The sequence below is a fragment of the Nomascus leucogenys genome, chromosome 12, assembly GCF_006542625.1.
Source record: "Nomascus leucogenys isolate Asia chromosome 12, Asia_NLE_v1, whole genome shotgun sequence".
Taxonomy (NCBI): domain Eukaryota; kingdom Metazoa; phylum Chordata; class Mammalia; order Primates; family Hylobatidae; genus Nomascus; species Nomascus leucogenys.
In genome coordinates, this window is record NC_044392.1 from 85817680 (window position 1) to 85961858 (window position 144179).

Here is a 144179-nt window from a genome sequence, read left to right on the forward strand (position 1 = left end):
CATTAATAAAGATTTGGGCTGGCACATATGGTTTGCCTAGAGCTGGTTGTTTCATTACTTCCTTTTTTTTTTTTTTTTAAAGTTTGCAATGAGTCCTAATTTGCTCCAGCTGCTGTAAATTGGTTTCTAGTAATTTTCACATCTTCTTCAACTTGCACTGACATCTGTAAATATAAGGGTTCATATTAAATCTTCAGTTATATTTGTGGAAGCCCATGATCTACTAGGACTAAAGTTTGTCTCAAAGATATCTCTAGGCATTTTCCTCCTGGCATTATGCAACAGAAATCAAGGAGACCCAAGTGGGAATAAACATTGTCCAATTGGGAAGAAATTAGTTTCAGAGAAATAGATTTTATCTTAAGCATCACAATGCAATTATGAATCATATGGCATTTTATGAAATGTCTTTATGTTGTTTTCTAGAAGCCTGAGGGCGCTAAAATGATAAGTAAGAAAAGAAAAGAGAGTAGCCTCTTTGTGGGAACCCAGGGGCAGAACTGACTGTCAGCAGAGCTGTGAAGGAAGATAGTATTTATCTTTGGCACACTCTTACTTCTTTTAGCGCCCCATTTCTCTTTCAGAGTGTTCTCTTCTTTGCTCTCAGCTACAATCCGTTAAAGGCCACTAAGATTAGCTGAAAATGGTTTAAATTTCCTCTTTGGATGGGTATCTGCAATTAGGAAAATGTTTTGATGATTAAAAAAACTTTAAAATAGAAAAAAAAATTTCCGACTGTGGAATTTCAAATTCCATGCTTGATACTTAGGTACAAAGGGAGATACTTGCCAGATGAAATCACTCTGATTATAACTTACTCCAAATGGGCCTTCCGAAGTTCAGCAAAATTATCCACTGGGAGCCCGTGACACATGCTTTAGAATAGGCATGGCTGCTGAGGGAACTGAAGAGTTTGTTCCATGCTGATTGTGGTGGGTCTTAGGTAGTGTGATCAGGTAATTCATCATCCTGTTTATGAAGGCCCGGCCATCTTGTCCCATCTGGAGGTAACTCTAAGGGCCATTTCAGACCCAGAGCCCCCTTTGGAGTTGGCTGAGATTGTTGTTTGGGCCTGCATCACTGATTGACTTCTCCCCTGCACCCCTGCTTTCCACCTTTCCCTTCCACAGGCATTGGTCCCTTGCACATTCCTTCATAAACAGCGCACATGCTAAACTCCATCTCAGAATCTGTTTCTTGGATAACTAACTTGCTACAGACAAGCAACTGATCTGCATACTCAGAAATCCTGTTAGGTTTCCCCAAAGTTAGTGATGGTGGCTGACAAGGAGAGCACTCAGCATGGGACAAAGGGGGCAGGCAGACATCCGCCAGCTCAAATGGAATCCTTAAGAGAAAGCAGAGGGGATGGGATGAGCCCATTTAGGAAACTGATGTACCTGCTCTGGAGCCAGACTGCCTGAGCTCACAATCTGGCTCTGTCACTTTGTGGGCAGGTTACTTAACCTCTTAGTGCCTCAATTTCCTCATTAGTAAAATGGAAATAAAAATAATAATGATGATAGTGATAATGTGAGAGTTAAGTGAGTTGATATGTGCAAGGGCTTATAATTGTTCCTGGTACATAGTAAGTGCCAAATAAAAGTCTGCCAATATTAAATATTGTTATTTCTCCATAAGGGTTCATATTAGCAAGAGGTCCACAGAAGGAGAGCAATTCCTAGGTGGCAGCTGAGATTCCTGAGCTTTTTTTCGCCTGCACTTGCAAATAGATTACTTATAAATATTACCATTGTTATTTAAGTCAGTAAACTTTTAAAACACGTTGAGGACATAGTGTTGACAACTTTGATGCTTTCTTCAGATGCTGCTTTTCGGTTATTGATAATATTTTATTCTGAGTTAACTAATAACCTATGCTAGAAAAAAAGAAAATCGACTAATGAAAATAGCCTGTTTTACTCCTGGTTCACTTAGGCTCATTTCAAAGGATTCAGGAGACTTGTAGATGTACATTGTTTCTTTTTTTTAAACTAAAGTCCATACTTTATTCATATCTCTTGTTTTTACCCAATGTCTTTTCCTTTTCGTGTTCCCGAATCCCATCCAGGATATATTATGTTAGTTGTTATGTCTTCTTAGGTTCCTCTTGGCTGTGACAGTTTCTCAGACTTCGTTTGTTTTTAATGTTCCTGACAGTTTTGAGGAGTACTGGTCAGATATTTTGTAGAATGACCCTCTATTGGAATTTGTCACATGTATTTCTCATGATTAGATGGAGATTATGGGTTTTTGAGAAGAAATAAAGTACCATTCTGAAAGCATCATTTCTCAGAGCATCATCTCATGTCAAGGTGCATAATCATCAGCATGCCTTATCAGCGTTGATGGCAAACTTGATCACCTGGCTGAGGGGGCGGTTTGTCAGGTTTCTCCATGGTCAAGTTTTTATCTGTTTCCTTACTGTGCTGTTTAGGAGAAAGTCACTTCCTTAGCTAACACCTGAGTGGGGAGTTTTGCTTCATTCCCTTGCAGGCACAGTATCTACATAAATTATTTGGAATTCTTCTGTATGGGAGATTTGTTTCTTCTTCCCCATTTATGTATTTATTCAATCATTTATTCACATCAGTATGGACTCACAGATATGTTTTATATTTTGTATTACAATCCAATATTACTTTATTTATTTATTCAAATTTATTTTCTTTTTCCGATTTCTGATTTTAGAACAAAGATGTTTAAGTAAAAGTGAGATGATTTATTTTTTCTGTGGCTTGTGGATCTCAAAGAACCCAGGGAGAGAAGGTAAAATCAATGTGGGCAAGTTTTCATTTTACCTGTGGACAACTAGCATTTTTAAAATAAAGAGGATGGCTTCTTTTAATTTGTAATATTTCTCACTGAATTAGAAAGTATTTGTTTTTTTCCCTTCTACAATTCCAGGGTTTTGTCTGTTTGATTTGAATGGTATTTTAAAGTAGCTCTCTTGGTGTGTAGACATTTTTATTGTTTGGAAGAATTAAGTAGCTTAGGCCTTAGTAAATATTAGGGCAATGATTACGAAGTAGTATGACTGAGTCAGTTATCACCCAGAGGTGATTTAAAGTTAAATATTAAGAGGGCTGCTTATGACTTTGATTATGGTTAGGACAATTAACAGGTTTAGACTGGTACTTTAGAAAGTATATTATGAACACTTAATTTGAGTTGCAGCAGTATGACAATTCGGACACAGTCTATATGTTTAAACATTTTTGTATTGATAATGCAGAGAACATGCATATTTATAAATGACCCAGGGTGATGCATTGCCACTTTATCAATATCAGTTTCTTTTCACATATCCACAAGGTTTGTGAACCATTTTTCAGTGCCGGTTTGTATTAAAATGTTTTGAACATGGCAGACCAAAAAGATATACTTGTAGATGTTTAAAAGCAAATATGAATGTATGCTTCTAAAAGGTGGTAAAACAATACTCAGCTTTGGTATTTTAGATGAATATAGTTCACTGGCATTATTTGGAAATCATTCATGATTCTTCTTCTATTTTTTTTTTTTCTTTTAAGACAGAGTCTCGCTCTGTCGCCCAGGGTGGAGTGAAGTGGCATGATCTCAGCTCACTGCAACCTCCCCCTCCCGGGTTCAAGCGATTCTCCAGCCTCAGCCTCCAGAGTAGCTGAGATTACAGGTGCCTGCCACCATGCCTGGCTAATTTTTGTATTTTTAGTAGAGACAGGGTTTCACTATGTTGGCCAGGCTGGTCTTGTACTCCTGACCTCAAGTGATCTGCCCTCCTTGGCCTCCCAAAGTGCTGGGATTAAAGGCGTAAGCTACCATGTTTGGTCAAGAAATCATTCATAATTCTGAGTAGATAACATTTTTTGGTTTTGTAGATATTAGATTGGTTACAGGATACCAGCACTCCAAACATTCATTATCATGTTAATAAATACTTTCTTTGAGTGTCTAAAATGTGCTAGGCACTGCTGAGGTACTTTGCAAATAAAATATCTAATAATGGTCCTGCTATTGTTAATCCCACCTCACATATGAAGATCTTTGTCTCTCAGAGAGAGCAAGTGCAATGGCGTATTTCTTTTTTTTAAACACACCAAACTTGTTCCAACTTTGGACCACTGTACTGTTCTCTTTGCTTTGAACACCCTACCCCCTCCCAGCCTTTGCATAACTGGCCCTCTGTTTTATTTCCATCTCAAATGGGACATCACCAGCTCTTCAAACTTTCTCTAACCACCTTAACATGTTATATACCATTGTAACCCTCACTCTGTTCACTCTTTACAGACTTAACATTATCTGAAAATCTTTTTTTTAATTGGATTATTTTCTTCTCCTTACACAGAGGATTTAAACTTTGGGAAGTAGGGAACTTAGTGTTGAAACCATCACTGTATCTGCTGCCCTGAGTACCTGTACATTATATATTTATTGGCTGAATTAACAGATAAATCCTATAGAGCAAGTGAGTGGTAGAGCTGAGATTTGAATCCCATTCTGTTTGGCTTCAAGATCTATAGGCTTTCCATTCTATCACTTTGTTTTCCAGCTGTGTCTAGTGATTGATGTCTTAATAAATATCACATATCCAGCCTTGATCCAGGATATTTTATCAAAAGCATATTTGAATTTTGGCAAGTAATTAATGCTAGTAAAAAATTAAAGGGCTGATTGATTCAGATTTCAAAGATATGTCTCTATTTGCTAGTGAAGAAATGACCCAAGTTAACAGATTGTTATGATAATGCTAAATATTTATTACATTTTAATAAATTTACCATAAACTCTGAGTACTTCAAAAAGTGATTCTTTGTTAGACGAATTTGAGTTGTTTACAGATATAAAAAGTAGACAAAAAAGCCTACCTTGCATTTCTATAAAATCAAAATCCAGAATTTTCATAAACTTGAATTATCTTTCCCAACAGTTAGATGGAATTAATGAGGTTTCACTGAATTTCTAAACTCTTTTTTACTTACCAACAGATGTGTACAAATGTCTCTTTTGGAGGAATGTAAACCATCATGGTCTCAGGAAACTGGGCCATGATTGAGACATTTCAAGGAAAACAAAGTGTTGAAGAACAGCTGACTGCATAACTAAGAAATCAATCATTGCTCAGGATGCTTTATGGGCATAATTGGCAATGATTTATAGAATGATGGCAAGAGTCCAATTAGGCATGTGTATCCTTAATATCCTTAGCACTCTGGCATGGAATCTTTGTTAAGACAACATAATTGGACTGAGGAAGAAGTTTCAGAGGTACCTATTTAAATTAGTTAATAACCAAGAAAAAAATTCCTATTTATTTTGTCTAATAGTGTGAACATTTGTGAGATTTTAATGGAATCTGGAAGCAAAGTTGTGCTTAAAGCAAATATATCAGAAAATATCTCTCAAGCAGTTGTGTAATATCTAGTGTTTTGCATATAACTAGTGTGATATTGCTTTATTAATCAATATTGTTACATAAAAAAGTTGTGTACAGAAAATATGTCTGTTGAATCCTGAGGACACGAAAAGGGGCATAGAGGCAGTGAGTGTGAAATTGGCCAACTGATAGATTCAGTTCATTTAAAAGGAGTAATGTAAGGTTTATCTACTGCATTGCATCTTGTAACTTACTTGTTAAATTTATTCAGGAAAGATGGCTTTAGTGATTTTTCTGGAAACTAACTAGTGGGTTGTGAGAGATAATTAACAAAACTTCCTGTTTCTTCTCTTGGAACAGATGGATATTTTTGAAATGCAGCAGAACACTGAGCTCAGTTTGAGGGCATGCATAGTTGAGTTGCTTCTATTTGTATAATGAGGAGCTACTTGCTTGTATTCCAGAGGTCTACAGCCTTTTATCTGCAGAGTCGCACCACTCATTTCCAGGGATCTAAGCTGCTAAATGCAGCAGGCAACATTGGCCTCAGGAACAAACTTAAGGACGCTGACCCAAACAACTTTATTCTTCTTCTTTCTTTCCTGTTGTTTTTTTTTCTAACTGGTGGAACACATCTCTTCTACCTTATTAGCTATATGGCTTCCAGCATTTGAAAATGGCTTCACTCTCTGGGTGGACCTTGTTGAAAGGCCAGATATGAAGCAAGGATTCATTGTGAATTTTAAGTGTTGGGGACTGGAATCTAGGACTAGTAAAATAGTTCAAAGCAAGAGAGGGAGAGGGGTTGGCAATCCACAAGTATTTTCTTGTTGATTGAATATTCACATGAGAGTTTCTCCCTGTGACAGTCACGGTTTTGGCAAATGTGGGTTGATTATAACAAAAAGCAGGAACCTTTAAAGGACCTTCACATTTTTGACATATTTCTTATATCCAAAATGGCCAATGTAGGTGTAAATTTTGTTGATAACTCTTAAAAGCGTATTGCATATTTATATATTGGATATGCATCAGAGGGGTATTTGCCATGAAGCTAATAGAGCTTAGCCCTTTATTTATAAGCATCCCTTTCAAGTTCTTCCAAGAAGAAAAGCTAGGTATTTGTATGTGTAATTTTGTATTCCTTTTTTCTTAAAGAATTTTTTCTCCTTCTCAATGAATAAACTGCATATCCACACAACTTGGATCTGCCCCTGTTCCTGAGAAGGTAGAAAGGGCAACAGAAACCTTTTTTTAGTTTCCAGAACACAAATGACTTCTTGATAGTTTCCATGGAAGAAGGATTATGGGTTGACTTAAACCACTCTCTCTAAATTAACTTGAATCACTAAATGAGAAGTCCCACAAAGGGGATGGAGAAAATGCAGAAAAACCCATGAGATTATCATAAGATTTGGTGCCTGTTCAACTTCACTATCATTGAATGATAACAGAGAAATATATTGGGGGCTTATAGGGCTACTTTTGGTTTTAACTTTAGACGATGAGATCCTTGAGGGCAAGTTGAACAAATGTTCAGTTTGATTGATTTGAAGAGAATGCTGAGCAGCAGTCTCCAACATCAATATTTAAAACAAACCACAGTGGCTCATAACCTAGGTCCCTAATTAACCAAAAGAGAAATGAAGCTGAAATTGCTTCAAGCCAAGTAACATACTTCCTGATGTATGCAGTATAATAAAGAGTGGGAATACACACTTTGGGTAAAACACACATGTAATTATGCCTCTTCCCTGCTCAAAAAATTTGGATAGCATCTTTATTAGTTAAAGTCCAAATTCCTACTATAGCATTAGGCTGTAGCATAACTTTTCAGTTTTCTATCACTCAGCTCTCTCCTGTGTATGTTCCTTTCTTATCAGAATACACAGCATCTCAAAATATTCTAACCTATTTTCACACTGATTCTTGAAGTTAAATGCCTTTAAGTCCTACCTGCTAAGTCTAGTATCTTGGATATGATAAACTCACAATGAAAGTTTGTCCTATTATTACCTCATTTATAAAAAAAAACAACTTGCTTGAAGAGAGTTTGAAGGAATTGCTCTTATGCTGAGCATAGTTCTTTATGTTTCAGAAGAAAGTCCACATTCCTTGATAGGGTACCTTGGTAACTTTTGAATCTAGCTCTTGTTTCTTTCTCTAGTTTCATCTCTTGCCATCTTTGCTTGTGACTTTGGTTCATGACTGGTCTTGCCTCCAGGCCTTCACACATGTATTCTAGTCGCCTGGAATGTTTCTTTTATCTTCCAGGACCCCAGTTCCTTCCCTGGATAATTCATGCCCATCTTTTGAGTCTCAGCTCAGGAGTCACCTACTTGAGAAGCCATCTCTCACCTAAACTGCCCCCCGTCTCATCCACAAGGTTCATTCTCCTTTTGATAAGCTTTAATAGCATCTTATATTTACTCCACAGGATCATTGATCACATTTTTGAAAATTTGCTGTTTACTAATTTGCTTCCCTTTATTAGGCCCAATAGTTCTTCAAGCATATGATGTATTGTTTACTATGTATCTTGGGTGAAACATAGTGCTCAGCACAAATATTTATTAAATAAATATATTTCAGTCATCAATAAACAACTAGATAGAAGAGTCATAAATTTATAAATTTATGTTTTGCTTACATATTTTTGGGTTCACTAGAAGCCTACTTATTTGAAGAAATGTTACTATAGAACTTTATTTATAGCCAAGAGTATGTGTAGGCACATGTATTAGTCCATTCTCATGCTGCTATAAAGAACTGCCCAAGACTGGGCAATTTATAAAAGAAAGAGGTTTAACTGACAGTTCTGCATGGCTGAGGGGAGGCCTCAGGAAACTTACAATCATGGTGGCAGGGGAAGCAAACACATTCTTCTTCACATGGCAGCAGGAGAGAGAAGTGCAGAGTGAAGCAGGGAAGAGCCCCTTATAAAACCATCAGATGCATTCACTCACTGTCATGAGAACAGCATGGGGGAACTGCCCCCATGATCTAATCACCTCCACAAAGTCCCTTCCAGGAGACATGGGGATTATGGGAACTACAATTCAAGATGAGATTTGGGTGGGGATGCAGCCAAACCATATCAACACATAAACCTTCTACCTCTCCTTTGGCAGAAAAAAATCAATATCCTCCTATTACAACTTGTATAATAATAATACATTAATATCATGTTGGGTAACATGTCTTTAAAGAATCAGATATTGGTCCAAGGACACACGGAAAATCTCTACAGAAAATCATTTAAGTTTTTGTACAAAGAAGCTTTTAAGATAGCACTTAAATGAAAAAAAATGTTTTTAAAACTGTGTGAGTTCAGGAGCTGCATTTTATATGAAAGTGAAAAATAACAGAAGAAAAATAGTACTCTATTACTTTTTTTAAGAAAAGAAAACTTGCATGTATTTTGCTCTTTGTATCCTATCTTTACAATGATAAAATACTTAGATATTTAAACGTGTGTTTTGATGTTACTTAAGTTGTATAACATATTCTTATATTTAAAAATAGCACTGCTGAGAAATTGGTGCAGCAGTTTTATTTCAACTGTGTCACCCAAGGTAAACTTCAAATGTTCTGGCAAGATGGCAGATAGAACACAAAGGTTGGAAAAGAAAATATAGGATATACAAAGGAATAAATGAAGAGAAAGAGAGGGATGCCATCTGTGGATGAGGTATTTCAACATATTTCTAGAGGATGGAAGGAGAACATAAGCTTGTGGATGGACTTTTTCTTTCTTTTTTTTTTTTTTTAAATTGAGAAGATGATGTCAGCCCAGGACACTCAGGCAGGGACTACAACAATGCAAAGAACAGATCTGCGAGAAGCTTCAGCTCAGAGTTGTCAAATACAGTGAATCCATCCAGATTTAACCTTAACTAACAGGTGTACTGGAAAGACAGGACAGAAAGAAGAAAATCATTAGTCAGTAGAAGAAATATTTCCAGAGCGGAATAGAAAGATACAAGTTTTTGTTTTTGACCGCCCCCCGCCCCCTACCAACTCTGAGATATTGAGCTCAGGAAGTGCAAAAGACCTACATCTAGACAGCATCAGGGAACTTCAGAGACTGAGAATAAACAGCATGTCTGAGAAGTTTCCAGAAAGAAAATATAGACTACAAACAAAAGGATCAAGGATCAGCCTAACATTCAGCAATCTCAAATGTATGAGATCTTGAAAGCAACAGAGCCTGCAATGGTCTGAGAAAAAATTACAGCCAAAGTATGAAGGAAAAGCAGACTTTTTCAAATATACAAGCACTTGGACTTGGAACATTTACTTGCAGGCACTCTTGCTTAGAAAAATACGTTATGGTGGCCAGGCGGGGTGGCTCACACCTGTAATCCTCACACTTTGGGAGGCCAAGGTGGGCAGATCACCTGAAGTCAGGAGATTGAGACCAGCCTGGCCAACATAGCAAAACCGCGTCTCTACTAAAAATAAAAAATTAGCCAGGCATGGTGGCATGTGCAGGCATGGTGGCGTGTGCCTGTAGTCCCACCTACTCGGGAGGCTGAGGCAGGAGAATCGCTTGAACCCGGGAGGTGGAGGTTGCAGTGAGCCAAGATCGTGCCACTGCACTCCAGCCTGGGTGACAGAGCGAGACTCCGTCTCAAAAAAGAAAAAAAAAAAAAAAAAGAAAATACTTTATGGTGTACTCTGGAATGATGAAGGTAAGATCCGTGAAAGAAAAAAAAAAATGGGGCATAAAAGAAACTGTGGCACTAAACCAAGAGTCCAAGGGAAAGACACTGTAGCATGGCAGTTGTGCTAGAAGCTTCTGAAGCCCCCTTGAGGCATGACTCAAGTAGAAGAAAGGAACTAATTCTAAAGATTAGATAGAATGGATTAAAAGCTGCTGCCCATTGCAGCTGCCCTGGCAGCTCAGCCAGAAGCACCAGGCAGTGTGGCCATGGAAGCCAGCTCAGACAGAGAGGAGGACGCAGAAAGTACAGACAAGGTAACTGAGACAGTGATGAATGGAGGCATGAAGGAAATGCTCGGCCTCACTGTAGATGCCAAGACAGAGACTGCGGTCTTCAAAAGTGAGGAAGGGAAACTGTCTACCTCTCAAGACGCTGCTTATAAAGACTTGGAGGAGACCCCCAAGACCGCAGAGGCGAAGTGTGCTGGGCCCTGCCCCCAAGCAGTAGTTCTGAGCAGAGTGGTGTAGAGACTCCAGCACTCCAAGGACAGTGGAGTCAGCAGTAAGCCCTGGGACAGGTGGCAAGGGTGGCTCCCTTGACCTTTGCACACCTCGTCAGGAACCCTCTTTCCCTGGGAAGCTCACCTCTGAAGAGACTGTCCTTGGGCCTTCTCCTCTGGAACCAGCATCCCCAGAGGACAGGGTTCCTTCTGCTGTCTCAGGGCTGCCTGACTTGTGTGGCGTTGGACCTCGGGGATTGCTGGTGGATAACACACTGCGGTCTTGCCTGGTGGCAAGTTTTGACAGCCGTGGACAGGGTTTGGCTCCAGTGGTGGTGCACGTGGCCTCCATGGTATGGACCTAGTGGCTTCTCCATCCCACCCAAGGTAACAGTGTCTCACTTCGTCCCACTAACCGCTAGGGAGAGAGCATCTGAGATTTTTCTTTAGGATGGCATTTTTTTTTTTTTTTGTCTTTTGTAGCAGGGAAAGGATATGAAGACCAGGAGGTCAGTTCTTCTAAGGGTTGGAGGGTGCCAACCAGAGGACAGGGGTGAGTGTGCCCTCATTTTGTTTCTACTTTAATTTCTGTGTATCTGCCATACTGAACTGCGAGACTAAGAGCTGTCTACAATACAATACCTGTATTAAAAATAACAAAAATAAAACCTGATTCTGTTTCTAGAAAAAAAAAAAGCTGCTGCCATGAACGACAGGCATGTTTTTTCCTTTATAAGAAAATAGAAAAGAGAATTAGAAAAGGAGAAACAAACAACTGTATAGGAAAGTTACAATTCAAATATGATGCAAATGAAAATGTAGCATGATTTCGAGCAATTACTGTAGATATAGAAAAAATAATACATTTGACTTGCATGCTTGGAATATTTTCCTTTTAATTGCCGGGGGTTATGATATCTGATCCTCTATCAATTAGAGTTTGGCTACAAGTGACAGATCTCTCCAAAAAACATAGACCCAAGAAAGATGTATTCCTCTCTCACATTAAAGTAGAAACTTCAGGGCTGATATGGTGGCTTGAAAATCATTGAGGGGTCTAGGATCTTTCCATCTTATTCCCCTCCCAACTGCCACTATGTCCTCTATTTTTGTCTTCTGTCATGGTCAGAAAAAAAAAGTCAGAAACTATTAAAAGAGGCTGTTTTAGGAATTGGGGCTAAGATGAAGAGACTTGGGGCAGTAATTTTTTTATTATAAACTTTTTGGTATATTTTTATTTTTTACTATCTGCATGTATTATTTTGATTAAACATAATACAAAGAATGAGAGAAATAGGAAAGGAAAAGATTCATTTAATACTCCTTTAGTTCAAATGTTACTTTATCAGAAGAATCATGTTGATAACCCTTCCAAAATGTTGTAGTCACTCTTCCCAACTCCAGGAAACTGTCTAGTTCATTATCCTGTTTTTTATTTTTGTTCATTAGTACTCACTTTTTTATGTGTAAATTGGCACCTCCCCTAACTATAATGTAAGTTCTATAAGGAAAGGGACATTTTTAAGATTGTTCATTCCCATGTCTCCAAAGTCTACACTTAGTGCTTGGAACATAGTAGGCATTTAATAAATATTTATTGAATAAATAAACTCATAAATAAATATTTAGAAGTCATTCGAATCTGAGGTAGATAAATAATAAGCTTGGATAGGAGAGCTATCATTAAGAAACCTATAGTTAGATATCTGTGAGTTTAAATTAAAATAAAAAGAGAAACCTATAATTTACATTAATATCAAGAGAATATTATCAGAAATGCCTTAAATTGGAGTTTCACAATGTATGTTCTAGTTTGTTGAGATATTTTTGCAAAATGTTTTCCATGATTGAAGTAACTTTTGGAAATGATACATACTATGTACACCCTAGGAGATTTATAATGTATGTTGATATGTAAAAAGTGTTTATTTTTTGAGAGGAGTCTCGCTCTATCACCCAGGATGGAGTGCAGTGGCATGATCTCGGCTCACTGCAACCTCTCTCTCCTGGGTTCAAGCGATTCTCCTGCCTCAGCCTCCCGAGTAGCTGGGATTACAGGTGCCCGCCACCAAGCCGAGCTAATTTTCTTTTTTTGTATTTTTAGTAGAGACAGGTTTCACCGTGTTGGCCAGGCTGGTCTCTAACACCTGACATCTGGTGATCCACCCTCCTTGGCCTCCCAAAGTGCTGGGATTAGAGGCGTGAGCCACTGTGCCCAGCCTGTAAGAAGTTTTGATAAGAACTGCAGTAAATATGTTTAACTGAGCAGCGATATGAAACTCTTTCATATCATAATAAACTTATTAACATCTTGTGGAGCTGGACCTGTGTGGAGCATGATTTCAGAAATGCTGCTAAATGTGTTACTTAAAGATAACATAGGGAAAACTATATATAATATGAGCAGTACAGATTCAAATGTAATGAGTTAGTGATCATGAGGTTCTTGTCACCACGTGTGAAAAAATAAGAGGTGTGAATTTGTCCTCATATTTCTCTCTCTGGCCAAGCACTGTTGTGACTGGAGGAAAGAATGTTGGGATGGAGTTGGATGGCTGGGTGTACAAAACAGTTTATCTTCCTCCCAGATCCAGAAGGCCATACTATCAGCTACTTATTGCACTTTAAGTTCAGAGTAATATATTTTGCATATTAGATTCAACATAATATGTATCATTTAATTGTTACATCACTCAACCTGGAGCACACTAAGTAGAACTGGGGCTTTTTATGTCTTTTAAGACAAAAAATTCCAAAACTTAATTGGAAACATGTAACCATTCCAGTAAACTTTGTACTCCCCCAAAACACTCACAAAAGCTTTGTCCTAATCCTTTGTTTATCCCCCAGGATTATCAAATAAAGTTAATGTGTTTTTAAATTATACATCTCTTTGATTTTTATTTTCTTAGCATATGGTTTTTTTGTAGCAGTTGAAATTGGCAGTTACCTTCTAAACTCTGCCACAGCCTTATTATTATTATGTTATAGTAATCATAATTGCCAATAATTTTGGTCATATTTTTTGTGGATATCTATTTTATGGATCACGATTATAGTATTAAGCACTTATTAAGTATTGCTTAAGGATTCTTTTCATTACTTCTAACTTTTGGGGGCAATCAGGATTTTTTTCTCCATTTCATTTCACAGTGTAGGAAGCAAAAATCTTTAACCATTCCAGTTAAATTTGGTCTATTAAAAATCCAAAGTCTTTATCCAATAATATTAAACCTCTTCTTACATGCTGTCATATTTAAGTTATATTGACTAATTTACACAGTAACAACAGCACAACAATAAAAAACAAACAAACAAAAAAACCCAGTCCAGATAAGCAAGGATTTCAGATTTACTTTTTTCCTGTGGGTAGTTTGTCCGCATACAGGACTCAACAACTGGTTGACTCACTTGAGCCAGTGGTAGCACTTTTCTGGGCTTTTATATCAAACATTATGCATAAGAAAAAACAGTTTGATTCTTCAGTTAGAGTTCATCCTAGACTGACTTTGAATCAACTCCCTGAATTCTTGGGGTTTGCAAGGAAATTTCTCAATCTGACCAACACATGTAAATTGAACCATTTGAAATATCCATACTTTCCTGGCCAAAATTGGTAGACTATCAGCAATTTAGTATGGTTCAACCTAATGAAGGTAGAGTTCAAGAACCATCTTAGTCAAATTGGTGCCTGGGACAAACTAATCTCACATACTGATCAGTTTTTGCTGGTATCCATTCTGGTAGTGTGCTTAACAAGTTAAGCAATACAGAAAGGGTAGGACATGTTTTGGTGAAAAATGGTAGTCAATTTTCCATGTTTAGTTGAAAAAGAAGACAATTATTTAATGATGAGTAGGGAGAAAGTGGGAGCCTAATGGTGAAGCCAACTAACAGATCCTTGTGCTGACAAATATTGTCACTTTTGACTGTCGTGCTGAATATTCCACATTAAGTAACTTAAAGGAAGAACTTTAAAGGAAAACTTTTGAAGGCCTAGCTTATAGTTCTCTGGGTTAAAAAGGATTTTAAAATCTGATTTGATTTATGAGTTACATTTGCTTGAATGTCTAGAGGATGGCAGAAATATTGTTATGTGAATTCCTCCAAATTCACCTGGGTTGCTGATATGTCTGTACATGGTCTTGACACCAGATTACATGAAATATGAATGTGCTGTCACATTATTTCAGATAAAACTCAAGTAGCAATGCATCCAAAAACATTCATATTTTTGGTGAGCCTTTTCTAAGTTTTGGTCATAGACATGAATGTTTCAAGAAAACTGTAAAAAGTTTTATTATATTACCTTTTGACTCCATGAAGTATTATATACCTTTTGACTACATGAAGACTTGCAGTTCCACAGAATAAATCTGGTTTTGGGGGGATAAAATGCAGAGGACAGGCTCCCTTATGGTTAAGAACAAGAGAATGGTGTGACCAGATCTCTGTTTTGGCAGCAGTAAGAATAACAGATTGACCTGGAGAAATATTTCAGGAAGGATGTTGGTGTGGCAAACTGTATTTATTACAAAGATGGGTGCAATACTATCTTCATATCCAAAGTTATTCTATAGGTATGTCACTCCTCCATTAAGAATTGGCTTGTATGTCCCCTTCCCTTGAAAGTGAGTGGGAAGCAATTTGTGATTACCCTAACCAATAAGTTTGGTAAAAGTGTTGCTCTGTAACTTCTAAGGATGGGATATAAAAATGTCATGCACTTCCTCCGTGGGATGTTCCTTTTTGGAACCCAGACATCATGCTGGGAGGAAGTCCAAGAAACCTGTGGAGAGACCCACAAAGAGTAGAGCTGAGGACCATGGGCACAGTCCTGGCATAGCTTCAGCCAATAGTACCATTCTGCAAGCATGTGAGAATCATTGTGAAAGTGGATCTTCCAGCCTTAGCTGAGCTGTTGCAACTGATGCCATATGGATCAGCAAAGAGCTGTCCCAGCTGAAGTCCTGACCCAATTAAAGATTCATGAGCAAAATCAATGCTTAATATTATTTTAAGCCACTACTATATTTTGGAGTGATTTGTTACACAGCAATAGACAGCCGGAACAGCTAGTTTTAGAAAGGCCTTAACTGAGGAATAGACATGAATATAAAAGAAACAAACTGTGCATTCATCTCAACATATTTTACCCTTTGCATTCTTTCACTAGTCTAAATTATCCCAGTTCCCATTGCCTTTCCTTATATCACCTACTTATTTTTCATTGTTTTGATTACTCTTCCCTAAATCCCCTCTCAGGTTTTAAGACCCCAAGCTAGACACATTATGTTAATAAAGGCTTGATTAAAGCTGAGAGTAATTAGAGGATTAAGTATAATTCCTACATTCTATTATCTTATTTATAGAACTCGATGGCAGACTCTAAATTTTAACAGCAAGTGCTGAATTTAGGATTTAAACCGATGAATTCCTTCTGACTTTAACACACTTTAACATTTTTTATTTAAATGGAATATTGCAATTATTCACCAGAAAGTTGTAGAGACTATAGCAAACACCCACCTAGTCTCTCTTGTACCAACTCTTAATGTTTTACCATACTTTCTATAGATTTAAAAATAGTATATTAATTGGCTAGCCGTCTTCAATATTGTGTCCTCTCCCAGAAAAATCTACTGTCCTAAATTTGTTATTTATTATTCCCATGAAAGTTTTATACTCTTATGACACACACACACACACGCACACACACACACGCACACACACACACAAATACTTTATAAACTTTATATAAAGGGAATTCTTACACATCTTTCTGTACCTTATTATTATCATTATTTGGATCTATCCATTTGAGCTCTTTTATGGTATTTTATTGTGTGACTATGACCATAATTAATCAAATCTGTTGACAGATGTTTAAATAACTTCTAGATGTTTTGCTGTTACAAATCATGCTGCTGTATACATTCTTGTACACGTCTTCTTGCGCACATGTGGAAAAGCTTCCTCAGGGGCTATACCAAGAATTGCAGAGTATAAGGATATACACAGCTTTCACTTTAGTAGGTATTACCAAATTGCTCTTCAATATGTCTCTGCCAATTCAATTTCTACCAGCAGTGTTGAAAGTTCTTGTTCTTTTACATTTTTACCAACATGTGTGATTATCCGACTTTCTAATTTTTGCCAATCAAATGAGTATAAAATGAAATTTAATGAGTTTTTGCCTCTATCTGATTACTATTGTTGTTTGGTATCTTTTATATGTTTATATCCTTCGTCTATTTCTCTAATCAATTTTAGTCCTTTTCTTATTCATTTGTAGAATTTCTATATGAAGTTTTTATAATAACTTTTTGTTAATGTGCATTGTGAATATTTTATTTTAGCCACAGATTGCATTTTAACACTGTATAATATCTTTTATTGAACAGAAGTTTAAAAAATGTAATGTCAAATTTATTCATATTTTCCTTTATGGTTTGTGCTTTATTCTGTCTTACTAAGTAGATTAATTACTTCCTAGAAATCTTTAAGGTATATTCTCTATTTTTTCTAAATGTTTTTGTTTTTTACATTTGGGTCTCTCACTGTTTTCCCTAGATTTATTTTTTGACATAACATGAGGTAGGGATCTATCTTTTTTTCTATGTGGATAACTTAGTTCTCCTGATCATGTTTTCTGAATAATTTTTATCCATTGATTTTTTTTTTCCTTTTTGAGATGGAGTCTTGCTCTGTCACCCAGGCTGGAATTTAGTGGCACAGTCTCGGCTCACTGCAACTTCTGCCTCCAGGGCTCAAGCGATTCTCATGCCTCGGCCTCCCAAGTAGCTGGGATTACAGGCACCCGCCACCACGCCTGGCTAATTTTTGTATTTTGGTAGAGACAGGGTTTCACCATGTTGGCCAGGCTGGTCTTGAACTCCAGACCTCAGGTGATCCACCAGCCTCGGCCTAGGATTACAGGCTTGAGCCACCACACCCAGCCTATCCATTGATTTTTAACACCATCTCAGACATACACAACATTTTTATACAGGTTTATGTCAGTTTCTGGTCTCCCTCTTCTGTTCCTGTGTCCTATTTTTCTTGCCTTGTTTTTAAAATCACACTATTTTAATTAATATAGCTTTATTCTAAGTTGTCATATTTGGTAGAATAAGTCTCTGCACCTAAATTTTCAGAGTTATTTTACTGATTCTTGGTTCTTTACTTTTCCCCATGAATTTTAGGATCAGCTTGTCAAATTCTGCAAAAATACTCTTAGGGATTAAAATACTCTTAGGGATTTGCTGGGATTAATTTGTGGTAAAACTGACATCTTAGAAGTTGAGCCTTCCTATTCACGACCATATGCCATCTCCATTTATTAAGATTTCCTTTTTTTTGTCTTTTCATGAAGTTTTGTAATTTTCTCCGTAAATACAATTAGTCCTCATTATTCAAAGATTCCATATTTGTGAATTTGACTACTTCCTAAAACTTATTTGCAACCTCCAAGTCAATACTTGCTGTGCTTTCATGGTCATTCACTGACATGAGCAGAATGCTGAAATATTTGAGTGTCTGGCACACATGTACGTTATCAGCTGAGTTCCAACGAGGTGGTGCTCTGCCTTCTTGCTTCTGCCCTCATACTGAAAACGTGTCCTTTTTGTGGCTAACAGTACCATGTTTTTCACACTTTTATGTTTTTTATTGGTGATTTTGCTATTTAAAATGCCCCTCAAGCATTGTGCTGATCTGCTGTCTATGTTTCTCAGTGCAAGGCAGTTGTGTTGTGCCTTACAGGAAAAATACATGTGTTAAATAAGTTTTGTTCAGGCCTGGGCTGTAGTGCTGTTGGCTGTGACTTCAGTGTTAGTGAATGAACAATATTTATTAAATAAGGAGTCTTTAAACAGAAACACACATAAAACAAGCTTATGTATTGATTGGTTGACAAAAATGTTGTAGCCAGAGGTTCACAGGAACCTAATCCTGTATTTCCCCTAGGAGCAATAGTTCAGTATTTGCTACTTCACTGTGTGTGGCAACTTTATGGAACGTAATCGCTACAAATAATGAGAATGGACCGTATCCTGAATGTTATTTATTAGATTTGTTTATATAACTTTGTAGTTATGTAATTGTGAATAGTACCTGTTTTTATGCTATATTTTCTAATTTGGTTTTAACTGATGTGCAGAGTATTGGTTTTGGTATGCTGATCTTATGTCCCGGCTCTGTCATTTTACAGCTGTGTGACCCATGACAAGTTTGTTAGTTTCCTAGAGTTGTCATAACAAAGTGTCACAAACTGGGTGACCTTAAACAACAGAAATGTATTGTCTCACAGTTCTGGATGCTAGAAGTGTGAAATTAAGGTGTCAGCAAGGCCATCTCCCTCTGAAAACTGTAGGAAACCCCTCCTTTTTTTCTTCCTAGCTTCTAGTGGTTGCCAGCAATCTTTGGTTTCCCTTGGCTTGTAGCTGTATAACTCCAATTTCTGCCTTTGTTGTCACATGATGTTCTCCTGTGTGTGTCTGTGCCTAAATTTCCCTCCCTTTACAAGGACATCAGTCATACTAGGGCATACCCTAAAATGACCTCATCTTAAATTGACTATATCTGCAAAGACCTGATATTTGATAAGGCCATACTCACAGGCACTGGGGGAGCACAATTCAACCTATAACAGCAAGTTGCTTAACCTTCCTGTGCTTCAGTTTTCTCTGACATAATTGTATCAATTGCTCTGATAATAACTGTATCATTTTCAAGGGCTGTTGTATTAGATTAGTTAATATTATTAGTCAAAAATATATGGAAAATCCTTAGAACTATGCCTGGTCCACAGTAAGAATTCAATGTGTAATCTAGTCAAGTGACTTTTATTTAGCAATTTTGCTGAACTCCTATTGGTTTCAATAGTTTGTAGACTATCTTGAATATACTGTTTAGATAATCATGTTGTATAGAAAAGGTAATGTTGTCTTTTCTAATTTTTATATATTTTATTTCAGTTTCTTACCTTATTATTGTAGGGTAAGCCTTGTTATTTTTGTAAGACTTTCAATATAATGTTGAATAGAAGCAGTGATAGTAAAATAATGAGCACCTTGTTTTGCTTGTGATTTAAATGAAAATTATTCTATAATTTTATCATTAAATGTGATGATTGCTACAGGCTAGGGTGATATCATTTCTCAGGTTAAGAAAAGTTATTTCTAGTCATAATTTTCGTGAGTTTTAAAATTAAATTTTGAATGAGTACTAAATACTTTTTTTTTTTGTATCTGCTAAGTTACTTATATGTTATTTTCCAATATCAAGCTGGAAAGCATAGGAATGGAGCAGCAAATGAAAGTTCAGGCTATGGGTTAGGAGTTGAGTGGAAACTTGTTTGGAACTAGCCTGGGTTGAGGGCAAAGCAAGAAACAAACAAACAGAAAAACACAGGAATGGCTGTTTGCCTTTACTGTTTGGCAGGTGAAAATATATGGTTGTAAGAACTAGCTTAAAGGTGGTATTAATAGTAATAATAACATGATCGATAATAGTTAACATCAACATTCCTCACCAGATCCCTCAAAAACAATAGAAATAAAAGGGCATATATTTCATTTTGTAGCAAAAAGAGCATAGTTATTTTATGCTTTTAAGTGAAACACCAGCTAGGAAAAACAAAAAACAAAAATTGGAGCCCAGGGGGTCAAGGCTGCAGTGAGATGTGATCACGCCACTGTGTTCCAGTGTGAGTCGTGATCACACCACTGCATTCCAGTTGGGGCGATTTAGTGAGACCCTGTCTCAAAAACAACAATGACAAATAAAAACAAACAAAAAACAAAAACAAAAAGGACAAACAAACAAACACCCTGAAGGGTAAGTATGCACAACACTTTGGTGCTGGAGGCAGTATAATTCCAGCTTCATCTTTAGTCATAAAATTATCCCGTATAGCTTGTTGAAATTCAATCTGTAATATGTGTAGTTTCTCCTCGACCCCGATGACTCAGGCTCTTTTTGAGTCATTGGAAGGCTCGTCATTATTTTCCCCCTTCCGTTTTATAATCAAATCATTTTTATTGTTTTTTGAAAGTTTATGGCACTGGGATGGATTAACTTTTTGGAATATGGACAAGGCAAAACCCTGGCTCACAACCATATAAAACATTCCCAAACCTGTTTGTGATGAATGTTTGGGCAGGCTTTGGGAATGATCTGTCTCTTTAGGTGACAACTGGGTCCTGGCCTGGACCTTTGCCCTCATCTTCTGTTTATACCATCTATGAATAATCTCTTGTTGTTTACACCTGAGGGGTTGCCTCTTGACTTCAAATCTTTGGGGTGAAAAATGTAAAGGGGAACCAAGGAGGTTATGATAACTGGATTCATTTCAGAGTTTCTCTGTAGTGAGGAAAACTCAGTTTTGTTTACTTATTTACTTCTGAGTTATTAGTCTAAGTTGTTGGCACCAGAGTTATTTATGATGGAAGACAGTAAGTGCAAAAATCAAAAGGTAATTTGGGCGTGTTTCAGCCTGGTTTGGGACCTGCTTCAATAAATCCCAGTGAAGGAAGGAATATTTCTACCTGTTCAACTAGTTCTCAAAGTGACTTATAGGAAAGTGCTCAGTATAAATGATAATGAAACTTTCTTCCTTTCTTCCCTTCCTCCCTCCTTCTTCCTTCCTGTCTTCCACCAACACACATTTATTGAGTGTCCATTATACATGTTAGAGACAGATGATGAGTACAAAGTACTTAGCATGATTTCTAGTACATAGTAAGTGCTCAATAAGTGATTATCCATAGTGAGATTAATACAAGTTTTGGTGTCATTTGTTAACATAAGCACAGAGAACCTTACTAAAGAGTACCTTAATGCCTTTTTTTAGTAGGAAGCTGGTGTCTCTAATAGCACAGTCCATTGGTTGGAAAAATGACAATGAGAACAACAAATGGATGCTAAATCCAATTTCTAGGGACATCTCTATAGGAACAATGAGACAAAAATCTGTCTGAAAGCCATGATTCAAACATTGGGTTAATGATGAAATGTGGCAATAGGCAATTTGAAAACTATATAAAAGTTTAATAGGCAGCTACTTAAAGAACATGTAAAGATTTTTTCTTCCAGTTTTGAGGACTGCTGTTTCTAAGTTCGCATACGAATTCCTCTTTATAATGCGTAAGCTGCCTTGTTCTCAGCTGCATACTGTCATTCCTAAACAGGCCTGGTGCTAAAAATTTTTAATGCTGTCACCCCAAATGGCTAAACACTACTTACTCTTTAATTTGTCTGTCACTCTTTCTGTCACTCCCCTTGCACTTTATGGCAAGGCATTGGTTCAACTGTCATATCTTAAGTCCCTTTACAATAAAAAGAGAGGGCCTCATTTTATTCTTGTGATGGCCAGAGAGGTAACCTACAGCTGCCCAGAGTTATTTTGACTTGTAGATTTGGGGGTGAATCCTGCTGACAAATAGCAAATTGACAAAAGTAACAAATCTTTACTCTTTTTAGATTAATGATTCCTTATCTAAACACTTTCAAGAAATGACAAAGACTAGAAAAAATAAGAAGCAAAAAATGGAGGTAAATTTAAAAGCCAATCATCCCAACATTTTATTATGACTGTACATTAAGCGAATGACTTACAGTAGTGTCATGAACAACAATCATTCATAGAACATTTCTCAGAGCAGCTTGTTGGTTTAAGTATGAGGATTCTTGTTGGATTCCACATTTCAGGTCAAATTCTCTGCTACTTTAGATGCTGCTAATGAATGCTACATGTTCAGAGGAAGAAAGAGAAATGCAATTCAAATGTTCTACAAGGGTAATAGGGCCCCTGGAAGAGTCAAAGAGTAAATTTTGGTTTAATCTCTTTCACCCATGCCCTAAATCCTTTCTGACTTTTGCAAGAAGTCTCTGAGTAGGGGTAGGGGTAAGGGAAAAGAATCTTCTGTATGACAATGTTATGACATTATCTCTTCCTGTTCCCAAATGGGGCTCCTACACCTGCGGATGGGACTGTGACACCATCATCACTTTAAGTGTTGCCATAGCTGCACACCCATGCAGCCCCCAGCCCCTGTCAAAGTGGATGCACAACTTCCTCTCACCTGTGTCAAGACCTGGTACCAGGCCACAAAACACATTTGGCTTGGGCTCTGTTTCTTACAGAGCCTTCAATAACACAGGGCTTTATTCCACTCATTATTTATTATGAGTGTCTCATATCTGTGGCTTTGGCTGTGGACTCTGGTGAGGAGGTGGGGTGCAGGCAGAGGACCATCTTGTTGTTCCATATCATGCTATTCTAAAAAGCAGTCTCTCCTCCAGCCCTTGCCCCTAGGCGGGGAAGTCAGCCTAACCCTGTGCTTCCTTGACCTTTTCCCACACTGCCTGGGTGGACACAGGTGTCCTTGATCTCCACTGAGCTCAGAGTCTTCCTGAGGAGGAATGCAGTAGAGTTGGGGTGGGCTGATCTCCGGTACCATCACCCATCAGAGGGAGTTCTAGACAAGTTTGATTTTGCAGTGAGTGCACATGTCAGGACTTCATTCCAGGATCACTGCAACAATAATGGCCACTATCTTTCCTGGCTTTTTAAATGAACTTGATTTTTAAAGTAAAATGATTCAACGAAATAATATCAGAAGAATTCTAGGGACATTAAAACATAATAAACACTCCATCTACTGTTGATTTTATTTTTTTTTCTTAGTATGTCGGTTAAATGTTTGAGATGTAAACAGGGTAACTTTTTCCAGGTCTATAGTGAAAGGATCAACAGTTGGAGACTACATGCTTCCCTCTGTGAAAGTTATTTTCTGGGCAACTATGTAGGATGTGCTAGTATTAATTTTATGTTAGTCTCATGTAGAAATGCTTGACAAAAACAGATCATTCCTGCAGCTTGGCATAAGTGGCCTCCTGAGAGTGGACAAATATAAATTTGCCACCTGACACAGGGGCCCCATCCATCCCTCATTCCAAATCCCATGTGAGGAACTAATATTTTTGTGACTAGCTTAATTTCTCTCTTTTTCCTTGAGTTTTAGTTAAGGTCCATTTTGGAAACTTGTGCTTATGGTTTAAGAAACTTTATTGATGAGAGGCTCCACTCTAATATATAATTAATGAGTCAGAACCCCGTGTCCAAGATGCTTTTGTGCACCAACAGTGTTCTAATTTATATATTAAAGTCTTAATTTTGTTCTTAAACCTTTTAGACTTGCATGATGCATTTATCAAGTGTGATTCTGAAAGTCCTTATATGAGCAATGTGTAGTGTGGGCCTAATAGATAACATTAATAAACTCACACTTAATAACCACACTAAAAGCGGCTTCCATCTGGATTTACTGGCAATAAAAGGAGACATTACAGAACTTTGGGAATTTGATCAAGGCGCCGAATACTAATCTTAGATTACAAAACTGTGGAATCTAACTGCTTAAGTATGGGAAAACAAAGCAATCAAGGACAGGCTTTTGGTAAAAGCTTTGCACTGTGGATTAATAATTAATGTGTAAAATGTACTTTATAATAAACTACATCGTAATGGATTACTTTTGATAGCTAAATTGGCAATGATATCCCGGTATGGCTTCATTGACTCAGTCCTTCAATTTTACTTGCTAGATTTATTGGGTTAAACTATAATGAACCGATTATAGGCCTATTTTAACTTGTTTAGAAATCATAAAAATTTAAAAATATTGATGGAAACCTCAAAATTATATAAAAATTGGCAAAAGTACAAAAACAATAATAAGACAAGGTCTTTAAAAGAGAAAGTGGCATAATCTACCTTTAAGGTAATAAGCAGCATTCAATAGGGAAAAAGCATTTCAAAAAAGCCAACTAATGTTATTCATGCAAGAAAATGTTGAAGTTAGTGCTATATGTTATCATACATGGAAAATAAAGGTAAAATATTCAGTGATGTAGTTTAGAAATAGTCAAATGTTTTAGAAACAAGTACCAATGAATTAGAATTTACATCAACTTTGACATCAGAATCGAGAAGTAGATACAAGAATTGACTGTCTAGAAGACTGAGAAAATATCTTGCTTTGTGATGTTCTGAATGTATAACTCTCAGCATTTTTTTTTTCAGAAATTGAATATAAATCTTACCAGAATCCTTCAGAACACATGGAGAATGGCAAACAAAATAGACTATCTCTTAGGAAAGTTAATTTCATCTTCCCAATCTTTGCCTGAAACTTAAGGAAATTGCGTTTATTTCTGATTTTATAAGGCACTCCATTCTCCAAAGAGGGATATTCAGGGTAATTCTGAAGTTAGGGCACACAGTTACTAAAAAAATGTGTAATTTGTCATGTGTTTTGAGTCCCTTAATTCCAACTCCCAAGTAATAATAATCTCACACACAGACAGAACTTTACATATCACAGAGTGTTTTTGTTTTTAATATTATGATGACATTCACTATTTTAAAAAGCTCATATAAAATAGTATGATATTTTAATGAGTATATTTACATAGCTAAGTGAAAAAATACACCACTGGTAATACTGGTAACTTCTGTGGAAAGAATAAAGATTTAGGTATTTGTCAAAGGAGACTTTAGGTTACAAAGCCTTTTCACATATACTATTTCATTTATCCTTAAAAGAACCCTGTAAACTCTTATAAACTGCAGTTTGTATAGGAAGTTCCTCTATGTTCATTTCACAAATAGCTGGAGTCTGTTATATTTCAGCTACTTCAGATATATCAATGGCCTCATAAAGATGACACTGTAGTGGGGAGTACAGATAATAAATAATAATGTAAAAAAGATAAAAATTATATAGGATATTAGAAGGTAATAATTACTATAGAAAAATAAGTAGAATGGAGTGAGGGGGATATGGAATGGGGAGCATTGCTGGATGGAATATTATCATAAATAGAATACTTGGCGTTGGCTTCATTGAGAAGCTGACTTTTGAGCAAAGCTTTGAAGAAGTTGAAGACTTAATCATGGGGATGTCTGGGTGAAGAGCATTCTCAGATGATGAAACAGCCAGTGCAAAGTCTCAAGCAATGAGCGTGGCTGGCAGTTTAAGGAAATGCAAGGTGGCTGGTGCAGTTGGAGCAGAGGGAAGAGCTAAGGTTGGACAGATAATGTGTGCCATTGTAAGGTTTTTGCTCTTTCCTCAAAGGGAAATGGGAGCCACTGCAGGATTTTGAGCAGAGGAGTGATGCAACCTAAGTGGGTTTTAAAATCTCACTTAGGTTTTAAAAGTCACACCCAGCTGCTGTGTCAAGATGAATGCAAAGGGCAGGGGTAGCCGGGAGCCCAGTCAGGAGACCAAGGCAGTAATCCAGGAGAGGGGTGACAGTGGCTCAGAACAAGGAAAGGATAGGGGAAATAGTGAGAAATGGCCACATTTTAACTTATTTTGAAGGCAGAGCCAACAAAACTTCCTGAAAGATTGGTTTAAGGTATGAGAGAAAGATATGTGGGGGACTCTGAGGTTTTTTGGTTTCCTGAGCACTTGGAAGAATGGAGGTGCCATCAATTGAAATGAAGGAAGGCTGCAGGTAGAGCAGGCTTGGCAGGGGGAAGGTCAGGAGTTTAGAGACGGACATGTGAAGTTTGATAGTTCTATATGTATATCAAGGTCAACTGTCAAGCAGGCAGTTAGACGTACGAACCTGAAGTTTGGGAGAGAAGTCTGGAGTAGCTATGTGCATCTAAGAATTGTCAGCATGTTGATGGTATCTAAAGTCCAAAGACTAATGAAACTGCCAAGGGATTAAGCACGGAGAGAACAAAAGGACCAAGGACCCAAGGTCTCTTCATGCCGCAGATGTTAAACACACACATACAGAAATAAATGTGTAATTGCAGTTGTTACAAAATGCTATACAGGAAAACCTCATGGAGGTATAGGGTAAAAGAGGCTCAGGGTGAGCCTTTCATAGGACATAGCTCTTTCAAGGATACATAAGAAGCAGTTAGCCTGAAAAAGGGAGGAGAGAGGTTGAGTGAAGGAGAGAGAGGGCAGAGAGGTAGCATGTGCAAATTACCTAGGGCAGGATGGGGTGTGTTTGATGAACACAGTGCGGGTAAGTGTGGCAAGAACTTTGTGTGCCAGGAGGAGGGTGATGTGGCATGAAGTGGAAGAGAAAGGTAGGGCCAGATCAAGCAATGACCATGTGAGGATTTTGAACTCTATGAAGCCTTTCAAAATGCTAAGAAGAAAAAGACTGTAAAGCAATGAATTAAAATCCTTTCTCTGGAAAGAACTTGATAATAAAGTGTTTCAAGGACAGTGTAATGGAAGTTTCTGCTGCAAATTTATGTTAAAGATGTGGGAAAAAGCAGGATGAATGGCAAAGTTGCAAAGTGGGCTTGTGAGGTATCAATGATTTCAATCAAAACAAGGTAGAACTGTGAGTAATAGTTAATATTACAGTCATTTTATTTTTAAAAATATGAAAGAAACACAAAAGGCTGAAGAGGATAATAGAAACCACGTATGGTGTAACCCTCATATTGAGAGTTGTGAAAGCCTTTTTAAAATTGGATAAAAGAATAGAACCAGGCATGTAAAATAATGAGTGATAAGGAAAAGACCAGGTGGCTGGTCCTGTTTGTCCTGTGCTGAAATGTTAGAACAGGTCATAGTTAATGAGTGGTGACAAGCTCTTCTCTATCTACCCTGAGAATCCAAGAGAAAAAGCTCCTTAGTAGGAGGATTTAGGATTTAGGAGGGGTAGGAGGAAGAATTTTTTGACATTGTAAGGTATTAGAATGGATTTCGTGGGCTTACCTTTTCTCAAGGTCTTTGGAGGCTGGACAGACCAAAGGTTGACAATGCCTAAGACAAACAACTATGGTAACTCTTAGTGTGTTTTGCAGGTTGACTTATTAGTTATAACTGCCAGTGTGTTGGTCTTCTAGGGATTCCATAACAAAGTACCACAGACTCTGTGGCTTAAACAACAGAAATTAATTTTCTTACAATCCTGCCAGGTAGAACTCTGAGGTCAAGCGGTCAGCAGGGTTGACTTCTTCTGGGGCTCCTCTCTTTGCCTTGCAGATGGCTGCCTTCTCCCTGAGTCTTCACATGGTCTTCTCTTTCTATGTATCTGTGTCCTCATCTCCTCTTCTTATAAGGAGCCAGTCATATTGCATTAGGGCCCACACTAGTGACCTCATTTTAACTTAATTACCTTTTCAAAGACTCTATTTCCAAATAGAGTCACATTGTGAGGTACTGAGTGTTAGAGGACTTCAACATATAAATTTTTGGGGAACACAATTCAGCCTATAACAGCCCCAAACTAGAAAAACATTCCAGAAGTGAGGGAGAGCAGTGTATATGAGAGGTAGAAGAAGTGATATCTGGAGGTTTGCAGTATTTTGCAGGAAGAATGACTTGGGATGATGAAAGACAGCCATAAAAGCAGTAGTGTATCATTCATGAAGATCCGTGGGCTTTCCTCACACACTATGCAATTATTATTATTATTATTATTATTATTATTATTATTACTGAGACAGGGTCTCACTCTGATTTTCCAGGCTGGACTGCTGTGGCATGATTTCTGCTCACTGCAGCCTTGACCTCCTGGGCTCTGGTGCTTCTCCCACCTCAGCCTCCCAAGTAGCTGGGACTACAGGTGTGTGCCACCATGCCTGGCTGATATTTTGTATTTTTTGTAGAGACAGATTTTCGCCATGTTGCCCAGGCTGGTCTCGAATTCCTGGGCTCAAGCAATGTACCTAATTTGCCCCACACTATGCATTTAAATATATGAGACAGATTCTCACCTTCTTGAGAGGGTACATGAAACGGGGATAGACATGTTTTTGTGAATATAATGGACAGCTAATTCTGAATCAAAGGGAATATTTGAAAATCTCTCAAGAAGTCTGAGATTTCTTGACAACAAAATACAAAATAATCCTCTAGAAACATCTTGAAGAAAATGCACAGTAGCCTATTGCTATGGCCTAAATGTTTTGTGTCCCCCTAAAATTCATATGTGGAAATCCTAACCCTCAAGCTGATGGCATTAGGAGGTGGGGCCTTTGAGAGGTGATTAGTCATGAGAGTGGAGATTTCATGAATGGGATTAGTGCCCCTGTGAAACCCAAGGGAGCTTGTTTGACCCTTCCACTATGTAAGGACAGTGATAAGGCACCATCTATGAAAGAAAGTGGGTCTTCAACAGACACTGAATCTGCCAGCACCTTGATCTCGGACTTACCGGCCTCTAGAACTGTGAGAGGTACACTTCTGTTGTTTATAAGCCAACCAATTTATGATATTTTGTTGTAGCAGTCCAAACAGACAAAGACACTCATTCATTCAAAAATGGTAATTGAGCTCTCCCTGCTTGTGCCAGGAACAGTGCTCAATGCTTGACTGATCCCTGCCCTCATGGAGTTTACTCTAGTGGGGACAAATAATGAATGAGGAAATAAACAAATTTGATTTGTCCTATAAAAGTACCACACAAGCGGATGTAGAAGTCCTGGGTTGGGCTGGAGTAGGGAAGCCACATGGGATTGCGGGGTCAGTGCAGGTTTACCTGGTGAGGATACATTTCAGCTGAGATCTAAGAATGAGGACCGTATGGTCCAAGGTGTTAGTCATCCCCAGTCCAGTGGTTTCAATTTAATTTTGACCTTTTCAAAAATCTCCTTAAGTGGTGAAGCCTTTACGTCAGTTTATGACAACTTTCAGAAAGCCTAACAATCCTGCCACTAAAGTGATAGCTTTGATTTACTTTCGGGCATAATCTTTCATCAATGCCTATTTATAACTATTCTAATGCTGTGTAAGCTTGCTATCTACACCACTTTACTTCCTAGTACAGGTTTAATAGGAAAAGAATCATTTGCTAAATAAAATATTCACAAACAATTTGCATGTTCAACTGTAGGGGGAGTGAATATTCATAATAGGAAAAATGCCACTGCATAAAGAGAATAGAATGGTTACTAGGGATTTGGAAACCTGGAACTATCATCAAAATATAAATATTAGTATATTACCATGATTGCATATTATTCTGTTATTAAATCATAAAAATCTCAACTTTTACCACAATCAGGTTTTTGAATGCTCAACATTCTCGTGCTATTTAACTAGAACAGTTTTCTAGATACAAATGGATATATTATTTTCCATAAAAATGTTATCTTTTTACAGTATATTTAATTCAGATTCAGTTTCTACTTCCACTAAAATAATTGCTTATAATACACAGACTCGATTTTATATGACTAATTAGAACAGTGTATGGGAAAAAATAGGTTTGCAGGTAATATTGAAATTAAATATGTTAATCTGTACCTCAGTGTGCACGTTTTATATGAGCTTTAATTTGCCAAATAAATTATAGTTCTGTGTTTATAAGGTGCCCTTGAAAGAGTGTCCTATTTTTGAGCACTAATACCATGGGGAAACAAATATACAAAGCTTTTAGCTATAGGCTACACTTGCATAAATTAAGGCAAGAGCAGTTGGTTGGTAAGTAGAGCTATGGTATCCTTAGCTTTTTAAACACTGAATTGTTAACATGATTTTTTTTTAGTATGGTTACTAATATTAAGATAATAAATAATATTTAGTTTCAATATAGCACCCTTCAGCCAGGGCATAAATTCATTTTGAATGCTGTGTTGAATTAATGTATAATAAACATACTGCAGTTTGCTATCAGGAATTCTCGATGAAATGCAGGAAGTCAGTTCTTTGCTTATGCGTTAGCATTGCCAGTCTTGCTCTGTTTAATTTTAGCTATTTATAAAATTGTTCTACTGACAGTCCTCTTTATTTTAATGTGATTGTTTTAAGGTTAACCAGAAATGGTATGGTGTGCTTCCTGAAGTAGGTTATAAGTGTTGACATAGGAATATGGGTCCCTCACAAAAATCCCTTTCACCATTAGCCACCTGCAATCAGGACACTCAGCTGCCTAATTGGGTAAATCATGGTGTCCCCTGTGGGGCAGGGGCCTGCAAAATCACTGTGTATACCTGGAGTTGTTGAGTATCTTATAAAGCAGTTGGATCACAGAGGACTTGTAAAAGAAAACAATGTTGCTGACAGAAGTAGAATCTGAAAGCAGTTGTAGCAATTGTCACTTAAAGACTTTGGGCTTCAAAGTGGTTCCAGGTCTTAAATACTGAAGAAGTAAATTGTCCACTAGCACCCACATTTACAACTAAAGGGAGAAGCAAGAGAGCCTTCAAAAAGGAAAAAGGTAGCCAGCAAGTGTAGCCCCAGCAATTCAGTTGGCTGAGGAGGGAGGATTGCTTGAGCCCAGGAGTTCTAGGATGTAGTGTGCTATTCCAATTGGGTGTCCGCACTAAGTTTGACATCAGTGTGGTGACCACCTGAGAGTAGGGGACCACCAGGTTGCTCAAGGAGGGGGAACCGGCTCAGGTTGGAAATGGTGCAGGTGAAAATTCCTGCACTGATCAGTAGTGGGATTGCATCTGTGAATAGCCTCTGCACTCCAGCCTCAGCAACACTGTCAGAACCCTGTCTTTTAAAAAAGACAGAAACATAAAAAAAAAAATAAGAAAGAAAGAAAAAAGCTAGTATTATTTTGTCATCCATCAGCTTAGGCTGCCATAACAAAGTACCCTACACTGGGCAGCTTAAACAACAGAAAGTTATTTCTCAGAGTTTTGGAGGCTGGAAGTCCAAGATCAGGGTGCCAGCATGGTTAGGTTCTGGTGAGGGCTGTCTGCCTGGTTTGCAGACAATGGCCCTCGCCCTGTGTCCTGACATGGCAGAGAGAGGGAGTGAGGTCTCAGGCTTCTCTTCTTATAAGGACACTAATCCTATTGATTCAGGGCTTCATGGGCTTATGAGCTCATTTAACCTTGATTTCTTCTTTAAAGGCCCTGTCTCCAAAACAATCACATTGGGGGTTAGGGCTTCAACATATACATTGTTTTTTGAGGGGAGATGATTCAGTCCATACAATACTACAAGTTTTAAAACAGGAGTTCATAATGTTTTTTGGTGCCAAAAAACCTGTGGAGTCCCTCCCAGAATAAAGTTTACAAACATATACATTACATAGGATTATAAAGAAAACTAATTATATGTAAAAGCAGTTGGCAAATTGTTAAAACACTGTGATACAGAAACAGATGTGTTTCTTTATTATTAATACATTAAATAATATGCTCTAGTGGTTGCTCTAATAACCACTATAATTTTGATATAATGATAGATAAAACTGATATTTTGAAATATTTGTAGTAACTGTAATAGAATTTGAAAATTTCTGTGATTTTTATTGGTGACAAATTACAGGTATTGCTAATACTATTGTGATTGATTCTTAACATTCATAATGGAAGAAAATGCAAAATTTTAGTTAGAAGTTACTAAAATGAAAATACAATTTTTGTTTTTATCCAAATTTGAAGACTTTAAAAATGTTATTATGCATGGACCTCAAGTTAAGAATCCCTAGACAGATTACCTTTTAAGATGTGTTTTCAACTAAAAAAAACTGTCTTAATAATTTAACAATGCTGTGATCATAAAAATGTCAGTTATTATTATACTTAAGAACAAATAATTGTTCATTATTATTATTATTATTATTTTTTGAGATGGAGTTTCACTCTTGTCATGCAGGTTGGGGTGCAATGGCGCAATCTCGGCTCACTGCAACCTCCGCCTCCTGGGTTCAAATGATTCTTCTGCCTTAGTTTTTTGAGTAGCTGGAATTACAGGCATCCGCTCCCACACCCAGCTAATTTCTGTATTTTTAGTGGAGATGGAGTTTTACCATGTTGGCCAGGCTGGTCTTGAACTCCTGACCTCAGGTGATCTACCTGCCTTGGCCTCCCAAAGTGTTGGGATTACAGGTGTGAGCCATCGTGCCTGGCCTCATTATTTTTGTTATAGAGCAGTTTAAAAAATATTTTAAAAGTTGTGGGTTTCAACTAGAGCTGAATGGACTACTAATTGTGTAAGGTAGGGTTAAAATGATAAAATTATTTTAATAAGTAATTCCACTTATGAAGGGATTATAACAACATTTTAAAATTTACCTGCCAAATACAGACATACTTCTTTCTTCATAACCGACTGATTTAGGAAAGCTATATATTCTGTGGGTATTACTAAAATTCCCATCAAGGAAAAGATAAATCTGGGTTCACTCCATATGAAATAGGGCATCCATGATTTTATCTCTCAGTAGTTTCTGAGCTTGGTCCTTTCAGAAAAAGAAAATGTGTTTCCTTACTAGAGACAAAAGACTGCTTCCCAGATAAACCAACCTAAGAGGAGGCTGTATCTTCAGGAAGCATGGTTGGAATGTTGAGATCTACTTTAGTAAAATTATAAGATGCCTTTAGGGAGTTAAGTTCTAGGCAAAGAATTTGGGGTACGTTTTAAAATTTTTAAATAGCCAGAATGTGTTAAGGGGCAGAAGGCTTGATGACCTGAATCAGTTAAAAAATACTTTAATCCCAGAGGCATACTCAGCCTGTAGTTTCTTTCAGCACAAGAAAGACACGTAACAAGAAAACCAACCAGGCCTATTCAGGCTAAGCTTGAGGACACAGGGCCTTTTCAGTGAAATGGGCATTTAGCATTTGTGACTTCCTATTCTGTGTTCCTGTCCTCCGAATCTACAAAAAAAGATTTGGCCTCTTCATTTGTATTTATCTTTTTAGGTATTTTATCATCAAATAGAAGAACCTATAACAATGCTAATTTGTGTGGCACCCAAAACTTTTTAAAGGAATATGTTGGTCTTCATTGTGTTTACTGATCAGATGATACAATAGAGACTCCAGAGGTTTAGTGGCTTGGCTTAAGACCACAGAACTAGAATGTTGCAGTATCAGTATTAAGATAGAACTTAAGTTATTCGTGTCCAAATCCCATGTCCTTTTTACTAGAATCTGTGGCCTTATTTAAAGCCACTGTAAGGAATAGACAGTCCCTCACTTTCAGCAAATATTAATCAAAAAGCTACAGTGTGACAAGTAATGTGCCATGCACTTGCATTATTGTCCTGAACAAAACAGACATGGTCTCCACCTATGTGAAGCTTACAATTAAGTGGGGCAGGTTTGAACTACATAATTATAGTAAGGTGTGATGATGCAAGTGTGCTACTTAGGGGCTGTTTCTTTTTTAATGTATGTCAATACTTGAGCATACTGAGTTGTGACTTTCCTAGTATCTGCCTCACTGCATATGCACATAGCCTTGTCATTCAGAATATGGACTTCGGAGTCTTTCTGCCTGGCTTTAAATCCTTGCTCCATCATGTACTTGCTGTGTGATCTTGGCCAAGATTCTTAACCTCCTGATCCTTCACCTTCTTCATCTGTAAAATATGATACAATATACCTACCTCAAAGAGCTATTGTGGAGATATAGTCAGATAATCTATTTAAAATGCTTAGAATAGTGCCTAATACACAGTAAGTATTAGGCAAATGGTATCTATTATGATTGTTATTGTTTATTCTTTCCTTAGCATGCAGCATTCCCTTGAACTTGCTCTGATAGTTTGCCCTGGGTTAATGTACATAGCTAATATTTGCTAATTCTGATGCCATCCGTAGTCCTGGCTAGGCCCTGATGTTTTGGTTTCAAAGTGAAGTGCCTTTGCAAGTCTTATATCAATATGGTCTGGTCCATTTCATAAAGCTCTGCCTAATATTCCGGTTAAGAATCAGCTTTTCACCTTTAGTCTTAAAGAAAGCAGAGATGGGTCTCAGATCTTTGTTGAAATTCTGCAATATGCAATTTAAAGTTAGATTGACCTTCAAGCTGACAAAGTAAAATAAACAATTTTATAAATGAAAATGGCTAATCTGAAATAGATCACAGCTAAGAACTTCATTTTTTATTCATTCTCTTCATACAAGAGTGATATCATACAAGTGAACATCTAATATTGTACTTCATTGTGGTGCTCAGTGAAGATGCAGTTAGAGGAAATTAAGGACACAATGAATTGGCAGAAACCAGAGAATAAGTCTATAGTCCCTTATTTCAGAGTTACTTTATTTAAATGTGGGTATGTCTGACTTAAAAAAAAATAGTTGCTACATAAAATTTTGCTGTTGGATTTTTTAATCTTTTGAACTCTTCTGGTTTCCTAGAAATCAACTTTCACTGAAGATTTTTTTTAACATGTAGAAGAACCTCACATACTTCAGGAAAACCGCATGAAAAGTACCAAAGGTTAGTTGCTTCAAACTCACATCTCTTTAAGTGTACTCTGTGACAATTTTAATTTTTTTCAGGAAAGAAAATCTATTAATTAAGAGCTCAAATATTTAACAGAGAAAATACAGTGAAAGGAAACAATAATTTTTTTCAATAACATGAGAAAATAAAATCACATGATCTAAACATTTCCTCCCAGCTGTCTGCGTGGTAAGTCTAGTGCCTTTGTGGACTTAAAGGAGAAGCTTTAAGACTGGACTAAAGGCTGTGCTCGCTGGGCAATCTGGGCAATCGACCGTTGTTCTGGTTCTGCAGCTCTAAGTTCAGGGAAGACTGGACCAGGCTGTATTAGCAGGGAAAAGCTGAGGGTGATAAATAAGCACTGTACTCATGCCTCACCAGACTGTACTGAACTGTGTAGTCACATTAATGACTCAGTAGTATACATGGTATACTACTGAGATTGATGGCCTAGAAGAGGTGGTCCCCTGCACATTGCCAGAGCAGCCTCTTTGTAGGTCCTTACACACGCGTGTGAACACACACACACACGAAGCTTAGCTTGTAGAGGGGCACTCTATAAAGTCCCAGTAAGATGCACTGGGTCTCACTCTCACTCATATTATCATCTTGGATCTTTGATTTTTGGGTCCAGAAGCTCACAACTCCAGCTGTCCTAGGAAATATGGTTTATCCCTTTTGCACTTATTTTCTTCTGTACACCTTTGAAAGTAACTCTTCTTGGTTTACCAAGTGGTGTCTATGTCTAATCTTCCTATTTAGTTGAATGTAACATTTTTAATATGATAGTTTTATGAGTTTCAAGTCATAGATGCTTAATGAAAGTGAACTGAATTATACTCAGTTTAAGATAAGTATGTTCAAATGATGCACCATCGAAATCTAGAACTATTAAAAGTATGTCTAAATAAATTAAATCAAAATTCCATAACAACTGAAAAAATAGGGGGAGATTCTAGGAATGATATCTAATATAAAGATGTATTTAGTTACTGATCTATATTCATATCTAAAAGTCCAACCTTCTTATGCAGTGTACTCTGGGTATTCCTAGAACACTGAGTTTACGTAATGTGTTGTTTTTTCCTTTCACTTTTTGTGTTAACTTTCCAAAAGGGATACAACCAAAATATCATCATTGATTTAAATCTCTCTGGAGACACCCTGTACCACTGATTGTCTCTTCCTTCCAATTCTCTGCAGAAATTCAGTGTCCAGATGTTTCAGAATCCAGATGGCCTAAGAATCCTCTATCACCCAGAAAGGAGGAAAATGTGCATGAAAGTGGAACATTTAAAAGAAAAAAATAATTTAGCTTTCGCTATGTAATGACAACATACAGAGCTTGAGAAAAAGCTGCTTTTCCTAAAGCAGCAACTTAATAAAAGGCATGTTATAGGCTTTATCAGTAGGCCAAAATTTCAGCCTTGCCTCTTCTTCCCATCACCATTAAGAGGCTTGCAGAGGTCCACACTCTTTAAAGGGCAGACAGCATGGAAGAACTATCATGTACAATTTGAAGTAGCAGCTAAAATTGGAATGGTCACGAGAAAGCCTGTTTCTTTGCAATTAAATTGACAAGCTGTCTATGATTACCCTAGGGAACTTGGCAGCTGAGTGATAAAAAGACTGCAGGGTGTTGAAAGGTCTAACGCAACTTACTAGGTGGACGAAGACCACATCTGCTTAATATACTGATTGGGAGAGTTGTGGAATGTACTTGGCTACATTAGCTGAGGAGAGATACTAAGGATACTTTTTCCTCTCTAAGACCCTGTGCTTAGAACCTGTTGTAGAAACTACCCACAAATATTTGGAAGCATGTATGAAAAACAGTTTAGCACAATATCTGATTTTATTTAGCATGGACCTGCCATTACAAATCACCAGAATTGAGCAGAAGTTTAGAAAGAAATAATAATTCAAAATGCCTTTAATCTAATTATGTTTGTGAAATTGTATATACTTGATACAAAAATTGGGTACTTGAGAAGATTTATTGTGATAACAATAAATGAAAGAAAATTCATGATTTAATACAAAATACTAGGCAATAATTACTTGGGATATTCATCAGTGGAGAGTCCTTGAGTTGGGCAAAACTGAAACTTAGGTTATAAAGGAGAAAACAATAACCAGCTTTGGGGTGGTAGCAATTTGTGAAGACTAACACACCGATTTCAGCAATGTCTTCTTAATTTTGTTATATTCCTTAAAAGGGCAAATGCATGTAGAAAGCAAATGTTTCTTCTAATAGATTTAATAGATACTAGTAGCACTCTACACTAAATAAATAGAGGATGACCATGTCTACTTGCCTATCAGTTCTTTCTGAAGCCCAAGAACCATTTATTTCAGCAATCTTGAAAAATAGTTTGTGACTGCTTCCAAAGGAGGATTACCATTGGCAGGATTTTTGAAGTAGAAGTGTATTATGTACTCCCTTGGCTTTACTTAAAAAACCAGAGATTTTCTAATGAGCTGGCCATCACTGACTGGTCTTTGAGACCAGACCATGTGTTACTTCAACAAAATTATTCAAAGCTCAAAGTCATTCAAATGCTCAGTGATGTCAACACTAGACAAAGGTTCCTCAATATTATTTTCAGATTAACAAAACAATAATACCTTATATTAGTATAACACATTACATTTTACCAAATGATTTTATATCTAAAATGACTTTTCTTCTTCCCCTTAACAACCCCATGGAGCAGATTTTGTTGTCCCCATTTTAAAGACGAAGGAAGGGAAGGAAGTTCAGAAAGACTGAGTGACTTGCCTAGAATCACATAGTAATTGGCAGAGCTAAGTGTCTTTGCACTGCAATCAGAGGAAGATGGAGAGCAGAGCCTAATGTGGAAGATAGCATGAAATGTTTAAAAAAGTCCCTCATTTGCAAAACCTAAGTCAACACATTTGTGTAAACTGAACATTCAAACTTCCCTTTTAGGATAACTGGATGAGATGATATATGTCTGCTGATGCCTTCAGCCAGACTCTTAAGAATGTGAATCTAATTCTTGAGGAAAAAATACTTGTGCTCATTCCTCCCATTATGTTGAAGGTTATAGACTTATGTACTCATTACTTGCCTTTTCTAAGAAAATGTGCATCTGGTAAGAGGCTGCTATACCATTCATTGCTTTTTCCAAATGCCCCCACTGCTACGAGCTAGTACAGTGCCTTGTACAAAAGTTGGGTTGAATAAATGCTTTTTGATGCTAATTATCATTTCTGACAGATAGTAACCAAGTCGTGCTCCAAAACAATACTTTGCGATTCATCCAACTCTTGATTATTCACTGGAAAGAGGGGCTAGAAACAGCATGGATAATTGAAACCCACAAACAAACATAAACCTCACTTTACAAATAGCTTCAATCTCCTCCCTCAGCAAACCTTTAACTGGAGCTAACATAATTAGGTTGACTGGTTTGAGCTGGTTAAATGATATTTAGTGTCAAAAAGTATTTATTCAACCCAATTTTTCTACAAGTTTGGGCTTTATCTTCCTCCACCTCCACTCTGGTTGAGGTACTGCTAAGTGGAAAAATAGTTTAAAAAATAGCTAACAGGCCGGGTGAATCACCTGACGTCTGGAGTTTGAGACCAGCCTGGCCAACATGGTGACACTCCATCTCTACTAAAAATACAAAACACTAGCCAGGCGTGGTGGCGGGCAACTGTAATCCCAGCTACTCGGGACGAGGAGGCAGGAGAATCGCTTGAACCTGGGAGGCGGAGGTTGCAGTGAGCTGAGATCGCGCTGTTGCATCCAGCCTGGGCAACAAGAGCGAAACTCCATCTCAAAAAAAAAAAAAAAAAAAAAAAAAAAAAAAAATAGCTACCAGAATTAATAAAATCAAGAGTTCACTCAAGTAAAACATATCTTTTATTTTGACAACTGTGCTATGTGCATGTGCTACTCAATGCTTTTTAATGAGACAGATATACAGTGATAAAAATATATCATCCACCTTACTCTTCTACTTCTTTTGCTGACCCACATCACAATCCTGCAGTTACTTAACTACTTTCATACCTGTCTTGTGTATTAAGCCATTTCTTAATGTTATTCATTCATTTATTCTAAATTAGCCAATAAACTTCTGGCAGTAGGATGGACACAAAGTCCTCCAAAAAATGTAGCATAGTGTGAGATCAAGATCCAGAATAAAGTTTAAATATATATGTTTAAACTTACATATATGTGTGTGTGTATATTTAGTTATAGTAATATTGGCTGTATTGACAAGCCTTCAAAAATGGTCAGGCCACTTAATACATTTACAGAAACATTATCTTCTACCCAAGGAAAGTGATGATATGTGAAAGTGATGATAAGATACAATGAAAATTATTTAGAATCTTTATTTTACAACAGTAGTACATGGAATTTAAATACAAGGTAGTTGTACACACTAGTTTGTCTCAGGGGATACTTACAAGAACTGGAAACACTAACTGAATCAACACTGGTTCTTTACCAATATCCGTTTCCCCTTTTTTCCTTACCTGGATTTGTCTGGGACAACTACGTGCCCAATTAAAATTTCTCACTTCCCCAGATTCTTTTATAGTTAAGGCTGTGTGATGTAGTTTATCCAATAATTTGTAGGCAAAACTTTACCAGGTGAGGCCCTGCTTAAGCTATTATTTTCCTATAAAAAGGGACAAACTCGGATCACACACACCTTTTCCCCTTCTTTATTCTTTCTGCTTAGAATGCAGAAAAATGCATGGAGGTAAAGCATCCATCTTATGACTATAAGGAAAAAAGCTACATGGTAAGGATGAACAAGGGAGAGAAAATTAGGTCTCTGATGGAATTGTGGGGCTGCTGAACTAGCCCTCACATGCCTCCCCTTAAAAGAAAAACAAATCCTTATTTGGTTAAGCCATTTTAGTAGGGTTCCTGTTACAGGTGAAGGTAATAGAGTCTGGCACACAGGTTTGTTAGAGCATTGTCCCTGCAGATAAAGGTTCATGGCACTCTACTGTGGCAGTCACTTTTACATTTTCTTCATATCCCTTAAAGTTATAACACACTCCAGCTGTAGTTTCCTGCAGCTATCAATCATATGTTTGTTGGACAATCCTCTCAGGCTACAGTGATGTTTATAATGCCAATCACAAAGTCCAAGAATTTCCACCAATTACTAATTGCCTGATAATTTTAATATTTGTTTCTTAATGGCATCTCAAGCCACTGTGAAACTTGTAATTTAATGCCCTGAGTGAAACATGTAGATATTTAGGTATACATATATATCTAAAATATTTCCAATATACAGTATATAGCAACTTAACAAATCAACGTTACATAGGAGAATGCTGAACAAGGCATGCTCGATGAAAAGGTCATTCTGTGGGACAATCTAGAATGAAGTCTGTGATTGTCAATAGCCTACTAGAACTGTTAATAAGGGAGCCTCTTCACACCTGTTGAAGGTGAGGCATTTGTGGTTGGAAAAAAAATCATCACAAAGTTAACAAGGAGGTCATGAATTAAGCTACCACATAATTTTCCCATTTTTCTTCTCATGACATCATCCCAGAATTTTTAGGCTCAGCTATTGCATTTTCTACATTACATAAACGTTATCTGTGTACATGTAGGTACCCAGGTGGGGGAAAACTCTTGGAGGGCAGGGCCCATATTTATTCACCTGTTTCCTGAGTATCTGTCACATGGTGGGTGCTCAGTACACATTGATTGAATCAAATCTGTTGTGATAGTGTGTCCAGAATTGGTGGGTTCTTGGTCTCACTGACTTCAAGAATGAAGCCACGGACCCTCACGGTGAGTGTTACAGTTCTTAAAGGCAGCATGTCTGGAGTTTGTTCCTTCTGATGTTTGGGTGTGTTTGGAGTTTCTTCCTTCTGGTGGGTTCATGGTCTCGCTGGCTTCAGGAGTGAAGCTGCAGACCTTCACGGTGAGTGTTACAGCTCACGAAGGCAGTGTGGACCCAAAGAGTGAGCAGCAGCAAGATTTATTGCAAAAAGCAAAAGAACAAAGCTGCCACAGTGTGGAAGGGGCAGGTTGCCACTGCTGGCTGGGGCAACCTGCTTTTATTCTCTTATCTGGCCCCACCCACATCCTGCTGATTGGTCCATTTTACAGAGAGCCGATTGGTCTGTTTTACAGAGAGCTGACTGGTCCGTTTTGACAGGGTGCTGATTGGTGCGTTTACAATCCCTAAGCTAGACACACGTTCTCCACCTCGCCACTAGATTAGCTAGATACAGAGTGCTGATTGGTGCATTTACAAACCTTGAGCTAGATACAGCATGCCGATTGGTGTATTCACACTCCCTTAACTAGACAAAAAGGTCAAGGCCCCACCAGATTAGCTAGATACAGAGTGCCCATTGGTGCATCCACAAACCCTGAGCTAGACACAGGGTGCTGACTGTGTGACCTGGAGCTAGATATGGAGTGCTGATTGGTCTATTTACAATCCCTTAGCTAGACATAAAGGTTCTCCAAATCCCCACTAGACTCAGGAGCCCAGCAGGCTTCACCCAGTGGATCCAGCACTGGGGCCCCAGGTGGAGCTGCCTGCCAGTCCCGCGGTGCGCCCGCACTCCTCAGACCTTGGGCGGTCCATGGGACCGAGCGCCGTGGAGCACGGGGCGGCGCTCATCCAGGAGGCTCAGGCCGCACAGGAGCCCACGGCGCCGGGGGCTGGGGAGGCTCAGGCATGGCGAGCTGCAGGCTGCGAGCCCTGCCCCGCGGGGAGGCAGCTAAGGCCCGCGAAAAATCAAGCGCAGCGCCGGTGGGCTGGCACTGCTGGGGTACCTGGCGCACCCCCCGCAGCTGCTGGCCCGGGTGCTAAGCCCCTCACTGCTGGGAGCCGGCCGGGCCGGCGGCTCCGAGTGCGGGGCCCGCCAAGCCCACGCCCATCCGGAACTCTAGCTGGCCCGCAAGCGCCGCGCGCAGCCCTGGTTCCCGCCCTTGCCTCTCTCTCCACACCTCCGGGCAAGCTGAGGGAGCAGGCTCCGGCCTCAGCGAGCCCAGAGAGGGGCCGCCACAGCGCAGTGGCGGGCTGAAGGGCTCCCGGAGCATGGCCAGAGCGGACGCTGAGGCAGAGGAGGCGCCAAGAGCGAGCGAGGGCTACGAGGGCGCCAGAACGCTGTCACCTCTCAACAGGAAAAAAGTAAGAGTAGAATTTAGAATTGCAAACTTTTAATTCATTTTCTTTATGGTTTTCCAGTTAGAGGGAAGGGTAAATAACAGGGCAGATGCAGGGGTTTTGACACTTGCTTTTAGCGAGTGGTAAACAAATCCTGGGAAATCCTGAACAAATCAGGGAAGATAAATAATTTGTGCTTTAGCTTGGGAGGAGCATAGATGGCAAAATTATCACGAAAAAGAACGAATAACCAGTAGGGGAAAATCTTTACTTGTTTTAAGTGTCTGTATATCCATAAATTCTTCTTTAAATGGCTTGTGGGTATCCTACTTAAATATCGCCTTCTTCAGTTTATATGCTAATTTCTTAATCATTTCTGAGTAGTTTACTAAAATTTTCTGTTTCTGTAAGAAAAGTTTAATTGAATGGGAAAACATAATAGTTGTAGATAATTATGACTAGGGGAAACTTGCTATTTGGACCATGAGCTCGCAAGAAAGACATCATTATTCATTAGAGATAAATTATTTGTGAGGAAATAACTCTCGATTATGTACAAATTCAGTCTATAAACAAACTGAACATCATAGGATATGAGTAGTTTCATTTGCCAGATTACCAACAATTTCTGCCTGATGCTCTGTGTAAGATGAGCTGGCATCTAACTCTCCTTTAACAATCTTTGAATTAAGAATCAGACAATGGTTTATGATGTATGTTGTCATCATCAGTTAACCATGGTATCTGGTCAACCAGAACATCATATTTTGTACCCATACAGAATTCAGCTGGATTTCAGGCTCTATAAGGACAGCTTTTGCAAGTGATGAAGACCCACACAGCATCCCAGAACCCAGGGTTTCAGAAACATTGCACAATTTACCTGCTGAGAGAGCATTAGGCCCTTGCCCAAACTGGTCAGTCGTCTTTAAAAACAAAACAAACAAATTAAAAAAAGAGAAAAAAACCCAAGGAGTTGGCAATAAAAACGTACTTACTTTTCCATCACTTTAATGGTAGCCAGGAATAATTAGAATAAAGCATGACTGTTCAATTAGCTTTCAAGACTGACCAATTGAACTAAAATTTATTTTTATTACATTTGGGTTGCGTAGACCTTTCCAAATGTGGCTGTTTTCAAGTAACAACAAAGATCATTCCTTTCTTTCATAAAAGTTAATAAGCTGAGGAACACTGCAGAACACATTCTTATTTTATGCATTAGGGGGATTTGAAATGGAAATCAACAATTCTGAGTTTCTCTCTAGAGCCCTTCCCAATGACCAATTCCAAATCCTAACTAGGAAAGTGGCATATTCCATGGGCTTGCACTAGACGGGGGATAAGAAAGCCTGAATTTTCTCTCCCTGGCATTGAACTGCTAGGTGACATTAGGTGGCATACTTCTACATCTAGGGTCTGACTGGTTTTAGGACACTGTCTCTGAGCAGATGAAGCACTGTTGACGCGCATCAGGCCCTGGCATTCTCATCATGCCCCTGGGATGAAACTTTCACAACGGCCTACAATTCACCTTGACTGCAGCCATTCCTTGTGTCTCTCCGTCCTTCCAGTAGTTCATTCTCACGAGGCAGTCTGTCACCCTTTGTTCCTCAGAAGTGTTGTTGCACATAAAGAATCTTTCAGATACCAATTCTCTTGTAGGCCCTTCTTCACGTCCTGTCCTTTTGTCTGTCTACAAACACCCCCAGGGACTTTTTCTTTCTTCTCATGGTATAATTTTGACCCCATGTTTAAGACATCTTAAAAGCCACTTACTTTCTCTCCACAGTCCTTATTTTGCCAGATTCTTCCGCACAACCTCTGCCCTTCCCCTGGCTTCCCTATTACCATCAGGCTCTTGCTCTTTGAAACTCGTTCTATGACCTGGATTTATCATTTCGAACCCTTCCCACATTCTATTCATTTTCCTGGAATGTTGCTGTTGAGTCCTGTTCCCATTTCCTTCCTTTGCTCTCCATAAGAGGCTGGAGGTGGGGAGAGACCACAGGTCTGGAAAGATGGTGGTAGGCCCATGTGAGAGTGGGCATTTAATTAATTTCTCTCAGTCTCTGTTTTTTCCCACATAAAGTGCGGGGGTTCCTATTTCTTTGTACTTAGGGGAGTCAGGGAAACACAAAGTGATTGTTACACTAGAGACACTAACCACAACACAAGCCATTTGCTTAGCAAAAGCAAGAAAATCACAGGTTTATTGATGACATGGCAATGAGAAAGATGGAATTTGGGGCTATCAGCCTAAGTAACAAACAGAGGGAGGCTGTCTAAAAGGAAATTACATTTATTTGGGAACAGAGCATTGGAATGGGAATACACATGCCATAGTAAACTACAGGCATGCAGGGAGGTAAAGAAAGACAAAGGCTTTTAAAGGAAAAATGAGGATTCTATCATTGTTTTGAGATAATTATCCTTGGATATGAAGACCCATAACAATAACAAGGGTGATGCCAGTCCAAGGTTGGGTAGGCAGTCGCTGGGCGGATGTTCTTGCTGAAGTATTTTTTGTGTAAGGCTGTAATCGTCTTTGAGCAAGGACTGTGGTTTTTGCAGGGTCTTTTGTGATAGTTTTTGTTATCAGGCATTTATGCATGAGAACCTTTTTTTTCATAGCCTTCTGCAGCTATATTTTCAGGGTTCTTTTAATTAATTAATTTATTAATTAATTTTTTTAACACAAGTGACTCCATTTTGTTTCTGACAACTTTCACAGGCTCAGGACAGCATATTGGCTTTCTTTCTTTCTTTTTTTTTTTTGACACAGGAACAAGCTCATGGTTTATTAGATTAGATTAAAGCTGGTCGAGTTAAGTAGATTCAATTGGACTTTGCCAATGAAGTAAACATGAACTCTGCTTTTCCCAACTCAGTAGTGGAATTTTTAAGATACGTTTCACAGATGTCTAGGATCGGTTTCCATTCTGTAATAATGGGAAACAATCATGACCTTTATTTTAAACAAAAACCACTGTGGAGGTGGATCCAGGATGCAAACAAAAATTATGCATCATTTTGCATAGTTGACATGGTGCATTTGAAGCATAAAACATTGCACACACTATAAACAAATGAAAAGCCGGAGTCAGTCCTGTTAGGCCCGGGCTACGATTGACTGCAGCCTGAGGGCTGTGAAGTAAGTAACAGTCTGGAACTATGGTTTATCAACAATTTCATTTTCCTGAGACAACTTTATGCTAGAGAGCTGGTAAAGTGCGGCACCTCGATTGGAAGAGGATCGTGTGTTTTTCAAAGTATTTTCAGTTTCATCGTCTCAAGTTTGCACTCAGCAAAGTTGCTTTCACAAACTCCTGCTTAAAACGTATATGGGCATAATAGCTTCCAGAGATTTTATTACCCCTAGAGTTAGCCCTGAGAAAAATACACTCGAAAATGTAAGTGGCAAACTGGAAAATGTTATTTTGATTCAAAAAAAAAAAAAGACATAAAATCTGAAATACCCAGCTTACCTTTGTGGGTTGCTTTCTCTTTCCTTTTTTCTTCGAGGGAAGGGAATTGGTGGGGTGGGAAGCATCTTTATTTTGCCTCCTGTTCTTTTCTGAATAGGCATTTAAAAGTGCATAATAAACTCATCCCTTTCAAGGCCCATCCTTTTTGTGTGATGGGGAGAAAGGAGGAGGAGGAGGGCCTGCGCTTTTACAGCGCCATTCCCCATTTCTCCAAGAGTGGCTGCCCGTGTGGGCCTCCCCGGCACCTCTCACCTCCCTTCCTGAATAGAAACTCCCAACTGCCCAGAATCCCAAACTCATCTAAGCGCGGGGGCACGCAGCCGACTAGCATTTGAGTCACCCACCACCTTCCCCAGCCGGCCAGCTAATTGTTTTGTCAGTTTATTCGGCGTCAAAGAAGTGAGCCCGGGCTGGTGGCGCATCCTGGGCCTCCCGCCATCGAGGCTCATCCTGGGCCTCCAGCCACCAAGGCGCGGGCCGGGAGCCCCGGCTGGAGATCGGGGGGTGCCAGGGGCGCTGGGCGGCCGTCGCCCCGCTCGCGGCCCCGACGAAAGGCAGTGGCGAAGTGGTTAAGGAGCGAGCGCGCTGCTGCGGGGCGCGGGCGGGCCGGGCGGAGGCGCGCTCTGGCTGAGCGGCGCCCGCGGCAGCCCCAGCGGCAGCTGCGGCGAGAGGAGCGCGGACGGCTCGGGGAGCGGGCAGGACGCGCCCAGAGACACGCAGAGAAAGGGCAGCGCCGCCGCCTGCTGCAGTCCTCGGCGCGGTTAATCACGCGCTCCCCTCTCGCTGCTGATTTGCAAGAGCAGATTAATCAGAGAGCGCGGCTTGATGAAATTTGCTGTTATTGTGCCCATTTTTAGCAACATCTTTTATTATCTTCATTATTCATTTACAGGGGACCGGCATCAATTATGCAAATGAGTTCACAGACTTTGCAGATTACTTCATTTGCCGCTATTGTTTGTGGAAATTTAATTATTAAATATTATTAAGCTTGCGTTTTCTTCAATTTTCCAAGGCTTAGTTTCATTTGATTTTTCCTCCAGCTGCTCTTCTTTCCTTTCAGTGCCAAAACAGCTCCTCATCAAAGCGGCTCTGGCATGTGAAGACCAAATAAAATCTCCTCAATTTAATAATTTTGATGTTAGTCCCTTGTTCTCAGCTGCTTGCTCAAAGCAATGCAGAGAGGAACGCAGAGCACATTCAATTTAATGAGCAGAAATTGAATTCAAGTTTGTTCGGAATTGACTTCAATTAAGCAGAGTCTTAATGATAAATTAATCTCTTTTCTTTATTCCCCAGAATTTGTTTTTCAAAGTAGGAAATTGGACTACATTGAAAGACCGAATAAAGAATACCAATTTTAACTAGATCATGGAACTGATAGCAAAATTTAATTCTTTATAGTAACGTTCTTGGACAAATAGCATTCTTTCTATGGCGTGTATTATAATTTATATTCATTGTTACCACTTACACTTCCATGGCGTGGATAAAATGGCAGTTGAATTAAATATGGGCTTGTAATAGACTTCAGAGTTTTAATCTTTATTAAGAAACTCTAATTGAATGCATAATTAGCTTTTCAGGCTTTAGGAAATTCAGTTTAATATCTATGTGAACTGAAAACATTGATCAGGAATTTTAAAGCAATTTTTATGAATTTATTTTTGAGGAGAAATTATCAGGCTTACATAAAATGGCATTTTAAGCTGAATGCAAGAATCCGAGAGGCAAGAAATTAGGTTCATCCTGTGTTGTTACAGACACCCAACCAGGGCTTCCTTGGAACCAGGGCCAACAATGATAATTTTAAGTTCCTTTTATTAAAACCTCTAATGTTCCTCCAGGCCACCAAATCTATTATTCCTGTCCAGACCCTGCTGAAAATCAAACTCGCAGCTACTGGGGGATTTTAATGAAGGCGTCCATATTGATTGTTTGGTTACACTGTTTGGGTTTGCTGCCACTGTCAAAAATGTACCTGACATTTTTTTCACCTGAATCATGGATCATCTTTTCTGGAACATGCCGAGCATAATTCTCCATGCTCCAGTCTGCAAAGCACTCTATCTGCATATGCCAAATGTTATTATTGCAGTTCCTTCAGGAGTGACCTTAGAAGATGTTTGTTCCAAAGAACTTCAAGCTGTTCACTGTGGTATATTCATAGTCACAAATTTAAAATACATCAGTGAGAGAAAATACATTTAGGCTGTGTACTGTTTCGCAGAGTGCATGGGTTCCCTCTGCCTGCTTCCTGCTCCTTTCACATACTTGTTCTATGACTCTTGGCCACTCAGACATAGCGCGTGCAAATTCGACTTTGCTGTGAATTTTAAATTGAAATGCATGTGATGGAGATTATCTTCCTTGTGTGACATTACAGTATCGTTATTCCCAGTACTTTCAGAGTCTACCTGCTCTATGTTAGAATTAAAGACTTATAATAGAATTTAAAAATGGACAGGGCTCTTAAAAATCACCTGGTGCAACTCCTGTGTTTTATAGATGGTTTTATAGATGAGGAAACCGAGGTCCATGAATGTTATGTAATTTTCCCAAGGCCACAGAGTCAGCCAGAGACAGAGAGAGCTCTGAAACTTGGAGGTATACTAACTTCTGGACCAAGGAATTCTTTTTCACTATTTAACTTTTTCACTCCAAGTTATGTAGTGACATCTTTGAGTATGTAGAAACTAGTTTAAAAAAGACAGGAATTATTTTATTGTCTTGTTCAAACTGGGAAATATATTGATTAAAGTGCATAAAAGCACACACAAATGTGGCAAGCCTATTTATCTGCGTCTCAGACAATTGGGAAGCCTAAATAAACGGGATTGTTTTGTGCTCTGCTTTAGTGAGAGAGGAACAAATGAAAAGTTAATAGGCTAATATCAGAGTGTTTTTAAATAAAAAAAGCAGGAAACACTATAGTGCTATATGCTCTGTGCATATGAAGTTCTATCTTTAATGGTGGGGGTTGGCAACATTTTAAATTACTATTTTCAGTATTTTTTATCCCACCCCCACTGAGATGTGGGTATCCCAAACCCCTTTCATTTCATTGCAATCTTTCATTTGTTCAAACTTAATGGGCTGAGAGCACCAGACAATTTGCTAGATGTTGAAAATATAAAGACTGATAAGTCTGGTAAGGAGGTTACAGTGTAGCTAGTGGGGGAAAACACTTATTATTGTATGAAATAATTATGTATGAAATAGCAAATGTTCTAATGTGTGCACAGAGCACTGAAGGGCCACACTTGGGGTATCTAAGGCAGACCAGGAAACCTAGGAGAACTTCTCCATGCAGTGATCCCTTGAGCCCTACCTCCAAAGGCAGCTTACCAAAGTGAAGAAGGCGGTGGTAGCATGGGGTAGGGTGGATGCAATGAAGGCTTCACCAGGTAGGAGGAAAACCCTATGGATGGATGGCTGAAGTTTTGTGCCAGGAAATGTTGGGCGGTTGAATTACAAGGCCGAGGGTCAGGAGACCCTTAAGTCTCTTTTGTATTAAGGATAAGTCATTGAACCTTTCAGTTTGGAGGGCCTGTTTAAGTAGCTTCACTGAGTACAGATACTCCTTGATCATGGTTATCTCATTTTCATCCCTTATTAACTAATATATTAGTTATTGCTTAGTACTTCAGCAGTTATTAGCTGGAATGTAAAGGAGGTTAGAGGAATTTGGAGGATGGAATGGGGACAGGAAATGGGAGGATGAAAAGAGAATGAGGAATGAGGACGCTGATGAAGGTGGGAAGGAGGTTCCTGAAATAAACTGTCTATCCCGAGCTTCGCCTAGAATTTGAACCCTTGGTTTGTTAAAATCATCTCTGCCCCTTGTGTTCACCGATAATGGCTAGAATTTTACAACTTCTACCTCAGAAACACTATATAGTAAGAATTTGTAAAGTTTGTAGTGAACAACTCTGTAAGAGCTCAATGCCCCAATGAAATCAAAACAGATAAAGTCATGTATTATGTCTTGTTGGAGTATCGTACTAAGTTTTTAAGAATCAGCCGTCAATTTTTTGGTGAGCAGAGTTGCTCAGTTAATTAGATCATTGAATTAATCAGAATACCACATTTCCCCACCATTCTAAATAAGTTAGCTTACTAAGTCTATTTTCTTACTTTCAGACTTATAAAATTGAGTTTTCAATCCTCTGTGTAAGAAAACTAAGGTAAATATTAAAGTAGCATACATAAAAGCATTACAGATAAAACCAATGACATTTTCTTCCAATTAAGATAAAAAATTTCAGACACAATTACATAATTTCAATGATAAGAGTTCATCATGTTAAAAAATCGGTTTAAAGAATATGTTAAAGGAAATAGTAGAAAATTAAACAAAAGTCTTAAGAGATGTGATATCACTTGAGAGTGAAGGTTATGTTTATTATTTATGGTTGATTCAATTCAGAGAGACGGATTTAAAAATCTGCTCGAGCTTCAGTTAAGGGTAAAAGAGTAAGGATTTTCTTCTGCTCCTGTCACCTTAAGCTGAATGAGAACAACTGCTTGGAAAAGTTCTAAGTGCGTGTAAGGGCAACTTGAGTCCAAAATTATGGGGCTTTCAGATGGCCAGTGAATCAGGTGTAATGTTAGAACCCCCACTGATGGACGTTAGCCGAGGACCCTGATGAGAGAACATCTCTTCACTACTTTTCTTCTGAGGACTTTAGCAGTTGTCTTGTCAGTCTTGACCAATACACGTTTTCTGTCTTATTTATCAACTTTGCAACCCCAAATCCACCCACTGGGTTCTCTTGTCTTTGTGTTTGCATCTCTTACAGGTTCCTCTTGAAAGATCTCTCAGTTTGAGGCAATGTAAGTGCTATTTGGACTTTGTGTCTCTTTTCTTTCTGTGATAATCTAACTGCTTTGCCACTTATTCTTGTACAATAAGACAGCTTTTCTAAACCCAGCTTTCTTTACTGTACTTTCGTGGTTAATTTAATTAGATGAAACCAACATTTATTGAATCAATTTTTGTAAGGCACCATCTGAAGGATCTTGAGAGCTACCAACATGGCCAGGAGGGCTACTGCGCTCTCAAGCAGTTCATAGGTGAATGGTTAAGGTGACAGAGAAGAAAATACTTATCATCCATATAATAAGTGTTATTATGGAGACAGGGCTCTGAGGAAAGAAAGGGTAGGATCACTCAAGTAGGAAAGAAATGTAACCCGAGTGTTAAGGAATCAGCTGGAGTTTGTGAAGGCCCAGAAGGCAGCGATGGAGAAGAATGGCAAGGGCATGGCTCTCCCAGTCAGATAGCTGGGTTAGGATCTGCTGCATACCTGCTGAGCCAAGTGTTTCACCTCTGAAACTCAGCTGAGAGAATGGCATCTACCTTGCAGAGCATGTGGTCATATACTCCATGTGTCTTAGAGTACCACCATCTGTACTTTGAGCAAGAGTACCAACATCTTGCTCAAAGTTCTTAGATTTGGAAAGGAAAGGGTTTGGCCTCTGGGTACTATCTCTGCCCTATAGTTTTCCCCTTCAGTGTGCCTAGAGGGAAGTCAAATTTCAGGGTGAAGTCTACATAGAGGCAGGAACTGGGGAACGGAGGAAAGTGGAAGTTCATACATGCTTGGCTTCTGTGTGTGTGTGTGGTGTGTGTGGTGTGATGTATGTATGCGTGTGTGATGTGTGGTGTGTGTGTGGTGTGTGGTGTGTGCATGGGGCGTGTGGCATGTGTGGTGTCTGTGTGGTGTGTGCATGGGGTGTGTGTGGTGTTCATACATGTGGAACAAAGTGGAAGTTCATACATGCTTTGCTTCTGTGTGTGTGTGTGGTGTGTGTGTGGCGTGATCTGTGTATGGGTGTGTGATGTGTGTTGTGTGTGTGTGGTGTGTGGTGTATGCATGGGGCGTGTGGTATGTGTGGTGTCTGTGTGGTGTGTACATGGGGCGTGTGGCATGTGTGATGCCTGTGTGGTGTGTCCATGGTGTGTGCATGGGGTGTGTGTATGGTGTGTGTGGTGTGTGGTGTTTTTGGGGTGTGTGGTGTGTAGAGTGTGTATGGGTGTGTGGTGTGGTGTGTGAGTGTGGCGTGTGGTAGTGCATAGTGTGTGTTCTGTGTGGGTGTATATGGTGTACATGCTGTGTGGTGTGTGGTGTGTGTGGTATGTTTGGGGTGTGTGGTGTATGTGAGGTGTGTATGGTGTGCGGTGTGTGTGTATGGTGTGTGTATGTGTGAGTGTGGTGTGTGGTGTGTGTGGTATATGGTGTGTGCGTGGTGTGTGGGGTCTGTATGGTGTGGGGTGTGTGGTATGTTTGGGGTATGTGGTGTGTGTGTGAGGTGTGTGTGGTGTGCAGTGTGTATATGGTGTATGTGTGGTGTATGGTGTGTGGTGTGTATGGTGTGTGTGGTATGTGGTATGTGCATGGTGTGTAGGGTCTGTATGGGGTGTATGGTGTGTGGTGTGTGAGGTGTGTGGTGTGCAATGTGTTTATAGTGTGTGTTTGGTGTGTGATGTGTGGTGTGTGTGGTGTGTTTTTGGTGTGTGATGTGTTTGGTATGTATGATTTGTGTGGTGTGTGTGTGTGTGTTCTTGCCCTTTGATTTTTTTCTGTACTGGTTTTCTTGCAAAGAAAAGATAAGGAATACATTTTGGAGGAAAAAGTAAAAATGTATAAAAACCTTCCCCCTTTCCTTATAATCTTTCCACCAACCTATTGTTTGTATGCTTAAACTTCCTGGCAAACATTAAGTACTCAATAAATTTAAGATGAACAAATGTTAAAAAAAAAGTTGAGAAACAGGCAGATGGAACAAAATGAACCTGATTCAAAGAGGCTCTTAGAGCTTTAGTATTTTTTTTTAGAGTCAGAATCATTAATTTTATTCTGTCTCCCGTACCCCCACCCCATCAGTGGCTAATGGCTTTCAAATAAACAGGGATATCATAGGAAAATATAAAGCATCTTAACTTGGTTTTATTTTGGACACAGAAAGAGTGTGATACGAAAGAGTTAAATTTGATTTAAAAAATACCAACAAGGAATCAAATATGCTTATGGTAAACGCCCATGTGAATATTGTGACAAGTCTTTGGGAGAGTGAAGTGGTGAAATGTGGAGTTAAAAGGAAAGTGGAGGAGACAAAGATGGGAAGAGAAAAAGAGACAGGGGAAGCAAGGAAAAAAGAAAAATAAACTGGAGGGATGGGCGCAGAGTGGGAGAAAGAAGGAAAAGGAGAGAGGGCATATAGGGCCTGAAGTTCAGGAAACCATGTATTTTTCACTCTTAGGAACTCATTTCTGCAGTGGGTTTCACAGTGTTGTCACCTCATCATATTTCCTCAAAATTCTCATTAACCACTGTTTATAGCTGTTTAACTGCTGCTTACCTTTGGATTTTCAAGGGCTTGATTCATAATGGGATAGATAATCAGAGTAGCCCATTACGGGGAAATAATTATTCTCTTGGCGTATTATCTCTGGCACGTATGTGGGCCCTGAGCAAAGGGTTTCCATGTTCCTACATTAAGAAGTTGGAGGTTTATTGAGATTGCTTCTATTCAATAGCAGGATTTGATATTTTTCCCCTAAGATGCCATCAAATTTCATAATTAGCTAAGCATTACGTATTCTCTCACTTGGTTGCATTTTTGAAATGCTACATCGTGTTCATCTGGTATTACCTTCTAGGGAAAACCAGTCCTAAGTCGCAGGAAAGCAGCAGGACACCAGCTTGGGAAACCGCGCAAGGGAGAGGGCTGCTCTGGGGTGAGGTTGGGGGTGCTTTGCAGGAAAGATATTTATGGGAAGTATCAGTTTTTAGTTTAAAAAGTATTCTGTTAAGTGAGTAAATGAGCTAAAGTAGAACTGAGGAGGAAGAATCATACTGAAAAAGTAAAAGTGTGAACTTCCTGTTTTAAAGAGTTTCATGAATTTTTAGGAAATGCCTTGTGACGGGAGGAACTGCGGTTTCAATGCAGCTTTGAAATGTAGGATGAAAACATGGAGATTTTTCTGTTTGTTCTTCTCCTTGTTTCCATTTCCATGAATAGCTTTCTACTTTGGGGACCTTCTCCCACTCCAGCTTGCCATGCTGTTTTAGTTGGCTTTTGAATATCGATAACCAAAGATGTTTACTGTCCTTTAGTGAAAAAAGGAAAAAAGAAATCTTGTGTTTATTTTTTAGGTGAGGAGGGGAGGGTTGCCAACATACAGTTTTGGAGTCCGTATTTCAAAAAAAGTCACCCTTGTTATTTAGCATTGTCCTTCATAATACAAATTGCAAATAAGGCAGAGTGCCAGTGCTGAAAAGTAATTTCAATTAAAATTCCCAGGGCTTTTCAGGGGCGACACAGGAGTCAGCCTTAACACAGTGTCCTTGAGTCTGGACACAGCTTACCTGAAAAGCTTCAAAGAGGAACAAGTAATTTTAGTGTCACCTCTTTTGTACCCGCTGCCTTCCCAACACCTTCACCCTACCAAGCCATAAACAAGGCGATGACCGCCCTTTCCATGAAAAAGGAGGTTTGGTGATTGTTTGCCTGGAAAAGCTGGTAATGGACTATTAAATAGTTGTTTGTGAAATCACCGCACAGTACAGTGTTTACTTGTTTCTGCAAAAATATTTCTATTTACCCAGTTCTGGATAAAGAGCAGATCATTTGACAAGGCCCCAGAGTAAACGATATCCCAGTATTCCCATCTGTCTTCTGGTGCGGGTTCCTGCATTTTCTGTTGTTATGCAAATGAAGGAGACACTACAGGATAGCAGCCACAGCAAGCAGGGCTGGTCTAGTGTGATGGAACATCCTGCACTGAAAGTTTGGTAGCCTGGTCCAAGGGCACTGTGTCCCCTGCCATCAGGAATCCGCACCTTGTCATGGCATTTAAAAATCATACAATTATGCTGTCCTTTAATATTAAGGCTACTGATAAAATCAAGAGTTGCTTTGGAGCGGGGGCATTAAACGATATCCATCAGTAACATATGAGCCCCAATAATACCTAACACTAACTGACTATTTATGTGCCAGTTACTGCACTAGAAGCTTTACCCTTATTTTCTCATTTAACCTCAGACGAGTGCGATGAGGCCAGTGCTATTATGATTGTTACGTTACAGATGAGGAGACAAAGGCACTTAGGGTGTTATTTTGTTTTATTTTGCCAAGTTTTATAGTTGACGAGGAATTATGGTTTGAACCTAGATTCGCTAACTCCCGAGCCCGTGTGTTCATCAGATTTGCATTAACAGAGAATGGGGTCCAGAGAAAAGAGAGTACTACAGGACAATTAAACTTGGATGTGGTCAGCTGGAGATAGTGTTGTTCAACAGACAAGGCTGGATAGGGGAGTGTGGACGAGGGGAAAACTAAGTAGAGGGAAGGTGGGCAGCATGAGTGGACCATCACGGAGGGGTTGGAAGGGAAGGACTAGTGGAAATGAATATAGGAAAATGGAAGAAGCTAAAGGGGTCGAAAGTTAATTTTTCAGATTTGCTTATGGCTAACCTGACAGATTCATTTTCTTGGATGTTCCCTTGATCCTGAAATTGTAGGATCTCTATCCTTCTTTCATGGTTGTCAAATAAATGTGTCAGTCACATAGTTTGCATGTCATTCTGTATCCATGAGGTCTTGTGATCCTCACAGATATTCTAATTCCCTTTTGCAGCAGAGGAATCCAAGGCAGAGGATTGGTGGCCAGGGTGAGACTGGAACTCACGTTGTTTGCTCTGATCGTGGTGCTCTTTCCAGCATAGCCCAGGCAGCCTCCTATCTGTTGCCCTGGAATGTCTTGCAGGCCTCTCTTTCCTCTCATATATACCTTGCATCCCCTTCATTTTCGCCTGCTCTTGTTTTAGGCATTTTTTCTTTTAAATTTCTAAGGTATGGTACAAGTTAGACATGCCCTACTCCAATCTTGGTCTGATATTTGGGTTCTGTTAATTCATTGTTATGTGGAGAATGCCTTCAGTGAAACACAACAAGCTGCAGAAAATATAATTCTCCCTTAATGTATATTTACTAAGTGTATTTATTATTCATCAGGATGTGCATTTTAAAATGTGAGTCTAGATTCCCTCACTTTTAATCCCAAACAAATGTTAAAAGATTTATTTTTATAATAATCCCGGAATGAGAGCTAAGTAAGCCTCCCTGAACACAGCTTGCCAAGTGGTGGATGTTAGCTCTATATATCCACACTAGATGCTCAATCTGCAGTTGCTTGTCGTCTCTTACTGTTTCTAGTGGTGATGTACAGAAGCGTATGAGCACACCAGGGCCCGTCGATGGTTGCAATTTGTGGGCACCGATTCTAGGGAAAGAGTACTGCAAGCGAAAATGTTAAAGTCCCTTTTCTTTGCAAGATTTAGATAGATATGGTGGGAGAAATAAAGGCAGATGGACGAAGAAAAGGGAATATGTGGACCAGGAGATGAGAAAATGCACAAAAATAAACGTCAAAAACCTCAAGGTACTATCAACATGAAAGTGTTTGAACAGTATGTGAAGAATTAACATGAATGCATTAAGCATGAGGAATGAATAATTCCTACTTTCCCACTTTGCAAGAAGAGAAGGTTCTTGAGGGCAGGTGCCAGTGTGGGGTTGGTACAGTGGAGAACTCTTACTAATAGTCAAAGGCCAGTTTACATGATGGTACAATGTTATCTCTTCAGCTAGGCTAGTGATCCCTTTGAACAGGGTGCTTCAGGTGACTTTAGTAAGAGCCTTCACTCATTAGTGGTCTTTGTTACATTTCCAAGTGACATCTCTCTCACTCATTCCTCAAGATCCCAGTATGTAGAAATTCCTGCTTATCGGTTTCAGAATCCTTTCTCATTTGTGAGGACCACTGAAGAGCTTCATTTCTGCCCAGATAATTTTTTCTTTAGTTAACCCACAACACCCATAATATATTAATAATTAATGTTGGAACCTGAGTTAGGATAGTTCAATTAAAAATAGTTCAATTTAAGATGTCATTTAATATGGATCTTGGAATATTTTCTCCTTTGAGGTTGAGCATCACTACATCTAAAACATGGTATGGCCAGTTTTACAGCTACAGATATAAATATAGTAAGTGTGGAAGTTGATAAGAGAGCGATGCTCCGGTTTTATGAAACAATTGTTTTTTTCTTACATTGGATAGAATCAATGAAACTAAAGCGGAGACTGATCTCTGTGGTTTAGAAAATGCTCTCAAATGAGTACAGGCAAAGAGGGAGGAAAAGGAATCCTATTGTCTTACAGAGAGATGCTGAGTTCTACAAACACATCCTGTTATGATAAGTTCTTCTGATATAATTCCAGTGGAGAAAAGTACTTGGGGAAATACTTGCATTACATTAGAACTTTATGGTGTGCAGTACAGTTAGGAAAATTGAACATGGCTTCGACCTACCTTTCAAATATAATCCTAGTGTGTATATAATGGTATACCAGTTAGATAATAATTAAGGTTGAACAGTATGTGAAGAATTAACATGAATGCATTAAGCATTCATTTAATCAAAGAATCAGTTTTACCCATGTAATATAACAATTTGCAAAAAAAAAAAACCCAAGTAAAACAATCTTAAAGAAATAATGGAAAATAACCACTTTCTAAAATTAAAGGAAAGAATGACAACAAATCAAATCAACTAACTGCACTGTGGTCACTCTTTGGCCTCGGTCTGGAACTTCTCTCTTCAATGCCACCATTCTTTCTTTTCTGGCAGACTTCTTGTTGACCAATGCCTTCCAAGTTAACTCATCTGACTGGGAACAAAATTGTTCTACTCCCTGGAAGATGCTAAGTGACATAACCTCTAAATTCTTACCATAGCCCTTAGCACTTGATAAATGAATTAAGTAGAAATACTTTGTTATTTTTTGCTGAACTTGATGCCTGTAATAAATGTCACTGGTGTCATACAAAACAATTTATAAATTATTTTTGAAAAGAATTATTTCAACTACAGAGCAGGCAGGGAAGGAGACAAATGGGAATGATCTGTGAGAGGGCATTTCTATAATGACATCATAAGAGCCAAGAGGATTTCAGTAGCAATTCTATTCATGCCAAGAACAGGAAAAAGCAATGTAGCAGGCTTGATGTTTCTGTTTGTTTTTTAGTTATTTTACCCTTTCCTAGGTGATTAGAGAAAATAAAAGGAGTGGTGGTACGGAGACTTCAAATCAGCTTGTGTTAGTTTATTTGCGTGAATTTATATTACCTCCTACTAAGTTTTATGAAACCCCTTTGCTAACCAAAAGAACAGCCAGGGACAAGATTACTTGGATTTTATAATCCTTTGTCTCAAAATATTGCAGATGTGAAAGTAACAATGGTTAGCAAAGCATGCCGCACCAAACAGGTTTTACGTTTTTAGTAAAATTTCCAAATGAGCATTGTATCACTGAAATGTTGTCAAAGGTTATGTTTAGTTCATGAGACAGGCTCAAAACAATGAAGTTTTTCTCCCATACAAATTCCCAAGATGAGAAAGAATTAAAAAAGCAAATTAAGTGGAGAGAAGTAAATGCGACATTATTTCTCTAAAGTTGTTTTATTGCCTGCCAGGAAAATATCTTCAGGAGATGGACTGAAAAGGAAAAGACTTTTGTAGTGAGCATCTGAGCCACAGCAGATTTGTGGGTATTATTGGCTTTTTCAGACATCAAAAGCAAACTGTGTGAAAGATGATGGAGGTGCTCAAACAGGAATGGGGAATGAAAATGAGCAAATAGAAGATCATGCTCAATAAAAACACAAAACGATAATCAGAATAAATGAGACTATCAGTGCACAAGTAGAAGAAAATCAACTAGGAACATCTGTTCAGGTGAGGCTGAAATTAAGAGAATAATCAAGCTCTGGTCGTGTGCATTTGGAAAAAGTCTATTCAAGATATGATGAGTAGCATCTTATCCTTCACCCATGTGGAATGATCATATACTACCTTTGTACTTTCATTAAAATTGGGTTTTGTGGCTATGGATGTTATACCTTCCCAGAAACATAGATTTGTGGCAAAAATGTAATTGGATATGCTTTGGAGATGATGAAAATTTTAATGATAAAATGAAAATTTCTCAGAGAAATATGCAAAGATATAGTAATAATGAAAAACATTTCTAAGTGAGCCCTGAATAAGTGAAATCACAATAGTATCAGACCATAAAAATTTTTAGAGAAATAATAAACATGTAGAGAACATTCACCTCAAATATATTACACTCTGGTTCTGAAAAAGATAAGATACACACACTCTTCTCTATTCCTTCTGCTAAATGCTATTACAAATTATGAACATTATGCATAAAATAAACACAAGCAAACTCTGAAGGATGGAGAGAAGATAGATGAATTAGGGACCTTGGAACTTGAGGAACAACATCTCAGTGAACTCCCTGAGTTTTATTTTTGCCACATATATCCCAGAAGGCAGTAACATAGAAATGCCAAAAGTGCAAACAAACAAAAAAAGCTCCAGTAAAAGTCTTGTCTGTTTAGCCAAAGAACCGGAAAAAGCTCATGCTGGCAAAACAGAAAAATTTTAGAAAATTGCCCCCCTACTTTATCCATACATCACAGAAAAAATGGTAGTCCTATTTCCACCCTTGTCAGCAAAGGCTGAGTGGGAAGCCTGGACTTCCACCCTCACCTAGAGGTAATGAGGTACCTCTTCCACTGGTTGCCCGGGGTGTGTCAGAGAGTAGAAAGTAGGATTTGCATATTTTCCCAGAGGTCATGAACCACTCTCTTTCCACGGTGGTATGAATGGAATCTGAACTTCCACTGCCATTCAGCAGAAATGAGGCAGCATCCTCTTCCCCTGTAGTGTTATGTCAGGGGAAACTTGTTAAAACATAAGATTTAAAAAAGATCCAAAGTCTAATAAGATAATAAGTATGATGTCCAGAATACAGTAAAAATCACTTGTCATACCAAGAGCCAGGAAAACCTAAACTTCAATGATAAAAGATTATGAACAGAAGACAACACCAACATGGCATAGATGTTGGGATGATCTGACAGGGATTTTAAAGCAGCCATCATAAAAATGCTTCAGTGAGCAACTATAAACACACTTGAAACAAATGAAAAAATGGAAAGTATCAGCAGAAAAATAGGATATATAAAGAAGAACCAAAAGTTAATGTTAGAACTGAAAAATACAATAAATAAAATTAAAAACTCATTGGATGGGCTCAATAGTAGAATGGAAAAGATGAAGAGAAGAATTAGCAAACTTGGAAATACAACAATAGAAATCATCCTATCTAAATAAGAGAGAAAAAATAGATTAGAAAATAGTGAACAGAGCCTCAGGGACCTGTGTAACTATAAAAAATGATCCAATAATCATATCAACCAAGTCCCAGAAGGAGTGGAGAAAAAGCATGGGGTTGAAAAAGTATTTGAAGAGACATAATAAGAGCTGCACACTTCTAAAGTTTGACAGAAGACAAACCCACAAAACCCACAAACCTACGAAAACCTAAAAAAGACAAACAAATTCAGGAAGCTGAGCTGACCCCAAATAGGAAAACCCAAAGAAGTCCATGCCAAAACACGTATTAAGAATCAGCCTCAATGAGTAGATTGCTTTAATGCTCATGACTTAGAGGATACAGAATATCCTTCAGGGACTTCATAAATTGGAAATACTGTTTCATAGCATGTTTTTGGATTGCCTTTTTTTCCTCTTCCCAGTTGTTAATCCTGTGATATGGGACATAATCTCTGTTGATCACATTTACACAAATCAATGTATTTTAATGCCTTTATAAGTAAAAGGACCTACTTTTGAAAAACAGTAACTCAGAATGCATCATAGACCTTAATGTAAGAGCAAATCTATAAACTCTTAGAAGAAAACAGAGAAGTAAATCTTGTGACCTTGGGTTAGGCAAAGACATCTTAATTATGACACCAAAAGCACAAGCAACAAAAGGGAAAATAGATAAATGGACTTCATTAAAAATTTAAAACTTTTGTTTTAAAGGATACCATCAAGAAAGTGAAAAGACAACACACAGATGGGAGAAAAAAAAGCAAATATCTGATAGAAGACTTGAATCTGGAATATATAAAGTACTCTTACAACTCAATAATAAAAGGACATAATCCAGTTGAAGATGGGGCAAAGATTCTGAATAGACACTTCTCCAAAAATGGTATAGAGATGGCCAACAAAAACACAAAAATATACTCAGCGTTCTTAGCCATTAGGGAAATGCAAATCAAAACCACAATGAGATACCACTTTATACTCACTCCGATGACTATAATAAAAAGGACAGACAATAACAAGTGTTGATGAGAATGTGGAAAGTGAAATCCTCATACTTTCCTAGAGGGAATGTAAAATCATGCAGCTTTAGAGGGGATTTTATTTTCAGAGACTTACATTCTAGTTATCATTTTTATATAGATTTTCCTGCAACAATTATATTTATTAATAGGAATTAGTAGTCACAATGGCTGTCAAAACAATCTGACAGTTCCTCAAAAGGTTAAACATAGAGTTACGGTATGACCCAGCATCCTACTCCTAGGCAAATGCCCGCAGGGATTTAAAATATATGTGCAAACAGAAATGTGTACACAAATGTGGAGGTCGAGGGGAAATGGAAAGTGATAGCTAATGGATACAGGGTTTTATTTGGAGATGCTGAAATGTGCTAAAATTGATTGTGGTGATCACAAAACTCTGAATATACCAAAAGTCACTGAATGGTATATTTTAAATGAGTGAAACAGTGTGTGAATTATATCTCAGTAAAGTTGTTATTTCAAAATATCAAGTAAATCATATTAAATTATTATCTATTTTCTACTACATTCAAGACATTGCGATTACTCTCACCTGAACATCCAGTCTGTCATTTTGGTGAAAATATGTCTCACTACATCAGAAAGTGAATAATGGTTGTATTTTGTCCCAGAAGCCTCAATGAAGTGAAGAAGAAAGAAATGGGTAGAAAAAACAGAATTGAGAAAGAATCACAATTCCAAATTTTGTGGGGGCATTAACAGATATTACTCAAAACAGTATGCAAAATAATGGAATTATAAAGTCAAGACCATATGGTAATGTAGAAATTATCATCCTTAGTACTCATGGCGTAACCATATATCAGAAACCCCTAAAATACTTTTGAAAAACAGGTTTCTTTTCCTCACTTCAACAATATATCTTCACCTCAAGGGTGAGTCCAGATCTGATGGCTAGTTTATGGGAGGTGGAGGGGAATGAGACTGCATGTTTTATTCTGATAACATTCTCCAGGCAATTCTGAGATATTTCTACCACTTTCCACCAAACGCTTCTCTAACCTTGAGAATGACAGGTTATTTGTGCTAATGTACCTGTGGTTCTCCAACATGGAAATAGTTTCCCAAGCTCGCATGAGTACAGAACCACAATTTCATGCAGAGCTGGGGCCAAGAGACCATAGATATGCTTTTACCATTGACAGAGTGCTCGCTTGTGTTTGAGCTTATTTGATCCTCATGCTAAAACTAAGTTAGAAGTGATGGGGTTAAGACCCAAATGTAGATACTCAAACTCTAAGTCTGGATCTTCAAAGGTCAAAAGCCCAGATTGACGTAGGCTGTTAGCACGTTTGTTATAGAAGAATCAATCATGTTAAAGAGACTTTAAACCCACTTCTTCAACAATCGCATAGAGTTAAAGCTTCATTTGTGCAATGGAGAAAAATGACGTAAACGATATACCATAAAGGTTTAGTTTAAGTATTACAAAGCCCTGTGTCAACACGAACTCTATAAAAATTCATGGTTCTCTTCTCAATAATTTAAATCTGTTTTTGAAAGTGCATATTTATATAAAAAAAGAGAGGAACATTAAAGCTGGCATAATACTGTCAGCTGTTGGCCATATGGAAAAATTTAAATTGTCATAAAAGCTAGCCAGTTATAAAATGTTTTAGATAGATTTTTTTAAAAAACCACATTTTAAGCATTTGAGCAATATGCTCAAAAATGTATTGGTGAACTACATTAGTAATTGCTGTGATTGCAACTTCATATAATCCTTCCATATGTAATTAATTGTTTTTTGAACTGACCCATGCAACAGGCAATGAAATAAGTTTTTGGTAAGGATAAAGGTATTAAAAGGGAAATTTTTGCAAAAATATATTTCATAGTCTTCATTTATAAATCCTTATGTCTCGTATTAACTGAATGTAGTTATTTTGGGGCATCATTTATTGATTATCTACTGTGTGCACAGCACTATGCTATGCCCTGCAATGTAGACAGTGTTATATACACGAAGCAACAGGATGAGAGGGTTGAGGAAGCTGTGCCCAAGCCTAATTTCAAACCTAGGTCTTTCTGATTTTAATACTAGTTTTTCTCCTTTGTATTTTGATTTTAAATTAATTTTATTAAAATAATCTTACCCTAACAGTAAATATTTTTTCCTTGTAGAAAATTTAGAAAATATTGAAAAGAGCAATTACAAAATACTGAAAATACATATCACCTGTAATTCTACCAAGAAACAACAAATTACTTAGTATTTTTATGTGTTTTCCACTCTTTTTTATTAATATGCATTTTGAATTTAAAAAGTTGATGGTACGTCTTTTTAATTTCACGGAATGACAATTTTTACTAGCTGCATAATATTCCATTCTTTGGGTATGCTATAATTTAATTAACCACTCCATTATTTTGGATGTATAGAACATTTCAATTTTATTATTATTATAAAAATTCTACTATCTTTCTCAATAAATCTTTATGCCCAAATCTGATCATTTTCTTAAGATAAATTTGTAAGCATAGAGTTTTTGGATGTAAAACTTATAGCATATATTGTAAATTATCCTCCACAAATTTATCAATTTACATTTTCACCAGCAGCACATGATAGCTCCTCTTTCATTTTTCTACATTTTCACTCACTGTGGGTATTTAAAAAATTTTTAACACTCACAGCTATTTTGTGCTGTCTCTCTATGCGTTAAAGTTTTAAGTATTTACATGAGGCATTATCGATAGTTATCAATTATTATGGATTTCATTTATTTATGAATTCACTAGTAAGTCATTTAACTAGTGCATATGTAATGAACCCTTGATATGTGCCAGACTCTGTTTTAGGTGCTGGGGATAGAGTGGTGAATGAGATAAAGGTCTTGCCCTCAAGGGAATTAAATTCAAGCAGGCCTTGCAGATTTTGGTGAAGAATCATACCTGATAATATAAAACAGTGAATATTTTATATTTTGACACATTCCTTGTCACATATGATATCCTTTTTACTTTAATCAGTGTGTCCTGACAAGTAGAGTGATTCATAGCCAAAGTTTAGGCTAGATGAATTTATAAAATGAGTGCGATAATTAGATTATATATTGTGTTTAATTATCTGATTATTACAAGATGACAACTCATGTTGGAAACAGGTTTCAATACACATCTAGTGACTTCATAACATGCTGATCAGTGTTACAAGTTACTTGGTACGTTAAGTGTGTGAGTTTAGTTAAAAATATACAGAATTGGCCTGGTGCGGTGGCTCACGCCTGTAATCCTGGCACTTTGGGAGGCCGAGGCAGGTGGATCATGAGGTCAAGAGATCGAGACCATCCTGGCCAACATGGTGAAACCCCATCTCTACTAAAAATAAAAAATTAGCTGGGCATGGTGGCGCATGCTTGTAATCCCAGCTACTAGGGAGGCTGAGGCAGGAGAATCGCTTGAACCCAGGAGGCGGAGGTTGCAGTGAGCCGAGATTGCACCACTGCACTCCAGCATGGTGACAGAGCGAGACTCTGCCTCAAAAAAAAAAAAAAAAAAAATACATATATATATATACACACACACACACCCACACACCCACACACACACACAATTAACAGAGGAAATTGTAGTCTCTTGCAAAAAGTTGACTTTTGGAAATCAGATGGAAGTAAACATAAAATATCTTAGGAATAAAGGGAGAAAGAATTAATAAACTTGACAACCTCCTAGTGCTGCCCATCAGAATGTCTATAACTAGGTCAAACAATGTATTTCAAATAATGTCCTGGCATGAAAAAAATCAGGAAGTAAGAATGCCCTGGGCTTAGGCTCATGTTGTAAGGCTTAACTGTTTCAAATTCTGCTTTTTAAATATCTGTGTGACTGAAGTCACATAGCTAAAAGGGATTGTGACAGTAGGAATATGTTCCACTTTTCCCTATTCAGGAAACAGAAAATCATCACAGATAGACCTCTCTTGCAATTTGTTTTCATGTCATTTTCAAGAAATTTCCTATTTTTGTTTTTTTACAATGAGAATTTGTTTATTTCAGAGAAAGATAGCTAACTTTAAGAGAATGTTTTAATGTATTTGCTACCTTAAAATGTAAAACATGCCTAGCACGGTTTTCCTGCTTCCTCCTATGTGTTTGATAAATGCTAGATGGTAAAGTGATGTATTAGCTTGGGACTGTATTTTCTGTCCCAATGATTTGGCTTTACTCACCAAACATACTGTACACCAGATTTTACAAACCACAGGAAAACTGGCACAAATTTTGAGTATTTTGCTTTATAAAATGAGATACTGTATTTACTAAAGTTTAAAAATGTTTTTTTTGATATTGTTTCAATAAATCTCTGGCCTTAAAACAAATGCAAATAAATGTAAGATTTAAGCATTTACTATAAGTAAACTTTTGTATGCTTTTCAAATAATCAGGATCAGCGAGATTGCAATTAAAGCCTAGTTTTGTCTTTAAGATTTCCAATGCAAAAACCGTAGTAGTTTTGTTTGAATGTAGAAAACATTATTGAAGTGTTTGGTTTATAGATAGCAGCCAGAAGATTAGATAAAATTCTGCTGTTAAATTTATGTTTTGAAGACATATCTAGTCTGTGGTGGCATGAAAAATGTAGTAGAGGTACATGTTGCTGAAAATCACTGTAGCATCACACGTAAACACTTAGAAACCAAAGCAGTTAATATAATTTATATATACATAAACTAAATGAAATCTGTACTAGAGATTTCTTGGATACAAGCACTTTTACCCAGTATTTTAATCAAGTATGCTATCATGTCTGCTCCATTCGAGGCATGCAGCACACAAATTTGCTGATGTGTTTCACTTAATGGATCTAATATGTGTAATGTGCTATTAATGTCTATTAGAAATACATGTAATAGTGAGAAGTCACTTTAATCAGAAATGGTTGCCATTTCTTGAAATAGGAAAGATCAGAATAACAGTGAGGCAGGTTCATTCAATTTGATTACTATAGCTATATAATAAAAGTCTTGAAATTGGTTATATTGATTCTTCCCACTTTGCTCTTTTTTTTTTAAGAAAATTGTTTTAGCTGTTCTATTTCTTTGCCTTTCCATGTAAATTTTAGAAAGCTGTTTTCTATATGTACAAAAAATCTTGCTAGGGGTTTGATAAGAACTGTGTTCAACCTATATATTAATTTGTTGAGTTTTCCTATAGATAAACATGGTATATTGCTCCACTTATTTAGATTTTCTTTGGTTTATTTTATCAGAGTTTTGAAGTTTTCAACATATAGTCCTATACATATTTTGTTAGATTTATTCCTAAATATTTCATTTTTGATCAATTAAGTGGTATTGTACTTTAATTATAGTGTTCACATGTTTATTACTATTTATTATAGACATACAATTTTTTTTTTTTGTATGTTTGTCTTGTATCCGGTGAGCTTTCTGAGCTCATGTGTTAGTTCTGGGAGGTTTTGTAAATTTCTTGAGATTTTCTCTGTAGACAATCACGTCATGTGCAAATAGGGCTAGTTTTATTTCTTCCTTTCCAATATGTATGCCTTTTATTTTGTTTTCTTGCCTTATTGCACTGTCTAGAACTTTCAGTACTATGTTGAATAAGAGTGGTGAGAATGAACATCCTTGCCTTGCTCCTGATTTCAGAGGGAAAGCATTCAGTCTCTCACTATCAAATGTAATATAGACTATATGCTTTTTAGTAGATGCTCTTTGTGGATAAAGTTGAAGAAGTTCTCCTTTATTCCTATTTTTCTCACAGGTTTTGTCATAAATGGATTTTCTCAAATGCTTTTTCTGCATTGATCGATATAATAATGTGCCATTTTTCTTTAGCTTGTTAATGTGGTAGACTACTCTGATTGAATATTGAACCAGCCTTGCATCCCTGAAATAAACCACACTTTGTTATAATGTATAATTGTTTTTACATATTGTTGAATTCTATTTGGTAATATTTTGTTAAGAATTTCTGTATCTATATTTTTGAGGATATTGGTCTGTAATTTCTTTGTTTGCTCTTCTGCTGTTTTAGTTTGGTTTTGGTATCAGGGTAGTATTAGCTTTATAAAATGAGTGTAGAACTGTACCCTCCTCTCATATATTATGAAAGATATTGCATAGAATTTACGTTAGTTTTCTTTAAATATTTGGTGGAATTCTCCAGTGAAACCATTTGGACCTGGAGATTTCTTTTTGGGAGTATTAAAATCATGAATGCAACTGTCTTAATAGTTATAGGGCTATTCAAATTGTCTATTTTATATTGGGTGAATTTTGTATCTTGTGATTTTAAGGAATTAGTCCCTTTTTGTAAATTATCACATTGATGTGTGTGGGGTTGTTCATAGTATTTTCTTATTGTCGTTTTGATGTCTGCAAAATCTGTAAGTTATATCCCCTGTTTAATCATTGGTACTGGTAACTTTTATCAGTCTTGAAAAATTCGTGTGTCAATTTTTTGGATCTTTTCTAAGAACCAGCTCTTCGTTTCATTGATTATCCTTATTTTTTCATTGGCTTAACTAATTTCTGCTCTTATCATTATTATTTCTTTCCTTCTGCTTGCCTTAGGTTTATTTTGTCCTTTTTTTTTTTTTTTAGCTTTTTCAGATGGGAAGCCTGCCTCTTCTTCCTTTGCACGAGGGAGCTTTCCTTCACCTACCAGGCGAAATGACCATGATTATTTGGAAAAATCTCACATTCTACCTGCTGGGTTATTCTTCCCATATATCTACCCATTCTTTGATGAGTGCAAGATATTAGACATAAATATATGCAACAATATATTTCCCAAAGTCTGAGGTATTTATTCCAGAATAATGTCATGGGCCTAGGCAGAAAAATTTTTATTTTTCTTTAAGTAGTTTTCTTACTAGCTTTTGGTCGTAATTGATGTCTTGCAAGATACCTGCCTAACCCATTCAGGGATTAAAAAGTTGCTTCTCTATTTCTCTGTTATCTGTGTTCTTAAAAATAGCATTAGTATTTTTAAATCTTTTTATTGTAAAATAAAATGCAGGTATAAGAAACCACACCAAAATATATAATTGGCAAATTCTCATAAGGTGAAAATTATTGTAAGCACCATCTGGGACAAAAAAAAATTGGAACATTTACAGAAACCCCAATACCTTCTCCTCACCACAATCTCATCCTTCTTCCAAAAGTAATTATTATCCTGGCTTCTGCAGCCATCACTTCTTTTGAAATCTTTATGGTTTATTACACAAGTGTGCTTCCTTAAACACTATAGTTTAGTCTTGCCCATTGCTCCAGCCTGGGCGAAAGAGCGAGACTCCGTCTCAAAAAAAAAAAAAAAAAAAAAATTGATATGCCTTTTATGTCACTTTTAATCTGTGATTAAAATTTTGTAATTTATCTCTTTTCCTTCTCCTTCTTCTCCTTTTTCTTCTCCTCTTTTTCTCTTTCTCCTTCTTCTTTGTCTTCTTTTTCCTTCTTCCTTCCTTCTCTTTCTCCTCCTCTGATTTTTTGAATCAATCAAAAAAATCTCCTCCTCCCTCCCCTCCTCCTCCTCCCCTCCCCTCCTCCTCCCCCTCCTCCCCTTTTTCTCCTCCTCCCCCCCCCGGTTCTCCTCTTTCTCCTCCTTCTTCTCCTCCTCCTCTCCTCCTCCTTCTTTCTCCTTCTTCTTTCTCCTCCTCTTCCTTCTTCTTCTCTGTCTTCTTTCTCCTCCTCTTCCTTCTTCTCCTTCTTCTTCTCCTTCATTTCCTCTCTCTCTCTCCCCCTCTCCATCTCTCTTTCACCCTCTCCTCTCTCTCTCCCTCTCTGTCTCCCCCTTCCTCTCTCTCTCTCCCCTCCCTATCTCTCTCTCCCATCTTTCAAATAACTGGCCTTGGAGAATTTCCCATAGGCAGAGTTTCTTGATTACATACTTATGAAACAGGTCTACGTGACACCCTATCCTTTGTATTTCCTGCAAATTGGAATTTGGATCAAGAGACTGGTTGATATTGGGGTTTAATCTTTTGTCAGTATTATAGGTGGTATTATGTTCTTTTATCAGGAGACATGATAATCTGGTTTTTGCTCTTTTTGGCTATTATTGTTAACAGCTATTGATGCTCATACCTGGATCTCTTAATTCATTATACAGGGTTGTATTCTAATTTTTTCAATTTGCTTATATTTATTAGCGGTAATAATTTTATAAAAATATACTTCCTCTCATCTACTATTTGGTTACCCATTGGTACAGTTCACATAGAGAAAACAGGATAAATTCTTGGTCTTTTCCCCTTATTTGTTCAGTTTTCAAGTTAATGAATCAATTTCTTGTCATTCCCAGATGATGATAAAATGTCTATTTTTATTCATAAACATTATTATGAACTCATGGATGGATTTAAGCATAATTTATGGATTTCAATCCATTGCAATATTAGCATTATTAAAGCTCAAAATTTCCTATCTTGGAACCGTTGGATTCCATTTTTAAGTTGTCTCCTGAGTTTTGTTTTGTTTTTGATATCACTGATAGTCTTTGACAATTTTCTTGCTATCTGGTATGCAAAGATATTCCACGTCAGTCTTGTACATTTATTGTCCGTGGCCTGAAATTAGCCATTTCCTTAAAAGGTTATGGTTTATTTTAAAGGGAAATTATATGGTGACACCAGTCTGGGCCCCGGGGTGCTCATTGATTCTGGATTGGTGGTAGTTTCTAGACCTTTTTAGTGGACTGATCTAGGAAATGTATGTGTGTGTACCTACCTTTAACATTTAAATGCCTCATGAGTTTATACTGATAATTTCAATTCAAATTCAGAACTAAAAGGCTTTTTCTTACTGTTTTCTTTTATTTTAAATTTTTGTGAGTACATAGTAGGTATATATATTTATGGGATACATAAAATGTTTCGATATAGGCATGCAATGTGAAATAAGCACATCATAGACAATGGGGGCATCCATCCCCTCAAACATTTATGCTTTGTGTTAGAAATAATCCAATTACACTCTTTTAGTTATTTAAGAATGTGCAATTAAGTTATCATTGACTATATTCACCCTGTTATAGTATCAAATAGTAGGTCTTATTCATTTTTTCTTTTTGTATCCATTTACCATCCCCACTTCCCTCCTTCCCCCTGCCTCCCACTACCATTCCCAGCCTCTGGTAACCATCCTTCTATGCTCTATGTCCATGAGTTCAATTGTTTTGATTTTTGGATCCCACAAATAAGTGAGAACATGCAATGTTTGTTTTTCTGTGTCTGGCTTATTTCACTTAACATAATGATTTCCAGTTCCATCCATGTTGTTGCAAATGACAGGATCTAATTTTTTTTAAGGCTGAATAGTACTCCATTGTGTATATGTGTTACATTTTCTTTTCCATTCATTTGCTGATGGACACTTAGGTTGCTTTCAAATCTTAGCTATTGTGAACAGTGCTGTAGCAAACATGAGAGTGCAGATATCTTTTTGATATACTGATTTCGTTTCTTTTCGGTATATACCCAGCAGTGAGATTGCTGAATCATATGGTAGCTCAATTTTTAGTTTTTTTGAGGACCTCCCAACTCTTTTCCGTAGTGGTTGTACTAAGTTACATTCCCACCAACAGTGTATGAAGCTTCCCTTTGCTATACATCCTCGTCAGCATTTGTAATTGTCTGACTTTTCAATAAAAGCCATTTTAACTGGGGTGAGATGATACTTCATTGTAGTTTTGGTTTGTATTTCTCTGATGATCAATGATGTTCAATGCCTTTTAATGTGCCTATTTGCCATTTGTAAGTCTTCCTTTGAGAAATGTCTATTCAAATCTTTTGACCCTTGATTGGATTATTAGATTTTTTCCTATAATGTTGTTTGAGCTCCTTATATATTCTGGTTATTAATCTCTTGTCAGATGGGTAGTTTGTGAATATTTTCTCCATCCTGTGGGTTGTCTTGTAATTTTGTTGTTTCCCTTGCTGTGCAGAAGCTTTTTAACCTGATGTGATTCCATTTGTCCTTTTTTACTTTGGTTGCCTGTGCTCGTGGGATATTGCTCAAGGATTTTTGCCCAAGCCAATGTCCTAAAGAGGTTCCCCAATATTTTCTTGTAGTATTTTCATAGTTTGAGGTCTTAGGTTTAAGTCTTTAATCCACTTTGATTTGATTTTTGTATATGGCAAGAGATAGGGGTCTAGTTTCATTCTTCTGCATGTGGATATCTAGTTTTCCCAGCACCATTTATTGAAAAGACTGTCTTTTCTGCAGTTTATGTTCTTAACACTTTTGCTGAGAATGAGTTTACTGTAGGTGTAAGGATTTGTTTTTGAGTTCTCTAGTCTATTCAATTGGTCAATATGTCTGTTTTTAGCCAGTGCCATGCTGTTTTGGTTACTATAGCTCTGTAGTATAATTTGAAGTCAGGTAATGTGATTCTTCCAGTTTTGTTCTTTTTGCTTAAGGATAGCTTTGGCTATTCTGGATCTTTTGCAGTTCCATATAAATTTTAGGATTTTTTTCTATTACTTTGAAGAATATCATTGGTATTTTGATAGGGATTACACTGAATCTGTAGATTGCTTTGGGTAGTATGGACATTTTAAAAATACAAATTATTCTAATCCATGAATATGGAATATTTTTCCATTTTTGGTGTCCTCTTCAATTTCTTTCATCATTGTTTTATACTTTTGATTGTAGATATCTTTCACTTCTTTGGTTAATTCCTAGGTATTTAATTTTATTTGTGGCTATTGTATTTGGGATTACTTTTTTATTTCTTTTTAAGATTGTTCACTGTTAGCAAATAGTAATGCTACTGATTTTTGTATGTTGATTTTGTATCCTGCAGCTATACCAAATTTGTTTATATGTTCTAATAGTTTTTCTCTGGAGTCTTGTTTTTCCAAATATAGGATTCTATCATCTGTAAACAAGGATAATTTTACTTCTTCCATTCCAGTTTGGATGCCCTTTATATCTTTCTGTTGTCTGATTGCTCTAGCTAGGACTTCCAGTATTATGTTGAATAACATTGGTGAAAGTGGGCATATTTGTCGTGTTTCAGATCTTAGAAAAAAGGCTTTCAATTTTTCCCTATTCCATATGATACTCCCCATGGGCCTGTCCTGTCATATATGGCTTTTATTATGTTGAGGTATGTTCCTTCTATACTCATTTTTTGAGGGTTCTTCTCATAAAGGGATGTTGAATTTTATCAAATGCTTTTTCAGCATCAATTGAAATGATTATATGGTTTTTATCCTTCCTTTTGTTGACATGATGTATCACATTGATTGATTTGTATATGTTGAACCATCCCAGGGATGGATCCCACTTCGTCATGATGATGGTCTTTCTAATGTATTAAGTTTGCTAGTATTTTGTTGAGGATGTTTGTATCAATATTCTTCAGATATATTGGCCTATAGTTTTCTTTTTTTGACGTTTCTTTGTCTGGTTTTGGTATCAAGGTAATACTGGCCTTATGGAATGAGTTTAAAACTATTCCCTCCTCTATTTTTTTGAATAGTTTGAATAGGATTGGTATTAGTTCTTCTGTAAATGTTTGGTAGAATTCAGCAGTGAAGCCATCAAGTCTTGGACTTTTCTTTACTGAAAGATTTTTTATTATGGCATCAATCTCATTATTTGATGTTGATCTGTTCAGGTTTTGGGTTTCTTCATTGTTCAGTCTTGGTAGGTTGTATGTGTCTAGGAATTTGTTCATTTCTTCTAGATTTTCCAATTTATTGGCACATAGTTGCTCATGGTAGCCACTAATGATACTTTGAGTTTCTGCAGTATCAGTGGTAATGTTTCCTTTTTCATTTCTGATTTTATTTGTATCTTCAATCTTTTCTTCTAAGTATGGCTGAAGATTTTTCAATTTTGTTTAACTTTTCAAAAAAACTATTTTTTATTTCATTGATCTTTTGTGTTGTTTTCATCATTCCAATTTCGTTTATTTCTGCTCGGATCTTTATTATTTCCTTTATTCTACTAATTTTGTGGTTGCTTTCCTCTTGCTTTTCTGGTTGTTTAAGATGCATCATTAGATTGTTTATTTGAACTTTACCCTCTTTTTAAATGGAGGCACTTACAGCTACAAGCTTCCCTCTTAGTATGTTTTCCCTGTATCCAATAGGTTTTGGTACATGGTGTTTCCATTATCATTTGCTTCAATAAATTTTTCAATTTTATTCTTAATTTCTTCATTGATCCACTGTAATTCAGGAGCATATTGTTAATTTCTGTGTATTTGTATAGTTTCCAAAATTCTGCATGTTATTAATTTCTAGTTTTATTTCATTGTGGTCAGAGAAGATGCTTGATATTATTTCAATTTTCTGAATGTTTTAAGACTTGTTTTGTGACCTAAAATATAATCTATCCTTTATAATAATCCATGTGCTGAGGGAAAGAATGTGTATTCTGCAGCTGTTGGATGAAATGTTTTGTAAATATCTATTAGATCCATTTGCTATCTATTAGATCCATTTACTTAATGCTACTGATTTTTGTATGTCTACTTTGTATCTGGAAACTTTACTGAATTCATTTATCAAATCTAAGAAGTGTTTTTTTTTTTTTTTTTTTTTTTTTGGGGAAAGTCTTCATGTTTTTCTAGATATAAGGTTATATCATCAGCACTCTTTCCTGGCCTGTAAGGTTTCCACTGAAAAGTCTGCTCCCTGATGTATTAGAACTCCTTTGTATATTATTTGTTCTTTTATTTTGCTGCTATTAGAATCCTTGGTTTTTGCTGGTTTGATTATTAAATGTCTTGAGGTAGTCTTCTCTGGGTTAAATCTACTTAGTGTTCTATAACCTTCGTCTACTTGAATATTGATATCCTTCTGTAGGTTTGGGAAGTTCTCTGTTACTATCCCTGTGGATAGACTTTCTACCTCAATGTCTTTCTGTATCTCCTCTTTAAGGCCAATACATTTTAGGTTTGCCCTTTTAAGGTTATTTTCTAGATGTTTTAGGTGTGCTTCATTCTTCTTTATTCTTTGTCCTTTTGTCTCCTCTAACTGTATTTTCAAACAGCCTGTCTTCAAGCTCACTAATTTTTTCTTCTGCTTGATCATTTCTGCTATTAAGAGAATCTGATGCATTCTTCAGTGTGTCAATTGCATTTTTCAGCTCCAGAACATCTGCTTCTTTTTAATTATTTCAATTTCCTTAATTAAATTTATCTGAGAGATTTCTGAATTCCTCCTGTGTCGTCTTGACTTTCTTTGAGTTTCCTCAAAACATATATTTTGAATTATCTGTCCGAAAGGTTACATATCTTTGTTTCTCCAGGATTGATCTCTGCTTCTTTATTTAGTTTGTTTGGTGAGGTCTTGTTTTCCTGGATGGTGTTTATGCTTGCTGATGTTCACCAGTGTCTCAGCATTGAAGAGGCAGATATTTATTTTAGTCTTTGCAGTCTGCACTTGTTTGTACCCTTCCTTCATGGGAAGGCTTTCCAGATATTTGAAAGGATTTGGGTGTCGTGATCTAAGCTGTGTCTGCATTAGGGTGCACCAAATCCCAGTAACACTGTGGTTCTTGCAGACTTGTAGAAGTACCACCTTGGTGGTTTTGGATAAAGTCTGGAATAATTCTCTGGGTTATCAGGAAGAGGCAGCGACTCTTGTTTTCTTTTCTTACTTTCCCCCAAACAAATGGTGTTTCCTTGTTCATGCTGAGCCACCTGTGGCTTGTGGTGACATGACACAAGCACCCTTTTGGCCTCTACCACTGGGACTGCACCGGGTCAGACCTGACACCAGCACAGCAATGGATTTCACTCAAAGCCCACTGTAACCACTACCTGTCTACCACCCACCTTCCTTCAAGGCCTAGGCCTCTGCAATCAGCAAGTGGTGAAGCCAGCCAGGTTTGCATCCTTCTCTTCAAGGCAGCATGTTCCCCCAGGCCCCAGTTGGGCCCAGGGATGCTTCTAGGAGCTAGAGGCTGGAGTTAAAAATCTTAGAAATCTACTTGGTGTTCTATTCTACTGTGCTTGAGCTGATTCTCAAACCATAAGATGTAATTCTTCCCACTCTTTCCACCCCTTCCCACAGGCAGAGGAGCCTTACCCCATAGCCATCACATCCAAAGTCCCAGGCTATCACCAATGTTCACTTGATGCCCACAGGCTTTGCCGTCAGCTTGTGGTGAATGCTGCTAGGCCTGGGACTCATTCTTCAGGGCAGTTGACTCCCCTTTGGCCCAGGGAAGCTCCAGAAATGCCATCTAAGCCAAGTACTGAAATCAGGGATCCCAAAAGCCCACTTAATGCTCTGCCCCGTTGTGGCCAAGCTGGTACCTAAGGTGGAAGACAAAGCCTCCTTTACTTTTCTCTTTGCTTTTGTCAAGCAGAAGGTGTCTCTCATTGTAGCCACCACAGTTAAGAATATGCTGGGTCACACCTGAAGCCAGTGTGTCTTACAGTTTCACCTAAGACCCACAACATACTACCTGAATATCACTACTGGTTTTTAGGGCTCAAGGGCTCTTAAGTCAGAAGATGATGGATCCTCTCAGGACTGGGTCCTTCTCTTCTAGGTAGTGAATTTCCTTCTGGCCCAGGGTGTGTCTAGAAATGCTGTCCGGGAGCTAGGGCATGGAATGGGGGCCTTACAACTCTGGCCAGTGCCATATCCTACTATGGCTGAGCTGGTATCCAACATGCAAGACAAAAGGCTTCGGCTGAGTGCGGTGGCTCATGCCTGTAATCCCAGCTCTCAGGGAGGCAAGAGGCAGGAATCCTCCTGGGCTTGAGCCCAGGAGTTTGAGACCTGCCTGGGCAATATAGCAAGACCCTGTTCTCCAGAAAAAGAAAAAAAAAAGACAAAAGGCTTCTTTACTCTTCCCTCTCCTTGAGCTGAAGGAAGGGATCTCTTTTGGAGCCATGAGGTGTGTTGCCTGGAGTTGTAGGAGTGGTGGCACAACCACTCCCTTAACTTCCCCAGCTGGTGTCTCAGCAAATCACAAGCCCCCTAGGTTCACTGACTCTGAACCCAGTAGGAGAGTTGCAGTCCTTGTGGTCTAGACTGCCTTTAGAGGTTATTTAGGACCCCGTAACACTTCAGCCCTCGGCTTTCCCAGAACTCAAATTTCAACTACTGCAGAGGGTAATTACCCTCTGGCTAGGGCAGATCTGAATGCTTTCTGCATGGGCGGGTGTCAGCTGATTTCAGCATGGTTTGCTTTCCACTGTGACAGAGCAGCATGGAGTTCAATGCAAAGTCTCATAGTCACTGAGCTCTCCCTCTCCCAAGCACACAGATCTCTTTGTGCCATGTGTCCGTTGTAGGGGGATGGGAGAAGGGTGGCATTGGCATTTCAAGACTGTATTTTCTGCCCTTTTCATCACTTCTTTTAGTGATATGAAGTTAAAACAAAGTACTTCGAGTGCTCACCTGATTTTTGTTTCTTGTGATGATGCTTATGATGGTGGTTTTTGAATTTGGTATTCCTGTTGTCAGGGGGAACAATCAGTGGGGCCATCTATTCAACTATTCTTACTCTACCCATTTTGTCCCTTACACATTTATGATAGGGCTGTCTAGTGGTGATGAAGTCCCCAGCTTTTGCCTGTCTGAGAAGGACTGTATTTATCTTCCATTTATGAATAATAATTTTGCTGGGTATAGTATCATTGGTTGGCTTTTTTTTTTAACCCAACACTTTGAATATATCATCCCATTCTCTCTTTGTCTTCTGAGAAATTTGCTGTTAGTCTCATGGGGATTCCTTTATAGGTGACTAGATGTTTTTCTCTTCCTGATTTTAAAATTTTCTCTTTGTTTTTGACTTTTGATCATTTGACTATAATATGCTGTGGAGAATAACTTTTTGCATTGTATCTATTTGGGAGTCTTTGAGCCTCCTGTATTTGGATGTCTATATCTCTTGCTAAACTTGGGAAGTTTTAATCTATTATTTTATTAAATAGCTTTTCTAACTTTTTCATTTTCTCTTTGCATTCTGGGACACCAAATATTTGTATATTGGGTTACTTTATAATGTCCCATATGTCATAAAGTCTTTGCTTATTGTTTTCTATTCTTTTTTAAATTTATTTTTTATCACTGAATTATTTCAAAAGACTTGTCATTCTTTCTTCTGCTTGATCTAATCTATTGTTGAAGCTTTTACATGAATTTTGTATTTCATTCAATAAATTCTTTAGATCCAGAATTTCTGTTTGATTCTTTAAAAATATCTATCTCTTTGTTAAATTACAAATTCATATCCTGAATTGTTTTTTCTAATTTGTTTGTATGGTCTTTTAGAATTCTGTTGTATCTCACTGAGCTTTAGAACCAATATTTTGAATTTTTTCTGGGATTTCATAAATTTCTTTTTGATGGAGATCTATTGCTGAATAATTATTGTGTTCCTTTGGAGGTGCGATTTTTTTGTTGTTTTGTTTTTTCATGTCCTTAACACTGATGTCTATGAATTTGGTGTAACAGTCTCTTCTTCTATTTTTTTTTTTCAAATTTGGTTTCATAGGGGAAGACTTTTTCCTAATGATTTGTCTATGGTGTTAGCAGGGTAGGGTACATTGGTTTTGGCTCTGAGTGTGTGCAGTAGCATTTTCTCTGTATTATTTTTTCAACTGTGAATAGCATTAGTGATGTCTATAATTTCCTTGGTGATTTAGGCTATGCTTATTAGTGGAGGTTGTAGTAAAATTTTGATGGGAAGTAGAATGCCAGGTGGGCCTGTCTTCACGCCCATTGCTAGGAGTGGTGGACTGATTGTTCCTGTTCTTTGCTCCCAGGCAGCATATACTGGCATTGGTATCAGTGGCTACAGGCTGGCCCATTCTTGGGCTTCTAGGTGGCTTGCTCAGATGCTTTTAGTGGCAGTGACAGGCTGGGTAGGCGGGAGGATTTTTAGGTCTCCAGAAAGGCATGTGGCATGGATGATAGCAATAGTAGTGGTGGGGTTACTCTTTGATTCTGAATGGTGTACACTGGTTTTGGCAGTGGTGGTGATGAGTTGGGGAGGCCAGTCTCCAGGCCCATAGGTGGTGTGTGCAGGTAGGTGCCAGGTATGGTGGTAGTGGCAGGGTGGGTAGGCCCAACCTCAGGTACCTGGAAAGAATACTCAGGTGCCAACAGTGTTGGACTGGGCTGGGCAATCTCCAGGCCTCCGGACTACTTGATCTGGCACAAGTGAGGGTGAGCTAGGTGGGGCAGGCTTGTATTCAGGCCCCTTCGTGGTGTATGGAGGCACCTGTCATGGTTGGTAGCAGTGAGACAATTCCCAGACCCCAAGCAGAATATTTGGGCTGGGGGCAGCAGAGACTGTGCTGTGGCCTTGCTACTGGGGAGGGCAGGCTACCCTCGGTGGTGGTGGCATCCTGTGCTGGTGAGTGGGAAACATGCACCCCTTTTGTGCCTCAGCCTTGGATGTAGTAGCCTCTGCCTTGTTCATGCCTCAGTTCCAGTGGCGGCAGTCCGTGCCTTGCTTGTGTTTCAGCCCTTGCAGCAGCCTTCACTTTGCTCATACCTCAGCTCTGGTGCCATTGGGCCCCAGAACAATGCACAGTCTGTTGTGGGCTGGGCTCTCAAAATGGCACATTGGGCTGCTGCTTAGGACTCAGGAAAGTGTGGGACCCAGTGCAAGCTCCTTCTCTGAGGCAGTGCTGTCATGTAGTCTCCAGACAGCTCTCTATGTCATTTCTGTTTCAGGGCCCTCAAGGGTCTAGGTGCTGTCCTGTGGCTAGGATTACAGAGGTCTGTGGTGGGAATGTAGATCCCTAGGGGTCTCTCACTTACCCTTTCCCAATATTGCAGAGTCTTTCTGGGCTCTTAGCTGATCCTGGCCAAGCAGGCTGCCTCATTTTCCTTTCTTCCTTGCTTTAGGTATTTCCTGGCACCTTTCTATTCAACTCCAGTGTTCTCTCTTGGCTGATCTATTTGAACTGTAATTATCTACTCACTATTTTAGCTCTTTTTAGTAGAGGAGGTGAATAAGAGATGCTTGTATTCAGCCATTTGAAGCCTCTCCCCTATTTTTAGTTTTTAAGATACCACTATCTTTTTTTTTTATGATGGCTGAATCATTTTACATTCCCATCAACAGTGTGTAAGGGTTCCAGTTACTCCACATTCTCTCCATCACTTACTTGTTAGTTTATTTTATTTTTGTGAGTAGCAAATATAAAACTAATGCATGTGATGTGGTGTCTCATAGTTTTGATTTGCTTTACTTAATGATTAGTCATATTTTCTCATGTCATTTTTAGCCATTTGTATATGTTCTTTGGAGAGGTGCCTATTGAAGTTCTTTGCCCATTTTTGAATCTAGATGTTTGTTTTTGTTATTACTGAGTTTTAGAAGTTCTCTGTATATTTTGGGTATTAATCCCTTATCAGATATATGATTTGCAAGTATTTTATCTCATTCCGTGTGTTGCCTTTTTACACCATTGATAGTATTTTCTGATGCACAAAACGTTTTACTTTTCATGGAGTCCAACTTATCAATTTTTGTTTTTGTTGTCTATGCCTTTCATATTCAAAGTCATTGCTAAATCCAATGGCATAAAACTTTTGCCCTATCTTTTCTTCTAAAAGTTTCACAGTTTTAGGTTTTACACTTCGGTCTTTAATACATTTTGAGTTAATTTTTGCATATGGTGTTGGGTAGGGGTCTAATTTTATTATTTGCATGTGAATATTGAGTTTTCTTAGTACCATTTGCTGGAAAGACTGTTCTTTCCACATTGAGTGGTTTTGGCATCATTGTCAAAAATGACTGACTATATATGTAAGGTTTTATTTTTTTGTTCTCCCTTCTATTCCACTGGTCTATAAATCTTTCTTTATGAAGGCGTTACACTCTTTTGATTACTGTAGTTTTGTAGTAAGTTTTAAATCGTGAAGTGTGAGTTCTCCAGCTTTATTCTTCTTTTTCAAGATTGTTTTTGCTAATCTGCATCCCTTTAGATTCCAAATAAATTTTAGAATTTTTTTTCTATTTGTGCAAAACATCATTGAGATTTTGATGGGTATTGCATTGAATCTGTAGATTACTTTGGTTAGTATTTTAGGCTGTTCTTGCCTTTTAAAAGTTACTGAGGCTGGGTAATTTATAAAGAAAAGACATTTAATTGGCTCACACTTCCGTAGGCTGTACAGGAAGCATGATGCTGGCATCTGCTCAGCTTCTGGAAAGGCCTCAGGAAACTTGCAAGCGTGCTGGAAGATGAAGGGGGAGCAGACAATCATATGGCCAGAGCAGGAGCAAGAGAGAATAAGGAAAGGTGCCATACACTTTTAAAGGACCAGATCTCAGGAGAATTCACTCACTATCATGAGGACAGCACCAAAAAGACGATGCTAAACCATTTATTAGAAAACCACCCCCATGATCCAGTCACCTTCCACCAAGCCTGATATGGTTTGGCTATCTGTCCCCACCCAAAGCTCATCTGGAATTGTAATCCCCACATGTCAAGGGAGGGTTCTGGTGGGAGGTAATTGGATCATGGGAGCAGTTTCCCTCAATGCTGTTCTTGTGATAATTAGTGAGTTCTCATAAGAGCTGATGGTTTTAAAGTGTGGCACTTCCACACTCTTGCTCTTCTGCCATCATGTAAGACATGTCTTGCTTCGCCTTTGCCTTCTGCCGTGATTGTAAGTTTCTTGAGGCCTCTCCACCTATGCAGAACTGTGAGTCAATTAATCCTCTTTTGTTTATAAATCATCCAGTCTAAGATAGTATCTTTACAGTGGTGTGAAAACAGACTAATACAAAGCTTCAACTCTAACACTGGGGATTATATTTCAACATGAGATATGGGCAGGGTTATACATCCAAACTATATCATTTTTTTCCTGGCCCCTCTCAAATCTCATGTCCTTCTCACATTTCAAAATACAATCATACCTTCCCAATAATTCCACAAAATCTTAACCCATTCCAGTGTTAACTCAAAACTCCAGAGTCCAAAGTCTCATCTTAGACAAGGGAAGTCCCTTCCACTTATCAGCCTGTAAAATAAAAAAAACAGGTTAGTTACCTCCAAGATACCATGGGGGTACAAGCATTGCGCAAACATTCCTGTTTCAAAAGGGAGAAATTGGCCAAAATAAAGGCACTACAGGACCCATGCAAGTCCAAAACCCAGCAGGGCAGTTACTAAATCTCAAAGCTCCAAAATAGTAACCTTTGACTCCATGTTTCACATCCAGGACACACTGATACAGGGTGTGGGCTCCTGATATTGGGGAAGGTTGAAGATTCTCTGGGGACCTTCCCTTATCTGCTTCCTGCATCTATCAGTAGTATTGACATCTTAGCAATATTAATTCTTCCAACCCTTGAACATGAGATGCATTTTCAGTTATATATTTTAAAATTTCTTTTAGCAATGTTTTATAGTTGTTATCATGCAAGTCTTTCTGCTCCTTGATTAAGTTAATTTCTAAGTATTTTATTATTTTTGATGCTATCATAAATGGAATGTTCTTAATTATTTTAGGTTGTTAATTATTAATGTGTAGGAATGCTACTGATTATTGTGCATTGACTTTACATCTTGCTAATTTGGTAAGTTCACTTATTAGTTTTAACAGTTTCTTGGGAGGAATCTAGAGTTTTCTACATATAAGATCATGTCATGTGCAAATAGAGGTAATTTTACTTCTTTCTATCCAATGTGGATCTTTTTTATTTTTAAATATTTTATTTTTAATTTTTCTGGCTACATGGTAGGTGTATATAATTATGGAGTACATGAGATGTTTTGATACAGGCATGCAATGTGAAATAAACACATTATAGGCAATGGGATATCCATCTTCTCAAGCATTTATCCTTTGAGTTATAAACAACCCAGTTACACTCTTCAAGTTATTTTATAATGTACAACTAAGTTTTAATTGATTATAGTCACCCTGTTGTGCTATCAAATAGTAGGTCTTATTCATTCTTTCTAACTATATTTTTGTACCCATTAACCACCCCCACCTCCCACTACCAGCTCCCCACTACCCTTTCCAGCCTCTGGTAACCATCTTTCAACTCTCTATGTCCATGAGCCTAATTGTTTTGATTTTTAGATTCCAAAAATAATTGAGAACATGTGATATTTGCTTTTCTGTGTCTGGCATATTTCACTTAACGTAATGATCTTCAGTTCCATCGATGTTGTTGCAAATGACTGACTGTCGTTCTTTCTCATGGCTGAACAGTACTCCATTGTGCGTATGTGTCACATTTTCTTTTTTCATCTGGAAAATAAAGCAAGAAAAAAATAAGATAGAATAGCCAAAGCTATCTTAGACATGGGGAAAATGGGCATCCTTGTCTTGTTCCTGATGTTAGAGGAAAAGCTTTTAGTCTTTCACTGTTGAGTATGATGTTTACTCTGGGCTTTTAAATATGTAACTTCTATTATGTTGAGGTAGTTTCTATTCCTAGTTTATTCAGGGTTTTTATCATGAACGATTGTTGAATTTTGCCAAATGCTTTTTCTGCATCAATTGAGATGATCATATTTTTTTTCCTTCATTCTGTTATAATGGTGTATTACATTGATTGACTTATTAAGTTGAATCATTCTTGCACTCCAGGAATAAATACCACTTGTTCATAGTTTGTAATCCTTCAAATATGTTGCTGAATTTAGTTTGCTAGTATTTTGTTGAGAATTTTTGGCTCAATGTTCATAAGGGATATCGGTCTGTAGTTTTCTTTTCTTGTTGTGTCCTTGTCTGGCATCGGCATCAGAGATCTCATAAAGCAGTCTCATAGAATTTTGATCTTATAGAATGAACTAGAAAATGTTGTTTTCTTCGTCAATTTATTGGGGGAAAAGTTTAAGAAGTATTGGTGTTCTTCTTTAAACGTTTGGTAGGATTCACCAGTGAAGCCATCATGTCCGGGGGTTTTTTGTTGTTGCTTTGTTTGTTTGTTTGGGTTGAAATATTTTTTATTCTAATTCAATCTTCTTACCAGCTATAGGTCTATTCAGATTTTCTATTTCTTTTCTATTTTGCTTCATAGGTTTTGTCTTTCTAGGAATTTTTCATTTTATATAGATTGTCCAGTTTATTGGTGTACAATTTTCATAGCACTCTCTTATTCTTTTAACTTCTGTAGAATCAGTAGTAATGTCTCAACTTTCATTTCTGATTTCAGTAAATGGAGTCTTCTCTCTTTTATTCTTAGTGCTTCTAGGTAAACATTTGTTGAGTTTGTTGATCTTTTCCAAGAATTGACTTTTGGTTTCATTGATTTTCTTTACTCTTTTTCTATTTCATTTATCTGTACCCTAATCTCTATTTTCCTTCATTCTACTACCTTTGAGTTTAGCTTGTTCTTCTTTATATAGTTCTTTAAGTTGTAAAGTTAGGCTGTTGGTTTTAGATTGTTCTTGTTTTTTATTTTTATTTTGTTTTAATTTTTAAAATTTGTTTAGATTTAGGGAGTACAAATGCAGATTTCTTACATGCATTTCAACTCTGCAACTCTTTTGCAGAGTTTTGGAGTCTGGACTTTTAGTGTACACATCTCCTAAACTTTCTTATTTTTTAATGTTAGAATTTATAGCTGCATATTTCTTTCTTTGCACTGATTTCATTATATCTCATAAGTTTTGGTATGTTGTGTTTTCATTTTCACTTATTTCAAAGTATTTTCTAATTTCATTTGTGATTACTTATTTGATCCATTGTTTGTTTAAGAGTGGAATGTTAAATCTCCACAAATTTGTTAATTTTCTTCTTTTCTCTGTTATTGATTGAAAATTTCATCCCAATGTGCTCAAAGGAGATACGTTCTATGGTATCTACCCTTTAAAATCTATTGAGATTTAATTTGTGGTAAAACATATGGTCTATCCTGAAAAACTTGCTATATGCACTTGAAAAGAATGTGTATTCTGTTGTTGTTGGGTAGAGTGTTCTATATTATTTGTTAGATCTAGTTGGTTTATTGTGTTAAGACCTCTTTTTCCTTACTTATCATCTGTCTGGTTGTTATATCTATTATTGAAAGTAGGGCATTAAAATCTCCAACTATTATTGCAGAACTGTTTATTTCTCCTTTCAATCCTGTCAGTTTTTACTTTATTCTTTTTAATGGTGTGTCATTTGGTGTGTAAATGTTTATGGTTATTGTGTTTTTTGTGACATTGAATCTTGTATTAATATGTAATATTCTTCTTTGTGTCTTGTGACCTTCTTTGACTAAATATCTATTTTTGTCTAACCTTAATATAGCAATCCTGCTTTTTTTGGTTACTATTTACATAGAATATGCTTTCATTCTTTCACTGTCAATTACTTCTTGGTTTTGGATCTAAAATGAATTTATTGTAGACAGTTGTATCCATTTTTTTAAATTCACTCTGCCCATCTCTGTCTTTGATTGAAGAATTTAATCCATTTATATTTAAAGTAATAACTGATAAGAAGAGGCTTACTTCTGTTATTTTGTAATTTGTTTTCTATATGTTTTATAGCTTCTTAATCTCCAATTTCCTGCATTACTTTGTGTTTAGTTGTTTTATATAGTGAAATGTTTAAATTCTTTTCCTATTTCCTTTTGTGTATAATCTATAGCTTTATGTTCTTTGTAGTTACCATGAGGATTACAATTAACTCCCTAAATTTATGATACTCTAATTTGAATTTCTACCAGCTTAACTTCACTAACATACAAAAACTCTGCTTCTTTATAGCTCTGTCACACCTCTTTTAGTTTTTGATGTAACAAAATTACATCCTTGTACATTGTGTGCCCCTCAAATAAGCTATTAATTATTTTAAATGTATGATTTTCTTGAATTATGTAGAAAACAATGGGTGGAGTTATAAACCAAAGTTATAAAATAATGCTAATTTTTAGATAAAATTTTTTTTTTTGAGACAGGTTCTTGCTCTGTTACCAAGGCTGGAGTACAGTGGCTTAATGTCTGCTCACTACAGGTTTGACCTCTCAGACTCAAATGATTCCCCCATTTCAGCCTCCTGAGTAGTAGGGACTACAGGCACATGCCACCATACCTGGCTAATTTTAAAATTTTTTTGTAGAGACGAGGTCTCACTATGTTGCCTAGGCTGGTCTGGAACTCTTGGGCTCAAGCAATGCTCCCACCTTGGCCTCCCAGAGTGCTGGGATTATAGGGATGAGCTACTGTGTCTGGCCTAGATGAATAACTTTTAAAAAGTTCTAGAGTAAAACTTTTTAAATTAAAAAGTTCTAAAGTAAAACTTTTTAAATTAAAAAGTTCTAAATTAAAGATTTAAGATATAATGTCTTAAATCATGTAGAAAATAAGAAGTGGAGTTACAAACCATTTTTGGAATATAACCAGCTTTTATAATTTCACATGTATTTACCTTTATTAAGATCTTTATTCCTTCATATAGTTTTGAGTTATTGTCTGGTGTTTTTTCATCTCACCCTGTAGTACTTTTCTTGCCGGACAGATTTAGTAATAATAAACTCTTTTCAAGTTTTATTTATCTGGGAGTTTCTTAATTTCTCCCTTAGTTTTAAAGAACAATTTTTCTGAATATGGGTTTTGTTGACAGTTTTTTTTTTCCTTTAGCACTTTGAATATGTTGGCCCATTGCCTTCTGGCTACTCAAGTGTCAGATGAGAAATCTGATGATAATCTTATTGAGGATCACTTGTATATGATGAATCGCTTCTCTCTTGGTGCTTTTAAGGTTCTTTCTTTGTATAGGTATATCTCATTTTATTGTGCTTTGCTTTACTTTTTCCAAATTGAAGGTTTGTGGCAATCCTGAATTGAGCAACTCTATCTGCCTCATTTCTTCAATGGCATGTTCTCACTTTGTGTCTCTGTATTCCATGCTGGTAATTCTTATGACATTTCAAACTTTTTCATTGTTGGTAAACCTGTGATGGTGATCTGTGATCAATGATCTTTGTTGCTACTATTGTAATTGTTTTGGGGCACCATGAACTGTGCTCATATAAGATGGTGAACTAATTTATAAATGTTGCATGTGTTCTATCTGCTCCATTGACAAACAATTTTTCCATGTATCTCCCTCTTGTCAGGCCTCTATATTTTCTGAGATATAACAATATTGAAATTAGACCAATTAATAACCCTACAATGGCCTGTCAGTGTTCAAGCAAAAGGAAGAATTGCATATCTCTTGCTTTAAATCAAAAGCTAGAAATAAGCTTAGTGAGGAAGGCATATCAAAAGCTAAAACAGGCTGAAAGCTAGACCTCTTGTGCCATATAGCCAAGTTGTGAATGCAAGAGTCAAGTTTTTGAAGGAAATTAAAAGTGCTGCTCCAGTGAACACACAAGTGATAGGAAAGTGGAACAAGCTTATTGCTGATATGGAGAAAGTTATAGTGGTCTGGATAGATGATCAAACTAGCCACAACATTCCTTTAAGGCACGATGTAATTCAAAGCAAAGCCCCAACTCTCATTAGTTCTATAATGGCTGAGAGAAGTGAGGAAGCTGCAGAAGAAAAGTTTGATGCTAGCAGAGGTTGGTTTATAAGGTTTAAGGAAAGAAACCATCTCTAGAACATAAAAGTGCAAGGTGAAACAGCAAGTGCTAATGTAGAAGCTGCAAGTTATTTAGAAGATCTACCTAAGAAAATTGATGAAGGTGGATATACTAAAGAATGGATTTTTAATGGAGATGAAACATCCTTTTATTAGAAGAAGATGCCATTTGAAACTCTCATAGCTAAAAAGGAGAAAACAATGCCTGGCTTCAAATCTTCAAAGAACACGCTGAAATTCTTGTTAGGAACTAATGCAGCTGGTGATTTTAACTTGAAGCCAGTGCTATCATATCTTTCAAAAAGTCCTAGGGCCCTTAAAAATTATGCTAAATTTACTTTGCCTGTGCTCCGCAAATGGAATAACAAAGTGTAGATGGCAGCACATCTGTTATAGCATGGTTTACTGAATATTTTAAGCCCACTATTGAGACCTACTGCTCAGAAAGAAAGATTTTTTCAAAATATGACTGCCCATTGACAATGTACCTGGTCATTCAAGAGCTCTGATGAAGATGTATAATACAAGGAAATTAATGTTGTTTTCATGCCTGTTAACACAATATCTATTCTGAAACCCATGGATCATGGAGTAATGTTGACTTTCAAGTCTTATTATTTAAGAAATACATTTCATAAGGCTCTAAGTACCATAGATAGTAATTACTTTGATGAATCTGGGCAAAGTAAATTGAAAACCTTCTGGAAAGTTTCACCATTTTAGGTGCCATTAACTTTCATGATTCAAGGGAGGAGGTCAAAATATTATATTAACAGGAATTTTGAAAAAGTTAATTCCAATCTTCATAGATGACTTTGAGGAGTTTCACTGGAGCCTGAGCTTCAGCATTATGCAAGGGTGACCATGAAATTTGGGTGGCTGCTCTTCTCATTGTTATCTGCAGTTTGGAGAGGCTTGGAGAAAGTTTGGATTATAATTACTATATGCTTGTCTTTTTAAAATTTAGAATAGGGGGTTAATATTCTACTGAATGGATCGTGGATAGAGACAGATTGGGACAATAATTTAAACTGTTAGTTTAGTGCCTGTATAACTCAGGGCTGAGCTCACAATTTGAAGAGTTGTGTTTTTAATCTAAGAGTAGTTGGCATATCCACAATTTGAAGCCTTAGTTATTTTGGAAAGCAGGAGAACAATTTTGATCCTTCCAGGAATCTAGATGTAACACTTTATCAAAATAATAGTGCCATACTCAGGTTACATTCCAAAGCTGAACTAGTCATGCCCTTTAAAATAAAGATCTATAGTCTACCAGGTGATAGGACCTTTATATGTATTGTCCCCTTTATTTACACAACAGTTGAAAGGTAGATGTTCTCATTTTCAGATGTAGAAACTGAGGCCCAGAAGTATTCAAAAAGCTTGCTCAAAGTTATATAATTATTAAGACAGGATTAAATCATGTCTCTGACTTCATTTATTATGCCCTGTTACCTCTTCTCTAAGGCAGATCAACAGAACAGTTAAGAAAAGAACTGGTAGCAAGAGTATCTACAATTCAACTGCATTCCTTCAGTGTCTGGAATATGAAGTTTACTTTCTGCTGGTGTCAGTTGCATTCAGTCAAGTTTCCACATTCATCAAATTTCACAACATACCTTCCCAAGTCATTGTAAGATGGGAATTTTATTTAAAAACAAATAGAACTTAAAAATCAATCTCTCTTCTCCCCACCATCCTCCCCATCCCCTGTGTCTTTGATAGAATTATCACTTTTTCTTGGTATAGTCAATATCTTCATTTCATATTGAAACAAACACTTCTAGTCCAATCATTGCAAATGGTTTGGAAGCAATGGTTTCTGTGAGACTACTTTTTAATAGAACAGCTACTCAATAGAACAGCTATTGAAGTTTTGAGCTTAGCTTGTTACAGTGGATAGCATTATCTTAATTTACATGCATTATGTAATTTATATGCCTCCCCTTTAACAATGCACTTGAATTTGTTTCTTTGTCTGTAAAAAAACAGAGGTCCACTTAGGTGTCTCAAGAAAAGGAGACCTTTTTCCTGTGTAAATTGACGTAATGGCAGGAAATCTCAGTAGTTCCATGTAGCGTATCTACTTCCAGTTGAGCAACTGTGTTCTTCTTGACTGATCAAGTTTTCCTCACCTTTTCTGTTCTTTTCCTCTTTGCCTTTTCTCTTCTTTCATATGTTTAGCTTCTAAATAACTTTGGCCTGCCATGGAACTTACACAATTTTGTGAATATTTTCACTTCAGCTTCATTTCTAAGTGACTAACCATGTTTGTTTTTTCAATGTTCTCCAAAATGAAATCTGGTTTGCCTAGTTTATCTTTTTTAGTCAGTTAATGTGTGCCATAGGTCTTCGGCTAGCCTGTGTGTGTGTGTGTGTGTGTGTGCGCGCGCGCGTACGTGCGCATGCATCTGTGTGTATTTACCTTGGTTTAATGCCCTTTGATAACCTGAAAAGAGAGTGGCAGAGCTCACAAATACTTCAGGAGGAGCTAACAGCAGGGATTATGGTGGCTTCTACTATATACTGCAACTAAATATCAATTTATAATTATCCAAACTTACTATGCCTATGTTTAAATGTTTCAAAGTGGCCATATGGGCACTTTTCAAAATTTCTAGTAGATGATATTTGAGACTGCTAAAATGAAATTATCTCAAGACCCAAATAATATGTATTTTAAATGGAGATGGCTGTTGGGGACCAGAAAGAGACAATCTAGAATTATCAAGTTGAATGAAGTGTGGAATCCCTAAATTTGATGTTGAATTAATATTTGACTTATAAGTTAAGTAGACTTTGATTTTAATAATGCCCATCAGTGGATTAAATTCACAAATATTTACCAAGCGACCTACTAACTTCCTAGAAAGTTGTTGAATGTAGAAGGTATTAACAGCAAAGTCACAAGTCGAGGATTGTTTGAATCATTCAATCAACTAATATTTATTAAGCACCACAATGTTCCAGTTGGACTTGGGTTGCAATGATAAATTATAGATAGCCCTTGTCTCATAAGCTGTTGGTAGGTAGGAGTGAGGAGACAGACATATATTCTGGACATCTACACTATAGCATTATCTCTGCAATAATCAGGTAAAAGCACTGGGTAGTTAAGAGATAAAACAAGAGACACCTAAAACAGACTGGATGAGTCACGGACAACTTTTCAGAGCACTTGAGGCCCAAATTGAGTGTTGAAGGATGAATAGGTATAACCAGTTGAATGTGGAATTGGAGAAGAACATGAATTAGCATAGATATTGCTGTATATGGCTTACTTTATATTACTGCATTTTCATCTTACCAGCCAAAAATTAGAAAAAGAAAGAGTAGTATAGTATTTGTTAAGAATATTAGTTCAAAACCTAATCTAAGTAGAGCAAGTCTGGTAGTATAAGTATTTACCTTATCCCTAGTAGCAAATGCCATAAAGATAGGGATTGTATATATCCAATCCAGATATGACAATAAATGACAAATGTAATTTCAGCATGTCAAGTTTGAAAAAATTTTGTATGCCCTTGGAAAAATACCTAAAGGACTTCCAGATCTTTCACATTTATTTATTTATATTTTTTACTTTTATTGTTCACTTTCTTTTCATGACTATTTTATTGATTTTTTAAAAGTATGTAGTTTTAATAAAGTTTCCCAAGTACTCTTAAGTTCCAAATGGACTTGAATTCATTTTATTTTTATGGACTGCTGGTCTTTAATCTCTTATCACAGAGTCAGAAATGTACCTGCTACATACTGGTAAATTAGTTATCCCTTGGGCAGTATATTTTAATATCAGTATTCTAGGGAAGATGATATAAATCTTGTGTACAGTATTATTAGCTTAGGCAGCTGCTGACTTAAAAAGGCCAGTTTAACAAGTCACCACTGTATTATGTTTAATTAGGTACAGTTTATATAATGAGGTGTTCAGTTCTAATGGAAAGACATGCCGTGAGCAGCACATCTGCAGGAATAACTATTACAATCAGCATTGCAGAGACCCATGGAACTGCAAATTAGACTTACTTATCTAGAAATAAATTACATCCCAATGCCTTCATAAAGCTCATTAATTAATTCCACTGGCATAAAGGTCTTTTTCTTAATTTCATGTTCCATTAGCATAATAAACACAATTTGAGTTACAACAGTATGATCAGTTTAATGGATGCTATTTATTTTAGTTTTTTATTTAAAGTCCCGGTAATGTAGAATTAACATCAATATGCTGCTTGGTCCTTTATTAAAAATTCCCATAGGATAACCAACACAGATGTTCAATACGGCATCATATATTTGATGCATTTTACGACTGTACTAATTGGCCATATGGAAAGGTGTTGCTTGGGTGTAATTTTTTAAAAAAATATGCTAAATTATATGGATTGTAATAATTACAATTAGTTTATATGTGAAGTTGGATAGGTTAATACATATTGCCTGTTGCAGGCAAAATAAAAGTAAACAAACTTTTGATGTTGTGTAAATACCAGTTCGTTTGAAAGAAATTCTGTTGTATTTTAAATTCTGTTAAAATAATAAATAAGATTAATCGAAGCCTGCACAGTCCCCACCTGACCGTGGTTTGGGGCTGCTATCTGCCTCATAAAGCAAAATGTAGGGTTTGTCTTCTCCGAAAAAGGCCTCCTACATATTGGGCTTTGTCATTTGCCAAAAATAGAAGGGAAGAGATTGAGGCCTCCTGAGTCTGAGTTTTCAGGTGAGGTCATGAGAGAAGACAGGGATTGTAACCAGAAAATTCGGAGTAGGATGTAGTTAACTCTAGAGCTCGTCACTGTTAACTCAGTCTGGCCTTCATGACAGTTGTAGAAATGGATTCCCTAATAATAATAAAAAATAACTTCCTATCCCTCAAATAAAATGATAAATAAGTTTAACTTAGCTTGCATTCTGAAATTATATAAGGTCTCTATTTGTGAATTATGCATTTTTAGACACATTTAAAAAAATGAATTCTGTTCACTTTGTTACTATGTATGACTTTAACATATTTACAATGTTTGTACTATGGAATTCTAGGTTAACTATACTTGCTAACATCTAGTATGCAATTATCATAAGTATTTTTTGAGTTAACTCATATACAGAGTTTTATTAATGTCCCAAATTATATCTTATTACTCAAAATACATTGCAAAGTACACATAAATTTTCCTGTCTTCATTCACAATATTTTTCCTCATGTCATATTTTCTATTTTGCTCAGTGTACCTTATCTGCTATAAAATAGAATCTGTTTTCTTTATTATATTTTTACTTTTGAGTAATTATCTATTTTCAATATTTGATTTATCTTATATTTCTGTATAGGTTCCTATCACTGTGTAACAAATTGTCCCAAAACTTAGTTACTCAAAACAGCAGCAGTCATTTATTATCTGTCGTGTTTTCTGTAAGTTGGAAATGTGGGAAGGGCTCAGCTGGGTAGTTGTCATTTGGGACCTCTGAAGCAACTGCAGTGAGATGTTGGTTATAGGATTGCGGTGTTCTGGGGGCTTGATTTAACCAGGGGGTCCAATTTCAAGGTGGCTTATTCACTGGTGCTGACATTTGGCCATGAGCCTTAGTTTCTGTGCATGTGGACCTCCCCACAGGGCTGCTTGGATGCCCTCATGAGATGGCGACTGGCTACCTTTAGCGCAAGCCTGTCCAACCTGTGACTAATGAGACACATGTGGCCCAGGACAGCTTTGAATGCAGCCCAACACAAATTTGTAGACTTTCTTAAAACATTATAACATTATGAGATTTTTTTGTGATTTTTTTTTTTCTTTTGCTCATCAGCTATTGTTAGTGTATTTTATGTGTGGCCCAAGATAATTCTTTTTCTTCCAGTGTGGTCCAAGGAAGCCAAAACGCTGGACATCACTGCTCTAGAGTGATATATCCAAGAAGCTAAGGCAGAAGCTAAATTATATTTTATGATCTAGCTTTGGAAGTCACACATCATCAGTTATGTCCTTTCTATTGGTCCTATAGGCCAGCCCTGATTCAGTGTGGGAGGAGAATACCTGAGGACATGTACGCTAGAAGGAAAGGATTTTGGGGGTTAGCAATCATAGTCTTCTCTCAGGCCCCTGATAATTCAGATCTCACCCAGATGCAAAATATGGCTGTCCCTTTCAAGGCTCCAAAAATATCTAATCTCTCACAGCAGGAGTCTCCAACCCTGGGGCCACACACTGGTACTGGTTGGTGGCCTGTTATGAACCGGGCCACATAGCAGGAGGTGAGTGGCAGGTGAGCAAGTAAAGCTTCATCTGTATTTACAGCCACTCTCCATCACTTGAATTACTCCCTGAGCTTCACCTCCTGTCAGATGAGCAGTGGCATTAGATTCTCATAGCAGTGTGAACACTATTGTGAACTGCACATGTGGGCATGTAGGTTGCATGCTCCTTATGAGAATCTAATGCCCGATGGTTGTTACTGTCTCCCATCACCCAGATGGGACTCTCTAGTTGTGGGAAAACAAGCTCAGGGCTCCCACTGATTATACATTATGGTGAGTTGTATAATTACTTTGTTATATATTAGAATGGAATATTAATAGAAATAAAGTGCACAATAAATGTAATGCACTTGAACCATCCCGAAACCATCCCCTCCCTGGTCTGTGTAAAAATTATCTTCCGTGAAACTGGTCCCTGGTGCCAAATAGTTTGGGGAATATTGTCTTACAGCATCAGCTCAAGCTCTAGGTCGAGGATCTTGTCATCTAAATCAGATCCAGATGTGAATAAGGCTCCACAACAAATTCTCCTCAAGTGTAGTACTTTTTTGAAGACATGTGAAATAAGAGCAATATGTTATCTGATTCTCCATCTAACCACCTTACCATGGTGTTCCATGCAAGGGTAACCACTATAGAGTCTCCTGTACAAATTAGGAAAAAGAGAGGCACATAAAAGTCACTGTTCCAAAGCATCCTGAAGCCTAGTTAGGCACATGTTGCCAGTCCCTTGATTAATGCTCAGTCCTACAGCCTGGGAATAATTCACTTTGGCCTCTGGGCTCTTGGTTCTACCTCCTGAGTTGTCCTTCCTTTTCAATAAAAAATTTGATGACTGAATCCCCAGGGAACACCTGACTGAAGTCACATGAGAGACTGCAAATGATTACTTTCCACCTGAGAACTTTCTGAATTCATAATCTATAGAAATCATAAGAGAGACTAAATGATTATTGTGGTAGTAAGTCACTGTGTTTTAGGGAAACTTGTTGCACAACTGTAGTAACTGATACAAATTCTGGTACCAGAAGTGCGGTTTTGTTGAAGGGAAAAACTAAAAATGTGTCAGTTGCTTGGGACTGAGCAATGGTGAGTGGAAGTTGAAGGGCCTCGAAGGGATTGTTAGGGGAAGCCTTTGAGGAAGCTATTGGTGAGGGCTTAAAGCAAGTAAGAAAAATTTTGTAAGTGTCACTTGTGGCAACACTGAAAATGGAAAATGTGCTTAATAAACTGGGCGATCTAACTAAGGAGATTTACAGGCAGAGAAGTGCCACCTGATCATTTCTTGCACTTACAGTAAAATGCAAGAAAAGCAATATAAATTCAAAGAAGCTCAGTTAAATAGTAAGGGGCTGGGTTCCAAAAGTAACATTATTTCTTCTTCTTATGCTTTCCAAATGGCAAATAATGCTGAAAATAAGAAAAGCTTCTGAGAAAATATTATATCCAGGTATTGTCAGGAAAACCAGTCTAAAGATGAACCCAAGTAGGTGACTACAAAACCATTTGTAAAAGCCTCCAAAAGATTTAAGGTAGTGCCTTTAACAGAAAAAAGCTCCCATAAAGACTTTAAAGGCATTATTTGTGAAACCGTTTTATTACACAACAGAGGCCCTAAGAATTTTTAGGGTACTTTTCTGCAACAGCATTACAGTAAGCTTAAGGCACAGAAGGACTTATTTCAACAAGATTTGTGGGTATGGCTTTTGTCTAATAGAGTGAACCTTAATAAGATTCGTAGAACACCTACAGAGTTTTTAAGATAATAGTATTTATTTATTTATTTATTTTTAAATTTTTGAGACAGAGTATCACTCTCTTGCCCAGGCTGGAATGCAGTGGTGAGATCTCAGCTCACTGCAGCCTCCATCTCCCAGGTTCAAGTGATTCTCCTGCCTCAGCCTCCTGAGTACCTGGGATTGCAGGCATATGCCACCATGCCCAGCTAATTTTTTTTTTTTTAGTAGAGACAGGGTTTCACCATGTTGGCCAAGCTGGTCTTGAACTCCTGGCCTCAAGTGATCCGCCCACCTCGGCCTCCCAAAGTGCTAGGTTTACAGGTGTGAGCCACCATGACCAGCCAGAGAATTGCATTTATTAGAACCACTGACAACTTGAACTAAAAGGGACAGGGAAAGTTCAAAATAAAATGGCCTTTGGAGTCTAACTACTATGAATAAGAAACAGGGCGAGGAAATTTGATTGCAAGGATCATCGAGGGCCCTTTGTAATATGACATACTATGTTTATAATATCTGTACTGTGAAATTCCACATTAATCATACCTGCTTATTTTTAGTATATAGTAATTAGCTATACATTTTTGTTGATATCAAATGCAATGTCTTATTAAAGTCAGGTATTACATATTGCTATAGAAAATGGCATTGCAGAACACATATAAGTTTTTATTTTCTTGAAATCACCAGTCATAAAATTTTTCATTTTATTTGCTTTCTTTTTCTCACTTCAGCCTTCCCTGCTATGAAATAAAAATTTCCATTATTATATTATTATATAGTTGAACTTTTTCTCATTAACCCCACTAAAATTACCTATATTTAATATTTAATTAATACTATATTTTTCAATCCATTCTGCAAATCACAGGAATCACTCATTTTTATCACTTTTCTCATAATATGTACTAATATGTCACATTTTTTATGACTTGGTGGTCTCTCACAGAGCCACATATGTATCTGTTATGTACTGTTAAATTAATAACTGACCACCAAGTTTGTAAACCTTGCCACCGAAGATATTCTGCATAATAAAATGGCTATTTGAATTTTCATTAAAAACGGGGTCAAAATATTCTTGCCTTATTCTCTCCTTGACTTGACCACGAATCCATGAATGTGTACATATAAGCTTGTGGTAAAAATAAAAAATTTTCAATGTAGTATATCTGAATCCTATTTTTTTTCTTCTGGGTTGTCCTACTGTGCAGAATAATCTGGTAGAATTTCATACTTCGATCATTTTTATGGGAATTAAGATGGATAAGAATAAAGTCTTTGGATCGTGTTCACTGACTCACACATTTTATTAGAATAATTGCATTATTAGAATTATCCTTAACATTTATTAAATACCTTTTGATTGCCAGGTACTGGGCTGGATGCTTCAAGTGTGTTATCTCATTTAATTCTTGAAATACATTACTGTATTATTATCTCAACTTTATGTGTGAAGAAATTAAGTTCTGGAAATGGTAAATGATTATTCTATGGTCTAAGGTCATATAAAAGGTAGGAGAGCTGGGGTTTTAAACTAGGCCTCTTACATTCTTTGGGAAGTTCTTTAGGAAGACTGACATTCAGAGGCGGTTGTGTAATGAAGTCCTTTTATTTTCTTAGGGTTTAATGAACAATTATACATGTCACAAAGCATGTTCTCAAAAATGTTCACAAAGCATGTCACACTGGAGTTACTTTCTTTCTAATAGTATCAGGGGTAAAGTGGTCCATAGCTAGCTCTCAATTACCTGAAGCAATTCAGTCTTACAAATCATCAAATGATGCTCTCTACTCTGCAGTTTAAACCTTTTCCCCCATCAAACCTTTTACAAGAATAGCAAAGATATAGCGTGAATCAATGGATTTGAATTTCATTTCCTTGGAATTTTCTTAAGGCTTTGGTGAAGATGTTAATATCCAGTTAAGTGGGAAGGAAAAGAAAAATGAGTGACAATGGACAAATTGCATGACGATAGTAACCTAGATAAACTGTTTTGTTGTTATTAAAAGTACTTCCAGTTCCTTTTATAATGTTTTGTGTTTCAGAAAGTCTAAAAAAATTGAAAATATATTTTGCGTTATACTTCAGAAACTAAGGTTATTTAAGGACATTTAATTCAGTAATTTGATTTCTTTATACTTAAATCACACATTCTATTTTTAAGTTATTTTGGATATCTATGAAGCTTAAGTGTTTTGAAAGTATAGAAATATTTAGTACCGTTTCTCATTCTTTTAATCACTCAAAATGTTTTAAACTTAATTTGTGAAAACAAAATGGTGATGTATAAGCCGGTTCAGAAGTTGGGAAAACTTGTTCATTTTGGCATAGTTTATACTTGATACAATAGCTTTTTAACTGGCAAGTACTTAGATGAGCAGGAAAAGTATCAAATTTAATTTTCAGTGCACCGTCCTGCAGATTCTGCATTTGAGGCTGCTTATTTTTCACAGTGTTGTATGTACCAAAAAATGTGCCTGCTTTTTAATTGTGCAGGCTGTGAAAATGAGAATGTGGTTGAATACAGTTTAAGTGGTGGGTATAAGTTTGCAGAATCTCAGAATATGAGAAAGAAAAACATTTTCAAAGGTCTAAATGTTTGAACACTGAAGATACAAACATCTGAAAAAATTGCGTTGAACAGCCAAGTCAACATTACTATACAGCTGTACTGTTTTTACCATATGGTAACTAATGAAGTGCTTCCATGCACCAAAGAACTACCATGTTGCGAAGTTGGAAGCAAAGTCACAATATGTGTAATCACAGAGTCAGAATGGAATAGGGCAACTCCTTTATGTATTGCAACTAAACACTATTTAAAACTTTTAAGCTCAGTGTGTCTTATATGTCACTAAAATAAAAGTATCACATTGAATTTAGCCCTCCTAGGGCTGCTGGGCTTGATTATATAATTGTAGTCTCGGCATGGACTCTATTCCTTACTGGCTGCATGACCTTGAATAAGTTATATAAACTCTGAACTTTAGTAACCTAATTTGTAAATTGTGGACAATATTACCAGACTCATAGAACTGGCATAAGAGTTAAATGAGATGATGTATGTAAAGAGTTTATCATTCAGAGATGTAGTAGATGAGAATCAAAAATTATTTTTCACTCCTCCTTTCTTAAAAATTAATTCATCTGCTATAGTTTGGGTCTGAAAAAAATTAAATAAGATGAGTTAAAAATCTGTAAATTAACAACACAATTGTGCATTAGCATTTTGGATAAAAGCTTTGGAGGACAATGTTAATAATGTTGACTAAAGTGAGGTTTGGGAATTAGTGCTGGGTTTTGTTAATTTAAATTATTCTTACCTTCCACTTCTGTTGATAATTTGGAAATGATTATAGTAACTGAATTACACAACTTAATATTAAGTAGCTTAAAAAGTCTATCTGACTTTTATACTGGCTTACTCAATTGGTTTGATATTAATTCAGAGATTATACCCTCTATGTAATTAATATACTGTCAGGGAATACAATTTTAAAAGAAATGTCAGTTTCAAATGTCAGAGCTCAAGCAAAGATTGAGCAAATAGTTTCAAAATATTTTGTAGGGGACTTAGTGGCATAAAAATAAAGAAAACTTCAAAAATAAGCCATTGTTCAGCATGGCAGACAAGGTATTACATTTTATTTGTGCCTTAATAGCACATCCATATAGATAAAAGATTGTTTAAAAATCTTGCAGAAAACCACAGGCGTCACTTTTCCTAATAAAAACTACATTTTCCATGTAGTTTATGCCTTTGATCCCTCCAAACTCAGAAAAAATAAATGAAAATTTCTTTGCTTTCATTTGCAGTGATATGATGCACATTACTGATCTTAAGGAAACAATATCCAGTGCCACATTGGAGCCCTGGGCCTCATGGCACCTATTGTGGAAGGTTGCTTCCTGCGTGTTTATTCTCTATATTTGTTACTTAGAAAAATAGGTGAATAGAAGATAGAAATAAATCATCAGATGGTAATGCATCAAGAAACCAAACAATAGCATGGATATGTTGATCTACAGGCTTGGTGACCTTTTGTGTTTGTTTAAACAGCTTGTTTTAATTAGTAATGGATATCGCTTACTCTTATGAACATTATTGACAATTGAAAACAGCACCTTATAAGCTAAGGAATTGGGGAAATTTAATATGAGTGTTTGAGCTCAGTTTCTTTAGGGGGTTGCTTTGTTCTTGTCACTGTGCTTGAAGTTAATGGACAACTAAATGGAATGGCTTCACGTGTCATACACTGAGTGAAGAGGGCTGACAAAAAGCCATTAGTGTCTAGGGAAGAAAGACAAAAACAGAAATTCTATCATTTCCAGATGAGTCTTTAGGATTCCCCAAACTCTTTATTAGGCAGGAATATTAATGTAAAGGTCAGAGAGAGTAATTTTAGCCAGATTTTTTTTTAATTGAAAAGGTAGTAAAAAATTATCTAGAATGCTAGTTATGGAATCTAAGAGATGATACTTTTAAAAAACAAATTTAATGACTTGATGTTCTAAGTGACAGTTTTACCTGCCCTACTAAAAGGAAAGAACATAACTTTTCTTGCCATGTAGGAATGAGCAGTTACAAAAAGAAAACGTTGAATCATGCTTATTTCTGGAGGTACTTTAAAAGACTTTAAATAATTCTGATATTTGGCAGTTTCTTCTCACTCTCAAATACGGTTATAATATTCTATAATAAAATCTGATAAAAATGTCATTATTGTCAACCAGATGAAACATTAGGATCATTAACTTTGTTCTAGTTAAATTATTCTAATGTATATAGCAGTACTATCATCTTTCCTGTATACAATATTTTAAAGTCACTCTAAAAATTACTGTCATAGAACTGGAAAGCCATTTTGAGTGTAGCACACATTGGCCTCTTGTCTTTTGTCTGAACACAGAGCATGTTTCAGGTAGGTGCTTGTGAGGTGAGGTTGTATTTTACTTTTTTCCATTGGCTAGTGCTTGGTTGGAAAGAGTGTCAATGCAATATCCTTAGAAAGGTAAGCCATCTTGATCCCATTAGTACTGGCAATATTGAGACACTTTAAAAAAGAAACAAGTCTTGAATTTGTATTGAGAAGGCATAACTAGACCACACTTTCTGGTCCTCACCATTCTTTGTCACTGAAAGAAGTGTAGAGAGAGGAAACATTTTGTGAACTGAATTAGTCATCAGATCATTAGATAGATGACTGGATGTGAGTTTCAATTTGGCTTGATTTTCATTTCTTCTTTCATAGCATTTTTACAAACGATGTTATTGAAAATCTAGATATAGCTCTGCCTGTGTTATTTATGACACAGGAAAAAAACAAATCTAAAAGAAAAATAAAATAAGCCAAAAAGCAAGCAAACAAAACACCTCCAACCAGCATCTACATCATTATGACACTGCTTTTTTTTTCTTTTCCTTTATACATTGTGGATAATTGGAATACTAACATACATATAGTATAGTAAAATATCACTGGATTGGTACTCAGGACAACTGGGTGTCATTTCTGATTAATGAATTCATTGGTTTTGTGACTTTTGAGAGTGAATTTAACTTTTCTGGACTCATATTTCTTATCTCATTGTGATATTGCTCCCAAAGGGGTTGAAAATAGATATATAGCATATCTGTGAAAATAACACAGATATACTGTATATCTATTCATATAGTGAGTGTGAATGTATGCACACTCACTATATATGTATACACACTCACTATATAAATAGATATACAGCATATCTGTGTCACCAAAATTATAGGAGGATGATTAGGAATAAAAGGTTTAAAAATGTTCTTTCTTTAGGGGTCCAATAATGCAAAAAATGTTGAGAAACAGTGCATTATCTGACAAAGAGAAGATAATGTCTAATGTTTTTTTCAGCCTTAATTGCCTATATCTTTTGTAAGTAAAGCTTATGATCCCAGAGTAATGATTTTGAAGGACCTAAAAGGTGTATTTCAATTTTAAATAATGATTAGTGTGATCTTCTTATGGAAAGATATTCAGTATTCCTTTAAAAAATAAAACATACTTTGTTTTTCTCTGGTTTTGGGGAGATACATGCTCTTATTGAAGATTTGCAAAATATAGAAGTATAGAAAGAAAAATACGAGCACTCGTGGTAGAATATACTATTAGCTAGTGACCAACATCTATTTTCTCTTTTTTTGAATATACTGTTATATTTCTGGCCTTCTTTGATGATAGATGCACATATGACTGAATCTAGTCAATAGAACATAAGTGGAAGTGTCCTATTTCCAGGTCTGACCTATAAAAGCCCTGGATACAACCTCCCCTTTGCTCTCTAATTATAGTTAAATGGAATAGCAATCCTCTATTGGAGGTCACTGGAATCCTGGCTTCCTAAATGAATTGATATCTTTTTGCTGACAATGAGCTAGTTAAGACTCATTTATATAAATTTATATAAATTCATATGTTGAAATTCTAGCTCCCAAAGTGATGGTGTTGGAAGGTAGGGCCTTTGAGAGGTGATTTGATCATGAGGGCAGAGCCCTCATGAGTGAGATTTATGTCCTTGTAAAAAAATCCCCAGAGAGCTGCCTTGCCCCTTCTACCATGTGAGGACACAGTGAAAAGGCACCATCTATGAGAAAGCAGGCCGTCACCAGACACCAGATCTGCTTGTGACTTTATTGGGACTTGTCAGCATCCAGAACTGTGAGAAATAAATTCTTCTGTCAATAAGCCACCTAGTCTATAGTATTTATTTATTTATATTTTACAGTAGCTTGAACTGACTAAAACAGAAAGTAGTACTGAGAGTGAGGTGCTGCTGTGACAAATACCTATAATGTGGAAGTGGCTGTGGAACTGGATAATGGGCAGAGGCTGAAAAAGTTCTTAGGTGCGTGTTAGAAAAAGCCTGCATTATCATGAATGGACCAGAAAGGGTAATTCTTATAAGGACTTAGAAGAAGTGAAGAGCTCTAGAAAAAACCCTCAATCTTCTTAAAGACTATCTAAGTGGTCATGAACAGAATGTTGATAGAAATATGGATGGTAAAGGCCATTGTGATGAAATCTCAGACAGAAGTGAGGAATATATTGTTGGAAACCAGAGGAAAGGAGATCTTTGTTATAAAGTGGCGAGAACTTTGCCTAAAATGTATTCATGCCTTAGTGTTTTGTGGGAGGTAGAACTTGTGAGTGATGAAATAGGATGCTTGGCTGAAGAAATTTCTAAGCAATGTGTTGAAGGTGTAGAATAGTTTCTCTTGAATGCTTATAGTAAAATATGAAAAGATAAATGATTTAAAGATACAATTTTAATCAAAAGGGTAGCAGAACTACAAGATATTGACAATTCTCAGCCTGTCTATATTGTAAAATATGAGAAAGTATGTTTGGGAAAGAACACAAGGGTTTGACCAAGAGATCATTTGATAAGGAGATTAATATGGATGGGTCTGGTAGTATTCATCAAGACAATGGAATAATGCCCTAAAGACATTTCAGGGATCACTGGTGCTGCTGTCATAACAGGCTCTGTCTTAGTTCACTTTGTGTTGCTGTAATAGAATATCTCAGACTGGGTAATTTATAAAGAATAGAAATTTATTTTCTCACAGTTCTAGAGGCTGGAAACTCCCAGATCAAGGTGCCAGCATCTAGTGAGGGTCTTCTTATTGACTCATCCCATACTGGGAGGTAGAAGGGCAGAGAGCAAAAAAGAGAGAAAGGTGGCTGAATTAATTTCTTTGTAAGGAACTCACTCCAGTAATAATGAACCCATTCTCATAATAATGACATTAATCCATTCATGGAGGCAGAGCCCTCATGGCCTAATCACCTCTTAAAGATCTCACTTCTTAATACTGTTATAATGGCAATTAAATTTTAACATGAGTTTGGGAGGGGACAAACATTAACACCGTAATGGGCCTATAGTGCCAAGGCCTTGAGGGCAGAATGATTTCAAAGGAAAGACTGAAGGCATTTGGAGGGACTTCAGTGCAAGCTGCCTCAAGCTGCCACATGGCTCTACTCTCCAAATTCTTGTGCCATGCTGGAGCTCTTCATTTCCTCCAGGTTTGGCCCCAGTAGGCTTAGGTGCAGCACAGGCCTTGGTTGCTGCCTCTCCAGAGGGCACGGTAATAAATCATGGCAGTGTCAGTTCAGGTCCACCTCTGCTGCTCTCAGAGTGCGGAAGCCATGGGGTGTGTCTGGCTACCACCATCTAGATTTCCAAGGCTTGAGTCAACTGGAGCCTCAGGCATGAGACTTAGGCAGAGAACTGCTTAAGTGGTGAGGCCACAACAGAGAGTTTCCACTAAGGCAATGCTCATGGAACTTTGGGAACAAGGCTACCCCTGTAACCCAAGACTGGTAGAGCATTGGCATGCAATTTCAGTTCAAGAGTGCTACAGGCAAGAGACTTCAACCTATGAGAGCTGTAGAGAGGACAGGGCTGCCCAAAGCCCTGGAGGCAGGGCTTCCTTGAGTCTTGTGGGCCCATACTCTGCCCAGCAATACTGCAGAAGTAGAACCTCTACCCCAGTGGGCATGGAAGGCAAAGCTTCAAGTCAAAGAAGATTACTATTAAACGTTAAGGTCTTGATCTTACTAGGGAACTGTTAACACTTTCTTCTTCCCTATTTCTCCCTTTTGGTTTGAGAATGTCTATCCTATGCTTTTCCCACCATTATATTTTGGAGGCACATAACGTGTTTGATTTCACAGATTCACAACTAGAGAGCAACTTGCTTCAGAATGATTAGTAATTTGAGTTCCACTCATATCTGATTTTGATGATATTTAGATGAGACTCTGGACATTAAAGTTTTGTGTTGATACTGGAATGAGTTAAGACTTTGGGTGCTATTGGGATGAAATAAGTTTACTTTGTATGTGAGAAGGACATGAATTTTAGAGGCCAGAGGTGGAATGCAAAGGTCTGAATTCTTGAGTCTTGTCAAAATTCATGTGGAAATCCTAACCCCCAAGGTGATGGTATTAGGAGGTGAGGGCTTTTGGGAAGTACTTGGGTTATGAGGGCAGAATCCTCATGAATTGGATTAATGTCTTCATAAAATGGGCCCAAGGAAGCTCTTTTGTTTCTTCTACTATTTGAAGACAAAGGGAGAAGTCTTTGTCTATAAATCAGGTAAAGGTCCCACATCAGGCACCGAAACTGTTGGCACACTGAATGAATTTCCCAGCCTCCAAAACATAAGCCACCCAGCTTATGGTATTTTATTATAGCAGCCCAAACAGACTAAGACAATTACTATATGCCAGGACTACTGTTCTATGTATTTGAGACTGATGTGTGAACAATCAGAAAACACACACACACACACACACACACACACACACATACATGGTAATATCATATCTAGTAAAGATGTTGATCATCTTTATCTGCTCTGTCCAATATGGTAGCCACTAGTCATGTGTGACTATTTTTACTTAAGTAAAAATGTAATTTTTCTGTCATACTAGCCACACTTCAAGTGTTCAATAGCCACACGTGGCTAGTGGCTATCATATTGGACAGTAGAGACACAGAACATCTTCACAATCATAGAAAATTCTAATGGAGAGCACTGAGCTGTACTGTTGAATATTATGCTTATACAGGTACACATGTACACTTTGAACACTTTGTATACACACACATGCACAAACATACATGTATTAATAGATAAACATATACACATTTTACAGCCAGGAAGGAAAGGTAATGAATCCAAATACATAAATTGTGTTGTGACTATCCACAGTGTCCTTTCTATTGTAGACCAAATAATATGTTGATTTGAAGCAAAATTATGGAAATTCATGAAGGGGGTGATGGGCATTACTGTTAAGAATGGAGTAGAACCAAGTGAGTATAAGGCTCTACTCTTTAATTTCTCTTCTCTCTCCTTAAACTGTCTACTCCATTTCATTCTCTAAAAATGAAAAACTGCTGCATAGGTAAGCACTTGGTTACTTAATTAGACAACTGAAATGTGAGGATAAAATTACTATTCATCAGTGGAATGGTTCCTGCTGGATATGATTATTCCTTTCTATCAAGACTGTCCTAGTGGTGGTGACACCAAGTTCTTCCCTTTCTAGGTAGAAGAAAAGTAGAGGAGTGTCTGGGAAGTTTTATCTAGTGTGATGGTTCTTAATTTGGGGATGGGAGCATTACCTATTAGGGAGGAAAAACCGAGTCCTACATTATACTGATACTCTCCACCCTCCTTCTCCCCATCACTCCAATTCTTGCCCTTTATGTTATGAACCTGTGGTCTTATTGTTTGGTTTGTACTGAGCTTTGCTCAGTCAATTTTATACCATGTTACATGCTAATGAGTCACAGAGTCTTGGACAAGGCTGGTCTGCACAGATCCCAGAACAATAATAACTCTTCTGTTTTCATCATGGTTTCTAGAGTTTGATCTAACTTAAAAAAATAAGAAAGTAGATGAAAGTGTGTGATGTCCAAGTTACATAGACTTTGCTTTTATTTATTTATTTATTTTTTTGAGACGGAGTCTGGCTCTATCGCCCAGGCTGGAGTGCAGTGGCACGATCTTGGCTCACTGCAAGCTCTGCCTTCCGGGTTCACGCCATTCTCCTGCCTCAGCCTCCCAAGTAGCTGGGACTACAGGCGCCCGCCAGCATGCCTGGCTAATTTTTTTGTATTTTTTTAGTAGAGATGTGGTTTCACCCTGTTAGCCAGGACAGTCTCAATCTCCTGACCTTGTGATCCGCCCTCCTCGGCCTCCCAAACTGCTGGGATTACAGGTGTGGGCCACCGTGTCCTGCCCAAGTTGCATAGACTTTCAAATAATCTGAGCAACATTGGGTTTCTTTCTCTTTAAGTTAATCCTCAGTTTTATGTCCAGGTGTTGGAACCTCACAAGGAGAGAAAAATGGAAGGGTTGATTTAGTTTCCTGCCACACTATACTCCAGTAATTAGGACTATATAAAACTTTCAGGTGTCGGGATAGCCAGTAATTTTCTAATGATATAAAACCAATGCCTGGTGTTTTACTAGTTCTATATATTATATAACTGTCAGGAAAACAAGAGCCCAAACTCTTTCTTCTTAGCTTATTTACTGACTTAGGAAATCTAGTTGTCAGTAAGTAGGTATGAAAATTGGCGTCAAGGCATTATGAAACTTTCAAAAAAAGGTCATAATTACCCCTCCCCCCGATACCCCACATGCCTTCCGCCTTCCCCACACACCAGCTTTCTTTGCCGATTTAAAAGAAAGCATCTCTCCTTCAATGAAATGATATAAAAAGGAAATCAAAGGGTTGGGGCCAGTACACCTAAATTTACATCAGAGCTTTCCACAAGGCAGTCTAAAAAGCTCATTTATTTTCATTCTTGTATTTTTCCAGCCTAAGAAAACTGCCAAGCCCTTTAGAGGTCCCTGCTGGTAGAATACCTATCTAATGTGTGATATGGAGCCCAATGCAATGATTCTTGAATGATTTTCAAACTGGTTTTGAGGAGCTAGTGCGCCACTTTATAACAAGAAGAAGCATTTAGAATCCTGACATTTAAAATTCTGCCCCCCAGTGTGCAAACAATAGAATAAGAAAAGCTGTGCCCTAGTTGGGCTTCTGCTGTGCTAATTACAGAAATGTAAAGCCCAGCTGTGGTCAGACCAGTTTATCAAGTAGAGATGTGTTAGATCAAGAGAGCAAAAGAAGGACCGAGATGTTTTTCATTTTTATTCCTTGCATATTGTCTGTCAGAACATTCAGTTCTGCTTAATTATAAACTATTTCTTTTTCCATTTATAAATATGTTTTTTTCCATTACATTTAATATGAATGAAAATACTTTTAGACTAGCGTATGACCATGTGACTGGAGCTCAACAGCTAGGGTTTCTTTAGCCCTTCTATATACAAATGATAATGATACATAAACCCATTCTGTTTAAAAACTAAACGTTCTTGACACTTGTTCCAAATCCATAACAACCCTCCTCTACCTCACAAGGAAATCAAATCAACAAAACCACACCAAACAGGCAAATTTTAACTTTCTAAGGAAGTTTTATTTAAAATTTTTAAAAAATTTTCTGTAAGTTATTGGGGTACAGGTGGTATTTGGTTACATGAGTAAGTTCTTTAGTGGTGATTTGTGAGATTTTGGTGCACCCATCACCCGAGCAGTACACACTGCACCATATTTGTAGTCTTTTATCCCTCGCCTCTCCCCCACTCTTCCCCATACGTCCCTAAAGTCCACTGTATCATTCTTATGCCTTTGTGTCCTCAGAGCTTAGCTCCCACGTATCAGTGAGAATATACGATGTTTGGTTTTCCATTCCTGAGTTACTTCACTTAGAATAATAGGCTCCAATCTCATCCAGGTCACTGCAAATGCTGTTAATTCATTCCTTTTTATGGCTGTGTAGTATTCCGTCATATATATGTGTCTATCTATCTGTCTATACACACACACACACACACACACACCACAGTTTCTTTATCCACTGGCTGATGGTTGGGCATTTTGGTTGGTTCCACGATTTTGCAGTTGTGAATTGTGCTGCTATAAAATGAGTGTGCAGGTGTCTTTTTCAGGTAACGGCTTCTTTTCCTCTGGGTAGATACCCAGTAGTGGGATTGCTGGATCAAATGGTAGTTCTACTTTTAGTTCTTTAAGGAATCTCCACACTGTTTTTCCTAGTGGCTGTACTAGTTTACATTCCCACCAGTGGTATAGAAGTGTTTCCTGATCACTGCATCCATGCCAACATCTACTGTGTTTTGGTTTTTTGATTATGGCCATTCTTGTAGGAGTAAGGTGGTATCGCATTGTGGTTTTTATTTGCATCTCCCTGATCATTAGTGATGTTGAGCATTTTTTCATATGATTATTGGCCATTTGTATAACTTCTTTTGAGAATTGTCTGTTCATGTCCTTAGCCTACTTTTTGATGGGATTTTTTTTTCTTAGTAATTTGTTTGAGTTCATTGTAGATTCTGGATATTAGTCCTTTGTCAGATGTATAGATTGTGAAGATTTTCTCCCACTCTGTAGGTTGTCTGTTTACTCTGCTGACCTTTCCTTTTGCCATGCAAAAGCTCCTTAATTAGGTCCCAGCTATTTATCTTTGTTTTTATTGCATTTGCTTTTGGGTTCTTGGTCATAAAATCCTTGCCTAAGTCAATGTCTAGAAGGGTTTTTCTGATGTTATCTTCTAGAATTTTTATAGTTTCAGGTCTTAGGTTTAAGTCTTTAATCAACTTGAGTTGATTTTTGTATAAGGTGAGAGATGAGGATCCGGTTTCATTCCTCTACATGTGGCTAGCCAATTATCCCAGCACCATTTGTTGAATAGGGTGTCCTTTCCCCACTTTATGTTTTTGTTTGCTTTGTCAAAGATCAGTTGGCTGTATTTGGGTTTATTTCTGGGTTCTCTATTCTGTTCCATTGGTATGTGCCTATTTTTATGCCAATACAATGCTGTTTTGGTGACTATGGCCTTATAGTATAGTTTGAAATCAGGTAGTGTGATACCTCCAGATTTGTTCTTTTTGCTTAGTCTTGCTTTGGCTATGCGGGTTCTTTTTTGGTTCCATATGAATTTGCTTTTTCTAATTCTGTGAAGAATGATGGTGGTATTTTAATGGGGATTGTATTTAATTTGTAGATTGCTTTTGGCAGTATGGTCATTTTCACAATATTGATTCTACCCATCCATGAGCATGGTATGTGTTTCCATTTGTTTGTGTCATCTATGATTTCTTTCAGCAGTTTTAGGAAGTTTTAATTTCAGTTCAACAGAAGAACCTAATGTAATTTAAATATATTTTATTACCCCTCAATATTTCTTTCGTGCTTGCTTTTCCTGGAAATCTAAGTCCAGATTTGAACCACAAATAGACTTTGCTGTAGCCATATGCTGGTTTTTCATGAATGTAAGAAATATTAGGCTGGGCGCAGTGGCTCACGTTGTAATCCCAGCACTTTGGGTGGCTGAGGTGGGAGGATAACTTGAGATCAGGAGTTCAAGACCAGCCTGGCCAACATGGTGAAACCCTGTCTCTACTAAAAATACAAAAATCAGCTGGGTGTGGTTGGCAGGTGCCTGTAATTCCAGCTACTTGGGAAGCTGAAGAAGGAGAAATGCTTGAACCTGGGAGGCAGAGGTTGCAGTGAGCTGAGATCACACCACTGCACTCCAGCCTGGGTAACAGAGGGAAACTCAGTCTCAAAAAAATGAAGAAAAATTTTGGGTGGCATTGGTAGACATATATTGGCCAGTGCAAACATTTTTAACTGACTAGAAATTTTACCAGATTCCAAAATATAGAAAAGTACTTAGAAAACCATTTATGCTCCTATTGTTTGCTTTTCTCATTTACAAAGTGTGAAATAATGGTACAGTAGAACTTTATTGTAGTGATGTTAGATTATTGTCTGGGAATGGCAATATCAGTTACCAGCTTTTTGTATCAAGGACATATAGGCTGGGCATTACTATAGATAACATGAATAATAATGATCATAGCTATTTATTGAAATTATCGTAAATGCCTTAAATGGCAAGGTAAGTCTTATTTACTTATGAGGAAGAGGTGATTACCATATGTGGCTTTGCAGGGTGTGCACTGCATAAATTGTAGGGAGCATTATTCACATTGGTGGTTATAAATGTGGTTGTGTGTGCATGTGTGGGTATCTATGATTTGAGTTTGTCTCCACCAAAACCTATGTTGAAATTTTATCCCCAGTGTGGTGCTGCTGGGAGGTGAGACCTAATGGAATCCCTCATGAATGGCTTGGTGCTGTTCTCACGGTAGTCAGTGAGTTCTTACTCTGGTGAGACTGAATTAGTTCTCAAGGGAATGGATTAGATCTGATGAGAGTGAGTTGTTACAAAGCCAGGATGTCCCTCGGATTTTGCCTCTTTGCACATGTCTGCTTGCCCTTTGATCTTCCCCACCATCTTATGATTCAGCATGAAAGCCCTGGCTGGAAGCTCAGCCATGCCCTCGAATTTCCCAGCCTGAAGAACCATAAGCTAATTAATCCTCTTTTCTTTATAAATTACCCAGCCTTAGGTATTCTGTTATCTAATAGCAACACTAAATGGACTAAGACAAAAAATTGGTACTGAGGAATGGGGCTTTTGCTATACAGATATCCGAAAATGTGGAAGAGGCCTTGAAACTGGGATATGGCAGAGGTTGGAAGAGTTTGGAGGAGGAGGCTGGAAAGAGACTACTGCAGTGACAGTGAATGAAGCATTAAGGGCGATTCTGGTGAAGGCTCGGAAGAAGACAAAAAGACAAGGGAAAGTTTGGTTGTTATGACCAAAATGCAGATAGAAGTATGGACAATAAAGGCCATTCTGATGAGGCTTCAGATGGAAATGAGGAGTATTTATTTGTACACTGAAGCAAAGCTCACCCTTGCTATAAAGTAGCAAAGAGCTTGGCAGACCTGTGTTCATACCCTGGGGTTTTATGGAAGGCCAAACATAGAGTTATGACTTAAGAATATCTGGCAGAAGTTTCTAAGTGGCAAAGCACTCAAGAACTGGCATGGTTACTTTTAACAGCTTATGCTCAGCTATAACAGTAAAGGAATGACTTAAAATCAGAATTTATAATTAAAAAAGAAACAGAGCGGCTGGGCGCGGTGGTTCATGCCTATAATCCCAGCACTTTGGGAGGCCAAAGTGGGCAGATCACCTGAGGTGAGGAGTTCGAGACCAGCCTGACCAACATAGAGAAACCCTGTCTCTACTAAAAATACAAAATTAGCCCGGCGTGGTGGTGCATGCCTGTAATCCAAGCTACTTGGGAGGCTGAGGCAGGAGAATCGGTTGAACCCGTGAGGCAGAGGTTGCAGTGGGTGGGCCGAGATCGTGCCATTGCGCTCCAGCCTGGGCAACAAGAGCGAAACTCCATCTCAAAAAACAAAAACAAAACAAACAAAAAGAAACAGAGCATAAAAGTTAGGTAGTCAACTGGTTGTCAGTGTACTACTACTATATGGGTCAAATTTGGCCAGGTAGAACCTTGAATTTCGTAACAATTATGGAAACTTAGAAGGCTACAGCAATATTCATTAAATATAATAACTGAATATATATTTTAAATGTTCGTAAAGCAGGCTTTTAATATCAATCAGGATTTATGAGAAATTAACTGATGAACATACAAAGGTAAATGTTGAGAAAATTGCAGGAAGGGAGGTGTCATTGATCCATGACTCCTTCCTTTCTTCCCTATTTATAAAGCTTAGTGTACCCGGTTGGCTAGCCGACAGTTCATGTTTTAGGGAAAAAGATTATTGAGAAGTAGATAATGAGGATAAAAGAGACGTTTGGGTTAAATCAAGGAAGTAATAAGCTTTTGGATGACAGAGAGACAGTTTGAGGCCATTAAACATACTGTACATCTTAAGGAAAACTAAGCTTGCTTCACAGTTTGAGTTTTCTCCCCTTCTGAAATGTGTCTCATGAAGAGTAAGCTTCCTAATTCTGACCATATAAGATTAACTCACCATTTCAGTTGAGTGTGTTGCACTCAATAAGCAAGTGTTGAATACTATTAATATTCAGAGTAACGTGTTTCACGCTGGGGGATTCAAGAATATGCAATAATAATAATATTTGTAGAGCACTCTAAAGTTTACACATTCATTTCTCAGACCTCTTCTCATTTAAAATCTTGGAAAGCAGGTATAATGGCTACCCCATTAACAGAGAAGAAAACAGACTCAGTGACTTGCCTAAATTTTGGAATATAACAAGTGCCAGATTTGAGAATCAAACTTGTCTTCCAGCTTTGGGATCCATCTTATTTCTAGTATATCAGATTCTGTGCCCTAAACAACCACATTAAAATGAGAGAAACATAAATAGCCTCAAATGTGGGAAGAGTCTAATTGAAAAATAAATGTCATCTTAGTAACATTGTTTTTCCCCCCAAATTATACCAGTACACAGGAGATAACAGTGCCTAATTGGGTTACATATTCTGATAGCATGACTTTTATATTTTAGGAACAGTGTATCTTGCCTTTTATAAGTCTAGGTCCTGCTTTTCTCAGTATGTTTTCAGAAACCATATAGTTGAATTATGTTAGTTTTATATACTTGGGAATTAGACCTCTTATTCTTTCTCATGAATACATAGACTGCTTTTCTCAACAAATATAGTGCTTAAGGAAAGCCTGCAGTAAATTCCTTTTGACCTTTTCAATCCATTTTCATGGATGATGTCTCTGGTAGTATATTAGATTTTTTGGCCTGTCTGCATTTTGATACAAGTTTTGTTGATTGTCTTAAATTGATAAAGCCTATTAAATAAGATATGACATGCATATGTAAACTCATGAAAGTAAATAGTCCTCTGAGGATGAGTGACAATAAGCTCTTAAGTCTGAGAGAAGATTTTAGTAGATATAAAGTCTGCTCTGGTTCAAATATGTGTTACGGGTATGTGCAATAGTGGTAAAAATTTAAGCAATTTCATCTCCAAACACAGTCTGAAATTGCTTGAGATGGTGGAATTCCATAATCCACCTACTGCTTTTGAAAGGTTGAAAAACTTTTTTTGTAGATATATTTGTTTTCGATGAGGTTTTATGAACATTTTCTACCTTTGACTATCAGTGATAGGTTTATTTGTGATGCCTTACAAAGTAGTATAGCAATTATTTTTTACTATTTTCAAAATCAGTATTTTTTCTTAATCAATATGACGTGTTGGAGAAGAAGGATGGGTTAGAAAATTTGAATTCAGCACACAACACACTGGGATAGCATTTTCTCAATGGTGTTTTGTGATTTCCTATCAGTAGTCCTTGTAATGTGCATGTAAAAAAGTACTTGAGAATGGAAAAGTTGGAATAAATTGGGACTTGCTATAAAAATTGATGAGACATCAGCTATTGTGCCACCCGTTGCCCCACCCCAGGATTGCCCAATCAGTTCTCTGGGCCTGGAACATACCCTCTTATGTAGAGGCCGGGGTGGTGCTGCTGCTTGGTTCCAGACTCTTCTTCCTTACTGGGAGAAAATCTTTCCATGTTCTGGTTACACAGTGAAATTTTTTGCAGTGCATAAGTGTGTGTGTCATATGGCACTTATATCTGCCTCACCCCTTTTTCTGCCCCAGGAAAAAAAAAGAGGTCTTCACCAGCATGATTAGATGGGTGGCGTGCAGTACATCTGTTAGTCATGGGAGACCAGTGCACCCCACAGATGCTGATCTTGCTATGTTCTTTCTTCCTTGCATGAGCAAAGCTTTGTTTTAACACCAGTGGCTGTGTGTTCTTCTTGGTAACTCTGTGCCCATGGGTGATGCAGTGGGCTGAGTTCTGTGGGCTCCTACTTCTGGTGGTTGGCATTGTTATACTCTTTGCCATCCTCAAAAGGTTGGGAATCCTTATCTGGGATTGATAGCTGGATCTTCCTGCTTGACAAAAATAAACAGAATTTTTTGAATTTAAAAATTCCTATCAAGAGTTTTTTGAAATTGTTATGTGCACTCGGCAATAACGTAAAATGCACCTAAACATATCTTCTCACACTATATTATTGGGAGATTTGTGATCAATCCTACTTAGGTTAATGCCAATTTTAATATCATTGGTACATTTAATTTATAGTTGGAGTGGGGTAGATAAAGATGTCATGTGTCTGCTGCAGCTATTGTTGTGCTCTCACATGATTATCTTGGATTTTAAGAAGTCCAATAGTTGCCACTTCTTTTTTTTTTTTTTTTTTTTTTTGAGACGGAGTCTCACTCTGTTGCCCAGGCTGGAGTGCAATGGTGTGATCTCAGCTCACTGCAACCTCCACCTCCTGGGTTCAAGCAATTCTCCTGCCTCAGCCTCCCGAGTAGCTGGGATTACAGGCACATGCCTCCATGCCCAGCTAATTTTTGTATTTTTAGTAGAGAGGGGGTTTCACCATGTTGGTCAGACTGGTCTCAAACTCCTGACCTCGTGATCCACCCATCTCGGCCTCCCAAAGTGCTGGGATTACAGGCGTGAGCCACTGCGCCCAGTCGCACTTCTTCTTTTAAAAACTCAAGTGTGCATACACAGTCACCAATCATATTCTCCAAATTATATTGTGAATCTATCTACTTTCTTCCATCTTCTCTACTATCATGCTGGCTAAGGCATCATCATCTCTCACCTGGATTATTGCAATAGCTCCCTCTAATTTATCCTCCACCTCATAGCCAAATTAATCTCATCAGTCAAATTGAATTTTGTCATTATTTTAATCAAAACCCTTCAGTGCCTTCACATGATATTTAGAATAAAACCCAAGTTCTTTTTTTGGCCCATAACAGCCTGGACTCTATCTTATACAAGTTGTTCTAGAATATAGCAAAAGTGGAAAAGCTACCAGATTCATTTTATGCAGTAACTAAAACCTCATTACCAACACTTGATAAAGAGAGATCAAGGAAAGAGACTAATAGGCCAAGATCATTCATGGACAGAGATACAAATATCCCATATAAAATATTAGCTAACTGAATATTACATTATATTAAAACTAGTATGTCGTGACCAAGTAGTTTTTAAGCCCAGGAATAAAATGATTGTTTAAATTCAAATAATCTATCCATTTAATTCATCACATTAAGGAACTTTTAAGTTCTTTAATATCATATCACTTCCAAAACGTTTATATCTAACTGAGATGTTCCATCTGAACTACAAAATTTCTATATCCATCTGTATAATTGACATCTACATTTGGATGTTTTATAAGCATTCTCAGAATTAACATATCTAGAAATGAGTTCCTGGTATTTTGTCCAAAACCTGATTCTTTCTTAGTGTTCCCTAACTCAGTAAATGGCCAGTCTTTTCCTGCATTCCATCCAGAATGTGACCATTTCTGAACACCTCTACTGTGACCACTGCAGCCCAAGTTGCCATCATTTCACCTGGAGTAGTCTGCTAGACAGTCTTTCTGTTATCAACTTTCTATTATCAACCTCCTTTACATTCTATTTTTAACAGAATCATCCTGTTAAATCATAAGTTAGATCATGCTACTCCTTGGCTCAAAACACTCCAATGGCTTTCTTTACTCCCTGAGAATAAAAGCAAGTACAATTGGAATGTTTGTAACACAAAAAAAAGATGAATACTTGCTGCGGAGATGGGTACTCAATTTAGCCGGATGGGATTATTATTCACTGTTTGCCAGCATCAAGATATCTTATGTACCCCATAAATGTATATACCTCCTATGTTTTCAAAAAAGTGCAAATTAAAAAAATTAAAGAAAAATAAAACCCAGTTCGGACAATGGCCTCCAAGACCCCTGTGGTCTGCCTTCTTACTTTATGGGCCTCATGTCCTACCACTTTCTCCCGTCTTCCTCCCACTCAGCACTTGACTTTCACCAGCATGGATTGCTTTGCTCTCTGACCAGATATCCACGCAGCAAACTTCCTCCATTTATTCTGGTCTTTTTAAAATTTTTATTTCAATAGCTTTACTAGTACAAGTGGGTTTTTGGTTACTTAAATGAATTGTATAGTGGTTGAAGTCTGAGATTTTAGTGCATCCATCACCCAAGTAGTATACATTGTACCCAATCTGTGGTTTTTAATCTCTCACCCCCCTTCCACCCTGCCCCCTTCTGAATCTCCAATGTCCATTATACTGCTCTGTATGCCTTGGTGTACCCACTTAGCTCCCACTTATAAGTGAGAACACATGGTATTTGGTTTCTCATTCCTGAGTTACTCCACTTAGAATAATGGTTTCCAGTTCTATCCAAGATGCTGCAAAACATTATATTGTTCTTTTTTATGGCTGAGTAGTATTTCATAGTACATGTATACCATATTTTCTTTATGCAATCATCAGTTGATGGGCACTTAGGTTGGTTCCATATCTTTGCAATTGTGAATTTTGCTGCAGTAAACATGTGTGCAGGTGTCTTTTTGACATAATAACTTCTTTTCCTTTGAGTAGTGAGATTGCTGGATCAAATGGTAGATCTACTTTTTGTTCTTTCAGAAATCTCCATACTGTTTTCCATACAGGTTGTACTAAGTTAGGTTCCTACCAATAGTGTATAAGTAAGTGTTCTTTTTTCAACACATCCACACCAACATTATTGTTTTTTGACTTTTTAATAATGGCAACTGTGGTTGGGGTAAAGTGATATCTCGTTGCAGTTTTAATTTGCATTTCCCTGATGATTCCCTGGTGATATTGAACACTTTTTCATGTTCGTTGGCCATTTATATATCTTTTTTTGAGAAATGTCTATTCATGTCATTTGCCCACTGTTTAATTGGATTATTTGTTTTATTTCTTGCTGATTTGTTTGAGTTCCTTGTAGATTCTGGACTTTAATCCTTTGTCAGCTGCATAGTATGTAAATATTTTCTCCCATTCTGTGGGTTGTCTGTTTACTCTGATCATGATTTCTTTTGCTGTGCAGAGGTTTTTAGTTTAGGTCCCATTTATTTATTTTTGTTGTTGTTGTTGCATTTGCTTTTGGGGTCTTTGTTATAAACTCTTTGCCTAGGCCAATGTCCAGGAGAGTTTTTCCTACATTTTCTTCTGGAATTTTTTTGTTTCAGGTCTTATATTTAAGTCTTCAATGTATCTTGAGTTGATTTTGGTATGTGGTGAGAAATAGGGATCCAGTTTCATTCTTCTACATGTGGCTGACCAGTTTTCCCAGAACTGTTTATTGAATAAAGTGTTCTTTCTCCAAGTTTAGGTTTTTGTTTGCTTTATTGAAGATCAGTTGGTTGTATTTGGCCTTATTTCTGGGTTTTCTGTTCTGTTCCATTGGTCTGTGTATCTACTTTTATACCAGTACTATGCTGTTTAGGTTACTATAGCCTTGTAGTATAGTTTTGAAGTCAGGTAAAGTGATGCCTCCAGATTTGATCTTTTTGCTTAGGATCGCTTTGGTTATTTGGGTTGTGTTTTGGGTCTGTGTTAATTTTAGGTTTGTATTTTCTAATTCTGTGAAAAATGATGTTGGTATTTTGATAGGAATTGTAATGAATTATAGATTGCTTTGGGCAGTATGGCCATTTTCACAATATTGATTCTGCCAATCCATGAGCATGGGATATGTTTCCATTTTTGTCATCTATGATTTCTTTCAGCAGTGTTATGTAGTTCTCCTTGTAAAGGTTTTTCACTTCCTTGGTTAGATATATTTCTAGGTATTTGATTTTATTTGCAGCTTTTGTAAAAGGGTTCTTGATTTGATTCTCCGCTTGGTCGTTGTTTGTGTATAGCAGTGCTATTGATTTGTGTATCTTCATTTTGTAACTTGAATCTAGGAGTCCTAAATCTAGGAGTGCTTTGAAGGAGAAGTGTTACCTTTCTAGTGAATCCATTCCTGGACACTCTATTTGAAATCGTCAGCTCTTCCCTTCTTGCCACTTTTTAAATGTTTTTGATCTGTACTGCTAATATCTTCCTTTATGTATTTTAACATGTTTTTCAATTTCAAAATCTTGGTCTGTCTATTCTAATATTTCTCCTTCTCTTTGTATCTGTATTGCGGTACATTTAAATAGCTGTGCTCCTTAATTGTCTTGTTATCTGGGCCTGCCAGTACTTTTCATCTGGAAAAGCTATGCTGTTAGATAATGCCAATAGAGAAAGGCCAGGCCCTTGTTAAGATCAGCCCCAAAGATGTCAGTGTGTATGCGTGTGTGAGTGTGTGTCTTTGTGTGCGTGTGTGTGTGTGTGTGTGTGTGTGATGTAGGGTGAAGAGACCAGACACCAGAAAACTATAGCCTAGTAAGCAATTCCTTAGATCAGATCTTCATACCTTGCACCCCAGGGAGAAGCAGCTTCAGTAAGAGACATACATAGATTATAATTTACCAGCCTTGAGGGTTTAGAGGGGTAAGAGTGAGAAGCCACTTGTTTGAGGTTCTCACCTGTTTCTTACAGTGGCTCACAAGCACAAGACTTTTATCTTGCTCTGACTTAACCTCTGAGAATACCTGGACCGGAAGTCTGAGTCATGCAGATATGGGAGCAAGGAGGATAGGCAGAAGCAAAATGGGAGGGAAAGCAAGAACAGAACCCCAGGAGAGTTTTCTCTCTTTTATCTTCTTATTCTATAGTCCTACCCAGTGGCATCCTGCCTCAGGCTAATGCTGCTATTCCACATGAACAGGTTCAACATAATATTCCCTTTCCCAGCAATGTCCTAGTGGTTTTTTTCAATATTGTGATTTTTTTAAGTGGGATTGGACTTGTGGGAAGGGCCCAGAAACTATGCTACTTTAGCATCTAATATATTTTACTATGTGACTTAATTATATTTGTTTGTTTCTCTTACCATAAGATCTTTGAGTGCAAAGATGTATGTCTGTTTTGTTCACTATTGTGTCTGCAGGTCCTAGAACAGTGAGTATTACACAGTAAGTTCTCAATACTTATTGAATAAATCTATCAAAAATAAGAATAGAAGAAAATTTGTTAAATTAATAAAGTCTATCCACTGAAAAAACACAGCAAGTGTCATGTTCCTTGGGAAAATATTAAACATTTTCCTTTTGAGACTGGGAGCAAGACTAGAATGCCTGCAATCATTGCAACAAAAATCAGTAGCATCCCTTCAGTGTAGCAACCTCTAACTAGAAAATAAGACACAAGTCACAATTAATATGGGCAAAAAATAAGTTAACTAAACAATTTTAAAAACTAAGAGAAAAGTTGGGGAGGGTATGATGTTTAATTTTATGTGTCAACTTCAGTAAGCTAAGGGATGCCCAGATAGCTGGTAAACCATTATTTTGGGGTGTGTCTATGAGGGTGTTTCTGGAATATATTACCATTTGAATTGGTAGAATGAGTAAAGAAGGTCCACCCTCACCAATGTGGGCAGGCATTACCCAATCCATCGAAGGCCTGAATAGAACAAGAGTAGAAGAAGGGCAAACTGACCCTCTCCTTGAGGTGGGACATTTATCTTCTGCTCTTGCACAAAGAATCTCTTGGCCTTGAGACTCTGGAGACTCACACCAGTGCCCCCTTTGATTCTCAGGTCCTTTGTTTTCAGTTGAGAGTTACATCATCAGCTTTCCTGGTTCTTAGGCCTTTGGGCTCAAACTTAATTTAAACCAGCAGCTTTCCTGTGTCTCTATCTTGCAATTGGCATGTTGTAGGACTCCTTGGCCTTTATAACTGCATGGGCCAGGTTGTAGAGTAAATCTCCCTTTATGTATATCTCTACATCTTATTGGGTCTGTTTCTCTGTAGAACTCTTACTAATTCAGGGAGTATACCCTAACAGATTGGAAAGCATATCACAAAACCATGGAACCATTTGCCAAAAATGGAACCAGTGCAGAGAGCGACAAGTACACATTTTCCATTGATCTCTTGGTTTGATTTTTGTCTATGGTTTTGTGGTAAGCTGTGACAAATCAAAGGGGAAAATCTTATGAGTTTGACAAAATCAAAATTAAAGATCTTTTTGTTAATTAAGAATACCAGAGCTAAATTAAAGACATATTACAGATTGAGAAAAGTTCTTATAATATCTAAAAGAGAAATCTAGATTATGTAATAAACTCCTACAAATGACTATCACAAACACAGGATCCAAAAGGAAAAAATAAAGTATATTATCAACACTTCCAAGAAGGAGAAATTTTTTTAAAAGCCAACTAATTATATGAAATGATGTTCAGCCTGTAACTGTGATATATCATTTTATATCTATCAAACTGGCAAGGGTTAAAAAGTTTATAATATCAAGTGTTGGCAAGGATGTGGAGAAATGAGAACTTTTATGAACTGCTGATGGAAATATAAACTAGTGCAGCCATCTTGAAGGGAAATCTGGAAGTATTCCGTGTAACGAGGCATGTACAAAAAACCTACAAGTGGAAATATATGTTCATTTCAGGATTATTTGAGGTAATAAAGATTAGGATGTATTAAAAATGTGGAAAGTAAATTGTGGTATATACATATGATGGAATGCAGAAGCCAGAAATACATCCAGCAAAATGAATAGAACTAAAACAAAATTTAGTGAACCTATAAGAAACAACATGTGATTATTAGTACAATTAATAACTTGATGTTAATGTATAATAAACCTGTTTTAAATTTATTTACACTAAGCAACACTACTTTTCAAGGAAATTTGTGTATCTAGGGATGTATATATCTGATATGGGTGACATATATATATAGTGGATGAAAAGGAAATAAAATGAGAGGCATTTTGTACAGATGATAATAGTGTGTCATAAACTGAAGTGTATAACTAAATTTTGTGCACTAGGGTTTTTTTAAAAAAGGTAAGAAGTTGGGGATGGCGTTGACTGTTTAGGTCTCAGAGGCAGTAGCAGTATTTCCAGAAGTGCTCCCAGACTGCTGCACTGGCCTCTATATTAAATGGAAATGGAGATTTTCTAGGATTCGATTACTACAAAGTATTATTTTCATCATACTAACAGTGGTCGCAGTTTCAGAGAAGGGAGCAGCCAGCTTGCTAGCTAGACTGCACTGTGGCCAGTTTTTTAATGTAAATTCTAATTCACTGAATTGCATTCCATTCCACTGTAAGAACTGAAGGAAATGTTCACATGGAGGTCCTGAGCTGGAAAACACTCCAACTGTAGAGATTCATACTAGGGATGGTTCTAGTCCTTGGGATGTGAGAAACTGAGTAAGACGGAATCTCTGTCTTCAAAAAACTTACAATCTACTGCAGGGGTCCCCAACCCCTGGGCCACGGACTGCTACTGGTCCCTGGCTTGTTAGGAACCAGGCTGCACAGCAGGAGGTGAGCAGTGGGCAAGCCAATGAAGCTTCATCTGTATTTACAGCCTCCCCATTGCTCGCATTACTGCCTGAGGTCTGCCTCCTGTCAGATCAGAGGCTGCATTAGATTCTCATAGGAGTGCAAACCTTATTGTGAACTGTGCATGTGGGGGATCTATGTTGTGCAGTCCATATGAGAATCTAATGCCTGCTCACCCCCAGTCCAAGTCCGTGGAAAAATTGTCCTCCACCAAACAGGTCCCTGGTGCCAAAAAATTTGGGGACCACTGGTTTAGTGGATCATCAGTACATAATTACAGAACATAAATACGTAATTAAAATAAATGTGGTATATGCATTGGTAGATATCAATTGGAATTTTAAAAATAATGTTTAATATTCAAAGTTTGACCTTTGTCTATTAGTTCTTGAATGATATAGAGTGACTCATAGATACTAATATTCATAAACCTAAAGTCTATCTATAAGTGAAGGAAAAAAAACCTCTTTGGTTTCCTTTTTTCATTATGTAAAACCAAATGTTTTAAAAAAATTCCAAGGAAAATAGCCTTATATGTTATCAGAATGCAGATGTAAACAGTATTCACTAAGTTAAGTTGAAATATGTTTATATTTCAAATTCAGTAGCCTAGGAGGCAAAGCCATTGCAGTCTTAGCACTTAAATTGTAGAATATGCAAATCATTTTCCCAGATGATTTTTTTATTTGAAGGTTTACAAGTTGAATTTTTTAAAAAACAGCTCTGTATTACTCTGTATACTGAAGTAGCAAGGCTAAACTATTAGAATGGGTATTTGGGTAAACATTTTATAGCTTTTTGGATTTTTGCATTCTGGTTCAATTAATTTCACAGTTCATGACATTTTAAATATAGAATTCCATTTTCTTCAAGATTTGTTGATAGTATCAATGCTGGACTTTAACACTTTCCTCTCCTTTTCACTTTGATTCACGCCAGTGTCTAAAAAGACAATCAAGCCCTTCATCTGTGAGCTGTAGCTCATTTATATTTGTACGTGCTTAACTCTTGCTAAAAACTCATGGTGGTGGGGGATTTGTGTCACTCTCTGTGGAAGATAGGGAGAATTAGTGTGAAGGGCACTGAGATGTCCCAAACTTGGAAAGACTATATTCAATCAAAAGGAAAAGCTGAGTTCTTATGTTTTATGGTTTGTGACTGTGGTTTGATAGAATTAGTACAGTGAGGATTAAAGCACTTTATTGTTAAAAACTTTACCTGTGAGTTCTGTTTGTTTTAATTTTAAAATGTCATCCTCTGTCCCATGCTCTCTGGTCTGGATACTCACACATTTCCTTGTACCACTCTGGCCTGTTAGAGGGGGATTTATCACATCAGTTCTGCTTACCCATCCTGGGAGGGTCCAGAAGACATATCTTTCATACCACTGTGAGAAATAAATGTGTGAAGGGAGCCCCAGCACCCTTGAAGAGTCTGCGATCACTCTTATCTTTAAATCAGAAATTATAGTGGGAGCTGCTGCCACTGAATTGGAAACATAAATGCAATGGGGATCACTGGATCCTAGAATGGCAGGGGCCATGTGGCGGCACTTAATCACCAAAGGCAAAATGGGTGTGGTTACCGTAATGGACACTGGAGTCAAAGCAGTAATCAGAAGAGTCTGACTTGCAGAAAATTGTCTGTGGTGTTGGCCAGTTGATCATGGTGTCCCTAGCAGTGACATAGGTGGCAGTCTACCGAATTCTTACTTGACTTGTATAAGTGGGAATGTTCGAGGTCAAGTGAACAGAAATCAAACCAAAATAATCAAAACATAGATTCACAGTCCCTCAATCAGTTCCCAGACTTGAGCCAGTTTACAGAAACAGAACCCTTTGAATGAGGGGGAGGCCACATTCCTGTGAGGAAGAACACGGATACACTGCCCAAAATTTAGACTGTTGGCCTTTGTTTTAGCCTTCCCCAAGGGGACCTATGTCCTTTTACCAGGGTTACTACAAATTGAGAAAAAGGAAATAATCATGGTTTTGGGTGACTGCTGGGCTTTGGCTGTGAACCAACACTAATTTCAGGAGACCCCAAACGTCACTGCAGTTTACCAGTTAGAGTAGAAGGTTATGTAAGTCAGGTGATTAATGGAATTTTAGCTCAGGTCTGTTTCACAGTGGGTCCAGTGTGTTCAGGAACTCATCCTGTGATTATTTCCCCAGTTCTGGAATTCATAATGGAATAGACATACTCAGCAACTGGCAGAATTCCATTCTGGCCTTTAAAAGGGTAGCCTCATTTGTTTATGTTAAGAACAATGTAGACCTGCCAATGAAATATCCCTTAAATTAAAAACTGAGGGGGAGGAGGGAACATGGTACTCAAAACACTGGCTGGCCATTTAAGTTCCACCCAATGACTGATTAATGGATTAGAAGAAAAGCATTTAGTTGCTTATTTATTTATAGCATGTTTATTCCAGAAAGCATTTCTTATGGCTAACAGTATGTAACATATGACAAATTGGCAAAATAGTAAAAAAGGTCAGGTGAAATGGAGCTAAGAATAAGGTTCTAATTGATAACATGATGCATCAAAGAGGGTGGGTGGGCAAGTACAAATTTGTTCCTAAGCTTTCTGCTGAAAAGCTGGCTCACAATTTCTGTGAAACACAGACATTCTTACATTTCTTCTGAGTGAAAATGAGTTGTTAGTTTTTTTGATGGTTTAACTAATTGGATTAAATCTTTCACTTTTCAACCAATTTTACCAGTGCTCTGGTATAGTGGGAAAAAGCTTGGGTTGATTTGAAATGCTGGCTCCTTCATTTGTTGGTTGTGTGATCTTAGGCCAGTTGCTTAACCTTTCTGGGTCTTAACATTCCTCATTTGTGATATAGATGCGGTAATATCTTGCTCATGGGGTGGTTGTGACAATAAAGTGTATACAAAGCTCCTTGTAGTATCTCAATCCTCCTTCCTTCCTTAGAAGGAAAATGTATTTAGACATAATGCAAACATATTAATTCTCTGTGAAAACCTGTAAGTGAGGCACAGATTGCAGAATTGTTGGTACAGATAATATTAACACCAGCTGACTTCTGCTGAATACATGTTTAAGATAAAATAACTACTTAAATATATACACAGCAAAAAACACACACACAAACACACACACACACACACACACACACATACAGCCAGATCACATAATCTTAGGTGAAGGTTTGTCTCGTATATTTGATTCTTTAACATTCTGGCTGACATTCCCATTTTCTGAAGTATGAGTCTTTAGATACATATGTCTTAGATATTGTAGTCTCAAGAAAGCAACTGTGCAGCATTGCAATTAGGTAGAGAAAATTCTCTCTCTGTAGTGCACTTGTGACCAGTAAGCAAAGGCTTCCGAGAGTTCTTCCTCTAGAACTATCATGAAATAACTTTATTCATATAGAATTAAAAATTAATAGATCATTCATTTAAGAAGTATTATCTGCTTGCAAGACCCAAGTTAAATCCACCGTATCTCCTTACACCCATCCCTTTACCTGCCTTCACGTATTTTTCCAGGTGAAATTAGGCTCATATTAGCACCCCAGAGACATCTAGGATACAGCAAGGCACAAAGACATTCATGTGATGTGTGGGTAGATGCCATTGGCATGCTGGTGGTGGTGGTGAAATTATCACCTGACTACATGAGTAAAATCTTGAGGTCTCTTCCAGTACAAGGTAGTAGAACCATGTGCTTCTGCCCTTCTGACCATCTTTCTGAGTACTCACCCTACTCTTGAGGTAGTTGGCCTAATTTGTTATACCCTGGGAATAGCTTTGATAATTGTTCTGGGATGTACCTACTATGGTCAACTTGAACATCTGCAGTTTATTGAACTCTAAACACTGACAGAATATCTGAAACAAAATTTATTTTGACTCTTCTGTGATATTGGGGTTCATTTTTTGGCTTATTTTTCTCTACATTTCAAAACATTGTGACATTGATGTATTGCCTCAAAAAGGTGGAAAAAAAGGAATATCAGATGCCATGTTATAGGTATCAGTTTGAAAATGTCACAGTACTCTTATATTTTGTAAAAACGAGCAAAAGCATAAACTACAAAAGAAGTGATTCAAAAATGTCTTTTAATAAAAGTTTAGAGTCTTCAAAATATATTTGCCCCTGGAGCAAACTTTTTTCATTTAATATTGTGTCTGTTAATTAGTGCTTCAAATTTGCAAATTCTTTATTGGTTTATATCAATGTAATACCCAAAGCTCATCTCATTGCCAGATTTGAATGAAATATGATCCTGTTTATTCTATTAAAATGAAGGCTTGAAATTGTTACCCAAATGCCACAGGAATTCTTGCCATTTTCTCATCAAATTCCTCATCAGATTTTTTGTTAAAGTCACATTGTTTTAGATTTTGTGCCTTGGCATTTAAATGAAATTCAATGTGCCCCACTGGAGGAAACATCTGTAGGGACATATTATGTACAATATCCATTCCAATCAAGCAGGAGTGTACTGAGTGCCTGAATGAAGAGCTTATTCTTGCTTCACACTCCTCTGATGTGGCTATTGAGAAGATCTATAAGGGAGAGAACATTTATAAAAATTAAACCAGCAGTGGAGCACAGCATTTTAAACGCTCAAATCAAATACTTTTTAAAGGCACAATATCAGTTTCAGTGAATGGATTCCTGCCTCTTTCTTTTTATATAACAGACTTCATATATATAAAACATCTGATTCAGACTTTGGACAGCTTAGAGTGTGGTTAGATTATGATGATGTTCAATGTCCATGTGTCCCAGTAAGCTTCTATTTACTTGATTTTAACAACCTAACATATCCCTCAACAGAGGCAGAGGCAGCCTTAGTTCAATACACTCTATATAACCTTTTATATTTATAATCTGCCACAAAACACCTGCAACTAGTGCTGTGTTAAATGGTCAAGGGATGGGAACAGTTCCTGTCCTATCAATAAACACACATGTCAATGGAAATTTTCTAAAACAGTGCTTTAATTTTCAATTAGAAAAGGAAGTGACCAGGATGTGATGGCTAGGACTCACATAAGATGGAAAAAATGATCAAATTGACCCCATTGGACTTCAAGATATGTGAGGATGAAATGAATTATGTGTACAAAGCACTTATAGCATGGCACATGGTAAGTGCCCAGTGAATATTAACCAATATTATTGTCAGGGATGACTTCACAGGGGAAGTGGGATTTGAGTTGGGGGGCATTGCATCAGCCTCAGAATAGGGCATTGGCAAAGCAGAAATGGCTTACACGGTGGCGTGAATGTTAGGGAAACAGAAAGTGTACCAATGGAGGGAAACTAGATGAGTTTAGATGTTGCTGAGGCTTATGGTTATTGTCAGTTTGAAGTACACAGGGAGCCTATTAATGTGCAAGCCACTGAACAACATGCCAGACACAAAGAGCACCATGGAGTTTCAACTTAGACACTGCTGCATTAGGCATGTTGCGCATAAAAAGACGTATTTCATTTCCAGGTACTTCAGTGTATAATTAAGTAGAGTAAACAACATGGACCGTTCAGCATTCTCCTGTCAAAATGCACTTAGATTTCTGTTGGAAGATAGAGCTGCTTCCAAAAGAAATAACTCAATCTCCCAGTCATACAAAAGTGAACTTTTCTCTCCTATTTTCACTGCTTTGGTCACTGTTTACCTTTGGTGTAGTTATGATGCATATTATGACATGAACATGGAGTTATGTCTTTACTGTGGCAGATAATGTGTGACATATTATAAAATGTGAATTATAATTCTCATTTATTTTCTGCCTTTTAAAATTTCTTTATAAATCCAAGGACTAGTTTTATAGGGCTGAGTTTCTTCTACTCAAGTAAAATAACAACAACAACAACAACAAAACTATTATGTGCTACAATTTGGAAAATGCTGAATTATATAAATTATACAGACATTCTTACTTTAGGACCTACTAGAATCTTTAACATGCTAATGAACATTTACAGTCTGTAAGAATAAGATGTAGCATGCATGATTTCTGACACTTGTTAGGTATGGTACATTTAGGTAGCATGCTAGAACTTGGGCTCTTGGAATACATTCTGGGACATGATGCCCAGTCTTATGACTTTAGAGTTCAAGGGATATTTATCTAACAGTGATGGATACTAGTACAAACTAGGGATGAAAGATAAATTTCAAAAAATACTTAAAGTAAGTAGGGGTATAATACCTTATTTCACATAGCTTGATTCATTCAAGAAAATTAAAGCTTTTCCATCGCACTTATGAACTTCTTAAATGTAGGATACTATGTTATTTATCTTTGGAACCTCAGTACTATACAGAATCATCTTTTCACTGGGAAAGCTAAGTTTATAGGATAAGATGGTCAGAAGCCATTTCATGTACTACATAAAGAAAGCTTATCTAAGAGGAAGAAGAGGAGAAAGAGGAGTTAGAGGAGAAGGGCTCTGTGAGACTGTTTAAGCTCCTGGATTTAGTTGTAGCTGATGCCAATATACTGTATACTTTTAAGTTATGTAAACTTATTAAATTTCCTTTTACATGTAAGCTACTTGGAATTATTTTTTTTTACTTATAACCAAAAGTATTCTTACATATCTGAGCTGCAGATGACAGATTCTAAATTGCGGAATTGGTTAAGTAGGGGCGAGATGCAGCAATGTGAGGATTCTTCCATCCATGACTAATGTGAATGTGGCAGACCGAGAGTTGACTACCTAATTCTATTCTTTTCTTCTTTATTGCTATCATAATCGAAATTATTTTTCCTGGTGGCAAAATGCCCAGCTAAAAAACACATTTCCCAGACTTCTTTGTCGACTGAGGATGACAATGTGATGCGGTTTTGGACAATGAGATATAAACAGAAATCTTAGAGCAGGAGTCTCAGGGAAGTTCCGTAGATAACAGCCAGGCTCAGCTGGCACGTTCTTTCACCTTGCTCTTCTTCCTTCATCCTGTCTGTGTCCAAATCATAGTGTCTAAGGCTATGCAGAGTGGGTCCACATCCTTAACATGTAGTGAAGAGAGAAGAAAGCTGTTGCACCGATGACATCATGCTACTGCCACGCCAGCCCTGAATGGTCAACTTTGTGATCTCTTATTGTATGAAAAAAAAAAAAAAGACAACTTTTATTTGGTTTACCCACCATAAATTCAATTTTCTGTAGCTGAGCCTATTACCAAAATGATATATCAAGGCAGTTGCTTAAACTGTTGCTAGTGTATCTTAATACTCCATCCAAAGCCTACCAAGCCTGGGGCATTAGAGGGAGAACATGTAGGCAATGTGGGACTACTGGAGGGTGTTGAGGACTTTCTGCAGTCCTTAGTAGATCCTCTAAGAAAGAGATGATCTTCTGTCCAGGCTGATGCTCATATATGCTCTTACCAGAAAAAGTCCAATATCTGTATGTCATGTGGCTGAAATCCCAGGATGCACAGCACAAGTTCACCACAAAAATTCATTGCCTGAAAAGTGGACATCCAAGATGAACACTGAAAAGAAACTCTAGTGAATTCAGGAAATTTCATTGACTCAGCCTTGGACTTACAAATGGAGAGTTTTGATATGTTAGGTTGATTAAATAGCTCTATCACGGTATTGTCCAATTATATGCTATGCTCATTATTGTCTATTATTTCATACAATTTAAAAATTATTCCTTTGGTTTTTGTCTTTTATTGTAGGATGATCATTTAAAACTTCTACACATAATGTGGTGGTAAAAAAAAACAAAAAACAAAAAGCATAGATGGAAGAGAAACTCCCTGGGTTTGCTATGTATCAGCTGTTTGACCTTGTGCAAATGACTAAACCTTTCTCCAGTTTAGTTTCCTCATCTGTAAAAAGGGGACAATAATAGTACCTATTTTATAAAGTTGTCAGGAGGACTAAAAGCATTAGCACATGCAAAGCACTTGGAACAGTGTCTGACTTTAATGAGCACTGTTAGTTATCATTATCTTAAAAGTTGAAAAAGCTTTTAGGCTTTTCTTTGAATTTAAATATAAAATTTTATTTTACAAAGTTAAATGGCTTCATATTTGGAGTATTTAAGGAGAGTGTTTCTGATATTTCTGATGTTTCTGAGTATCTGATGACGGGCTGAAAAATCGTTCTGAGGCCTACATTTTAAACATGCCCTGCTTTGGGGATTTATCCTAGCATGTGTACTAGGTAAGTTCTGAATAGATGCTTTTGAAGAGGTGATTGGTTTCACAGAATGGGAAACAGAGACAAGGTGTTTGTTTCTATCAGCCATTTTATTTCATGGCAGGCTAATTAAATCTCTTTCTTGGCTGGAATAAACTGAGATTGGTGTCTACAGGAAATATCCTTATGTTTAAGTGGACACCAGGCTTACCTCTATACGTAATCATGCAGCCACCTGCAGGATGCGCATCAAAGGGACAGGCTGGCATTGGCTGTCATAGTAGGCCCTTTCCAGTTAAAGGCAGCCCCTACCTGAGAAGTGCTCTGCCTGATGACTGAAAACCATCCAGGTAAAACACACCCCAGGACTGGTATGGGGCAGAGACAGGAAATCACCCTGTTCTTCTATGACCTTTTCTTCTGCTAATATTTATTTAAGTTTCTGCCCCCTGCTCCTTACAGATATTTTGAAATTAAATTCAGTTTTTCTTCTGCCCTCCATAGTCTGAGTTTGCAGGGATCCAGAGGTTTTTTATCTCTATAAGAGTTGTCTTTTTTTTAAACCTAATAATAATGATTAGTACACACCTGAGGATCAGACAATAATATCCAATCCCGAAACGGTGATATTAAGAGACTAATGAACCTAGATTTTTTTTTTGGGCGAGAGTGCTAATATTGTGCATAGTATTGTCTAATTTCCTTGCGTATCCATTCAATTTACACAGTTCTATTTTTTAGCCAGAACATCCAAATAGATATTGGTTTCTAAAGTACCCCATTAATTCTGACCCAAAATTAGTAGTCAAATGGTATTTAAGAACTTGGTTACATATGCATACATAAGCATATATTTCAATGTGTGATTAAATGTGATTGAGATTAACTGTCTTTGATACCTGTAGGAGCACTCCAAATAGCAGCCTGGGTTCTCATGCATCAGAGTTAGGCTCCCAGAATTATGTCTCCAGGCAGAACAGCTCTCAGCTCTGAGCAGGACACTCTTACAGTTGAGCCATATGAAAGGCCTGCCAAAGGCTTCATTCAAAGGTAATAGATATTTGGGAAAAATAATCTCATTTTCATATCCTGGATGGATAAACAGATACCGACGTATGTAAAACTATGCAGAGCAAAATTCAAGCAGCTAAGATCTTTTTATAGTGGAGATGAGGTGACATTAGTCCTTGTTGACTCATACGAGGTCATAGCTTCAATTATGTGTCTCTCATTTCTTTTGGATGAAGAATCTGTGACTGATGTGGGTTTCAAAATGTTTTCAACTTTGAAGATAAGTGGCTTGAGAACATGAGACTTTTTATTTTTTCAAGGAAGCACAGGTAGTGGTATCTTAGGAATAGTTTCTCCAGATCAAAAATATTTCCTACTGTATTGTTTCTTTCTCTAAAAAATAATAATTTGAACAGCATCAGCCATTGAACATGGATCAATGATCAACATAACTATAACATTTGGGTAGGCTTAAATCCATTTATATGAAAATCAAGTTATAATGGGGCTGAGTTTTTTTCCTTTTTAAAAATGTCTTTGTTTATTTATTTTTACTGGAAACGGTTGATAACATTGCATCAGAAGACATTAATACAAAGAATTAATTAGCAAAATCTAATATCCAATCAATGTAGTCTGGAAAAGGATTTCATGGATGGGTGATTGTGACATTGAATGGAGGTAGGAAGGTAAAGGAACAAATAATGTTTCTGAGTCAGAGGCTTTTCTCCTTTTATTCATACACTCATTGAAAGAGCAATCAAGGGAGAGTCATGAACTAGGAAGACTTAGGTCCTCACGAGAAACAAATCGCAGGCTTTAGGGAGCATCATAAAATAGCCATTTAGAACATTGACCTCGTGTATTTAAAGATTATGAGATTTTACAGTAGTTGGGTTATAAAATATCAATTTAGAGCAACAGCAAATTTCCTGATATTCATTTCAGTTTATAGGCAATTCCTGTTCTGACATAAATGTATAGGCCTGAGTGACCAAGTTCTCTGGGCCAATGCTGCATTTTCCTTCGAGGTGGGGGTGTGGGGAAGGTCTCAATGGCTTTTACCCAGAAAATCAGTGGGCTAAAAGTCTCCTCCTTAGTCAAACCATTTGTATTGCAGGAGGCTTTAAAACAGTTCCATAACTTACTGAAGCTCTCACAGTTGTTTCCTTTTCAGCAGGGGAATGGAGAATATCATGGATGTTGGATTTACATGATTCCACTTTGAGGGGTTTATATAGCCTCTGAATCCTGTACATCACTAATTGCGACAACTAAAAATAAAGTATGACTAAAAGAATAGTGCCATTATAAACCACTTGCTGTGTTAATATTCAGATGAAGAGTCTTTTCAGTTCGTACTTCATTGCAAAATTAGGGTGTTTTTTTCCTGCCATAAAGATGTACGCTTATTGAATGTATTTAAATTACTAGCTAATTTTTTCAGGGGGAAAAACCCTGAGGCAAGTGTAAAACTAGTAGCTACAGAAAGCTGGAGAATCAGATGTCTGCTGGGCAAATTGACAGAACTCATTAATCTTCGATGCAGTGTGCTATAGAGTCTGTCCTTTCATGCACCTGCGCAAGCCTAAAGTCATTACACGATGGCACTATTAATACTGAAGAGCTGGAGTGGGGAGAGGGTTATCTTCTCTTCTTAGTAATTGATTGCCAGCTGATTAGTGGACAACATTTTTCTTGCAGCATAATTGCCTTTGTGCTATCGTAGCCTCCCTGACCTGGGTTGAGGCTATCTCACTGATTTTGAGGTCCCGACAATAGCACCGTAGCCCTGAAAGTAATGAACTGAAACTCAATCACTGCAAATTCCCCAAACAGTAGATGCCTAGTTAAATGCATTTCAATGATATTCCGAATAACAGCAATCATACTATAGGTCACATTTCTTTTCCTTCTAAGAAAGCCAAACCATAGAATTCCATTTGGAAAAGTGTGTATTTGAGAAGGAATAAATGAAGTCATGATACATGCATTTTCATTTTTCACAGCTGTAATGGACCTATCAGAAGCTAGTACTGTGGGATTTCCAAGGACCTTGTGGATAAATGCTGGTAATAAATAGATTCTTATTAATTCCGAGGCCAACATTTTGGAGCCCAAGCAGAGAATTAGATGATTTTAATGTCATTATATTGCATGATAGCTACAAATACCAAATAATGCCCTCTTTCTTACCATAAAAATATTTGACGATGTCTTTTTTTGCCTTGTGTAAGATGCCGGGATAAGAAGGGGGAAATGGGGAAGTATATGTTTTAAATCCTGTAGCTTAATCATTTAATGAATGGGAAGTGAATGAATAGTGTAGGCTTTCTCTCTAAATGTCAGTGATACTGAGGGCTTCTCCATAGGTAACCTTCACATTTATGCAGATGGAAATAAAAATGTAACAATCTACTGCCTAACTTGAAGAGTGTTAAGCAGCACATCTCTAAACTTTTAAAGGAGAGGATGCTACCATGTGGAAGAGAGTTATGTAGTCATTAAAATAAGATCTATCTCCTTAGAGTAAGAGGTCAAGATTTTCCTTATGTGAAAGTTGAGGTACAAATAAAACTGTTGTAATGCCAGTAGACTCCATTTTTAGCCAAATATTCTAACTCTTTCAGGAACATAGCAATAGTTGCTCATGTTTCTTTTCTTTTATATCTTTCTTTTCTTTTCTTTTCTTTTTTTTTTTTTTTTTTTTGAGATGGAGTCTTGCTTTGTTAGCCTGGCTGGAGTGCAGTGGCGCGGTCTCAGCTCACTGAAGCCTCTGCCTCCTGGATTCAAGAGATTCTCCTGCTTCAGCTTCCCCAGTAGCTAGGATTACAGGCATGTACCATCATGACTGGCTAATTTTTGCATTTTTAGTAGAGATTGGGTTTCACCATGTGTTGGCCAGGCTGGTGTCGAACTCCTGACCTCAAGTGAATCTGCCTGCCTGGGCCTCCCAAAGTGCTGGGATTACAGGCGTGAGCCACCGTGCCCCCCTACCAATTGCTCATATTTCTAATTGAGATCACTGACTCAGAAAAGCAGCATTATTAAATCAGTTAGTAACTTAGCAGAATTACCAAATGTGTCTTTCAAGGCTCAAAAAGATATATTTTCACAAACCCTTGACCAAGACAACTGTGTACTAGTGCACACTCTCCTTTGTGGTATTGACAACAAAAAGCATCTTATCCTCTGTCATTTGTGTAGGCCTGCATGTTTCCAGTGATCTTGTTTAGTTTTGAGGAGTTTGGGGAATATTATTAATCACAACATAACAATAATTGCAATGTTAAAAATTCTAGTAAGGAGAGGTGTATGTTATGATGCAAACAGAATTGAGATAATTAAAAAGTGGAAAGGGGTGAGGCAAGGAAAAGAATTGTAATGCGTTGTGAATTAATCATTTGACAGTGAGAAAATTCTGAAATACAGAGTGAATCAGTCATAATGCAAAAATGTACAGCACATATATATTCAGCTACAATTAACAAGAGATGAAAAAATGTGATTGATGGAAAATCTTTTGAGTGTGTGACTAGAGGATCAAAGTAAATTCTGAGTGTGCATTATCTTAATGTAAATTCAGTGGAAGGTTAAGAATTTGAGAACCTAAAAGCTAAGCATAGTGGAACACTGGCGAAACTTTCATCAAGCTCCAGATGGAACTTACTCCAATCTGCACAACATCAAAGTGAGTGGTCAGCATGCTGAAGGTGGAAATGTTACTGCCAAGAAGTTCCCTATTACCCTTGCTGTGATTATCACAAAAAGGTTTATTTGCTTCAATGGATCTTCAACTAGATGAAATTGATCTATTTTAGAATAAGATGCCTGAAAATATGATATAAACAAGGCTTAAAGCTGTGATGGGCCAACTCACACTCCTGTTTCATGGAAATGATCTGAAACTGCAGCTGAAACCCCTCATGCTTTTTGTGCGGCAAGTCCAAGACCCCTTCAGAATATTACTGGAGATCTATCTGCTGTTTAAAAAGCTAATTCAAGAGTATAAATTATATTTACTGTTTTTGAAGATTGTTTTTTCCACCACATCATTCCTCAGATTAAAAAAATGCTGCAACCTGAATATGCTGCATTTTAAAAACGTCTTTGTTCTGGTAACTCCCATGGGCATTGACTTCTTTCCATTTTGTCATTTAATGATTATCATTCTAATATCTAGGTTATTTACCTATGTCCAGATTCTACCCCAATTCTATAACCAAGGGTTTCATTTATTTTTGGTTTAAGAAATATTATCTGAGAGTGATGGTGAAAAATGACTAAGTAAAAGCATTTTTTTTCTATTTCTTTCCCTCAAAACCCACCAATAAAAACTATAAGAATTTAAACTAGAAAAAGACATTCCATATAAAAAAGCAAAGTATCAGCTATAACTGAAAACTTGCATACATAAGCATACTGCTCTAATGTGTAGTCTGAAAGAGAGTTGAGGAAGAGGCTGAGCAGAACCTATTATTTCCCTAATAGTAAATCTCTTTTTACTGAAATGATCTTTTATAAGGATCTTTGCATTACAGATGAGATTTAGGAGTATGGGTGGGCCAAGAAAAGAAGTGGGGAGATGGTACTGAGAGACACAGGTCAACAAACCCTCTTATTCTCCATTTTTTAACCCTCTATAGTAAAGAAGTGATGCTATCAGGTGAAGGAAGGGTGGTGCAAAGAACTGTAAGGGGGATGTGATACAGTTTGATGAGCCAGCACAGTTTGAACATTGACATTTCAATTGTACAATGAGAAGACCAACCCCAAAGTCTTTTCATTTTAGGCTTCATTTCAACCTATTTTTTACAATGTCATTGAAAGGTACTATTTTTTTTTTAATGTGCTCAAGGGCAGCAACTCCTTTTGCTTATCTCTTTGCTATTTTTTCGAGGCAATAACTAGACTTGTTAGGAGAGTGTTTAAGACACACATCCCGTAGAAGTTACTGACTGCCTTGACTTAACCTTTTCATCTCCTCACATTATTCTTCCATAAATAGCTAGCTACATTTTAAGATGGGTAATAATCACAGAGGAACTAGCATGGGGGCTACAAACATAAACTACGTGAGAAAATAGAAAAAAAAAAACATAATAAGAGGGCAAATGAAAAAATATAGGGCAGCAGTAATTAAATAGTGAAAGGCAAAAATTTCAGTTTTAAGAAAATGTAGGCCACTTGATCTCTGTTCAAAAAAAGTCTCAAAAAAATGCTAGTTTTCAAGGGGAAAAAACAACCTAAAACAGCAGAAGCTCAAGAGAGAGGTTGCAGTTATCTGGAAAGAAATGGAAGAGAAAAATAAAAATATTGTAGAGATGAAAGCTGTTTAAAAAAGAAGAAATTAGTCCACATGACTGAAAACACAACTCAAGTTAATGAAGAAAAAACTACAAAAGGGGCACAGAAAAAATATAAAAATATATAATAGCAGATAAATCTTTTGAAATAAGACCAGTTATACAGATAAACAGGGTTCACCCTATCTTACAAAATGATTCATTTAAAACTATCCACACAAAGATATATTCCAGAGAACTTCAGAGGTAAAGGAAGAATGCTTTTCTATCAGGAGAGGAAACATTTAACAATAAAATTATAGATGAATGTAATGCTTGGTTAGCTGCAATCTCTTCATAGCAACATCTAGTGTCATAGGGCAGCAGTGCAATATCTGCCAGTCTTCTCAAGGAAATAAAATATAATCAAGGAATTTTATACCAAATCATCTTATCCTTCAAGCTCAAAGTTTAAAGCATTCATTATATGCAAGAACTCAGGGAACACACCACTCAAGAGCCTTCAATGAAAAAATGTTACATAGCTATTTTTTCCAGTCAACCAAAAATGAATCAAAATTTTAAAACCCACGAATAAAGAAGCCATCATAAAAAGGATTGGTATTGAGCACTGAATCATAGAAATAACAACTCAAAAACTCTTGGAGAAAAAATATAAATGTTACAAACTCTGATGTAGTAAATTAAATAATCCAGTAAATAAAATTTAGAGATGGGGAGGAGAATGGGAGGAAGTGAGAGTATGCTAATTTCCTCATATGTTAAGGTCAATAGATACTGTCTCAGTCAGAAACAGTTTTTTTTTTTTTTAAGTGACTCCAACACTTCAAGAAAATAGGTGATTTTTAAAGAAGCAATCTCTTATAAAGGAATAGCTCAGTTTTAATTTTTAGTTTCTAGTAAATTCATATAATATTTAATAAACTAGTTTTTATTCTAAAATGTGATATAATATATAAATGATATTATATAATTTACAATCAGTCTTTTTTCGGAATGCCCTGCATCTATATATTTTTCTATATGTATTAGTTTTCTACTGCTGCCATAACAAATTACCAAAGCTACAATTCAATAGGTCAGAAGCCTAATATGGATCTCACTGGGATAAAATCAAGGTGTTAGCAGAAATGTGTTCTTTGGAGAATCGTTTTCCTCTCTTTGGAGTTGTTGATAGAATTCAGTTTCTTTCATTTGTAGGACTGAAGGCCTTATTTCCTTGCTGTATATAAACTAAAGGCCATTCCCAGCTTCTAGCAGCCACCTGCTTTCCTTGGCTTATGGCCTCCTTTCTTCATCCTCAGAGCTGGAGAAGGCAGGGCAAGTCCTCACATTATATCTGTCTAATTTTTCTTCCAACATTTCATCTCTTTGATAAAAATCTGGAACTATTCTCTGCTTTTAAGGACTCAGGTGATTAATTCAGAAAAATCTTGCCATCTCAATATTCATAATCTTAATCATCTCTCCAAAGTCCCTTTTGACATACAAGGTCATATATCAACAGGAATTGGGGTGTGGATGTCTTTAGGGGGTCATTAGTCTGCCTACCACACTATCCATCAATCCATATATCTTAATTTTTTCAGGGATATTAAGGATAATTATTACTGAGTGCTGGATACTAAGTGAGTTTAAAAAATTTTTAAACATTTTCCATATTGTTTAAAATATTATATAATGAGTTTGTTTTGTTTCTACACAATGTATGAGAAGATGCTTAAATCAAGTTAACAAATGGGAATAATGGAAAGTTTTAAAAGGACTATGATATCTACAAAGCCAAAAAGCATATTGATGCTTTCTTGTGTGAGATTGCAAACACAAATGTGAATAGTATATTAGTATTTGTTACCTCAGTTAGTCAATGACTGTCATACTTTTGAAGAGTTTCAAGATGAGACTAGTCTCAAAGCATTTTTTTGGGGAGATAGGCAAAGAAGTTGAACTTTCTGTAGGACAACGATTTATTAAAATTAACTGGAGCCATCTAGGAAATGACAAAGAGAATTTGATGGAACAGAAATCACAGAGGCTTAAAAGTACGATGCTGTTGAATCACAGGCTGAAGAACCCTGAAGATGTTGTTGTTTCATCTGTGCCTATGTTTCATTTCTGTATTAATTTCTTTTGGCTTATTTTAATGCCATTTCATGTGCCAAAGTTAGGCACTTTTCAATGAGATGGTAAGTATGTTTAAGTTAAAGGCCATGTCTTTTAGTTCTTGGCTAAATATTTGCCTTACAGGGTGCTGTTTTCAAACCAGAAATTGGTTTCTGAGCCTCTCAGTCTTTTGCCACATGGGATTCAGCAAACAATTCAAGAGCAAAAACTATACAGACTGTTTTGCAGAAAGTTCCGTTTTCTCGGGGATTTTGGTCCCTAAGCCTTGACTGACTCAGGAACCTTAGACTTGCCTCTAAAAAACCCCAAAGCTCTATGGTACTTTCTGCAGTTTGGCCTCTATGTGCTATGCTGTGAAGTGAAAAATTCAGTTAAGCGAGAAATTGAAGGAGCAGGTGCAGCTTCCCTCCATGTGCTTCCCTTTTCTCTACGATATGGACCCTTCCAGTCCTGGCTACTTTGGTTCCTGTCTATTAACTTCAAACAGCTGTGTTCTGTAGTATATCTAGTGTTACAGATTTTCTTGCAGAAGAGTTGATCTGATACAGTCTGTTCTGTCATGATCAGAACTAGAATTTATCAGTGAAAGTTTGTAAGTGAGACTGTGACATGATCACATTTATGCTTTAAAAGAGAATGAATGTAGTAGGTAAGGTATATGAAGGAAGAGAGTCAAAGAATGGAGGTGATAAATATTTGCTTAGTATAGAGCACAGAGCAATAGCAGGCCAAATCCAACAGCCTGATGATTAATTTTATGTGTGCATTTCACGGGGCTAAGGGATGCCCAGATAGCTGGTGAAGCATTAATTCTGGGTGTGTCTGTGAGGGTGTTTCCAGAAGAGATTAGCATTGCATAAGTGGATTGCATAAAGAAAATCAGCCTTCACCAATGTGTGCAGTATCATTCAACACATGGAGGGCCTAAATAGAACAGAAATACAGAAAAAGGGGAAGTTTCTCTCTTTGCTTGAGCTGGGACATCTATCTTCTGCCCTGAAACACTGGTGCTCCTGGTTCTCAGGCTATCAGACTCAGACCAGGACTTATACCATCAGCATCCTCTCAGGCCTTCAGACTTAGACTGAATTACATACCAACTATCTTGCTTCTCCAGTTTGTAGATGGCAGATTGTGGAAATCTAGTTCTCAAGCCTTTGGACTCTGGGGACTCCTACCAGTGGCCCCTCTGGTTCTCAGGTCTTTGGTCTTAGACTGAGAGTTACAACGCCAGCTTTCCTGGTTCTTAGGCCTTTGGACCCAATTGTACCACCAGCTTTCCTGGGCCTTCATCTTGCAGATGGCATATTGTGGGACTTCTCAGCCTTCATAACCACATGAGCCAATTCATATAATACATTTCTTCTCTCTCTGTTTCGCTATTAAAAGTTGGTGCAAAAGTAATTGCATTTATTTTTTGCCATTAAAAGTAATGGCAAAAGCTGCAATTACTTTTGCACCAACCTAATATTTATCTATCCCATTGATTCCTTTCTCTAGAGAACCCTGAGGAATATGCTGGTCTTATAAAGTTTTATTGGAACACAGCCATACCTATTAATTTCCTAGTTGCATATGGCTGTTTTCAAGTAACAATGGCAGTGTTGAATAGCCCTGATAGAGACAGTGCAGCTTGCTAAACCTAAACTATTTATCTGTATAGAAAATAGTATAGAAAGAGCTTCTCAAACCCTGACAGGGTAAGTCTAATGAACACGTCTTTTAGTGATCTGTTTATTTCAAATAACTCTTTATAGGTGGCTACATATATAAGAATGATATAATGGATTTTGGGGACTTGGGGTTAAGCATGGGAGATGAGTAAGTGAGAAAAGACTACAATAAATAATACAAATATATCAGTCTCCTATCAATGCTCTCTTTTCCCTAAATCCAATACTAAGCAAAAAGAACAAAGCTGGAGGCATCACATTACCTGACTTCAAATTATACTACAAGGCTATAGTTACCAAAACAGCATGGTACTGGTGTAAAAATAGGCACATAGACCAATGGAATAGATTAGAGAACCCAGAAATAAAGCCGAATCCTTACATCCAACTGATCTTTTACAAAGCATACGAAACATAAAGTGGGGAAACAACACCCTATTCAATAAATAGTGCTAGGTAAACTGGAAAGCCACATGCAGGAGAAAGAAACTGGATCTTCATCTCTCACCTTATACAAAGATCTACTCAAGATGGATCAAAGACTTAAATTTAAGACCTGAAACCATAAAAATTCTGGAAGATAACATCCGAAAATCTCTTCTAGACATTGGCTTAGGCAAAGAATTCATGACTAAGAATCCCAAAACCAATGCAACTAAAACAAAAATAAATAAAGGGAACCTAATTAAACTAAAAGGATTCTGCACAGCAAAATAAATAATCAGCAGAGAAAACAGACACCTCACACAGTGGGAGGAAATATTCACAAACTATGCATTTGACAAAGGACTAATATCCAGAATCTACAAGAAACTTAAACAAATCAGCAAGAAAAAAAACATAATCCCATTAAAAAGTGGGCAAATGGCATGAATAGACAATTCTCAAAAGAAGATATACAAACAGCCACAAACATATACAAAATACTCAACAGTACTAATTATCAGAGAAATGCAAATTAAAACCATAATGAGATACCTACCACTACCACCTTACTCCCACAAGAATGGCCAGAATTTAAAAATAAAAAAATAATAGATGTTGGCCTGGATTTGGTGAAAAGGGAACACTTTTCCACTGCTGGTGGAAATGTAAACTAGTACAACCACTATGGAAAACAGTATGGAGATTCCGTAAGGAACTAAAAGTAGATATACCATTTGATCGAGCAATCTTACTACTGGGTATCTACCCAAAGGAAAAGAAGTCATTATGTCAAAAAGACACTTGCACACCTGTTTATTGCTGCAAAATTACAAAGATATGAAACCAACATAAATGCCCATCAACCAAAGAGTGGATAAAGAAAATGTGGTATATATACACCATGGAATGCTACTCAGCCATAAAACGAAATGAAATAATGGCATTTACAGCAGCCTGGATGGAGTTGGAGACCATTATTCTAAGTGAAGTAACTCAGGAATGGAAAACCAAGTATTACATGTTCTCACTTATAAGTGGCAGCTGAGCTTTGAGGATGCAAAGGCGTAAGAATGATATAATGGATTTTGAGGACACGGGGTAAGCATGGGAGGTGGGTGAATGAGAAAAGACTACATATTGGGTGCAGTGTACACTGCACGGGAGATGGGTGCTCCAAAATCTCAGAATCTACCACTAAAAAACTTATCTGTATAACCAAAAACCACCTGTACCCCCAAAACTATTGAAATAAAATAAATACATAAATAAATAAATGTTAAAAAAACAAAAAATACTTCTCTTGCTCCAAAAATGATTTTTTGCATTCCCTTCTTTGGAATTACTTTTAGAGTCACAGAGGGAACTTGTTTCATTATTTACAATCATTTATTTTTTTAATCCCTAAACATTGTTTTTAAATCAAAGCATTTAGCTTTATCACTTTTCTTATTTATTATCACACATATATCCAATTAACTTGTAACTGTTTGGAAACTGCATGTTTGCCCAAAGGACAAAATTTTGTCAGATTTGAGGATATTCAAATGCAACTGTTTTAATGGAGTGGTGGGCAAAAGTTACATAATTATTGAAACTATAAATAATCATCCTTTCTCCCACTTGTTAGCTTTTTTGATAGATAAGTTCTAATTAATGCTTTAACTCTTGTTTCTCAATAATAAAGCCTCAATGCTGAGAAAGTTGATATTTTTTTCACAGTTACCATGCACCAGATAATTTATTTGAAGTAGTTTTAATGCTAAGAAATTTGACAGTTTTTTCATAGTTACCATGAACCAGATAATTTATTAGAAGCAGTTTTATCTCCTATATGTGAACATGTATTGTTTTATCTGTTTAGTACCTCTGTCTCCCAATACCACTTCCTGGAAGAGCACCTCTCTTCTTTTAATACTTTTTTTCTCTAGCCTAACCATATATTTCCAGCAGGATGTGTCTTGTTCTTGCATAACACTGTGTCCCTGACCACAGTTGATTGGTCAGTGGAGGTGAGGGAATGTGGTGCATGACCCAGTGTGTGCAATTTTAGTATTCATTGATCATAGTTAATCGGTCCTGAGTTGAGCACCTGACCCAAAGTGAGCCCATTAATGTCGTTCTCTGAGATTTTGTAAACTAGGCCTGAGGATGGAAATGCTGGCTGTTGTGAGGATTGAGAGCTGCCACACGTGCCCTGTGTTTGCCGCCGTGTAGAGGACTCTGGTCTTCAGTAAGGGAGATAAAGTTGGTATGCAGAGAAAAATCAGGTGATGATGGAGAAAGGGAATCATAGCAGTGCAGTGCTTGAAGTCCTGGTACCATTCTTTTTTTGAGGCCTACCTGTACCCCTTCCTGAATTTGATCATAACTCTTCCTTGGAGTCCTGGAGCCAATCATGTCTCCTTTATCTTGTTAACTAGTTTGAATTTGATTTCTGTTGCTTGCAGAACTCAGATTCATACATGCTCATGAGAGAATATTCTCCCATTATCACTTAAAGCACCAAGACATTTTGCCTATTCAGAAATTCTGTGTCGTCATATCACATTCATAGTCACATTCCATTGAATATGAAGGGAAGAGGTGTAGGATGTTAGAAAAAGGCAGGGGAGTCACAGGGATATTGTAAGTTTCCCAGTTAGAAGTGATTCTGAGTCAAAGCAGAAAGAACTGAGAGCAGACACTGAAGAGCTGAGGTGCTAGATGGCAAGAGAATGCAGAATATGTGCACAGTGGCTGAGGAAAAAGGAAACAGAGATGGCCTACCTGCAAGAGAGTAAGACTGCTGCCCCCAAAGGCATTTACATCTTCTCTGGAACTTAACACTTGCCTTCATTTCAACATTTTTTATCATTTGCATCAAATATATGCATGTGGCAATAAATCGTACAAGTATGCCAGTCTCCCATCAATGCTCTCCTTTCCCTAAATCCTTATCTCAAGTTAATTGCTTTTAACTGTGTATCTTTTTTTGGTACTGACTTTCAAAAGACTAGATCATGTATTTGTGCTTCTGTTTCATGATTTATAAGCTTTTAACAATATCTGTTAGCTCTCATATATGAAAGATGAGCACCTGACTCATTAAGACCACCTATCTTCTAAATATTTACATTTATATACTTTTTAGTGCTTACATTGGTTATCTTAGTAATTTTAAGTAATATCCTTAAATATTTATTTTTTTGCTGCATCAATTTCCTCTATTATCTGTTGACTCTCAAAGTTGGAAGAAAATATTTTTATTCCTACTCTTTCCATCTCCTCCTCTTTCAAATACCATTTTCTGTCAGCTTTATTTTTATTTTTACATTGTCAAGACTACCAACAATATATTCTGTCCTATAATCACACCAAGTATTTGATTCTTTGTGGGCTAAATATAAAACAGTTGAAAGGCAATGAACAGCATTCGCATTATGATGGCTATTGTTTAATGCTGGTGCCACCAGGGCATGATGTTTCCTCTTCTAGAGTACCAAGTAGGTTACTCTAGACACAAGAACATTCTTCCTGTTTTAAATACAAATAGAGTCTTTTAGAGTGCTATCTCAACTGCTTCAGTTTTCAACTTACTTTAGTTTGCATCATATTTGGAAAATTACTGGTAGGCACCTGAATTTTTAAATTGTGTTTCTTTTTATTCTGATTTATTTGATTTCCTTTCTTCTTCTTCTGCTTAAATTACACGTTCTCTTCTATCAAGATCCTTTTTTCCCTAAGACACTTTGTAGGGTCTTCTGTGCTGTGTCAGGCTGGAAGGGTTAATGTGCAGTCACGATCCTAAGACTTCTGAATGATCTCCTTGGTTGGACCTGTGCTTTTCTGCTTTGCTTGTTTCTTTGTATATTTCTTCCTTTTGAGGGGTAGATCCTAAGTGAATTTCTTGAAAAAGAATATATATGATAGATAAAATTTCTGAATCCTTATATCTTGGAAAGTGTCTATTATTCTTTCAAATTTGATTATAGGTGAGTTGAGTATGTAATTAAGAGATGAAAAGATTTTTCCCTCAAAATTTGTTTTCTTGTACCCATTCAGGGTTTTTTTTCAATCTAAAGACATTTTGTTTTCCTCAATGTTAGGAAATTCTCTTCTTATAATTATATTTTGTCCACTTTACTTCATTGTCTCTTCCTGAGACTACATTAGCTGGATGTGTTAATCATAAATTCATTTTCTACGCCTTTTTCCTTTTATCTACTATGCTTTTTTTTTTTATTATTATTTGTGGTCTACTTTCTCAGAGTCTTTTATTAGCCTCTGAATTTTTAAGTCCTTGGGAGTTTTGTCTGCAGCTTTGTTGTTAGAGATGACAGAGGAGTATTGTGATAAGTTACATATGTCCCATGTGTAAATATTCAACTAGTACATGACTTCAACCCCCTCCCCACTCCCCACTCTGCTAACCTTGAGTCCAGGGCCTCTGTGATGTTCAGGTGGAGATTGGCTTCCACCTTCACAGAAGTTTTCTTTTATAATTGTGAAGGCTGAGGCTTGCTTTGTTTCATCCAGCTGCCTTCTTCCCAACTCCAGAAATTAAAGTATCTCAGTCATGGGTCCCCTTCACCCGTAAGTCTCATTTCTGTTATATATTTATTCCTCTTCTGGATTTTTTTTTAATGCTTTAATTCAGTGGAATCTTGGAAGGGACAGAAAACGAATTCAATAGCCAAGTCTATTACCTTAACCCACATTCAACAACTGTGTGCTTATTAGCAGCTGATTAAAAACTAAAAGAAAATGTAAGGGTTTAAATGATCTAAGGGTTTAAAATAATTTATGTTCATAACAAGATAATCCCTTTGCATTTAAGTGTGTTCAGCAAAACACTTTCAGTTTATGGTTTTAATAAGAATGCTAACTTAATTTTTATTTAAATAAGCATTTAAATTTATATTTCAGAAAAGAAATTCATATGCAATTAGAATTTCATATCAACAAGATCAAAACAGAAGATGCATTTTGAGGTGTTAATTTTTATAAGACACTGTTCTGAACTCAGGGTATAAAATGAAGCATATGGCCTTCTGACTCTCAAGGTGCTTACTGATTTACTTATGAACACATTATGTAATAATAAGGATTTACTTTTTAATAAATGCTCATAGCACATATAAGAAATGTATACACGCTTGCTTGTTGTTTAAGACCAGATCAGTGAGGAGAGACTCTATATGGCATTTGTAAAATACAGTATTTGTAAAGCTGCTACGTAAATTGCTGTTGAAATGTAAACTAGTATTGTTTTATAAGAAAATGTGATAGGGTGAGCAAAAGCATAGTAAAAGTAAAGCACAGGTCATTTTAGGCAAGTTTAGCAAGGGTGAACATTGGTATAGGTAAGAACTGAGGCTGGAAAGTTAGCCATACCTGCTTTGATGGCCCAAATGAGTTGGTGGTGGATAGAGGCCAACCTGGAGATGCTAGGAATAATTAACATGCCTCTCTTAGTATTTTCCCGAAACGTCAATTCTTTTTTAAGGAACATAAATTTCAGCTGTCAAGTTGTATTACACAATGTTTGTTGGATTTTGAGCAGGGCCAGTATCTTTGACGCCAAAGATATTAATTTCTTAAATGTG